This window comes from Colletotrichum costaricense (genome assembly GCF_030867565.1).
Source record: "Colletotrichum costaricense strain IMI 309622 chromosome Unknown Scaffold_9.1, whole genome shotgun sequence".
Taxonomy (NCBI): Eukaryota; Fungi; Ascomycota; class Sordariomycetes; order Glomerellales; family Glomerellaceae; genus Colletotrichum; species Colletotrichum costaricense.
This window is the reverse complement of record NW_026848238.1, coordinates 1509538-1639011: the sequence shown is the minus strand read 5'-3', so window position 1 is coordinate 1639011 and position 129474 is coordinate 1509538. Positions and strand designations below refer to the sequence as shown.

General features: G+C 41.5%; 28 protein-coding genes across 28 annotated transcripts; 16 read left to right on the top strand and 12 right to left on the bottom strand.

Moving 5' to 3' along the window:
- Window positions 1–45874: 45874 nt before the first annotated feature.
- Window positions 45875–46024, top strand: CCOS01_09361 (uncharacterized protein; the record flags this gene model as incomplete). The annotated part of the gene is made up of 1 exon (XM_060457520.1): window positions 45875–46024. A coding segment is annotated over one exon (150 nt), but the record flags the coding sequence as incomplete, so codon positions are not given.
- Window positions 46025–46539: 515 nt separating this feature from the next.
- On the top strand, window positions 46540–46722 carry CCOS01_09360 (uncharacterized protein; the record flags this gene model as incomplete). Its single annotated transcript, XM_060457519.1, has 1 exon — window positions 46540–46722. A coding segment is annotated over one exon (183 nt), but the record flags the coding sequence as incomplete, so codon positions are not given.
- A 3234-nt stretch (window positions 46723–49956) lies between these two features.
- CCOS01_09359 (bZIP transcription factor) lies at window positions 49957–52256 on the top strand (the record flags this gene model as incomplete). The annotated part of the gene is made up of 4 exons (XM_060457518.1): window positions 49957–49981; window positions 50956–51183; window positions 51352–51492; window positions 51547–52256. 4 exons carry the CDS (start codon window positions 49957–49959, stop codon window positions 52254–52256), a joined length of 1104 nt encoding a protein of 367 aa, XP_060312218.1.
- A 767-nt stretch (window positions 52257–53023) lies between these two features.
- On the bottom strand, window positions 53024–54236 carry CCOS01_09358 (uncharacterized protein; the record flags this gene model as incomplete). The annotated part of the gene is made up of 2 exons (XM_060457517.1): window positions 53024–54067; window positions 54123–54236. The coding sequence occupies 2 exons, from the start codon at window positions 54234–54236 to the stop codon at window positions 53024–53026; spliced, it is 1158 nt and encodes a 385-aa protein (XP_060312217.1).
- Window positions 54237–54990: 754 nt separating this feature from the next.
- Window positions 54991–56184, top strand: CCOS01_09357 (protein transporter sec-13; the record flags this gene model as incomplete). The annotated part of the gene is made up of 4 exons (XM_060457516.1): window positions 54991–54993; window positions 55052–55096; window positions 55256–55371; window positions 55437–56184. The coding sequence occupies 4 exons, from the start codon at window positions 54991–54993 to the stop codon at window positions 56182–56184; spliced, it is 912 nt and encodes a 303-aa protein (XP_060312216.1).
- Window positions 56185–56452: 268 nt separating this feature from the next.
- Window positions 56453–57524, bottom strand: CCOS01_09356 (uncharacterized protein; the record flags this gene model as incomplete). The annotated part of the gene is made up of 2 exons (XM_060457515.1): window positions 56453–56733; window positions 56906–57524. 2 exons carry the CDS (start codon window positions 57522–57524, stop codon window positions 56453–56455), a joined length of 900 nt encoding a protein of 299 aa, XP_060312215.1.
- Window positions 57525–58937: 1413 nt separating this feature from the next.
- On the bottom strand, window positions 58938–61153 carry CCOS01_09355 (dipeptidyl-peptidase III; the record flags this gene model as incomplete). Its single annotated transcript, XM_060457514.1, has 6 exons — window positions 58938–59223; window positions 59281–59627; window positions 59691–59826; window positions 59884–59920; window positions 59972–60626; window positions 61016–61153. Coding segments are annotated over 6 exons (1599 nt in total), but the record flags the coding sequence as incomplete, so codon positions are not given.
- Window positions 61154–62459: 1306 nt separating this feature from the next.
- On the bottom strand, window positions 62460–64689 carry CCOS01_09354 (uncharacterized protein; the record flags this gene model as incomplete). The annotated part of the gene is made up of 2 exons (XM_060457513.1): window positions 62460–64410; window positions 64481–64689. The coding sequence occupies 2 exons, from the start codon at window positions 64687–64689 to the stop codon at window positions 62460–62462; spliced, it is 2160 nt and encodes a 719-aa protein (XP_060312213.1).
- Window positions 64690–68029: 3340 nt separating this feature from the next.
- Window positions 68030–71467, top strand: CCOS01_09353 (uncharacterized protein; the record flags this gene model as incomplete). Its single annotated transcript, XM_060457512.1, has 3 exons — window positions 68030–68764; window positions 68852–69485; window positions 69537–71467. 3 exons carry the CDS (start codon window positions 68030–68032, stop codon window positions 71465–71467), a joined length of 3300 nt encoding a protein of 1099 aa, XP_060312212.1.
- A 1785-nt stretch (window positions 71468–73252) lies between these two features.
- Window positions 73253–74572, top strand: CCOS01_09352 (cell differentiation family protein; the record flags this gene model as incomplete). Its single annotated transcript, XM_060457511.1, has 4 exons — window positions 73253–73691; window positions 73746–73901; window positions 73960–74335; window positions 74389–74572. 4 exons carry the CDS (start codon window positions 73253–73255, stop codon window positions 74570–74572), a joined length of 1155 nt encoding a protein of 384 aa, XP_060312211.1.
- A 3173-nt stretch (window positions 74573–77745) lies between these two features.
- CCOS01_09351 (uncharacterized protein) lies at window positions 77746–78465 on the top strand (the record flags this gene model as incomplete). Its single annotated transcript, XM_060457510.1, has 1 exon — window positions 77746–78465. The coding sequence occupies one exon, from the start codon at window positions 77746–77748 to the stop codon at window positions 78463–78465; it is 720 nt and encodes a 239-aa protein (XP_060312210.1).
- Window positions 78466–79773: 1308 nt separating this feature from the next.
- CCOS01_09350 (uncharacterized protein) lies at window positions 79774–80133 on the top strand (the record flags this gene model as incomplete). The annotated part of the gene is made up of 1 exon (XM_060457509.1): window positions 79774–80133. One exon carries the CDS (start codon window positions 79774–79776, stop codon window positions 80131–80133), a length of 360 nt encoding a protein of 119 aa, XP_060312209.1.
- Window positions 80134–84668: 4535 nt separating this feature from the next.
- Window positions 84669–85045, bottom strand: CCOS01_09349 (uncharacterized protein; the record flags this gene model as incomplete). The annotated part of the gene is made up of 2 exons (XM_060457508.1): window positions 84669–84753; window positions 84855–85045. 2 exons carry the CDS (start codon window positions 85043–85045, stop codon window positions 84669–84671), a joined length of 276 nt encoding a protein of 91 aa, XP_060312208.1.
- A 2606-nt stretch (window positions 85046–87651) lies between these two features.
- CCOS01_09348 (uncharacterized protein) lies at window positions 87652–87948 on the bottom strand (the record flags this gene model as incomplete). The annotated part of the gene is made up of 1 exon (XM_060457507.1): window positions 87652–87948. The coding sequence occupies one exon, from the start codon at window positions 87946–87948 to the stop codon at window positions 87652–87654; it is 297 nt and encodes a 98-aa protein (XP_060312207.1).
- A 7970-nt stretch (window positions 87949–95918) lies between these two features.
- On the top strand, window positions 95919–96864 carry CCOS01_09347 (uncharacterized protein; the record flags this gene model as incomplete). Its single annotated transcript, XM_060457506.1, has 3 exons — window positions 95919–96111; window positions 96173–96690; window positions 96751–96864. 3 exons carry the CDS (start codon window positions 95919–95921, stop codon window positions 96862–96864), a joined length of 825 nt encoding a protein of 274 aa, XP_060312206.1.
- Window positions 96865–99462: 2598 nt separating this feature from the next.
- On the top strand, window positions 99463–99777 carry CCOS01_09346 (uncharacterized protein; the record flags this gene model as incomplete). Its single annotated transcript, XM_060457505.1, has 1 exon — window positions 99463–99777. One exon carries the CDS (start codon window positions 99463–99465, stop codon window positions 99775–99777), a length of 315 nt encoding a protein of 104 aa, XP_060312205.1.
- A 2705-nt stretch (window positions 99778–102482) lies between these two features.
- CCOS01_09345 (complex I intermediate-associated protein 30) lies at window positions 102483–103320 on the top strand (the record flags this gene model as incomplete). Its single annotated transcript, XM_060457504.1, has 3 exons — window positions 102483–102526; window positions 102630–103079; window positions 103137–103320. 3 exons carry the CDS (start codon window positions 102483–102485, stop codon window positions 103318–103320), a joined length of 678 nt encoding a protein of 225 aa, XP_060312204.1.
- Window positions 103321–103449: 129 nt separating this feature from the next.
- Window positions 103450–104642, bottom strand: CCOS01_09344 (homoserine dehydrogenase; the record flags this gene model as incomplete). Its single annotated transcript, XM_060457503.1, has 2 exons — window positions 103450–104510; window positions 104606–104642. 2 exons carry the CDS (start codon window positions 104640–104642, stop codon window positions 103450–103452), a joined length of 1098 nt encoding a protein of 365 aa, XP_060312203.1.
- A 486-nt stretch (window positions 104643–105128) lies between these two features.
- On the top strand, window positions 105129–106274 carry CCOS01_09343 (uncharacterized protein; the record flags this gene model as incomplete). The annotated part of the gene is made up of 3 exons (XM_060457502.1): window positions 105129–105477; window positions 105539–105875; window positions 105980–106274. The coding sequence occupies 3 exons, from the start codon at window positions 105129–105131 to the stop codon at window positions 106272–106274; spliced, it is 981 nt and encodes a 326-aa protein (XP_060312202.1).
- Window positions 106275–106662: 388 nt separating this feature from the next.
- On the bottom strand, window positions 106663–107811 carry CCOS01_09342 (fructose-1,6-bisphosphatase; the record flags this gene model as incomplete). The annotated part of the gene is made up of 3 exons (XM_060457501.1): window positions 106663–106793; window positions 106851–107632; window positions 107687–107811. 3 exons carry the CDS (start codon window positions 107809–107811, stop codon window positions 106663–106665), a joined length of 1038 nt encoding a protein of 345 aa, XP_060312201.1.
- Window positions 107812–108289: 478 nt separating this feature from the next.
- Window positions 108290–108769, top strand: CCOS01_09341 (uncharacterized protein; the record flags this gene model as incomplete). Its single annotated transcript, XM_060457500.1, has 1 exon — window positions 108290–108769. The coding sequence occupies one exon, from the start codon at window positions 108290–108292 to the stop codon at window positions 108767–108769; it is 480 nt and encodes a 159-aa protein (XP_060312200.1).
- A 1225-nt stretch (window positions 108770–109994) lies between these two features.
- CCOS01_09340 (peroxisomal biogenesis factor 11) lies at window positions 109995–110772 on the top strand (the record flags this gene model as incomplete). Its single annotated transcript, XM_060457499.1, has 2 exons — window positions 109995–110536; window positions 110610–110772. 2 exons carry the CDS (start codon window positions 109995–109997, stop codon window positions 110770–110772), a joined length of 705 nt encoding a protein of 234 aa, XP_060312199.1.
- Window positions 110773–111649: 877 nt separating this feature from the next.
- CCOS01_09339 (pre-mRNA splicing factor) lies at window positions 111650–113322 on the bottom strand (the record flags this gene model as incomplete). The annotated part of the gene is made up of 7 exons (XM_060457498.1): window positions 111650–112069; window positions 112126–112222; window positions 112283–112359; window positions 112755–112927; window positions 113003–113008; window positions 113081–113209; window positions 113271–113322. The coding sequence occupies 7 exons, from the start codon at window positions 113320–113322 to the stop codon at window positions 111650–111652; spliced, it is 954 nt and encodes a 317-aa protein (XP_060312198.1).
- A 3678-nt stretch (window positions 113323–117000) lies between these two features.
- Window positions 117001–120636, bottom strand: CCOS01_09338 (uncharacterized protein; the record flags this gene model as incomplete). The annotated part of the gene is made up of 1 exon (XM_060457497.1): window positions 117001–120636. The coding sequence occupies one exon, from the start codon at window positions 120634–120636 to the stop codon at window positions 117001–117003; it is 3636 nt and encodes a 1211-aa protein (XP_060312197.1).
- Window positions 120637–121517: 881 nt separating this feature from the next.
- On the bottom strand, window positions 121518–122272 carry CCOS01_09337 (tRNA (guanine-N(7)-)-methyltransferase; the record flags this gene model as incomplete). Its single annotated transcript, XM_060457496.1, has 2 exons — window positions 121518–122005; window positions 122065–122272. 2 exons carry the CDS (start codon window positions 122270–122272, stop codon window positions 121518–121520), a joined length of 696 nt encoding a protein of 231 aa, XP_060312196.1.
- Window positions 122273–123720: 1448 nt separating this feature from the next.
- On the top strand, window positions 123721–124191 carry CCOS01_09336 (uncharacterized protein; the record flags this gene model as incomplete). The annotated part of the gene is made up of 3 exons (XM_060457495.1): window positions 123721–123786; window positions 123841–124053; window positions 124129–124191. The coding sequence occupies 3 exons, from the start codon at window positions 123721–123723 to the stop codon at window positions 124189–124191; spliced, it is 342 nt and encodes a 113-aa protein (XP_060312195.1).
- A 549-nt stretch (window positions 124192–124740) lies between these two features.
- Window positions 124741–125925, top strand: CCOS01_09335 (uncharacterized protein; the record flags this gene model as incomplete). Its single annotated transcript, XM_060457494.1, has 1 exon — window positions 124741–125925. One exon carries the CDS (start codon window positions 124741–124743, stop codon window positions 125923–125925), a length of 1185 nt encoding a protein of 394 aa, XP_060312194.1.
- A 511-nt stretch (window positions 125926–126436) lies between these two features.
- On the bottom strand, window positions 126437–128903 carry CCOS01_09334 (uncharacterized protein; the record flags this gene model as incomplete). The annotated part of the gene is made up of 2 exons (XM_060457493.1): window positions 126437–127601; window positions 127657–128903. Coding segments are annotated over 2 exons (2412 nt in total), but the record flags the coding sequence as incomplete, so codon positions are not given.
- Window positions 128904–129474: the final 571 nt, after the last annotated feature.

The following is a 129474-nucleotide window of genomic DNA, read 5'->3' as shown; positions in this document are numbered from 1 at the left end:
TACTAACTATATACTAAGAGAATAGGTTCTTATTAAAGTAGTATTTTAACTAGCTAACTTCTTAACTAGTTATTTAACTAGCTATCTAAGTAGTAGTTTATATTTTAATAAGTTTATTTAATAAATTTATTTTATAAATTTATTTAATTTAATTAAAGAGTAGCTTTAGGTAATATTAAAAGCGATAAAAATAAAAAAAATCTTTTTAAGCTTTAGTATAAGTAGTAAATATTAGCCTATTTAACCCTATTTTTAAAAACCTCTATATTATTATTAAAGTTTAAAACATCTATAATTAAGGGCTACTTCTAATTATTATAGCTAACTATTACGGCTAATTATTATAGTTAATTATTACGGCCGACCTTTATTATTAACCTTTTTAACTAGCGCCGTTATATAATAAAGAGAGTAGCTTACTTATTTTAAATTAAATAGCGGTTTTTATATTAAAATTACTATATTATATTAAGTACGTACTTAGGATATATAACGTATATTATATAGTTAAAAAGTATATTATATTATATAATTTTTTCTAAGAGCGTAATCCCGTTAAAGTCGATCTTTTATACTTATAAAGCTAAAAAAAAACCACTATATAAATAACTAAGTTAATATAAATATTAAGGTTTAGTATATTAATATTAGTTTAGAAATTATATTTTATAAAACTAAAAATCCCTTTAATATACGCTATATTATAAATATAAGGGAATATATAAGGGGCCCCCTATCCCTTAATAAAAAGGAGTATATAATGCGGGATCTAACTACTTATATAGGCTAGTATTAAGAGGTCTTATATACGTTAAAATAGGTATAGCTCGCCCTTTAAATAAGTAGGGGAAGGTCGGGAGTTATTAATAAAAAGAAGATAATAGTTAAGTTAGTTAACTATTTTAATTAATAATTAAGTATAGAGCGTAATATACTTAGTTTTCCCTAATACGTAATATATAGTACGGCCTTAGTAAATTATTCCGTCGGGGGGGTTAGGTTATATATAAGAACTTTTCTTTTTTTTAAACCTCTTATAATTCCTTTATAATTAGCTTCGTTAGTTTTTTATTATATACTTTTTTTATTAAATACTTTACTTATATAGTTATTATTATTCTTTTTATACTTTAGCTTTTTAAAAATAATAAACTCTAATACGTATAGTTTTAACAAGGTAATGCGGGATATTCTTATAATAAAAATTTAGAAAGTAAATATTTATATAAAAGTAAAAATATATAAATATAGAGGACCCCCCAACGGAGCAATCCGCCGGGGCCGTACTATATATTACGTATTAAGGAAAACTAAGTATATTACGCTCTATACTTAATTACTAATTAAAATAGTAATTAACTAACTTAACTATTAGTTCCTTTTTATTAATAACTCCTAACTTTTAATTATTTCTAACTATTTAAAAAGTAAGCTATACTTATTTTAGTATATATAAGACCTCTTAGTACTAGCCTACGTAAGTAGTTAGATTTTATATTATATATTATTTTTTATAATTTATTAAGATAGTGGGAGTATTTATTAATACTATATATTAATACTATATAATTAATATTGAGAACCGCCCGAGTAGCTAGTAAAGGTAGAAAATATAAAGAAATATATTATATAGTTAAAAAGTATATTATATAGTGGTTTTTTTCTAGCTTTATAAGTATAAAAGATCGACCTTAACGGGATTACGCTTTTAAAAGAAATTATATAATATAGTATACTTTTTAACTATATAATACGCGTAATATATCCTAAGTACGCGCTTAATATAATATAATAATTTTAATATAAAAACTACTATTTAATTTAGGATAAGTAAGCTACCCTTTTTAGTAGCGGCGCTAGTTAAAAAGGTTAATAATAGAGGTTAGTTATAATAGTTAGCTATAATAATCGGCTATAATAATTAAAAGCGGCCTTTTTTAATTATAGAGGTTCTAAACTTTAATAGTAATATAGAGGTTTTTAAAAAAAGGGCTAAATAGGCTAATATTTATTATTTATACTAGAGCTTATAAAGATTTCTTTTATCCTTATTGCTTTTAATATTACTTAAAGCTCTATTTAAACTAAATAAATCTACTAAATAAATTTACTAAATAAATTTACTAAATAAATTTACTAAATAAACTTATTAATGTATAAACTACTACTTTAACGAGAACCTACTCTCTTAGTATATAGTTAATAATTAGTAGGCTTATTTAAAGATACTTATTAATAAGTCTGCCCCTCTCGGGCTAGGCGCCCTCTTCGGCTAGCTCGACGCTATAGTTATCGTAATTAATATAAATATGCCTAAGGATTAATAAAGTACTTTTTAATAATACGGAATTTAGCTAGGTAATATTATAAATACTATAAATAGCTAGGCTAATATAGATATTAAAATTTAGTATATTAATACTAGCTTAGCTATAATAATTATAATAAACGGGCTAAAAATATATAGGATTAGAATAATAAGCTAATACTTTAAATAGCTCTTATAAGACTCCCTAAGTAATAATAATACTTATATAAAAGAATAGATTATATTAGATTTAACTACTTATACGGGCTAGTACTAAGAGGTCCTATATATATTAAAATAGGTAAAGCTCGTCCTATAGGCGGGTAGTAAAAGGTTAAGAGCTATTAATAAAAAAGAGATAATAGTTAAGTTAGTTAATTACTATTTTAGTTAACGTATATAATAAGCAAGTGGGCTAGATAAGTAAGTACGCTACCTAACCGCGACTATATTATATTTATTATTAAAAAGTAGTACTAAAAAAAGTAATTTAATTAAAACTATTTAGTATCCTCTTTTTAAAATATTTCTTTAGCAATTTAATATATTTATATTTTATAACTAGTATTTTTATAAATATTATATCGTTATTAACTTATCTTAGTCCTTAGCTAACAACTACTATTTTAATATATTTCTTTTTTAATTTAAGTTATTACTTCTTTTTATAACTAAAGGTCTTTTTTATTAATTATTATAAAACCTCTTTTTTATTTAAAACGTATTTTTTTAACCCTCTTATATTAGCTAAATAAGTTATTCTTTTTTTAAAAAATCTAATTCTCTAATTTTAATAAAATAATTTAATATATAAATCCTCGCGCCCCCTTTAATAAATACTTTATAAGTTCAATAATTAAAATTAAGGAGCTATTTTAATAATAAGTAATTTAATTTTGAATAAGTTATAACTATAATAATACTTTTATTAAGTTATTTAGTATTTAAAAAGTCTAAGTTAGTAGTATTATTAAGAGGGATCTTAGAAACGTTAGAATATATAACCTTATATTAAGCTTAAATAGTATACTCTTTATATTTAAAAATATAAGCTTAGCTCTTTTTAATCCTCTCTAAATATTTCTTTTTATAATTATTTATATAAATACTCTATAAAACATAAAAAAAAAGTCCTTTTTTATAATATAAGTATTACCCTATTATATGTTTTTTTTAATTTCTTAGCTATATGCTGTTTTTATATAATAGTTTTTTTTTTAGCTTTATAAGCATAAAAGATCGACTTTAATAGGATTACGCTTTTAAAAGAAATTATACAATATAGTATACTTTTTAACTATATAATATACGTAATATACCCTAAGTACGCGCTTAATATAATATAGTGATTTTAATATAAAAACTACTATATAATTCGGAATAAGTAAGCTACCTTGCGGCAGCGCTAGTTAGAAAAGTCGATAATAGAGGTTAGTTATAATAATTAGCTATAATAATCGGCCATAATAGTTAAAAGCAGCCTTCTTTAACTATAGAGGTTCTAAACTTTAATAGTAACGTAGAGGTTTTTAAAAAAAGGGCTAAATAGGTTAATATTTACTACTTTTTAAAGCTCGTAAAGATTCTTTTTATCCTTATTACTTTTAATATTACTTAAAACTACTCTTTATTTAAACTAAATAAATTTACTAAATAAATTTACTAAATAAACTTATTAATATATAAACTACTACTTAAATAGCTAGTTAAATAATTAGTTAAAAAGTTAGTTAGTTAAAATACTACCTCGATAAGAACCTACTCTACTCTTAGTATATAATTAATAATTAATAAGCTAAAACTCTCTAAAAATACCCATTAATAAGTCTACCCCTCTCGGGCTAGGCACCCTCTTTAACTAGCTCGATACTATAACTATCATAACTAACGTAAATATGCCTAAGGATTAATAAAGTACTTTTTAATAATACGGAATTTAGCTAGGTAATAGTACGAATACTATAAATAGCTAGGCTAATACGGACGTTAAGATTTAGTATATTAATACTAACTTAGAAATTATACTTTATAAAACTAAAAATCCCTTTAATATAGGCTATATTATAAATATAAGGGAATATATAAGGGGCCCCCTAACTTTTAATAAAAAGGAGTATATAATACGAGATTTAACTACTTACGTAGGTTAGTATTAAGAAGTCTTATATACGTTAAAATAAGTATAGCTCGCTCTATAAATAGCTAAAAGCGGGGGAAAGTTAGGAGTTTTAATTAGTAATTAGGTATAGAGCGTAATATACTTAGTTTTCCTTAATACGTAATATATAATACAGCCCCAGCGGATTACTCCGTTAAGGGGATATACCGTTTTTATAAATTTAAAATATTTAATATTTAAGGGCTATAATAAAAAAAACGAATAAGCTAATATATAAAGGGTAATAATATTATTTTTTTTATAATATAACTTAAAATTTATAAAGTAATAACTTTTATATTTATTAATAATAAAGAAGTAATATTAACTTTTTATATATAGTTTTATTTACTATTTAAAGTATTTTACCTAATCTAAGCCTCTTTTATTTATTATCTATCTATTTTTAAACGTTATAATAACCTAATTATATAATAAACTAGATTCTTTATATTAAGTAAAAAGGTAATATTTACTTATAATAATAATATATAGCGGGACGCTATAACTTAATAAACTAATAGCCTAAATAACTATAACCTATTTATAATTACTAAGTTATATTATTTTTAGATTTAAATACCTTTTTATATTTATAATAATTATTCTAAATATAATCTAGCTTATTATAAAGCTAGTCTTATCGAAGTTATAAATATCGGACTTTATAATATTTCATTTTATAATTATATTTATTATAAAGTAGAACTACGTATTTATTATATTTAGATCTTTATATAATAGTTTTTTTTTTCTAACTTTATAAGTATAAAAGATCGACCTTAACGGGATTACGCTTTTAAAAAAAATTATATAATATAGTATACTTTTTAACTATATAATATATATAATATATCCTAAGTACGCGCTTAACGTAATATAGTAATTTTAATACAAAAACTATTATTTAATTTAGGATAAGTAAGCTACTTTATAGTAGCGCTAGCTAAAAAGGTTAATAGTAAAAGTCGACTATAATAGTTAACTATAATAATCGGCTATAATAATTAGCTATAATAATTAGAAGCGGCCTTCCTTAATCGCAGAGGTTCTAAACTTTAATAATAACGTAGAGGTTTTTAAAAAAAGGGCTAAATAGGCTAATATCTACTACTTAGATTTTATAAAGATTTTTTTTATCCTTATTACTTTTAATATCGCCTAAAGCTACTCTCTATTTAAACTAAATAAATTTACTAAATAAATTTACTAAATAAATCTACTAAATAAACCTATTAATATATAAACTACTACCTCAACGAGAACCTACTCTCCTAATATATAGTTAATAATTAATAAGCTAGAACTCTAAAAATACCCGTCGATAAGTCTACCCCTCTTAGGCTAGGTACCCTCGGCTAGCTCGACGCTATAGCTATTATAACTAATATAAGTATACTTAAAAAATAATCGCCGTCAATGATCCGTGGTTGTGAACTTTGCAAGAGGGAAAGTTGAAAAGTTGGAAAATCTAAAAAAAAATAGTCTATCGAGATAGTGGGAGTATCCATTGATACTGTGTATTAATACTGTGTAATCGATATCGAGAACCGCCCGAGCAACTAGCAAAGGCAGAACACAAAAAAATAAATACTTAAAAAATAATAAAATACTTTCTAATAGTACGGAATTTAGCTAAGTAATATTATAAATACTATAAATAGCTAGGCTAATATAAATACTAAGATCTAGTATATTAATACTAGCCTAGTTATAATAGCTATAATAAACGGGCTAAAAGTATATAAGGTTAGGGTAATAAGCCGGCGCCTTAAATAGCTCCTATAGGACCCCCTAGGTAACGATAATATTTATATAAAAGAATAGATTATACTAGACCTAGCTACTTACGCAGGCTAATATTAAGAGGTTTTATACGCATTAGAGTGGGTAAAGCTCGCCCTATAGGTAGCTAGAACTTAGGAGGACTTTACGTAACAGAAAGTTAGGAGCTATTAATAAAAGGGAGACAATGGTCGAGTCGGTTAACTACTATTTTAGTTAGTAGTTAGGTATAGAGCGTATTATACCCAGTTTTCCTAGATCCCAATACGTAATACACGGTACGGCCCCGGCGGATTGCTCCGTCGGGGGGGTTTAGATCTTTATATTAAGCTTTTTTATAGTTATATTTATAAAAAAAGCGCATTTAGAGCTATAATTAGTACTTAATAAAGTTAAAAACCTAGCGCTTTTTAATAAGGAGTATATTATAATTAGTAAGTAATTAATTAATTATATTTTTTATATTACTAAAGTAGGGAAAAAACGATTAAGAATCTAAATTAAGAATATACTTAACTAGCTTCTTTTTTTAAATATAATTAATTTTTATAAATTAAAAATAATATTACGTCGTAATAATATTTTATTTAATTTACGACTTAAAGTAATATAACTAATATTATCCCCCTGACGGAGTAATCCGCCGGGGCCGTATTGTGTATTACGTATTGGGGAAAACTAGGTATAATGCGCTCTATACTTAATTACTAACTAAAATAGCTCCTAACCTTCCGCCGCAGTCCTCCTAAGTTCTAGCTGCCTATAGGGCGAGCTTTACCTACTCTAACGCGCACAGGACCTCCTGGTACTAGCCCGCGTGGGTAGCTAGGTTTAGTATAATCTGTTCTTTTATATAAGTATTATCGTTACCCGGGGGGTCCCGTAGGAGCCGTTTGAGGTGCCGGCTTATTACCCTGACCCTATATACCTCTGGCCCGTTTATCGTAGTTATTATAGCTAGGCCGGCGTTAATATACCGGATCCTGGTATCCGTATTAGCCCGGCTATTTACGGCGCCTATGATATTGCCTAGCCAAATTCCGTACTACCGGAAGGTACTTCGCTACTTCTTAGGCGTGCTTATGTTGGCTACGATAGCTATAGTGTTGAGCTAGCTGAAGAGGGTGCCTAGCCCGAGAGGGGTAGACTTGTTGATGGGCATCTTTGGCCTACTAATTGCTGATTATATGCTGGGAGTAGAGTAGGTTCTCGTCGAGGTGGTAGTTTATGTATTGATGGGTTTGTTTGGTGGATTTGTTTGGTGGATTTGTTTGGTGGATTTGTTTAGTTTAAATGGAGAGTAGCTTTGGGCGATGTTAGAAGCGATGAGGATGGAAAGAATCTTTGCGAGCTCTGGTACGATATTGGCCTATTTGGCCCTTTCTCTGGAAACCTCTACGTCGCCATTAAAGTTCAGAACCTCTGCGGTTGAGGGCCGCCTCCGACTATTGCGGCCGACTATTGCGGCTAACTATTATAGCTGACCTCTGCCGTTGACCTTTCTAGCCGGCGCCGCCGCGTGACGAAGAGGGTAGCTTACCTATCCCGAATTGAATAGCAGTTTTCGTATCAAAATCACTATATTGCGTTGAGCGCGTGCTTAGGATATATTGCGCGTATTATATAGTTAAAAAGTGTACTATATTGTGTGATTTCCTTTGAAAGCGTGATCTTGTTAAGGTCGATCTTTTGTGCCTGTAAAGCTGGAAAAAAAACCACTACATAACTAATATTATAAATTCTTATTATAGCCTAAATAATAAGATTTTAATCTTTATAAATAGCCTAAATAGCTAAGTTTAATTAAGTATCTTTAGTTAGTATTATTATTCTTTTTAATTAAAGAATGCGTATTATAGTAATATAAGTAGCTTAATAGCGGTCGGGTGGCTTACTCGCTTATTTAGCCCACTCGCTTATTATATACGTTAGTAGTTAGGTATAAAGCGTATTATACCTAGTTTTCCCTAATACGTAATACACAGTACGGCCCCGGCGGATTACTCTATTAGGAGGAAAAAGTATATTATATTATATAATGTTTTTTTAAAAGTATAAGCCCGTTAAAGTCGATTTTTTATGCTTATAAAGCCGGAAAAAAACTACTATATAAGTTAAAGTTAAAAGTATTAGGGTAAAAATGATAATTAATATTATTATTAATAACGGTAATAAGAGTATCTTTGATATTATATTATTATAAGCTACTATTACTTAAAAAAGTACCTAACTTAACTAAGTACGTAGGCTTATAAAATAATAATATTAAGTACTTAATATAGTGGTTTTTTTTATTTTTATAAGTATAAAAGATCGACCTTAACGGGGTTATGCTTTTAAAAGAAATTATATAATATAATATATTTTTTAACTATATAATACGCGCAATATGCCCTAGGTATGCGCTTAATATTATATAGTAATTTTAATACGAAAACCGTTATATAATTTAGGATAAATAAGCTACCCTATAATAACGCCGGCTAAAAAGGTTAATAATAAAGGTCGGCTATAATAATTAGCTATAATAGTTAGTTATAATAGTTACAGGCGGCCTTCTTTAATTATAGAGGTTCTAAACTTTAATAATAATATAGAGGTTTTTAAAAAAAGGGCTAAATAGGTTAATATTTATTACTTATACTAAAACTTATAAAGATTTTTTCTATCCTTATCGTTTCTAATATTACCTAAAGCTCTATTTAAACTAAATAAATTTACTAAACAAATTTACTAAATAAACCTATTAATATATAAACTACTACTTAGATAATCTCTTAATATATAGTTAGTAATTAGTAAGCTAAAATACTTATTAATAAGTCTACCCCTCTTAAGCTAGGCACCCTCTTTAACTAGCTTAACGCTATAGCTATCGTAATTAACATAAGTATGCCTAAGGATTAATAAAATACTTTTTAATAATACGGAATTTAGCTAAGTAATAGTACGAACGTTATAAATAGCTAGGCTAATACGGATATTAAGATCTAATATATTAATATTAATTTAAAAATTATATTTTTTAAAGCTAGAAATCTTTTTAATATAGGCTATATTATAAATATAAAAGAATATATAAAGGGCTTTTTAACTTTTAATAAGAAGGAGTATATAATATAAAATCTAGCTACTTATATAAGCTAGTATTAAGAGGTTTTATATATATTAAAATAAGTATAGCTTGCTTTTTAAATAAGTAAGGGAAAGTTAGGAGTTTTAATTAGTAATTAGGTATAGAGCGTAATATACTTAGTTTTCCTTAATACGTAATATATAGTACGGCTCTAGCGGATTACTCTATTGGGGGGATTTTTTAACTATATAATATATATAATATATCCTAAGTACGCGCTTAACGTAATATAATAATTTTAATATGAAAACCGCTATTTAATTTAAAATAGGTAAGTTACCCTCTTTATTATATAATAGCGCTAATTAAAAAGGTTAATAATAAAAGTTAGCCGTAATAATTAGTTATAATAGTTAGCTATAATAATTAGAAGCGGCCTTTTTCAATTATAGAGGTTCTAAACTTTAATAATAATATAGAGGTTTTAGAAAAAAGGGCTAAATAGGCTAATATTTATGTATTAAAGTTTATAAAGATTTTTTTTATCCTTATTACTTTTAATATTACCTAAAACTACTTTTAATTTAAACTAAACAAATTTACTAAATAAATTTACTAAATAAATTTACTAAATAAATTTACTAAACAAATCTACTAAATAAATCTACTAAAGAAACTTATTAATATATAAACTACTACTCTACTCCTAGTATTTATTTATATATTCTACCTTTACTAGTTACTCGGGCGGTTCTTAATATCGATTATATAGTATTAATATATAGTATTAATATATATTCTTACTATTTTAATAAACTATTTTTTTAAAATTCTTTACCTTTTTAACTTTCCCTCTTATAAAGTTTAAAATTATTAATAATAATACTAAGTACCTAACGTTACTATTTTATAAGCTTATTACGTACTTAGTTAAGTTTATTACCCCTCTAAGTAATAATAGCTTATAATAATATAGTATTAGAAATACCCTCGTTACTATTATTAAGAATAATACCGATTTTCTTATTATTAATATCTACCCTAACGTTTTTAACTTCGACTCGTATATATATATATATTTATTACCTCGGTTCTTTTATTAAAATCGAAAAATACTACTTCCCTCGCTATTTATTATTACTACCTTATTATTATTACTCTATTACTATTACTCTATTATTATTATTATTAAATCGTTTACTTATTTTTAAATATATACTATTAAAATACTAAAACGCTAACTTATTAATCTATAAAGATACCTTAAGGGCTAGAAGTTCGATTCTATAAATATTACACTAGAGAACCCCGAACTATAGTACAATCGTTTTAAAAAATATAGATTAGATATTATTAACTTAAAAATTAGAAATATTAATATAATTATTATTATAATTAGTACTTAGCTTATTTATTTTTTTTTATTTTTACTTTTACTAGCTACTCGGGCGATTCTTAATATTAGTTATATAATAATAATATATAGTATTAGTAAATACTCCTACTATCTCGTTAGACTATTTTTTTTAAAATTTTTACCTTTTTAAACTTTCCTTCTTATAAAGTTTATAATTATAAATTATTAATAGTAATATTAAGTACCCGACGCTACTACTTTATAAGCCCGCGTACTTAACTAAGTTAGTTACTTTTTTAAATATAATAGCTTATAATAATAGTATTAAAAATACCCTCGTTGCCGTTATTAAATAATATCGACCTTATGATATCTACCCTAATACTTTTAACTTTAACTCGTATATATATATATATTTATTACCTCGTTTCTTTTATTAAAATCGAAAAACGCTATTTCCCTTATTATTTATTACTATTACCCTATTATTATTACCCTATTATTATTACCCTATTACTATTACTATTAAATCGTTTACTTTAAATATATACTATTAAAATACTAAGATACCTAGTTATTATTAACCCCTAGGACTTCTTTAATAACTAAAAGTTTAATCTTATAAATATTATATTAAAGGACCCCGAATTATAATATAATCGTTTTAAAAAATACGGATTAAATATTATTAATTTAAAAATCGGAAAGATATATATCGATATAATTATTATTTTAATTAGTACTTAGCTTATATAATATAGTAGCCTCGAAATACTTAACTAACTCTAAAATATTATTAATATTTTAAAAACGTAATATAAGAGTAGAATAAAAAGGATTAAAAAGGATATTCTAAAGTTATTAAATAAGATAAAAAATAAAAGATAGTTTTTAGCTATTTAGAGGGCAATTAATATATTATAATAGCGGGGTTATTAATATTTTAAGTTTAATTAGTATTAATAGCTACGGCCGGTTATTATTAGTTATAAAGTTTATTACGTAATAAAAACTCGGTATTAACCTTAGTAGACTAGCTTGCCCGTAAAGGTAAAGTTAGCCCCTAATAAGGCGGACTAGACCCTAAAGGGGTACTTAGCTTATATAATATAATAACTTTAAAATACTTAACTAATTCTTAAATATTATTAATACTTTAGAATTATTATATAAAAATAAATTAAAAAGGATTAAAAAAAAAATCTAGTACTATTAAAAAAAGTAAAAAGTAGGGGGTAGTTTTTAGTTATTTAGAGGATAATTAATATATTATAATAGCGGGGTCGTTAGTATTTTAAGTTTAGTTAGTATTAATAGTTAGTAATAGCTACGGCCGGCTATAGTTAGTTATAAAGTTTTATTAAAATACGTAATAAAGATATTTAATATTAACCTTAATAAACTAGCTTACTTATAAAGGCGAAGATAGCCCCTAATAAGGCGGACCGGACCCCAAAGGGTACTCCTAGTATATAGTTAGTAATTAGTAAGCTAAAGATACCTGTTAATAAGTCTACCCCTCTCGGGCTTGGCGCCCTTAGTTAGCTCGACGCTATAGCTATTATATAAGAGATTAGGCTATAAGTACTTAAATAGCGAGGCTATAATATAAGTATAAGTATATTATAAAACTAAAGCTTATAAAGTCCTTTATATAAGTTTTACTTCTTAAAAAGTTCTTTTATATTACGATCTATATAGTGGTTTTTTTCTAGCTTTATAGGCGCAAAAGATCGACCTTAACGGGATCACGCTTTTAAAAGAAATTATATAATATAGTATACTTTTTAATTATATAATATATATAATATACCCTAAGTACGCGCTTAATATAATATAGTAATTTTAATATAAAAACCGCTATATAATTTAGGATAAGTAAGCTACCCTACGGCAGTACTAGTTAAAAAGATTAATAATAGAGGTTAGTTATAATAGTTAGTTATAATAATCGGCTATAATAGTTAGAAGTAGCCTTCTTTAATTATAAAGGTTCTAAATTTTAATAGCGACGTAAAGATTTCTAAAAAAAGGGCTAAATAGGCTAATATTTATTATTTTATTATATTATAGCTTATAAAAATTCTTTTTATCCTTATTACTTCTAATATTACCTAAAGCTACTCTCTATTTAAACTAAATAAATTTACTAAATAAGTCTACTAAATAAACTTATTAATATATAAACTACTACTTTAATAAGAACCTACTCTATTCTTAGTATATCATTAGTAATTAGTAAGCTAAAGATATTTATTAATAAGTCTACCCTTTTTAAGCTAAGTACCCTCTTTAGCTAGCTCGATATTATAATTATTATAATTAACGTAAATATACCTAAAGATTAGTAAAGTACTTTTTAATAATATAGAATTTAGTTAAATAATAATATAAATATTATAAATAGCCGGGTTAATATAAATATTAAGATTTAGTATATTAATATTAATTTAGAAATTATATTTTATAAAGCTAGAAATCTTTTTAATACGAGCTATATTATAAACGTAAAAGAATATATAAAGGGCCCCTTAATCCTTAATAAAAAGGAGTATATAATACGGGATTTAGCTACTTATATAGGCTAGTATTAAGAGGTTTTATATATATTAAAATAAGTATAGCTCGCTTTTTAAATAGCTAGAAATAAGGGAAGGTTAAGAGCTATTTTAATTAATAATTAAGTATAGAGCGCAATATACTTAGTTTTCCTTAATATATAATATATAATACGGCCCTAGTAAATTACTCCGTCGGGGGGATATTACGATCTATATATAAGTTGCTAAGTTATTAGCGTCTTATTATTAATTATATTTTAAATTTATTATAATTACTCCCCCCTTATATAATTTTAGTCCCTAAAGTTATTACGTAATATCTTTTTTTTAATATTAATAATTTTTTATTATTAATATTATTATTTATAATAAATTTCTTAAGGCGTTAATAATATCTTTTTTTACTTAGGAATAAGGTATTACTCTTATTTTAATATTTAATAATTATTTTATTATCATTATTTAGTAATAGCGCGCTAACTAGTTACTAAGTTAGTTATATATATTTAAAGTAAAGTATTCTAACTATTATTATATATAAAAGCCCGCTTAAGTTCGTATTTATTATTATTATTACTAAGCTATTAAGTAAAGTAAAAGATTTTCTCTTATTATTAGTTACGTATTTACTTTTTCTTCCCCCCTTCTATTTAATAACCGTTTTATAAATTCTTTTTTATATAACTATACTTTTTCTTTTTATAATATTTTAAATTCCGTATTATTTCTTAATTACAATCTTTTTATTATATTATTATCAAGTACTTATTAAAATATTTACTATTTTATATATTTAAGATATACTTAATATAAAGTATAATTTTAAAAAGGGCTTCTATAATCTCTATAGTAGTACTCCTTATATATACTACTTATTTAATATATATTATAATATTAACGAGCTTATTTATATTATTAGTACTTATGTTACTAAGTATATTATTTATTAAGTTAATAAGAAAAAGTATTTTATTATAAGTCGTTAAGTCTTTACTAATCCGTTATTAAAATATTAAATTAATAATATCTTTTTAAGTTCTTAAGGAGCTATATAGCGCTATTTAGTTTATTTAAAATACTTTTATAAAATTCTATAATATTAAGGAGTAGGGTAACCTTAACTCCTATAAGTACGACCGCGTTCTTTATATTTTTAGTTATATTATTAATATATAAAAAAAAGTTACTACTTATATTACTAACCCGTTAATAAGTAGTATAAAAAAGAAGATTTATTTTAAATAAGCTACTCTTTAAAAACTTATTATTAATTATAAATATTTAAACTTATTAATTTTAACTATAATAAGTCGTTGATAATTATTTAGTAAATATTTTTTTTATTAACTTAGATTTCTTTTTTTAGGTTAGTATCCTTAATATTAATAATAAGGCTAAAATTATTTCCTACCTTAGTTACCTCTAACTAGCTTACTTTTATAATAATAACTACGTAACTACTTTATAAAATAACTTTAATACTTTAGTTTAGTATTATAAAAAGACTCCCTAGGGCGTTATTATTACGTATATTTAGGAATTTCTTAGTTTCTTTACTTTTTATAAGCGCATTACTAAGTACTTAGTAAATAATATACTTATTTATATTATTATTATTTATAGTACTACCTCTATTTCTTATAATCCCGAGACTTGGATTTCTATTAAAAAGCGTACTTTTATTACTAATTATATTCCTTATAATAAAGATAAGTAAGACGACTTTAAGTTTAAGTTTAATAAGTCCTATATTACGACCTAATATATATAACTAAGACCAGGGCCCACCCCGCAGGCTTACGGTAGCTATAGTACGCTATATATATAAAGAAATAGGAATATAAAGTAACTCTTATAGAACAGAAGAATTATAAATAAGTTATATATAAATAAGAAGTAATGATTATGTAATAAAATAATTACTATAATTACTTTGAATAAGCGCTTATTAGTATTTACTAAGTAATTACTTAACGAATAGGAGTAATTATTAATAAAAAATATATTTATAAACGGACTTATATATAGTATAGACTTAAGCTACTCTTTGGGGTCTAGCCCGCCTCATTGGGGGCTATCTTCGCCTTTATAGGTAAGCTAATTTATTAGGGTTAATATTAAGTTTTTATTATATACTTTAATAAGACTTTATATTAATTAATAATAGCCGGCTATAGCTAGCTATAGTTAGTATAGCCGTTATTAATTATTAATACTAACTAAACTCAAGATATTAATAACCCCGCCGTAATATAATAATTACCCTCTAAATAGTTAAAAACTACCCCCTATTTTCCGCTTTTTTTTTAATAATACTAGATTTTTTTTTAAAATCTTTCTTAATTTATTTTTATATAGCGATTCTAAAGTATTAATAATACTTAGGAATTAGTTAGGTATTTTAAAGCTATTATATTATATAAGCTAAGTACTAATTATAATAATAATTATATTAATATTTCTAATTTTTAAGTTAATAATATCTAATCCGTATTTTTTAAAATAATCGTATTATAGTTCGGGGTCCTTTAATATAATACTTATAAGATCGAACTTCTAGCCCTTAAAGTATTCTTATAAGTTAACGAGTTAGCGTCTTAGTATTTTAATAATATATATTTAAGAATAAGTAGACGATTTAATAATAATAAAATAATAATAATAGGGTAATAATAATAGAGTAATAGTAATAAATAGCAAGGGAAGTAGCGTTTTTTAACTTTAATAAAAAAAACGATATAATAAGTATATATTTATTTTTATATTTTACCTTTACTAACTACTTAGGCAATTCTTAGTATCGTTTATATAATATTAATATATAGTATTAGTACATACTCTTACTATCCCAATAGACTATTTTTTTTTGGATTTTCTACCTTTCTAACTTTCCCTCTTACAAAGTTCAAGATTATTAACGGCGATGCTGGGCGCATAATAAGTATATATATATATATAAATAAAGTTAAAATAGGGTAAATATCGTAAGGTCGATATTATTCTTAATAACGGCGATAAGGGTATTTCTAATACTACTATTATAAGCTATTATTACTTAGAGGGGCCGTAAACTTAGCTAAGTAAGTAGCTTATGAAGTAGTAGTATCGGGTACCTAATATTATTATTAATAATACGTAGTTATAAACTTTATAAAAGGGAAAGTTAAAAAAAATAGAAAATTTAAAAAGAAATAGTTTATTAAAATAGTAGGAGTATTTATTAATACTATATATTAATATTATATAAACAATATTAAGAATTACCCGAGTAGTTAGTAAAGGTAAAAAAAAAAAAAAAAAAAACTTAAGCTAAGCTTAAAAATAGACTTCTTATAGCTTTTTTACCCCCCCAACGGAGCAATCCGCCGGGGCCGTACTATATATTATATATAAAAGAAAACTAAGGATATTACGTTCTATACTTAATTACTAATTAAAATAGCTCCTGACCTTCCCCCGTTTCTAGCTATTTAGAGGGCAAGCTATACTTATTTTAATATATATAAGACTTTTTAATACTAACTTATATAAATAGCTAGATTTTATATTATATACTCCTTTTTATTAAAAGTTAGAGGGCCCCTTATATATTCTTTTATATATATAATATAGCTTATATTACCCTTAATAATCTTAAACTTTGCAGGAGGGAAAGTTAAAAAAGTAAAAAATTAAAAAAAAAAATAGTCTATCGGGATAGTAAGAGTATATATTAATACTATATATTAATATTATATAAACAATACTAAGAATTGCCCGAGTAGCTAGCAAAGGCAGAACACAAAAATAAATAATATAGCTTAGATTAAAGGAATTTTGAACTTTATAAAATACAATTTCTAAGTTAATATTAATATACTAAATCTTAATATCTATACTAACCTAGCTATTTATAATATTTATATTATTACTTAACTAAATTCCGTATTATTAAGAAATACTTTATTACTTCTTAAGTATACTTATATAATTATAATAGCTATAGCGTTAAGCTAGTTAAGAAGGGCGCCTAGCCCGAGAGGGGTAGACTTATTAATAAGCATCTTTAGCTTACTAATTATTAATTATTTGTTTTTTATTTCTACCTTTGCTGGCTGCTCGGGCGATTCTCGATATCGGTTACACAGTATTAACACATAGTATCAGTGGATACTCCCACTGCTAATTATTAATTATATACTAAGAGTAGAGTAAGTTCTTATTAAAATAATAGTTTATATATTTATAGGTTTATTTAGTAGATTTATTTAGTAAATTTATTTAGTATAAATAAAGCTTTAAGTAATATTAAAAGCGATAAGGATAAAAAGAATCTTTATAAGCTCTAAGTAATAAATATTAGCCTATTTAGCTTATTTTTTAAAAACCTCTATATTATTATTAAAGTTTAGAACCTCTATAGTTAAAGAAGGCTATTTCTAACTATTATAGCTAATTATTATAGCTAATTATTATAACCGACCTCTACTATCGACCTTTCCGGCTAGTACCGTTATTAAAAAGGGTAGCTTACTTATTCCGAATTATATAGTAGTTTTTATAGGTAATAGCATCGCGCCCAATATTACCGTTAATCCGTGATTATAAACTTTGCAAGAGGGAAAGTTCAAAAAGTAGAAAATCTAAAAAAATAATCTAACGAGACAGTAGGAGTATCTATTAATACTATATATTAATACTGTATAACCGATATCGAGAATTGCCCGAGCAGCTAGCAAAGGTAAAAATAAAAAAACAAATAGTAGTTTTTATATTAAAATTACTATATTATATTAAGCGCGTACTTAAAGTATACTGTGCGTATTATATAGTTAAAAAGTATATTATATTATATAATTTCCTTTGAAAGCATAATTCCGTTAAGGTCGATCTTTTGTGCCTATAAAGCTAGAAAAAAACTACTATATAGCTTTTTTAATAATTAACTTAGTATTGAATCTTATAATCGCTTTTAGCTATTTTTATTAAGAACCCTTTTTAATAAGATTATAATTAATTATAAAAGCCTTATTTATTTTATAATTCATAAATATAGCTTTAGGGAAGCTATTAATAATTATAATACTATTCATTTAGTACTTATAGCCTTAACTTTTACTAATATCTTATTATAACTAGCTAGTTATAATATTTTAATTACTCTTATTTAGTAAGTTTACTTTATAAAAACTAATTAAATAATACAAATAATATTTTTTAAAATAACCCTATTTACCTTTTTAACTAGTTCTAAAAAAAAAAAAAGGACTTATTTTTTAAAAAAGCCTAAATAAAGAGATAAAAAACGCCAAAGAGTTTAAAAAAAAAGCTTAATTTTATCCTAAAAATCTATATTATTATATAAAAATATTTTAAAAATAATAATAAAAATATTACTTAGATATAAGCTATATTTAACGAAGCTATAAACTATTTAAAATTAAAGCTAAAAAGGCTAAATACTTAACTTAATAAATTAATATATTTTAAAAAGCTATTAATATTATTATTACCCCTCTTTAAAAAGGACTATAAAAACTTAAGCTTAATATACTTATTATTTATAATAATACCTTAAGAACCCTTAAAAGATTTTTAATTTAAATTAAGAACTATTAGAACTTTTATTATAAAGATTTTATTAATAAAACTAAAAAAGTTATATATACTACTAGCCTTTTTAAAGAACGAGTTTTTAAATAGCTTAAGCTAATTTAAAAAAAATACTTTAATAAGAAAATATTCAATAAATACTTTATCGAAGTACGCAATATTTATTATATTTTTAAAAGATTTAAAAAAGCTTTTAAATCTTTATTTTAAGATCTCAACGAAAAGTAATAAGCTAAGTATAACTTAATATAGTTATAATAAACTAAGTTCATAAAAGAATATTTTATAAAGTTTAAATACTTTAATATTTAATCAGACCTTATAAATAATATTAAAATATTTATATTTTATTAAGGACTAAAAAATAAAGTTAAGGACGAATGAATTTCACTTAATAAACCTAACGACTTTTTTTTAATATAGCGAGCTTATTATTGAACTTAATAATTAGTTTTATTAAAAATAAAAAAAGAACGTAAATAAGAACTTAACTTAGAATATAAGTATTAATAATAATCTTAGCGTAGCTTTTAAATAAATTAGTAACCCTATAATAATTAAAATAATAATTAATAAAATATTATTTATAAATAATATAAAAAACCTATAGACCTTAGTATTACTAAACGCAAAGAATTATAATAAAAAAAGGACTTTAAATATTATAATTATAATAAGCTAGGATATATAGCTAGAGATTATTAATAACCTAAGTATATTTAATACTAACCTATTTTAAGAAAATAAGCTAATATTATAAATAAGGAAGTTCTTTATGGATAACTCTTATTAATAACTTATTATAATAACAACTTTTTTACTTATTAAAATAGTAAGAAATAAATAGGATAGTACCTAAAGTAACCTAAGGGTAGTAAATAGTCTAGGTATAATACTACCTTACTTCTCATTAAAACTATATCAATAATAATTAAAAAAAGAATACTTACTTACTAACCTTATATTTTTAAAGAAAATAATACTAAATATATAATTATACTCTCTTATATTTATAAGAATAAAAATAAAAAAGGCTAAAATAGACCTTATTATAAGAGATATACTTTACTTTTTTAAAAAACGAATTAAGTAAAGACTCCTAGCTAGTATAAAAGAGTAACTCTTTAGTTTTTAAAAACAAAGGACCCGATATAGAACTTATAAAGAGCCTCGTTTATATAATATAATAAGATAATATAAACTAAAAATAACTTACTAAATTTAAAAAGCTTAATTTAAATTAAATCCTAACTAAGTCTATTTATATAATATAATAAGTAAACGTTAAAAGAAAATTATTTATAAAGTTAAAGAATAGTTAAAGGACCTTATATATAAAAATAAGATCGAAGTACTTAAGAAACTAACCCTTAACTTTAAAATTATAAATAAAAAAAGAATCGATTTTAAAATTATAAAAAAAGATATCGAAATAAGAACTAGTTTTTTTTATTTTAATAAAGTAGAACTACTTTATAATTCGGACGAACTTTATAATATTACTTAATAATTCACTTAAATAAAAATTAATTATAAAGTATTATTTAGCGTTAACAATATTAGTTTTAAAAAAGATAATAATAAATCATAATATAAATATATTTATTTATTTAAAAATAACTAAGTTATTTAGTTCTATAGAATTAGAGAACGTAAGAAGGTTATAATAACCCCCTATATAAAGGGTTACTTTTTATTTAACCCCTAAAACCCCTTTTATAAGGAACTGTTCTAGGTAGAATACTTAGATAATAAATGCTTTTAGTACCGCATATTTAAATAGGATAGCTATTTCTATTTATAAAAATATAATAATAAACTTATTAAGGATATTTATATAGAAAATTAATTACTTAGCTAGATATTACTAAGTTTTAATAATAATAATAGAGCTACGTTTAGTTTAAACCCTAACTTCTTTATAAAATACTTTAATAATGAATATATAAAATAAAAAATTATAGATACGACTAATACTAAATTTATTATATTAAAAAAGTTAAGGCCTAGAGAGAGTATTAAGAAAAATATAAATAAAAACCCTATTTAAAAAAATAAATAATAAGAAATTAAAAAAGCTAATTATAAAAAAATAATAAAAAGTAAAAATAAAAAAAAAGTTCCTATATATAATTAAATAACGTCCCCTTAACAGAGTAATCCGCCGGGGCCGTACCGTATATTACGTATTAAGGAAAACTAAGTATATTACGCTTTATACTTAACTACTAATTAAAATAACTCCCGACCTTCCCCCGCCTATTTAGAGGGCGAGCTATACTTATTTTAATATATATAAGACCTCTTAGTACTAGCTTACATAAGTAGCTAGATCTTATATTATTTATTTTTATATTCTACCTTTACTAGCTACTCGGGCAATTCTTAGTATCGTTTATATAATATTAATATATAGTATTAATATATACTCTTATTATCTTAATAAACTATTTTTCTTTTAACTTTTCTACCTTTTTAACTTTCCCTCTTATAAAGTTTAAAATTATTAATAATAATACTAAGTATTTAATATTACTACTTTATAAGCCCACGTACTTAGCTAAGTTTATTACTTTTCTAAGTAATAATAGTTTATAATAGTATAGTATTAAAAATACCCTCGTCGCTATTATTAAGAATAATAACGATTTTCTTATTACTAATATTTACCCTAATACTTTTAATTTTACTTATATATATATTTATTACCTCGTTTTTTTTATTAAAATTAAAAAACGCTACTTCCCTTACTATTTATTACTATTACCCTATTATTATCGCCTTATTACTACTAAACCGTTTACCTATTCTTAAGAATATTTAGAATACTAAAACGCTAACTCGTCGACCTATAAGGATACCTTAGGGGCTAGTAGTTTAATCTTATTAATATTATACTTAATAATCCCGATTTATAAAAGGATTATTTAAAGAAGTATAAACTAACTATTATTAATTTAAAAATCTAAAAAAACGTATATACCCTTATATATATTTCTATTATTAGTACCTAGCTTATATAATATAATAATAGTTTTAAAATACTTAACCGACTCCTAAGTATTATTAATACTTTAGTATTACTATAATAAAATAAGAAATTTAAAGAGATTAAAAAAAAAATCTAGAACTATTAAAAAAGGTAGAAAGTAGGGGGTAGTTTTTAGCTATTTAGAGGGTAATTAATATACTATAGTAGCGGGGTTATTAGTATTTTAAGTTTAGTTAGTATCGATAATCGATAACGGCTATGCCGGCTATGGCTGGCTGTTATTAGTTATAAAGTCTTATTAAAGTACGTAATAAAAACTTAATATTAACCCTAATAGACCAGCTTATTTATAAAGGCGAAGATGGCCCCCAATGAGGCGGACCGGACCCCAGAGGGGATCTTATATTATTTGTTTTTTATTTCTACCTTTGCTGGCTGCTCGGGCGATTCTCAATATCGGTTATATAGTAATAACATATAGTATTAGTAGATACTCTTACTATCTCGTTAGACTATTTTTTTTAGATTTTCTACCTTTTTAAACTTTCCCTCTTATAAAGTTTATAATTACGGATTATTAACGGCGATATTAGGCGCCTAACGCTACTACTTTATAAGCCTACTGCGTACCTAGCTAAGTTAGCTGCCCTTCTAAGTACAGTAGCTTATAACGGTAGTATCGGAGATACCCTCGTTACCGTTATTAAATAATATCGACCTTACGATATCTACCCTAATACTTTTAACTTTAACTTGTATATATATATATATTCGTTACCTCGTTTCCTTTATCAAAGTTAAAAAACGCTACTTCCCTCGCCGTCTATCGCTGTTACCCTGTCGTTATTGCCCTATCGCTGTCGCCCTATTACTATCGCCCTATCGCTATCGCTATCGAATCGTCTACCTGCTTATCGAAATACCGAGACGCCCAGTTATCGTCGACCCCTAGGACTTCCTCAATAGCCAGAAGTTCAATCTTATAAGTATTATACTAAAGGACCCCGAACTATAATACGATCGTCTTAAGGAATACGGATTAGATATTATTAACTTAAAAATCGGAAAGATATATATCGATATAGCTATTACCCTAATTAGCGCCCAGCTTATATAACATAGTAGCCTTAAAATACCTAACTAACTCTAGAGTACTATTAATATTCTAAAAACGTAGCGTAGGAGTAGAATAGGAAGGACTAAAAGGGATATTCTAGAGTTATTAAATAGGGCGGAAAGTAAGGGGTAGTTTTCGGCTATTCAGAGGGCGATTAATATACTACGGCGGCGGGGTTATTAGTATCTTAAGTTTAGTTAGTATCGATAGTTACGGCCGGCTATTATTAGTTATAAAGTTTATTACGCAATAAAAACTCGGTATTAACCCTAGTAGATTAGCTTGCCCGTGAGGGCAAAGTTGGCCCCCAATGAGGCGGACCAGACCCCAAAGGGGATCTTATATTATATACTCTTTTTTATTAAAAATTAGGGGGCCCCTTATATATTCCTTTATATTTATAATATAGCCTATATTAAAAAGATTTTTAATTTTATAAAATATAATTTTTAAACTAATATTAATATATTAAATCTTAATATTTATATTAACTTAATTATTTACGGTATTCGTATTATTACTTAGCTAAATTTCGTATTATTAAAAAGTACTTTACTAATCCTTACGTATATTTATATTAACTACGATAGCTATAGTATTAAGCTAGCCGAGGGCGCCTAGCCTAAGAGGGGTAGACTTATTAATAAGGATTTTTAAAATAGGTTCTTATTAAAGTAGTAGTTTATATATTAATAGGTTTATTTAGTAAATTTATTTAGTAGATTTATTTAGTTTAAATAGAGCTTTAGGTAATATTAAAAGCGATAAGGATAGAAAAAATCTTTATAAGCTCTAAGTAATAAATATTAGCCCATTTAGCCCTTTTTTTTAAAAACCTCTATATTATTATTAAAGTTTAGAACCTCTGTAGTTAAGGAAGGCCGCCTCTAACTATTATAGCTAATTATTATAACTAATTATTATAGCCGACCTTTATTATTAACCTTTTTAACTAGTACTACTACGTAAGTATATTACTTAGCCTATCGTTAGTAAGTAATAAGGTAGGTTACTTATCCTAAATTATATAGGAGTTTTTATATTAAAATCACTATATTATATTAAGTGCGTATTTAGGGTATATTATACGTATTATATAATTAAAAAGTATACTATATTATATAATTTTTTTTAAAAGCGTAATCTTATTAAGGTCGATCTTTTATATTTATAAAACTAAAAAAAAAACCTACTATATAATTAAATAATATAATAATACGTATTTACGAATTAACTTTAATATTTATAAACGAGGACTAACCCCCTAACGGAGTAATCCGCCGGGGCCGTACTATATATTACGTATTAAAAAAAACTAAGTATATTACGCTCTATACTTAATTATTAATTAAAACTCCTAACCTTCCCCCGCTTTTAATTATTTAAAAAGTAAGCTATACTTACTCTAATATATATAAAACCTCTTAGTACTAGCTTATATAAGTAGCTAGATCCTATATTATATACTCTTTTTTATTAAAAGTTAGGGGGCCCCTTATATATTCCCTTACGTTTATAATATAGCCCGTATTAAAAAGATTTTTAATTTTATAAAATATAATTTCTAAACTAGCGTTAATATACTAAATTTTAATATTTATATTAACCTAGCTATTTATAGTATTTATACTATTACTTAGCTAAATTCCGTATTACTAAAAAATACTTTACTAATCCTTAAGCGTACTTACGTTAGTTACGATAGCTATAGCGTTAAGCTAGCTAAGGGTACCTAGCCCGAGAGGGGTAAACTTATTAATAAGTATTTTTAAAGAGTTCTAGCTTACTAATTACTAACTATATACTAAGAATAGAGTAGTAATTTATATATTAATAAGTTTATTTAATAAATTTATTTAGTAAATTTATTTAGTTTAAATAAAGCTTTAAGTAATATTAAAAGTAATAAAGATAAAAAGAATCTTTATAAGCTCTAATACGAAGAGTAATAAATATTAGCCTATTTAGCCCTTTTTTTAAAAACCTCTACGTCGCTATTAAAATTCAGAACCTCTATAGTTAAGGGCTACTTCTAACTATTATAGCTAACTATTATAGCTAACTATTATAACTAACCTCTACTATTAACCTTTCTAACCAGCGCTACTATATAAGTATATCGCTTAGCTTATTATTAATAAATAATAGGGCAGCTTACTTCTCCCGAATTATATAGTAATTTTCGTATTAAAATTACTATATTACGTTAAGTACGTACTTAGGGCACATTGCGCGTATTATATAATTAAAAAATATACCGTATTATATAATTTTTTTTAGAAACGTAATCCCGTTAAGGTCGATCTTTTGCGCCTATAAAGCCGGAAAAAAACTACTATATAAACGAGGACTAAACGTTATTATTAATAATAACGTATAAAAAACTTATATTTTATTAAAAATAATAAATAAACTTAATTTATTATAAGTATAAAAAGATAACTTATACTAATTATAAATAGTAAAAAGAGAATAAGTTAATTATAATCATAGATATACTAATTAAGAAACTATATATTTCTCGATATATATTAATAACTAATAAGAATAACTATAACATAATATTATAAAGATCGGAGATATTAACGTTATTTTAGGAATTTTATAGTTATAAAAATATAACTTATAAATAAATTAAACTATTAACTAGGTTTTTCAAAAAAATCTAGTTATTAAAGAACTTTAAAAAAAAAAGTTCAAATGGATTTTTAAGAACTTTTAAAGAACGAGAATAAATATAATATATAGTTTTTATTAAAATAATAAAAAGCTCTAAAAAGTTTATAATTAGTATTAATAATTAAGGATTATAATAATTTTAAATTATATTTAAAGAGTATCCCCCCGACAGAGCAATCTACCGGGGCCGTACTATATATTATATATTAAGAAAAACTAAGTATATTACGCTCTATACTTAATTACTAATTAAAATAGCTCCTAACGTTCCCCTACTTCTAATTATTTAGAGAGCGAGCTATATTTATTTTAATATATATAAAACTTCTTAGTACTAGCCTACGTAAGTAGCTAGATTTTATATTATATATTTCTTTTTATTAAAAGTTAAAAAGCGCCTTATATATTCCCTTATATTTATAATATAACCCGTATTAAAAGGATTTTTAGTTTTATAAAGTATAATTTCTAAATTAATATTAATATATTAAATCTTAACCCCCTAACGGAGCAATTCGCTGGGGCCGTACTGTGTATTACGTATTAGGGAAAACTAGGTATAATGCGCTCTATACTTAATTATTAACTAAAATAGTAATTAACTAATTCGACTATTATCTCCCTTTTATTAATAGCTCCTAACCTTTTGCCACAGTCCTCTTAAGTTCTAGCTACTTATAGGGCGAGCTTTACTTACTCTAACGTATATAGGACCTCTTAGTACTAGCCTACGTAAGTAGTTAGGTTTAGTATAATTTATTCTTTTATATAAATATTATTATTACTTAGGGGGTTTTATAAGAGCTATTTAAGGTACTAGCTTATTATCCTAACCTTATATATTTTTAGTTTATTTATTATAGCTATTATAATTAAGCTAGCGTTAATATACTAAATCTTAGTATTTATATTAGCTTAATTATTTATAATACTTATAATATTACCTAGCCGAATTCCGTATTATTAAAAAGTACTTTACTACTTCTTAAGTATACTTACGTTAGTTATAATAGCTATAGCGTCGAGCTAGCCGAGGGCGCCTAGCCTAAGAGGGGTAGACTTATCGATAGGCATCTTTAGAGTAGGTTCTTATCGAGGTAGTATTTTAGCTAGCTAACCTCTTAACTAGTTATTTAACTAGCTATCTAAGTAGTAGTTTATATATTAATAAATTTATTTAGTAAATTTATTTAGTAAATTTATTTAGTAGATTTATTTAGTAGATTTGTTTAGTAGATTTATTTAGTAAATTTATTTAGTAGATTTATTTAGTAAATTTATTTAGTAGATTTACTTAGTTTAAATAGAAAGTAGCTTTAGGTAATATTAGAAGCGATAAGAATAGAAAGAATTTTTACGAGCTTTAGTATAGTAAAAGAGTAGTAAATATTAGCTTATTTAGCCCTTTTTCTAAAAACCTCTACGTCGCTATTAAAGTTTAGAACCTTTATAGTTAAGAGCTACCTCTAACTATTATAACTAACTATTACGGCTAACTATTATAACTAACTATTATAGCCGACTTCTACTATTAACTTTTTTAGCTAGCGCTACTATAATAACTTACCTATCCTAAATTAAATAGCGGTTTTCGTATTGAAATTATTATATTATATTAAGCGCGTACTTAGGATATATTATACGTATTATATAGTTAAAAAGTATACTATATTATATAATTTCCTTTAAAAACGTAATCCCGTTAAGGTCGATCTTTTGTGACTATAAAGCCGGAAAAAAACTACTATATACTTAAAGAGTACTAAATATATATAAAACTATTTAAAAAACCTAAACAAATAGAATTATTAGAATATAGTAGCTAGGATATAAAACGTAAACTTAAAAAAGGAACTTAACCTAGGTTCTTTTTAATATATCTAAGAAATTAAGAAAAATAGGAGTATCTTAACAAATATATTAATAAGAAACTTAAAAAAGGATATATTTAATCATTAAATTCTTTTATAAGATTACCCCTATTTTTTATATTAAAAAACAAGAATAAAGAAACGAAGACTTATTATTCATTATAAAAAACTTTACGAAATTATAAAAAAGAATTATTATCCCTTATTATTTATTACTAAGCTTAGAGGTTTATTTTATAAAGCTAATTAGTTTATTATTATAAATTTTAAAAAAGTATTTAATTAAATTTAGATTAAGAAAAGAAATAAATAAAAGATAGTATTTTAAACTTATAAAGGACTTTTTAAGTACTTTATTATACCCTTTAGATTTATTAATATTTTAATAATTTTTTAAATAATAGTTAACTACGTACTCTAAAAGTACGTTAATATCTTTATTATTATCTATGTTAATAATATTTTTATTTTCTCCCCTAAGTCTAAAATATATAAAAAGTATATTTATATAGTATTTTAAAAATTCTAAAATACTAAATTATATACTACACTTTCTCCCTTTAGGGTCCGGTCCGCCTTATTAGGGGCCATCTTTGCCTTTATAAATAAGCTAGGTTATTAAGGTTAATATTGAGTGTCTTTATTGCGTACTTTAATAAAACTTTATAACTAACTATAGCTAGCTATAGTTATTACTAAATACTAATAACCCCGCTATTATAATATATTAATTGCCCTTTTAATAACTAAATACTACCCCTTACTTTCTTTTTTTATTTTATTTAATAATAACCTCTCTTTAATATTCCTACTTAATACGCTCGCTTATACTCTTTTTAAGCTCTTAATTATATTATTAAGTCTAAGCTTATTTATATTTTATTATATTAAAAAGGCGCTAATAAGGGTAATATTTATTATAGTATATCTATCCGTTTTTTATAAGTTAATATTATTAATATAATATTTTATAAAATAGTCTTTTTATAGCTCGGGGTTATTTAATATAATACTTATAAAATTAAATAAGTTTTAGTTATTAAAGAAGCCCTAAGGGTTAATAAGCTATTAGCGTTTTAGTATTTTAATAAAGTATATTTAAAATAAACGGTTAGATAGTAATAGCGATAGTAACGGCAAGGGAAGTAGCGTTTTTAATTTTAATAAAAGAAACGAAGTAATATATATATATATATATATATCCCCGATAGAGTAATCCGCCGGGGCCGTACCGTATATTACGTATTAAGGAAAACTAAGTATATTACGCTCTATACTTAACTACTAATTAAAATAGCTCCTAACCTTCCCCCGCCCGTTTAGAGGGCGAGCTATACCTACTCTAACGCATATAAAACCTCCTAATACTAGCCCGCATAAGTAGTTAAATTTTATATTATATATTCCTTTTTATTAAGGGTTAGGGGGCCCCTTATATATTCCCTTATATTTATAATATAGCCCGTATTAGAGGGACTTTTAGCTTTATAAAGTATAATTTCTAAGCTAGCGTCGATATACTAAATTTTAATATTTATATTAGCCCGGCTATTTATAATATTCGTATTATTACCTAGCCGAATTCCGTATTATTAAAAAGTACTTTACTAATCCTCGGGTATATTTATATTAATTATAATAGCTATAGCGTCGAGCTAGCTAAGGGCGCCTAGCCCGAGAGGGGTAGACTTATTAACGGGCATTTTTAGTAAAGTAGTAGTTTATATATTAATAAATTTATTTAGTGGATTTGTTTAGTAAATTTATTTAGTTTAAATAGAGAGTAGCTTTAGGTAATATTAAAAGTAATAAAGATAAAAAGAATCTTTACGAGCTTTAAAAAGTAATAAATATTAGCCTATTTAGCCCTTTTTCTAAAAACCTCTATATTACTATTAAAATTTAGAACCTCTATAGTTAAGGGCTACCTCTAATTATTACGGCTAATTATTATAACTAATTATTATAGCCGACCTTTACTATTGACCTTTCTAACTAGTACTATTATAAAGTAGCTTACCTATCCTAAATTATATAGTAGTTTTTATATCGAAATTACTATATTACGTTAAGTACGTACTTAGGGTATATTATATATATTATATAGTTAAAAAGTATATTATATTATATAATTTCTTTTAAAAACGTAATCCCGTTAAGGTCGATCTTTTGTGCTTATAAAGCCGGAAAAAAACTACTATATATTACGTATTAAAGAAAACTAAGTATATTATACTCTATTTGTTTTGTTTTTTATTTCTACCTTTGCTGGCTGCTCGGGCGATTCTCGATATCGGTTACACAGTAATAACACACAGTATTAGTAGATACTCCCACTGTCTCGTTAGACTATTTTTTTTAGATTTTCCACCTTTTTGAACTTTCCCTCCTGCAAAGTTTACAATCACGGAATATTATACTCTATACTTAATTACTAATTAAAACTCCTAACCTTCTCCCGCTTCTAACTATTTAGAGGGCGAGCTATACTTATTTTAATATATATAAAACCTCTTAATACTAGCTTATATAAGTAGCTAAATCCCGTATTATATACTTTTTTTTATTAAAAATTAGGGGGCCCCTTATATATTCCCTTATATTTATAATATAACCTATATTAAAAGGATTTTTAACTTTATAAAGTATAATTTTTAAATTAATATTAATATACTAAATCTTAACGTTTATATTAACCTAGCTATTTATAGCGTTTATATTATTACTTAGCTAAATTTCGTATTATTAAAAAGTACTTTACTAATCCTTAAGTATACTTATATTAACTATAATAACTATAGCGTCGAGCTAGCTAAGGGTACTTAGCCCGAGAGGGGTAAACTTATTAATAAGTATTTTTAGAATAAGTTCTTATTAAAGTAGTATTTTAACTAGCTAACTTCTTAACTAGTTATTTAATTAGTTATTTAAATAGTAGTTTATATATTAATAAGTTTATTTAATAAATTTATTTAGTAAATTTATTTAGTTTAAATAGAGAGTAGCTTTAGGTAATATTAAAAATACTAAGGATAAAAAGAATCTTTACGAGCTCTAAATAATAAATATTAGCCTATTTAGCCCTTTTTTTAAAAACCTTTATATCGCTTTTAAAGTTTAGAACCTCTATAGTTAAGGGCTACCTCTAACTATTATAGCTAACTATTATAGCTAATTATTATAACTAACCTCTATTATTAACCTTTTTAATTAGTACTATTATTAAAAAGGGTAGCTTATTTATCCTAAATTATATAGTAGTTTTTATACTAAAATTATTATATTATATTAAGCACGTACTTAGGGTATATTATATATATTATATAGTTAAAAAGTATACTATATTATATAATTTCTTTTAAAAACGTAATCCCGTTAAGATCGATCTTTTGTACTTATAAAGCCAGAAAAAAACCACTATATATATATATATATATATAAATTAAAGTTAAAAGTATTTAGGTAGATATTATAAGGTTAATATCATTCTTAATAACGGTAACGAGGGTATTTTTAATATTATTATTATAAGCTATTATACTTAAAAAGGTAGCTAACTTAGCTAGGTATACCGGCTTATAAAGTAGTAATATTAGGTATTTAATATTATTATTAATAATCCGTAGTTATAAACTTTATAAGAGGGAAAGTTAAGGAAAATTTTAAAAAATAGTCTACCGAGATAGTATAAGTATTAACTAATACTATATATTAATACTATAAAAACGATATTAAGAACCGCCCGAGTAGCTAATAAAAGTAGAATATATAAATAAATACTAAACTTTCTAAATACGAGTTTTATATATAAAAAATAAACTTCTTAAGATATATTATTATACTAAAATAAATCTATATATAAATATTAAAAATAGAAGTAATTAAGGACTAGCTTATATTATAAAACGTTAAGGACGTATAAGAATTTTTAGGATTTATTAACGTTTACTAACGATTCTTTAAGGATTATATTAATATAATTAAACTTCTTAATAACTTAATATAAAAAAATAACCTATTTATTTAGGACCCTAAGTATAAAAAAGTATTTATTAAAATTAAGAATATAGTCGTTTTTAAACTAATTATTATAATCCCGGACCTTTAAAAACTTTTTAAAATTAAGACCGATGTTTTAAACTTCGTAATAAGAGTAGTCTTAGGATAATGAAATAAATAAACAAAGCTTTACTTATTTTTTTTTATTTCTACCTTTACTAGCTGCTCGGGCGATTCTTAATATCGGTTATATAGTATTAAGACATAGTATTAGTGGATATACCCACTGTCTCGTTAGACTAAAGCTTTACTTATATTATTTCTATTCTAAAGTATTTTACGGAGTAAAATTAAATTAGTAAATCTATAATAAGGAACTAATAATAATTATCGAAGTATTTTAAAAATAGAGTCTATAATTATTTAGAACTAAATACGAAGTTATAGTTTATATAAATTATAAAAACTTTATAAACTTTATGTAGTGGTTTTTTTTCCGGCTTTATAAGTATAAAAGATCGACCTTAACGGGATTACGTTTTTAAAGGAAATTATATAATATAGTATACTTTTTAATTATATAATATACGTAATATATCCTAAGTACGCGCTTAACGTAATATAGTAATTTTAATATAAAAACCGCTATTTAATTCGGGATAGGTAAGTTACTTTATAGTAGCGCTAGTTAAAAAGGTTAATAATAAAAGTCGGCTATAATAGTTAGTTATAATAGTCGGCCGTAATAGTTGGTTATAATAGTTAGAGGTAGCCCTTAACTATAGAGGTTCTAAATTTTAATAGTAATATAGAGGTTTCTAAAAAAAGGGCTAAATAGGCTAATATTTATATACTAAAGCTCGTAAAGATTCTTTTTATCCTTATCGTTTTTAATATTACCTAAAGCTACTTTTTATTTAAACTAAATAAATTTACTAAATAAATTTATTAAATAAATTTACTAAATAAACTTATTAATATATAAACTATTACTTTAATAAGAACCTACTTTACTTTTAGTATATAGTTAGTAATTAATAAGCTAAAAATACCCGTTAATAAGTCTACCCCTCTCGGGCTAGGCGCCCTCTTTAGCTAGCTCGACGCTATAGCTATCGTAGCTAACGTAAGTATATTTAAGAAGTAGTAAAGTACTTTTTAGCGGTACGGAATTTAGCTAGGTAATATTATAAGTACCGTAAATAGCCGGGCTAATACGGATATTAGGATCCGGTATATCGACGCTAGCCTAGTTATAATAGCTATAATAGATAGGCCGGAGGTATATAGGGTTAGGGTAATAAGCCGGCACTTTAAATAGCTCTTACGGGACCCCCTAGGTAACAATAATACTTATATAAAAAAATAGATTATACTAAACCTAGCTACTTATGCGGGCTAGTATTAAGAGGTCCTATGCGTATTAGAGTAAGTAAAGCTCGCCCTATAAGCGGGCGGTAGAAGGTTAGGAGCTATTTTAGTTAGTAGTTAGGTATAAAGCGTATTATACCTAGTTTTTCTTAATACGTAATATACGGTACGGCCCCGGCGGATTACTCCGTTGGGGGGTTTATAAACTTTATAATAAATAAGAATCTAAATAAATAATAAGTTAAATAAAGCGAATTCTTATTTAAATATAATTTCCGAATTATTTATTAAAAAGGTTTAAAAAATAGTAGAGTAAACGCTCTTAATAAAAAACCTAATTACGAAGTTATGGTCCTTATAAAAATATAAGTTATTCTTAAATAAGAGAAAAATAGTAGTTTTATACTAATTATAAAACTCTTTATAATAATTAAAAAAAATTAATACTAGCTTAATTAAAAAGATAATTTTTAAACTTATTATAAAAATTTATAGCATATTAATATATAGTTATTAAGGAGTTATTAAAATATAAAAACGGATTTATTAATACTATAATAAATTTACTATACGTATTAAAATTATAAAAGTAATTAAGGATTATATAACTTATAAAAAAAGTAAAAATAGCCCGTATAAACCTTATAACAAGCTATAACTATTATAATTACTAATAAAAGCATAGTAATTAATTATATAAAACTTTATTATTAAATTACTAAAATTTAAAAAACTATTTATTAAAATATAGTATAATAGTATGTTAGTTATAGTCGATCGATTTACTAAGTTTATATACTTTATTTTTTATAAAAGATTAAGTACTATAAAAGACTTAGTATATATATTTATTAAAGTTATATTTTTAAACTATAGTTTATTAAAAGAAATTGTCTTTAATAAGGATAAGCTATTTGTTTTAAAATTTTAGAAATTATTAATTTTATAATTTAGTATAGATTATAAACTATTAATATTATTTTATTTATAAACTAATAAATAGATAAAAAGGATTAATTTGATCCTTAAAAAATATTTTTATTATTATATAAACTATAACTAAGATAATTAAGTAGTACTTTTACTAATAGCCTAGTTCGTATATAATAATATAATTAATAAAAGTATAAGAAAATCTCTATTTTATTTTAACTATAGATTTTAGTTAATAGTATATAAAAAAGTATAATAAGGACTATAAGTTATTAAAGCTATAGTAAACGTAAATATACTTAAAGAAATCTATAAATAAATTTTATTAAACCTCGAGTTTATATAATAATATATAAAAAAGAACGTAAATAGATTAAAAATTAAAAAACTATTTTTAAGAAAAGGGGATAGTACTTATCTTTTTTACTATAATATTAAAACAAAACGACTAAATAATAAATTAAATTATTAAAAAAGTCTTATTAATTAATTATAAATTAAGATTAACGTATATAATAAGCGAGTGAAATAGATAAGCGAGTGAGATACGAAATCGCGACTATAATACTCTAACGTAACCGGGTACTTTTTTTTTATAATATATTATAGTATACCTAAGTAAAAAGTCTTAGGTTTAGCTTACCCTCTAGGCTATTTAAAATAACCTTGATTTAAGTACTCGGGCTATAGCTAAGATCTATTTAGTTAATTACGTTACGCTTACTTATAGACTTAAGGGAATATAATTATATTATAATACTATTCTTAACTTACGGAATTTAACGCTATTTAAAAAAAAGAAGCTAGTTAAGTATATTTTTAATTTAAATTCCCGATCGTTTTTTCTCTATATTAATAATATAAAAGATATAGTTAATTAATTATTTACTAATTACGACGCGCTCCCCGTTAAGAAGTACTAGGTTTTTAATTTTATTAAGCGCTAATTATAGCTCTAAATACGATTTTTTTATAAGTATAATTATAAAAGGGTTTAATATAAAGATTTAGACGTAATAAACGCGTAGTTTCGCTTTATAATAAATATAATTATAAAATACGGTATTATAAAGTCCGATATTTATAACTTTAATAAAACTAGCTTTATAATAAGTTAAATTATATTTAGAATAGTTATTATAAATATAAAAAGGTATTTAAATACGAAAATAATATAGCTTAGTAATTATAAATAGGTTATAGTTATTTAAGTTATTAGCTCGTTAAGTTATAATATCCTACCATATATTATTATTATAAGTAAATATTACCTCTCTACTTAGTATATAGAATCCGGTTTATTACGTAATTAGGTTATTATAATAATTAAAAACGGATAGATAATAAATAAGAGAGGCCTAAATTAGGTAAAATATTTTAAATAGTATATAAAACTATATATAAAAAGTCAATATTACCTCTTTATTCTTAATAAATATAAAAGTTATTACTCTATAGATTTTAAGTTATATTATAAAGAGAATAATATCGTTACCCTTTATATACTAGCTTATTCGTCTTATTTATTATAGCCCTTAGATATTAAATATTTTAGGCTTTTAAAAACGGTATATAACTAAGAAATTAAGGAAAAAATATAACGGAGTAATATTTATATTACGAAAGAGGATTTCTTTTTTACGTTTTATAAGGTATTTATAAAAGCGATTATAAAAAAAATATTTAGGGAGGATTTAGAGGAGCTAGGTTTGTATTTTTAAGTATAGAGAGTGTATTATTTAAGCTAGACGTAAAGTTATATATAGTGGTTTTTTTTCCGGCTTTATAGGCGCAAAAGATCGACCTTAACGGGATTACGCTTTTAAGGGAAATTATACGATACGGTATACTTTTTAATTATATAATACGCGCAATATGACCCAAGCACGCGCTCAACGCAATATAGTAATTTCGATACGAAAACACGTAAAGTTATATATTCTAATACCTCTAGGATCCTTTTTAATAATACCCCCAGCCTAGACTTTTTAAATACTAAATAACCTAATAGAAATATTATTATAGTTATAACTTATTAAAAATCGAATTACTTATTATTAAAATAGTTCTTTAATTTTAATTATTAAAATTATTAAGTATTTATTAAAGGAGGTATAAGGATTTATATATAAAATTATTTAATTAAAGTTAGACAACTAGATCTTTTAAAAAGAGAATAACTTACTTAGCTAACGTAAAAGGGCTAAAAAATACGTTTTAAATAAAGAAGAAGTCTTATAGTAGTTAATAAAGAAGACTTTTAGTTATAAAGAAAGGTAACGATTTAAATTAAAGAAAAAACGCGTTAGAGTAGTAATTATTAATTAAGGACTAAGATAGGTTAACGATGATATAGTGCTTATAAAAATACTAGTTATAATATATAAATATATTAAATTACTAAAGAAATATTTAAAAAAGAGGATACTAAGTAGTTTAAATTAATATAAAACTATTAGTAGTGCCTTTTAATTATATTTATATTATAGTCGCGATTTCGTATTTTACTCGCTTATTTATTTTACTCGCTTATTATATATATTACTAAATACGATATAATATTATCCCGTTTTTTATATTTTATTACTTAAACTTATATTAAGAGGTTTATATATAGAAGATTATATTATTATTAAAATAGACTAATTAAAATACGAAATTAAACAAATTATTAATTATAAAATTAAGAATAGAATATAAGAATTACTTATTAAATAAAAAGGTTATAAATTTAAAAAAAAAATATAAAAACTCATTACGAACTTTTAGAATTCTTAAGAATCCTTTTTAAAATATTAAAATTAAAATTAAAACTAGAACTCTTAGTTATTAAAGCGTTTAAATTAATTATTTTAAAAATATTATTAAATTATACCTCCCGCGCAGTAACTAACTTATTTTTATTAATAATATTAAGAAGATTAGGGATTACCTTCTCCTTTTTAAATACTATCTTTTTTTCTTTTTAAAAATAATTTAACTTTAATAAAGACTAATGTATTTTAGTTTATATACGGTATAAGGCCTCTACCCGTTTTTTAAAAAAAAAAGCTCCTCTACTTCTTTTTTATATTTTAACTTATTAACTTTAAATAAAAGACGATTTATTATAAATATAATTAATATAAAAAGTACTAATAAAAAAAAGAAAAACTTATAATTATATATAGTATTAATAGTTACGTTATAAGAATAACTACGACGTATATATTTATAATATCTTAATTTACTCTTTAGTATTTTATATTTTTATTTTAATAAGTAATAAAATAAGTAAGGTATTATAATTTCGAATCCTCGCTCTTTAATTTTAAAAATAAGCTTTAATTAATAATATATTAAAGATCTAGCGGATATCTTAGTATTTTAAAAAAAAATTACTTAACGAGCCCTAACTTAGGCTATAACGACTTATTTATAAGTTTATAACCCCCCGATAGAGTAGTCCGCCGGGGCCGTACTATATATTATATATTAAGGAAAACTAGGTGTATTACGCTCTATACTTAACTACTAATTAAAATTAACTAACTCGACCGTTAATTTCTTTTTATTAAAAGTAGTTCCTAACCTTCCCCCGCCTACCTAGAGGGCAAGCTATACTTATTTTAATATATATAAAACCTCTTAATACTAATTTATATAAGTAATTAGATCTTATATTATATACTCTTTCTTATTAAAAATTAGGGGGCCCCTTATATATTCTTTTATATTTATAATATAACCTATATTAAAAGAATTTCTAGTTTTATAAAATATAATTTTTAAATTAGTATTAATATATTAGATTTTAATATCCATATTAGCCTAGTTATTTATAATATTTATACTATTACTTAGCTAAATTCCGTATTATTAAAAAGTATTTTATTAATCCTTAGGTATACTTACGTTAACTATAATAGCTATAATATTAAGCTAGCCGAGGGCGCCTAGCCCGAGAGGGGTAAACTTATTAACGGGTATTTTTAAAGAGTTCTAGCCTATTAATTACTAACTATATATTAAAAATAAAATAAGTTCTTGTTAAGGTAGTAGTTTATATATTAATAGGTTTATTTAGTAAATTTATTTAGTAAATTTATTTAGTTTAAATAGAGCTTTAGGTAATATTAAAAGCGATAAAAATAAAAAGAATTTTTATAAGCTCTAGTATAAGTAATAAATATTAGCCTATTTAGCCCTTTTTTAAAAAACCTCTATATTATTATTAAAGTTTAGAACCTCTATAGTTAAAAAAAGCCGCTTTTAAGTATTACGGCCGATTATTATAACTAATTATTATAGCTGACTTTTATTATTAACCTTTTTAATTAGCGCTATTATATAAAAAGTAGCTTATTTATTTTAAATTATATAGCGGTTTTCGTATTAAAATTATTTTATTATATTAAGCGCATACTTAGGGTATATTATATATATTATATAGTTAAAAAGTATACCGTATTATATAATTTCCTTTAAAAGGGTAATCCTATTAAAATCGATTTTCTACGCCGATAAAGCTAGAAAAAAACTACTATATACTTAACGTAATATAGTAATATTAATATAAAAACTACTATATAATTTAGGATAAATAAGCTACTTTTTACGTAGTAATATTAGTTAGAAAAGTTAATAATAAAAGTTAGCCATAATAGTTAGTTATAATAATTAGCTATAATAATTAAAAGTAGTCTTTTTTAATTATAAAAGTTCTAAACTTTAATAATAATATAGAGGTTTTTAAAAAAAGGGCTAAATAGGCTAATATTTATTACTTTTTAAAGCTTATAAAGATTCTTTTTATCCTTATTATTTTTAATATTACTTAAAGCTATTCTATATTTAAACTAAATAAATTTACTAAATAAATTTATCAAACAAACTTATTAATATATAAACTATTACTTAAATAGCTAATTAAATAACTAGTTAAGAAGTTAACTAATTAAAATACTATTTTAATAAAAACTTATTTTATTTTTAATATATAGTTAGTAATTAGTAAGCTAAAAATGCCTATTAATAAGTTTACTCCTCTCGGACTAAGTACCCTCTTTAGCTAGCTTAATATTATAGCTATTATAACTAATATAAATATATTTTAAAAATAATAAAATACTTTTTAATAATATAGAATTTAGCTAAGTAATAATATAAACGCTATAAATAGCTAAGCTAATATAGACGTTAAGATTTAGTAAGTTAATATTAGTTTAGAAATTATATTTTATAGAATTAAAAATCTTTTTAATATAAGCTATATTATAACTATAAAAGAATATATAAGGAGCCCCTTAACCCTTAATAAAAAGGAGTATATAATACAGGATCTAGTTATTTATATAAGCTAGTACTAAGAGGTTTTATATATATTAAAATAAGTATAGCTTATTTCTTAAATAAGCGGGGGAAAGTTAGGAGTTTTAATTAATAATTAGGTATAGAGTATAATATACTTAGTTTTCCTTAATATATAATATACGGTACGGCTACGGTAGATTACTCTATTAAGGGAAATATTTTTTATATACTACTCCTTTATTATTAAATAAATTATTAAATCGTTTATATATACTATATAATAAATATTTAGTAAGTTAGTAAGTATTTAATAAATATATACGTAGAACGTCGTAAGTACGTTCGTTAGTTTAAAAAGTATAATAATATATTTAAAATAACTATATTAGCTCTAGAACGTTATTTTTTATTAATTTTCTTTTTTAATTTAAATATAAGAATAAATATCCCTAATATCTATTTTTAAAATCTATTTTACTTCGCAAAGCCTATTTAAGAGCTTATTAATAAGTAATAATAAGTATTAATTCTTTACAATTACTTAAGTATTAATAATAATAATACTTATAAAAGTATATACGTCTTTTTAAATCTTTAAGTTAATAATAGTTAGTTTATATTCTTTTAAATAATCTTTTTATATAGTGGTTTTTTTTCCGGCTTTATAAGCGTCAAAGATCGACCTTAACGGGATTACGTTTTTAAAAGAAATTATATAATATAGTATACTTTTTAACTATATCATACGTATAATATACCCTAAGTACGCGCTTAATATAATATAGTAATTTTAATATAAAAACCGCTATATAATTCGGAATAAGTAAGCTACTCTATAGTAGCGCTAATTAAAAAGGTTAATAATAGAAGTTAATTATAATAATTAGTTATAATAGTTAATTATAATAATTAGAGGCGGCCCTTAACTATAGAAGTTCTAAACTTCAATAGTAATATAGAGGTTTTTTAAAGAAAAGCTAAATAAGCTAATATTTATTACTCTTTATATTAAAGCTTATAAAGATTTTTTTTATCCTTATCGCTTTTAATATTACCTAAAGCTCTATTTAAACTAAATAAATTTACTAAACAAATTTATTAAATAAACTTATTAATATATAAATTACTACTTAAATAGCTAGTTATATAATTAGTTAAAAGGTTAGTTAGTTAAAATACTACCTTAATAAGAACCTAAAGATGCTTATTAATAAGTCTACCCCTCTCGGGCTAGGTACCCTCTTTAGCTAGCTCGACGTTATAACTATTATAATTAACGTAAGTATACCTAAGGATTAGTAAAGTACTTTTTAATAATATAAAATTTAGCTAAATAATAGTATAAATATTATAAATAGCTAAGTTAATACGGATATTAAAATTTAATATATTAATATTAATTTAGAAATTATATTTTATAAAGTTAGAAATCTTTTTAATATAGGTTATATTATAAATATAAGGGAATATATAAGGGGCCCCTTAATTTTTAATAAAAAGGAGTATATAATATAAGATCTAACTACTTATATAAGTTAGTATTAAGAGGTTTTATATACGTTAGAGTAGGTATAGCTCGCCCTTTAGATAGCTAGAACTTAGAGGACTGCAGGGGAAGGTTAGGAATTAATAAAAGGAAAATAACGGTCGAGTTAGTTAACTACTATTTTAATTAGTAATTAGGTATAGAGCGCAATATACCTAGTTTTCTCTAATACGTAATACACAGTACGGCCCCGGCAGATTGCTCTATCGGGGGCAAATAATCTTTTTATAGATCGGGATTATTAAATATAATATTAATAAGATCGAACTACTAGCCCCTAAGGTATTATTACGACCTAATACGCATAATAAGGCCAGGGTCCTGCCCCACGGGACCTATAGTAGTTACTATACTATATATATAAAACAGACTTAAGATAGGTTTAAGGATAGACTTTTTATAGCTTTTTTAATAATTAACTTAGTATTAAATCTTATAATTATTTTTAGTTATTTTTATTTAAAACCCCTTTTAATAAGATTATAATTAATTACTAAAGCCTTATTTATTTTACGACTTATAAATATAGCTTTAAGAAAGCTATTTATAACTATAATACTATTTATTTAGTACTCGTAGCCTTAACATTTATTAAATATACTTATTATAACTAACTAGTTATATAGTAGTTTTTTTTCCGGCTTTATAAGCACAAAAGATCGACCTTAATAGGATTACGCTTTTAAAAAAAATTATACAATATAATATACTTTTTAACTATATAATACGCGCAATATACCCTAAATACGTACTTAATATAATATAATAATTTTAATATAAAAACCGCTATATAATTTAAAATAAATAAGCTACCCTTTACGTAATAGCGCTAGTTAAAAAAGTTAATAATAAAGGTTGGCTATAATAATTAGTTATAATAATTAGCTATAATAATTAGAAACGGCCTTTTTTAACTATAAAGGTTCTAAATTTTAATAATAACGTAGAGGTTTTTAAAAAAAAGGGCTAAATAGGCTAATATTTACTACTTAGAGCTTATAAAAATTCTTTTTATCCTTATCGCTTTTAATATTACTTAAAGCTACTCTTTATTGAAACTAAACAAATCTACTAAATAAATCTACTAAATAAATTTATTAAATAAACCTATTAATATATAAACTATTATTCTAAAAATAGCCGTTAATAAGTCTACCCCTCTCGGGCTAAGCACCCTCTTTAACTAACTTAATATTATAACTATCGTAATTAATATAAATATACTTAAAGATTAGTAAAGTACTTTTTAATAATATAAAATTTAACTAAATAATAATATAAATATTATAAATAACTAGGTTAATATAGATATTAAAATCTAATATATTAACGTTAGTTTAAAAATTATATTTTATAAAACTAAAAATCTTTTTAATATAGGCTATATTATAAATATAAAAGAATATATAAAGGGCCCCCTAATTCTTAATAAAAAAGAGTATATAATATAAGATTTAGCTATTTACGTAAGTTAGTATTAAGAGGTCTTATATATATTAGAGTAGGTATAGCTTACCCTCTAAATAGCTAGAAGCGGGAGAAGGTCGGGAGTTTTAATTAGTAATTAGGTATAGAGCGTAATATACTTAGTTTTCCTTAATACGTAATATATAGTACGGCCCTAGTAAATTGCTCCGTCGGGGGGAACTAATTAGTTATAATATTTTAATTACTCCTATTTAATAAGTTTATTTTATAAAAAAACTAACTAAATAATACGAATATATCGACTATTAGTAATAATAGTACTACGTAGCTTATTAGGGTAGTTATATAGTAGTTTTTTTCTAGCTTTATAAGCATAAAAGATCGACCTTAATAAGATTACGCTTTTAAAAGAAATTATATAATACGGTATATTTTTTAATTATATAATATATATAATATACCCTAAGTATATGCTTAATATAATATAGTAATTCTAATATAAAAACCGTTATATAATTCGGGATAAGTAAGATATTTTATAGTAGCGCTAGTTAAAAAGGTTAATAATAAAGGTTAATTATAATAATTAGCTATAGTAGTTAGTTATAATAGTTAAAAGCGGCCCTTAACTGCAGAGGTTCTAAACTTTAATAATAATATAAAGGTTTTTAAAAAAAAGGACTAAATAAGCTAATATTTATTACTCTTTAGAGCTTATAAAGATTTTTTTTATCCTTATTACTTTTAATATTACCTAAAGCTCTATTTAAATTAAATAAAGCTATTAAATAAATTTACTAAATAAACTTATTAATATATAAACTATTACTTAGATAGCTAGTTAGATAACTAGTTAAGAAGTTAGCTAGTTAAAATAGTATTTTAATAAGAACTTGCTCTCTTAATATATAATTAGTAATTAGTAAGTTAAAAATGCCCGTTAATAAGTCTACTCCTCTCGGGCTAAGCACCCTCTTTAGCTAGCTTAATATTATAACTATTATAACTAATATAAATATATTTAAAAAATAGCGAAGTATTTTTTAATAATATAGAATTTAGCTAAGTAATAGTATAAATATTATAAATAGCTAGGCTAATACGGATATTAAGATTTAATATATTAATATTAATTTAAAAATTATATTTTATATAATTAGAAATCCCTTTAATATAAGTTATATTATAAATATAAAGGAATATATAAGGGGCCCTCTAACCCTTAATAAAAAGGAGTATATAATATAGGATTTAGCTACTTATATAGGTTAGTACTAAGAGGTCTTATATATATTAAAATAGGTATAACTTACCCTCTAAATAGCTAGAAGCGGGGGAAGGTTAGGAGCTATTAATAAAAAAAAAACCCCCCTTTGGGGTCCGGTCCGCCTTATTAGGGGCCATTTTTACCTTTATAAGTAAGCTAGTTTATTAGAGTTAATATTAAGTATTTTTATTACGTACTTTAATAAAACTTTATAACTAACTATAGCGGGCCGTAACTATTAATACTAACTAAACTTAAGATATTAATAACCCCGCCGTTATAATATATTAATTACCTTCTTAATAACTAAATACTACCCCTTATTTTCTCTTTTTATTTTATTTAATAATAACCTCTCTTTAATATTCTTATTTAATATACTTAACTATACTCTTTCTAAGCTCCTAATTATATTATTAAATCTAGGCTTATTTATATTACTTTATTATATTAAAAAGGCGTTAATAAGGGCAACGCTTGTTATAATATATTTATTTACTTATTATAAATTAATATTACTAATATAATATTTATTAAAGTAGTTTTTTTATAGCTCGGGGTCGTTTAATATAATACTTATAAAATTAAATAACTTTTAGCTATTAAAAAAGCCCTAAGGGTTAATAAGTTATTAATAATATTTCGGTATTTTAATAAAGTATATTTAAAATAGATAGTTAGATTGTAATAATAATAGTAATAATAATAATAAAAAAAATAGCGTTTTTAACTTTAATAAAAAAATCGAGGTAACGAATATATATATATATAAATTAAAGTTGAAAGTATTAAGTAAATATTATAAAGTCGATATTATTTAATAATAGTAACGAGGGTATCTCTAATATTACTATTATAAGCTACTATACTTAGAAGGGTAGCTAACTTAGCTAAGTATAGAGTAGGCTTATAAAGTAGTAGCGCTTATTATCGCTGTTAATAATCCGTAGTTATAAACTTTATAAGAGGGAAAGTTAAAAAAGTAGAAAATTTAAAAAAAAAAATCTAACGAGATAGTAGGAGTATTTATTAATATTATATATTAATATTATATAAACGATATTAAGAACCGCCCGAGTAGCTAATAAAAGTAAGATATTAAAATAAATAAACTTTAAAAAAGTATTTAACTAAATTTAAATTAAAAAAAAAGACGAATAAAAAACGGCGTTCTAAACTCATAAAGGACTCTTTAAATATCTTATTATACCCTTTAAACTTATTAATACTCTAATAACTTTTTAAATGATAATTAACTACGTATTTTAAGAATACGTTAATATTTTTATTATTATTTATATAAATAATATCCTTATCTTTTCCTTTAATTTTAAAATATATAAGAAATATATTTATATAGTATTTTAAAAACTCTAAAATACTAAACTATATACTAAACCCTCTAAGTACGAGTTTTATATATAAAAAATATATTTTTTAAAATATACTATTATATTACAATAAATTTATATATAAGTATTAAAAATAGAAGTAATTAGGGACTAACTTATACTATAAAATGTTAAGGACGTATAAAGATTCTTAGGATTCGTTAATTTTTATTAATAATTCTTTAAGGATTATATTAATATAATTAAACTTCTTAATAACTTAATATAAACAGATACCCTATTTATTTAGGATTTTAAATATAAAAAAGTATTTATTAAAGTTAAGAATATGGTTATTCTTAAACTAATTATTATAATCCTAAATCCCTAAAAACTTTTTAAAATTAAAACTAATACCTTAAATTTCGCTATAAAAATAGTTCTAAAATAATAAAATAAATAAAAAAAACTTTATTTATATTATTTCTATTTTAAAGTATTTTATAGAGCGGAATTAAATTAATAAATTTATAATAAAGAACTAATAATAATTATTAAAGTATTTTAAAAATAGAGACTATAGTTATTTAGAACTAAGTATAAAATTATAGTTTATATAAACTATAAAGATTTTATAAACTTTATAATAAATAAGAATTTCAATAAATAATAAGTTAAATAGAGCGAGTTCTTATTTAAATTTAATTTTTAAATTATTTATTAAAAAGATTTTAAAAATAGTAAAATAAACGCTCTTAATAAAAAGCTTAATTACGAAGTCGTAGTCCCTAAAGAAATATAAGTTATTTTTAAATAAGAAAAGGATAGTAGTTTTATATTAATTATAAAGCTTTTTATAATAGCTAAAAGGATAAATACTAGCTTAATTAAAAAAAAACCCTAAGTTTATTATAAAAATTTATAATATACTAATATATAGTTATTAAGGAGTAATTAAAATATAAAAACGGATTTGCTGATACTATAATAAATCCGCTATATATACTAAAATTATAAAAATAATTAAGGATTATATAATTTATAAAAAAAATAAGAATAGTTTATATAAGCCTTATAATAAGCTATAACTACTATAATTACTAATAAAAATATAATAATTAATTATATAAGACTTTATTATTAAACTATTAAAGTTTAGAGAATTATTTATTAAAATATAATATAATAGTATTTTAATTATAGTTAATTAACTTACTAAGTTCGCGCATTTTATTTTTTATAAAGAATTAAGTACTATAAAAGACTTAGTATATATATTTATTAAGATTATATTCTTAAACTACGGTTTATTAAAAGAAATTATCTTAAATAAAAATAAGCTATTTATTTTAAAATTTTAAAAATTTCTAATTTAAAAGAAATTATCTTAAATAAAAATAAGCAATTTATTTTAAAATTTTAAAAATTTCTAATTTCGTAACTTAGTATAAATTATAAATTATTAATATTATTTTATTTATAAACTAATAGATAGATAAAAAGGATTAATTAGATCCTTAAAATATACTTTTATTATTATATAAAGTATAACTAAGATAATTAAATAGTATTCTTATTAATAACCTAGTTTATATATAATAATATAGTTAGTAAAAGTATAAAAAAATCCCTATTTTACTTTAATTACGGATTTTAATTAGTAATATATAAAGAAGTATAATAAGGATTATAACTTATAAAAGCTATAATAAACGTAAATAAACTTAAGGAAATTTATAAATAAGCCTTATTAAACCTCGAGTTTATATAATAATATATAAAAAAAAATATAAATAGATTAAGGATTAGAGGACTATTTTTAAAAAAGGGGGATAGTACCTATTTTTTTTATTATAATATTAAAATAAAATAATTAAGTAATAAGTTAAACTATAAAAAACTTAGACTTTTTAAAATTATTAAAAAAGTCTTATTAATTAATTACGAATTAAAATTACTAAATATAATACGATACTACTTTATTTTTTACGTTTTATTACTCGAGCCTATATTAAGAAGTTTATATATAAAAAATTATATTATTATTAAACTAAACTAATTAGAATATAAAGTCGAACGAATTATTAATTATAAAATAAAAAATAATAAAAAAGGATACTTTATTAAATAAAAAAATTACGGATATAAAAAAAATATATAAGAACTTATTACGAACTTTTAGAACTTTTAATAACTTTTTAAAAAGTACTAAAGTTAAAATTAAACCTAAAACTCTTAATTATTATAGTGTTTTAATTAATAATTTTAAAAAATATTATTAATTTATATTTTATAAATTACTAAAGAAGTATTTTTAAAATCTTTAAAAAACTCCTCTAATATAATCCGACTCTTTTTAAATATTATTTATTTTTAAAAATAAAAATACTCTAACTTAAATAATAACTTATTTAACTTAGCTTAGGCTTATTAATAAGCCTTAGCTTTTTTTTATAACTCCGTAGGTCTTTTTTAAAACTACGACTTTTTTATTTCTTTTTTATAATTAAAATAGTTAGACTCCGTTACTAATTAACTAACTATATTTAATTAGTTAGAACTTAATAAATAAAAATATAATATTTACGAATATAAATAGTATTCATAAACATATTATATAAAATACTTAAATCCCCCCGATAGAGTAATCCGCTAGGGCTATACTATATATTACGTATTAAGGAAAACTAAGTATATTACGCTCTATATTTAATTACTAATTAAAATAGTTAACTAATTCGACTATTATCTTCTTTTTATTAACTCCCGACCTTTTTTTACTTATTTAAAAAGTAAGCTATACTTATTTTAATATATATAAAACTTCTTAATACTAGCTTACGTAAATAACTAAATCTTATATTATATACTCCTTTTTATTAAAAATTAAAAAGCCCCTTATATATTCCTTTATATTTATAATATAGCCCGTATTAAAAAGATTCTTAACTTTATAAAATATAATTTCTAAATTAATATTAATATACTAAATCTTAATATTTATATTAATTTAATTATTTATAGTATTTATATTATTACTTAGCTAAATTTTATATTATTAAAAAGTACTTTATTAATTTTTAAGTATATTTATATTAATTATAATAACTATAGCGTTAAGTTAGTTAAAAAGGGTACTTAGCTTAAGAGGGGTAGACTTATTAATAAGTATTTTTAAAAAGTTCTAACTTATTAATTACTAATTATATACTAAAAATAAAATAGGTTCTTATTAAAATAGTAGTTTATATATTAATAAGTTTATTTAATAAATTTATTTAATAAATTTATTTAGTTTAAATAGAAAGTAGTTTTAAATAATATTAAAAGTAATAAAAATAAAAAGAATTTTTATAAGCTCTAAGTAATAAATATTAGCTTATTTAGCCCTTTTTTTTAAAAACCTCTATATTATTATTAAAGTTTAAAACCTCTATAGTTAAAAAAGGCTATTTCTAACTATTATAACTAATTATTATAACTAATTATTATAGCCGACCTTTATTATTAACTTTTTTAACTAGCGCTACTATTAAAAAAAGTAGCTTACTTATCTTAAATTATATAGTAATCTTTATATTAAAATTACTATATTATATTAAGCGCGTACTTAGGGTATATTATACGTATTATATAGTTAAAAAGTATACTATATTATATAATTTCCCTTAAAAATATAATCCCGTTAAAGTCGATCTTTTGCGCTTATAAAGCCGGAAAAAAAACCACTATATAAAATACTTAAATAATAGTATATTTTATAGACCTCGGAATTAAAAAGAACTAAATAACGGATACCTTATAAATAATAATTTAAATAAAGTATTATTTTTATACTTTTATTAAAAAAACGAATAATACGTAGTAATTTACGACGAGACGTAGTTATTAAAAATTTCGATTTTTTAATTTAACTTAATATTATATTAGTATATTTTAAAAAAAAAATACTTAACGATTCCCTAACTTAAGAATAAACGACTTATTTATAAGCCTAGAGGACTAAATTTTTAAAAAGAGGAGCTAATATTATAACTTAATATATATAATAAGGCTAGGGTCCTACCCTACGGAACTTATAATAACTATTATACTATATATATAAAAATATAAACTTAAAGTAACTCCTCTTAAAATAAAAAAACTATAAATAAGTTACGTAACTATAATTATATAATAAAATAAAGAACGGATATTTATAAATAAGTAAAACGGACGATTATAAATAAGTAAAATAGATAACTATTTAGTAAATAGTTAAATAATAATAAATAAGAATATTATAAAAAATATATTTAAGAACGAGACTTATATATAATATAGACTTAAGCTAGGCTTAAAAATAGACTTTTTATAGCTTTTTTAATAATTAACTTAATATTAAATTTTATAATTACTTTTAGCTATTTTTACTAAAAACCCCTTTTAATAAAACTATAATTAATTACTAAAGCTTTATTTATTTTATAACTTATAAATATAATTTTAATAAACCTATTTATAACTATAATATTATTTACTTAGTATTCGTAGCCTTAATTTTTATTAATATACTTATTATAACTAGCTAGCTATAATAGATATTAAGAATTACCCGAGTAATTAGTAAAAGTAGAATATTAAAATAAATATTTAATAATAAGTTATTAATATGTTAGTAATTAATATATAAATTATATTATAAAAGATTTTTTTATAAAATAGAGCTTATATAAAGGACTTTATAAGCTTTAGTTTTATAATATACTTATACTTATATTATACCCTTATTAATTAAGTATTTATAACCTAATCTCTTATAAAAATATATAAAGTATATATAATACGGCCCTAGTAGATTACTCTATTAGGGGGATTAAGAAGTTTTATATATATTAAAATAAGTAAAGCTTACTTAATAAATACCTAAAAGCGGCGGAAGGTTAGGAGTTTTAATTAGTAATTAGGTATAGAGCGTAATATACTTAGTTTTCCTTAATACGTACTATATAGTACGGCCCCGGCGGATTGCTCCGTCGGGGGAATGTATTAATACTATACAATCAATGTCGAGAACCGCCTGAGTAACTAGCAAAGGCAGAATATAAAAATAAATAAGTGTTTTTACGGCATCTTTCGTACTGACGGCCATGTCGGTGGGCTCTTTGCAGCCAGGCTCCTATCCAGGTACTCTAATAGTCTCACCGGCACTGTGCGAGGGAGATGCAGGAAACTGAAGTAACTCCTGCTGGAGTACTTTTTTGACTGAACCGTCAGACTGCAGCCAGATTCGGAGGAATCGTTGTAGGTTGAAATGGTCGTGTTTCAGGTCGCCAATGGTCGGTCGCAAGCCATCCTCACTGACACGGAAGGAAATGCATGTTACAAACCCCATCTTTCCTCCACGCCATTGCTTTGTGAACATAGAATATTTAAAGCAAAGCACCTGTGAGACTTTTGACTCCTTCCACAAATATGTACCGGCTTGAGACTTGTGGAACTCTCCAGCATTATTGGATTGCGGTCCGTGGGATTACTGTGTCGGTATGGCAAGAGCATCGACAGGTAAACAGTAGGAGTTGAGCGGTACGTTATTAGAGCAAATTCCGCATGTCAGCGCAGCGCGGAAGCTCTAGGTGCTTAAGCGAAGAAGATGCCCCTCATCGTACTACTTATCGGAGTTGATCATTGGCTGCTGTTGGAGCAATGCCTTTAGTCCGCACTGTATTCTGCCTGCCATCGTCACAAACCAATCAGAGCAAACGTCCCGTGCGCTCGGTCAAGCCGAATCAGGCTTAGCATCAGAAAGTGTGACTCACACTCTCATTCCGTGCAGGGGTACCACTTCCTTCCTGTGGGCGCAGTTGCCTGCCTTGCGCTCCATCTGGAGGTGGTACTTCTGTCTAGGTAGCGCACTTGCGATCTGAAGACCGATCCGTGCGCTTAATGACATGGCGGGATACAAAGCCCCGCTGTACCTTCTAGACAACAGGGCTTCGACAACTGCGCCCTTCGCCCTGTTTGCGTATCCGGAAGTGCCGTCCCACAACCACCCGCCCTTTTTGGGGGGGTTTGGCCTGTTGCTGCCTTTCAGGCTACAAAAGCTCGCTAATCCCTCCGTGCCTAATTTTTCATATACCTTTTTCCTCTTTCCTCTTCACCACCACAATCTTCCAAACTACAATCAAGAATCATTCAGCCATAGAGCCCCGCCAAAATGCGTTAAATCATCGTCTTCAGTTCGATCCCGCTTCAAAGCTCAACAAAATTCAGTCTACAACAATTCACGACTTTTCTCCGCTCTTCACTTCAGCTCAACCTTCCCAGGTCGACCTGAACTACACTACGGCTTCCAGCTCTAGCTTAAGTTCCGCCTCCGCCAACATTCTACCTCGAGACTTTTCAGTCTTCACAACGGATTCCCAATCATCATGGCTTCCCTCCAGTTCACCCAGCCTGCCGGCACAACCCGCGCAACAGCCTCAGTTCAGCCCACCGGAACAGTCTCCCCAGCAGGACTTCGTCTTGTTCGATCAGCCTCGTACCAGTCAACCTAGACACTTGGCAACCCATACCGCCATCGGTTTGAACCAACGTCGCCACTCGTCATATCATCTCCGACAGAACCAACAAGGTCGCGTCCATTTTCAACAGAAGCATCGTCTTGCTCAGATCCAAGCTTCCGGATCTAATTCCCGGTCACCTTCAGTGTGCTCCCCCGCTCAGTCAGCTCAATTCTACGCTTCATCCGCTCCGTCGTCTTCAGCTGCTCTGAACCGCCGTCAGCGTCCTCCTGTACCATTGTTCGCTCAAAGTACTCAGGGCGTAACCAACAAGATGGATATTCAAGGTAAACCGCTCACACTCTGGTCTCGCCCAGGACTGTGCTCACATGTCTCTACAGACCTTGACCTTGACGACTTCACCGGCTTCGAGGGTGGTGCGTCTACCACCTACTCGTCGCCAGCCATGCCCTCGGTCTTCGATGTCGGTCCTAGCACCCTGGGCACCGTGTCTCCTCATGACCTTCTCATTCAGGAGCCCTTCATGTCTGCTCCCAACTCAACAGCTTTGACCGCCTTGACATCGCCTTCGATCTACAATGAGTCTCCTGACTTTAACGACGGTTACGATGTTTCCCCCAGTTTTGACTCGGGCGACTTCGGGTCGGCAGATTTCGACACCACTGCTGGTGATCCTTGGTTTCCCCTCTTTCCCCAGGAATCTACCGCTGTCACAAAGGACGTCACCGGTATCGAGGAGATCCAGAAACTGCAGACTGATCAGTCTCCCGCTCTCAAAGGCGACGATCTGGAGGTGGTCGAGTTCACTTCAACCTCGGGCCGCCGGAAGTCTGTCAACTCTTCCCCAACTAGTTCTGCCCGTCACTCTTCAGTCTCGGGCGTGAGCTCTCGTCGACGAGACAAACCGCTGCCTCCTATCATTGTCGAGGATCCTAGTGATACCACTGCTATGAAGCGTGCCCGCAACACACTCGCTGCACGCAAGTCTCGCGAGCGTAAGGCCCAGCGGTTTGAAGATTTGGAAGAGAAGATTCGTAAGCTTGAAGAGGAGCGTGACCACTGGAAGAGCATTGCCCTTGGTCGATCCTGAACTGTTTCCTCACAGACCACTAAGGCACAACTGGATGAATTGGAGGGATCACGGTACACTTTGTGCATTTCCTTCAGCAATATCCATTTTCCTCGTCGCTTATTGTTTTTGTTTGTGCCGCTTGTCATTCTCGGCTGTAGTTTATACAATTCACACATTAAAAATCCAACATCTGGACTATCGAGTAAACAAACAAGATGATTATATTCCCTCGTAAGCGGAGGATACTAAATACAAGGTACGGTAACTCGATCTAGGCTCGCAAGCGTCTGCATATCTATCCCTACTTATTCCTCTTGTAATCCCAACCCCGATGTTGTAGTTCGGCAGAATCACAGGTTGCTAAATTCCTCGTGCCATGTACGTTTGTACTTCAAATCCCACCAACAAGCCTTAGAGCTACCGACCGACCGACATTTCGCGTCGCCGCCAGGGCAGCATCAATTTCGCTGTCGTCTCGATGCGATCTCCAGCGTCCTCTTTACGCCAGTAATCATAAGCCCTGCCTGTTATTGGAAGTCTCTCGATGACGATTCGTCGTATCATACGTAACGGTACCGGATCGCTAGAGCATCAAGTGGTCTATAGCTGTGTCAACGATATTTGCTACAGCGTTCTGTAATATTCATTTTACATACAACAACGCCGAATGCCGTCTTTGCGCGATGACCCCTTACATAACGGCTTTTGTACCGGGCTTTGCGGTTGACATTAGCCATGATATCAACGTGGTTGGGTGGTGTTTAGGAGCATTGGAGTTCTCGAGGTCAATTCCGGCCGATTCGCTCGCTGCCAACTTTGGTTTCGAGAATTTCGTTGTTGACGATGTCTTTGTTTCCATCCCGAAAGTCTTTCATCAGTGATAAGAACCGAGAATTCTTCCATTTGTCTCCTTGTTCATGTTGAACCGAGTCAAGTATCTGTCTCGCTGCCTCCGAAATGTCAGATGTTGACTGGACATGTTCTGCAGATGCTTGCTCCGCTTCGTCGAGCCCTAGACGTTCCAAGTCAGGCATGTGGTCTGGAAAACTCGCTCTTTTTGATACTCCGATGGCATCAATCCCAAGGACCGAGGATGCGCCGGGTATTTGTTGGTTTGTTGAAGCTGTAGCATCGAATGTTTGTATTCCTTGTGCTTCATCTTGGACAGAAACATATAGAGAGGTCGTGAAAGTATCCACAGAGCTGCCGGTGGTATCTCTGGATGCTTGTGTAGCGGCCTCTGGTTGCTGCTCTTGTTCCAGTTCTCGCGCGAGTTGTTCCATAACAGTGTCGAGGTCCTCCATCTGTCCGTCTCCGTTGGCCGCCATCCACCGATTCATCTCAACATCAAAGTCAGCTTCGGTGTTTGTAACTCCGTGATTTGTGGCGGTTACAGAACCGCCTTGAGGCCCGAATAACCAAGGTCTTAAATGCGACCCCATCATATTCTGCGTAAATCCGGCTACAGGCGCTGGATATTGCGAAGAAGAAAACCCTGTTGTGTAGTTTCCAGCACCTGGCGGTGCCCTAGAGAATGATGCAAAATCTTGTGCCCAACTCGATGTCCTCGGTGGCGACGCCATAGACACATTTTGCCGAGAAGCTGTCGGAATTTGTGACGTAGATTGGTAGAGGTTGGGTGGGATAATTCGACTGGCAGGGGCCGCTGATGATTGGAATGATTGCAACCCTCGAGGGAAGCTTGATGCGGGCGAGTTGAGAGTTTGGGGAGTGTTTATGCTGACTTGCCCAGCCCCGTTGGAGTCGAGGAATTCGCCAAAGCCTGCTTGAGCCGGCGCCGAGACGGTTTGACTTGTGGATCGAAAGCCCTGTCATTGTTAGGAGAACTGCGTGAGAGCACGGGGGCGGTACTGTAGGCCTTACTTGCTGGAGACTAGGAGTACTGGAAAACCGATCTCGGTGCAGACTTCGATCTTGGGCCCCATGGTCAACGAGGCCTTTGAACGGCGTAGAGCCGCTACAGGAACTGTCAGCCATTATGAGGGCGCCTGCGATGGCTTCGTACGGGAAATGATCAATGGTTCCAGTGCTTAGGATGTACAGTATTCGAGTGCGCACTCAAATTGCATGTGGTGTCTGAAGAGTGTGGCCTTTGGTGTTTGAGGCTGATCACAGTTCTAGCAGAAGCCTATGGCGCGTCGAGTAAAGGTGTCGACTGAGATGGTAAATTATTCCGTCGAGCGCCAAGGTAGCCGGGTACATGGAGTAGCACTGTAGAGAAAAGTACCGCAACGTTGTCTGTTATTCATGGGTCGGTAGGCAGTAATGAGGCTTTCATCGACTCTCACTTCGGTTTACCTCGGCATCGGCTTGTACGCACACTACCTCTGCGTCAGCGCGGCACCCACCCCGTTAACGGGACCGGAGCTGGGGGAGGGGGAGGGGAGACGTCTCACGTGCAAGAAACTGGAAGCTCCTAGCCGTCAATCTAAAGGAAGTCACGAGACTCAGGTCACGGGAAGTCTATCCCACCGCCTTCCTCATACGGAACACCCTACTGGTGGTCCTGCAACACGGCCCCATCCCGTTGGCCAAATTGGATCTCAAGCTTGGGCTAAGGCCAGCTGGGAGCTTCGATTCCCTTAGGTGGCACTTACAGTGACGCCGTCCAGTCTGCCATTCAACATATACCCAAGTCTTACCCAGCTCTCGACCTTCCCGCATCAGCCCATATTAGATGCCCTGAATGAGCGCAGTCCTTGATTAACTACACCAGCTTCTACTTCACGCAATGGTATGGCTTCTCAATATATACTTGGCAATCCGCTCCGCTAACATGGCTCTTCACGCAGGCGTCTGCCCAGGTCATATCGAATTCTGGCCACGATGATATGATTGTAAGTGTCTCTTCGAGTGTTGCCCCACGTTCCCAATCGCCCAGTGGTTTTCGAGACGGGGAAATATATACCATCGACGCCTGTGTCATGATGTGCGATTGGCGGCCGCCTCCTTGTCCTACATGTTCGGTTAGGCTAATACTTCACCACCCTTACCAGCACGATGCCGTCCTCGATTACTACGGACGTCGCCTTGCGACATGCTCAAGCGACCGCACCATCAAAATATTCGAAATCGACGGGGACTCCCAACGACTTGTCGAGACCCTGAAAGGGTAAGCATTGCACATTCGAGACCTTCAGAAACACGAGCCTACTACTCCTGCTGACTCTGTTGCAGACATGATGGTGCAGTTTGGTGCGTTTCATGGGCGCACCCCAAGTATGGAAATATTCTGGCCTCCGCAGGTTACGACGGCAAGGTCTTCATCTGGAGGGAACAGAATAATCAGTGGCAGAAGATTTTCGATTTCGCTCTGCACAAAGCTTCCGTCAATATCGTCTCTTGGTCACCACACGAGTCTGGGTGCCTCCTGGCGTGCGCTTCTTCGGACGGCAACGTAAGCATACTCGAGTTCCGCGACAACAGCTTCGACCATGTGACATTCCCAGCTCACGGGTTGGGCGTCAACTCCGTCTCATGGGCCCCAGCCACGGCACCTGGAAGCATTGTCAGCAGTTCTCCTGGTCCTGGTTCAGCTGGGGTGAGGCGATTTGTCACGGGCGGCTGTGATAACTTGCTCAAAGTTTGGGTTTTCGATTCAGCATCGCAGTCGTACAAGCAGGAGCAGGAGCCTCTTGCCGGTCATACAGACTGGGTTCGTGACGTAGCATGGTCGCCGACGGTCTTGCAGAAGTCATACATTGCGTCAGCCTCCCAAGACAAGACGGTTCGCATTTGGACGTCGGATTCGTCGAGCCGTGGACAATGGAACTGCAAGGTCCTCAACTTCGATGCAGCTGTGTGGAGAGTCAGCTGGTCTCTGAGCGGCAATGTGCTCGCGGTCAGCGGAGGTGACAACAAGGTCTCGTTGTGGAAGGAGAACCTCAGAGGCGAGTGGGAGTGTGTCAAGAGCATCGAGGAATAATACAGACATCCATGTAACGTCATAGGCGAGGCGTTCGCGGCAAAATAGGGCATAAATGGGTCATCACGTATTTGAACTCGTGAATTTCATGTCTTCTTGGAGTTGGATCAATCGTTACGGATGATACAAACCCAGACTAACAAGCCACTGTCGATTGCACACCGTAGATCATTGATTACATGAAGCAGCATACTCTTGGTACCAACTGAATATTTGTTGACTCTTTGAACCCGGCCATTCCCAGACTGAGAGTATATGAAGCTGAATCTCAGAGAAGGATCAGCCTGACCACGCCCGCACTTCCCATGAAAACAAATACTGAGACCGCAAGGCTGCCAAAAGAGGTGAGCCGGGAGGGGACTAAAGTTGCTGCAGCGTCGGGTGATGATGTTGGAACAGGGATGGCCGGAGAACTGGTCGAGACTGAGACATCGGTCCGCTGAAGGACATAAATTTCACCCGTCGAATCTGATGTCATGAAGAGTCTCTGCTGACTGTCCCAAGCAAGTCCTACCGGGCGAAAGCAGTGGTCAGGGCAGCTGCTGGTGTCTGCGTTACTTAAAATATCAGTAATTGGTGTCCGGCTATCAGCTGACTCTGTAGGCTCTCCGTTCGAGAAACGTATGCTAGATAGCTTGTAGCCGACTGCCTCGTCTCGGTTCCCTAGGCCGGTGTAAGTCATGGGACTAAATGTGGACAATAGAGCCCTGGCACCACTCACAACTGCCATGGAATGTTACAAAGGCTTCTGAGCCATCGGGCGTGAATTTTATATCCAATGGAGCAGTGTGCGCCTGGAAAGATAGTCTCGGGGGCACATAGGCGGAATTGCAAGTTGTATCGTTCAGGGTGCGTGATGGGTTGAGACTGAACTGATCTCCCGTCGTCATGTTGCCTTTATCGGGAAATCCCTCGGTCGACCAAACAGCAAAGCAACCTGGATATCCATAATTGCCGCCCTGATCCTTGTTAGAATCACTGAGGTGCCCGTGGAAGTTGAGTTCTTCGGCAGGATTGTCAGTGTGAATATCAACATTGTTCCTCCTCAACTGGTCCGCTGAATTCTCTACTGTCCATACACCGCCTGTGACGGGCTCTTCTGCCACGCCAACTGAGTTCCGCAATCCCCAGCCGAGCATCCTTCCCTCAGTTGGGAAGTTGAGCGGTCCAGAATTCTCACCGAGGCTCCCGATATCAAAGGCGCGAAGCTGGGAATGCCCAGTCGACTGGCGGGTCGCAGCCTCGTCAATGTTGGACGCGCTACCTCTCGACACCAAGAGTATGCCTGGACTTTTTTTGGATAGAAGTAACGTCCGGGTGGTATGATCGGTATTGCTCATGTTCGCTATGAGTGTCCTATTCCTATCGCCAACGGTGGCAGCACTGCCATTGTATGCCCAGGAATATACCTTGTCGGCGGTCGAGGCATACAGAGTCTTCCCATCCGGGGAGAGGGCTATTCCGTGGTTCAACTTTGGGTCGCCGGACACATTACAACAAGTAAGCTCGCTACACATACTCGGCCTCTAGAGTTGCCATACCTCTGGAGAATCAATAATCGTCCGTTTCTCGGCCACAGATAAGCAAGTGCCGCCATCGTCAGTCAGCTTCAGATGTTTTACTCCAGAGTTAGCATCGACAACCAGGAGAGCTCCCTGGTTGTCGAAAAGTATGCTTCTGGGTCGAGTGAGTCCGTTCGCGATCAGGCGATATGTCCAGCCACCGGCAGCAATGGGCGAGGTATACGTTGCTTTCAACGTATTTCTGCACTCCTGGGCCAAGGCCACAGAAAATTGAGTGGCGGCAAGAATATGCAAAGAAAGTAAGAAATTCATGCTGTTGGTAGTGGACACGTACATACTGGAACGGAGAAGCACGGTGAATGTAGAGAGGGCCGTATGGCGAATAACCGGATCGGACCTGAAGCCGCTGTTATAGTGCGGAGAGGCAGGCGTCACTATTCTGCGACGGAAGACCACCCTGTGTTGCACTGAAACTTAGCCTGGACCGACGGTCCAGCCAAGAAATGATGCCACACTTGTTTGTGCCGGGGGAACTTGGCTAGGATTGGGGGCTGATTAGTGTGCCTGACGCTGATTCTCCCCAAGTGAATGATTATGGGGAAGAAGGTGCGATGTCCCCTTCGTATGAGGGCTGCTTCTGTCTCCAAATAAAACATAGCTAGCATTGAGGTGCAAGGCATTTTCTCCTTATTGTCCAGGAGCCCAGTGGGGTGAAGGATGCGACAGTATGAGCAGGAGTTAGATGAAGACTATATACCCATCTATACTGACAGATTGAGAACACAGCTGGCAGCGGCCCCGAGCCAAGACAACATAGACTTGAAGTCACTACACCTGAAATTATTCAATGGCCCATTCCGTTAAGACGATGACGAGAACGTCACTACTGGGTTCCTCACAAGTATCAATCATGAGCCCACGTATCTAAGTGACAGTCATGATCAAGAAAACGCTTCTGTTTGATTATGTAAGAACTGACCTATGACTAATGTTTGCTTGGTCTGACGCACCTATGAACACGCTCAATATCAGCCTCAGATAGCGGTCTCGCCATTGAAAACGAATGTTGCCTATGCGTGGCCGACGAAGCCCACGAACCATTTCGCGCATGTGTTGAAAGAAGTAGACGGAAGGAAACCCATATTTCAGCCCACAAAGCCAGGCTGCGCTACACCATTACGCCCATTCCTGACCTCTCGCCGCACAAGATAGTAGCCAAGCTTGTCGGCCTCATCGGAGGCCGATTACGCTCATTTCCAGGGTCCAAACGCGCCTGATCCAGACCTTCAGCTTCCCCTCAATACCCTCAACGTTGTCAAGCTCCACGCCTTCCCACCAGCAGCGTCTCGCAGGCTTCCTCCAAAAGAGGAGCAGCTTTTGCGCCATGCCAACGGCATTGCTGCCCATATCATTACCTCTGATATCGCTTCGTAGGCGTGCCAATGCTAAGCTACAAACGACCGCCTTGTTCGGTTCTCCTGCTCTGTGTCCCCAGTTGTCGTCATGGTTGAACCCGCTGGTGAATGGTTAGCTCTTGTCAAGGGCCGGACATTGTCATGCCGGGGGAACTTACCCTGCTGTGAGCATTTCGATGAGGTGAGCTTCCGTAGTACCCGGCTCATCACTGCGCTTCAGACCTGAGAAAATGCCCGTCTGTTGAAGAAGGGCTCTCCCCGCAGCTCTCTTGACTTCCATCATTTCAGGCTGCGTGATTTCGGCCCGCGGTGGTATGACGTAGAAGTCAAGATCCTCTCTCAGAACGATGATGCCAGCTCTCTTGGATGAGTCGTCTCGTGAGCCCATTGGGTCTCCCGTCGCAGGATCCTCCTCCTGAGAAACACTCGGAGATGAGTCAACAGGTATCGACTGCGCAACGGTGCGAAAGAAGTCCAGCATATACTGCAGGGATGCCGGGTCGTACTGCCGAGAAGTTGTCAATAATTAAAGTGCACTATGTAGGTCACTGTGAGAATTTGTACTCACGTCCACTTGCACTGCATCGCCCTCAGTAAATCCCCCCATATGCCCCTCGGGGAAAAGGCCGTTAGGGAACAACGATAAGAGGACAAATTCGGGCAGCGTCAAGAGTTCGTCTCGCGACAGAACAAATCGGGTGCCCCTGCAGATCACAACGGTTAGCGTTCAGGATAGGACGTCGAGTAGAAGCAAACCCTACCGAAGGTCCATCGCGATCGTCTCGTCGGCACCAACATCTGCCATTACGTTAGTCTTATTCGATTTGTCCTGGTCGAGTAGCAACTCACCTCCAATCGCATTGATAGGCGGCCCTCCTTGTTGCACCTGAGTAATGATACTCGACGCGCCTCCGGCGGTAGCCATCAGAAAGGCAAACGATTGGAGTGGACTGGGTCCCTCCGAGTATGCGGGGGGTGGTTCGGCGTTGTCGTCCTTTCCGGATGAGCCCCCTTTGGTGTCTCGAGGGAGCGCACGCTTTGTTTCTGTAAGAGCGTGATCAAAGGAAGTCGGAACCGATTGTTCTGTAGAGAAGCCTGGAGCTAGAGATGCATACGACGGTGCAGCAGGGGATATTCCAGCGACTGTGACTGTGATCGCAGAGCGGGGGTCGTGGGCCGGTTCGGAGGGGTTTTCGAGCGAATCGCACACTGAAGAGAAGGGTGGCGGCCGGGAGGTTGATGCTTCGGAGGAGGGATACTGAGGAGGCGGAGGAGGAGGAAGAGGTGACGGGGCGCTGAGGCTGGACTCTCCTGCACTTTCTTGCTCGGTCTTTGCTGGTAGCTGAGGAGGATCTTCTTCTTCAGAGGCGGTGACTGTACGCCGGGCGGACACGGGCTGCCCGTTCCTGACGTGTTGCGAGCCTGGCAACGTGTTGGCGGTTTCGACAAGGTATCGAGTATCGGATCGTAGTTGGATACAAATAAGTAGGGTGCACCACTCGACCTCTTAGCTAGTTCCAATTGATGGCATTCGTTAACAGAGTTTGTAATCAGGCGCCAATGCGAAAGCCAAACGTATGTTTTATTTGTGCCGCTCCTAGCTCGGATGGCGAAGATGAGTTCAGTGAACAAAGTGGTTTGCGAAGGACAGACGTGTAGAGAGAGGGAGAGAGGAAGAGCGACGGGATGCTCGCCAAAGGTTAGTTCGTTTAGTCGAGTGCGAAACGGGGTAAAGGTCGCCTTGCAAGCGCAGGGGTGGCAGGCGTATGCTAGGCCTAGAGAAACCAATGGTTGATTGCGAGTGTCCGAGCAAATGGTGGATGGGAAATTGGTCGTTGGGGGGCAGTTTGATGAGGTAGAACAGGCAGGGGATGATGGCGGCTATTTCCTTACCTTAGGTAGGTAGTGACCAAAGAGGCAAGCCCAAGTCCAGAGCACTTTTGCCCAGTCAGTCCCAGTATTACGTCTACGCGCCTGCAGTAGTCTACTAAAGGACCCCAGGAGTGAGTGGTCACCCGTTGACGGATCTCCGCTTTAAGGCATGGCAAATCGTAGCTTGCTTTGTTCATTATTGTTGTTTTCAAAACAAATGACGCTAATGATATAAGTTAGACTAGACTGTTTTTTTCCTTCTACAAATTCGATTCATATAGAGTATTTTATGTGTATTTTATCTATTAAATACTAAGATTTAATAATTAAAAGCTAAACTATATAATATTATATTTAAATATTATAATAACTACTTAAATATTTACATAGCTTTCTCTAGTATAAGTCTAAATAATATAGTTTTAATAATACTTATGTCTTATTTAAAAATAACTCTTATATTGTAAAGAGAATCGGCCAAACGGAGTGAACCGTCGTGTAAGTGAAGGACGCACCTAGACTAACAGGAACAGTTTATGGGCTTTCTTACTGCGACTACAAAGTTGCTTGAGCACCCCTTTGAGGGTGGGGAACTACTTGCTTTTGTACCCAGACTAGGTACCTGAAGGCTGACGGAGGGAGATGGTTGGTGCAGCCAACGAACGCACCTCGGAGGCCCAGCGCGCCCGTAAAAATGGACGTAGCCCAGGTATCGTTATGAGATATTGCTTACCTTCCTCAAAACCATTTTCCTTCTAGATGACGGCCAACAAAATTCAAGGCAAGTCACCATGTAATTAGACACATGCTTGGCCATTGGGATGTTATCGCGGGGCTTTCATGCATCGAAATAACATGTGATGACCTCACGTGCTATGCCGATAGTCTAGTCTGACGCTCCGAACACCTGCAGTGTCGACTTCCCTTACCGCTACGGTAGCTATAGCACAAACATAGGCATAGGTGTAAAGCTGTATGAAGAAACTACTAGTAGGAAGTCTAGATTGCCCGCGGCGCCCGGTTCCAAGATAGTGTCGTTTCCCCATCTCATCTAGCAAATGCATTGCCCGTGCTTTTATGCCCGACATAACTGAGTTCCTGCCCGCTGTGTATTATCATTCCGAGCATGGCAGCACTTTCTTGGAATGCCCCAGGTTCCTCAGCTCTATCGGCATCTATTGTTGGCCCTGTGGTATAAACGATTGTGAACTTTCAAAGCGCGATTTTCTTACGGAGGCATTTCAGTCAATCCCCGTATCTCGGCTTCCGCGAATACATCCAAAGCCGGTATGTGGAGCACCAGCCCTTCCGGTCCTGTGCTGCAAACACCTTGCTATATTCCTTGAGAGTCTAAGTCGAAGGTGATGGGTTTTGTATACCAGCAAGGCCCCTCTGCGAAGTATGGCTCTAGGCTTTCTGGTATACGTCATGGCGTCAGTCTCAGCGAAGACAGTTGATACTTACTTCATTCAGCCTCATCGCTGCTGTCACCAAAGATCGATTTGAAGATGTCGTTGCTTGGTCGCGAGACCTCGCCGGCCTCGCTTCCGAGCTTTGAGATGTCGGCCGTCTGCGTCGACAACTGCTTCGCCATATCGAAACCCAGCATGTCATCCATATCTGAGTTCGTTTCACGACTGAGCGGTTCGTGAGGTGTGACCTCACTCGCAGGTACTCCGTAGGAAGTCTTATGAGGCTCTAATGGAAATGCCGCATCTGAATCTGGTTGCGAATGAGCCGGGGGCCGGACATTGAACCGCTTGCACAGTAATCTGGTGGGAAAGAAGTCTGCAGTCAGCCTCGTCATGCGCCCATACATTCCCATCTTGGCCGCCGTTTCAATATGATCTGCCTGCCCAACTGGCCTCGGGACCTGCTGCGCATTGTGAGTAGAGCCTGCGTCTACGCCCTCCCCAGACCCAGTCGAAGCTGTCGTGAACCGTGTTGCCATAAAGCCCGTCATTGGCTTGAATAGCCGAGCACACCCGTAAAACTCTTCGATCTCCTTAACATAGTCATCTTCGGTCATGCCTGAAGGCTTGAGAGGAGCTGAACCACCGAATCCCGCGGCATCCTGTAGATACAGTCGATATCTTGCCTGCTTGGCCTCGTTGTTTGCATAAGGCCCTCCTGTGCCTGATCCTCGACTCATTGCGGCAATGGCCGTCTCTTTGGCCAAGACAGGTATGTTCCCTAGCATATCCTGTAACTTTTGCTCTGCCGTGCGCGCATACTCTGCGGGAATCTCGCCTTTAGCGGGGGGAAGATTTTTCCTCCCAGTGGCCGCGGCCAGTCGCTCGCGAGCAGCGGATGACATGTAGTCAAAGATTGATTTGCCAGGCAACGTCGACTCACCCAGGAGCAGCGCGCGAGATCTGGGATCATGTTGAGCCGTCTTGGCAGCGTCTGCTGTAGAGACATACACTGCTGTTGTGTTCCCACCGACAGGGCGCTTCGTTGATATCCAGTGATCGGGTACGGTTGGGGGACGATATGACACCGCGAGTTGTCCAGTCAGCCGAGACTCTGTACTGCGGCCAAGGGCGAATCCCTTGAGCGGCAGCTTGCCGTCAAGACATCGTTTCTGGCCATAGGCATTTGCCGACGAGGATTTGGCGATGAAGACTGGTTTCGACCCCACGGTGGGGTTCGCAGACAGACTAGCTGGTTGCCTCTTCTTCTTCCTACTTTTGTCTCCACCTAGAACTCGATTGTATGATATTCGTGGCCCAATATCGTACGGATCTTCGTCATCTGAGCCGGTGTCATTCAGTATGCCCACACCCAACCCCCCACGCGGCGCTGCCTGGACTGGCTTTCCTGTCCTGCGTGAGATGCCGAGTGCGGGTTGGAGGCCATCCGAGAGTTCATTGCCGTTGCTCGCCTCGTCATCCACGCCAGATTGATCTCGACTCGCCCGTATGATGCCTGGACCAGATAGCTGTGAGAGTTTTTGCTCTCCTATGAAACCCAAGCCTTGGCGGTTTCGCTTGCGATCGAACTCTATCATGTTGACATCATCTGGAGCGAACAAGTGGGTGTTTCCACTGGTTACATCTTGAGTGCTGGTCATGATACCCAGGCGAGCGGTCCGCCGTACTTTGGGGCCAATGCCCTGCCCGTCCTTCCAGCCCATCTTCCTCAAAAGCTTGAGGCCCATGGTATCGCCATAAGCTCTCGCTAAACCAGTGGAATCGTTCGCGTGACGTCTGTCATGGCTAGAAGCTCCGAGAGAGGAAAACGGATCAGTTGTCTGGATGTTCTGAGTGGCAGCGGTATCTGCGAGATCCTCTTCGTCCATGTAATCCTCTGGCCGTTGTCGGCTCGTACGTGGCTCGTTTTTTTGACGGTTTGTGCGACTTGAGACGAACGTAGATGGCGTCCATCCTTCTTTGGAGCCAACGGTGTTGAAGTATCTGGGTTCCTTATGTCAGTCAAGTGATGACTGAGTTTGATTCAGTGCCGGGGGTCTTGTGGGAGACAAACCCTGCACTCCATCCACCTGTAAAAGCGCCGTGAAGACGTCGCCTTCCGTGTTCATCCCTTACTTCCTGCTTATGTACTGGGATGTAGGCGCCATCATCGCGCACTTCCGGGCCAAGTGGCGGGAGAGGGGTGCCAAAGGCGACGTGTACGGCGGCTTCATCGTGCAAGTCAGCCTCGTAAGTAGCATGCGACCTCTTGCTACGCGACATGTAATGACGACGGTGAACGATTTTGTAGGCTTTCGTAGCTAGTCAATGTGTCGCTGCCTATATTCGCTTAGACGAATCGAGCGGACGCCTCCGTAAGATACGTCAGGTTTGCGGTAGGAAATAAGGCAATCGGGTGGAAGGACCTTGACATTGACAATGTCGGAAGCTTAGGGCCCAGAGGTTAGGTGAAATACCTGCCTAGGTCGGAACCTAAGGTACCTAGGTAAGGTAGGCAAAGGTGGATTTGCTATCGATAAGATACGATAAGATAAGAGCTCGATCCGCTATCTCAACCTACCTAAGGTACCTGTAATTAGAGGTTGATTAGTTACGGTACCTAAGGTAGGTAAAGACCTGTACCTTCAAAGATATCTTGAGTGCCTCACTACCTCAGTCATGGACAGCGCATGGCGGCTTTTCATTGCGTAAAATAGAACGGATACCTGAAGGTAGCGCAATACATTGAGCTTATTAGTCACGGATGGTGTAAAGGGAAAGAGTGCGGTTGAACTTGTCTATCACCTCTGGGAAGGTTCTTGCAGTGTAGCGAATAGTCTTGAAGGATCGACAATGCTCAGGTCTACAATTGAAATGCGGGAAAGGGGACAAACAGCAAGGTGGATCTCGCGATGCTTGTTTCGCAGTCCCAATCTTTCCTCGCAGCCGTTGCCCGGTATAGAGTACAGTGATCTACCATTGAGCATAGCTGCATTTTCAATTCTCACGAACGCGTGTTGTCACGTAATTTGCCTCCAGCGTGCGCTTGGTGGATGCTGGGAAAGGTGCTGCCCCGCCTATGGTTCTGTACGTGTACTTTGTACTTGATCAGCATGGCTGAGGGTGGGATGACATGCTAAACAAAAGATGACCGCGAATGCCCGTGTTAAGCAACTGTACGTAATCACGAGCCATCTCCCATCCTATAATGAGGTGTTGCAGTCCCGGTCTTCATCAATCACCCACACCGTGATTGATGAAGAACCGGAAGCTAGGGCAAGCTGGGATAGGAATCAAAGGGTACTTGGACTCTGCTCTGCATCAATCTCGGTCCAGAGACTCTTGGCTGCATCCGTACGGATACCGGTATTCTTGTCTTGGAAATAGACCTCGTCTGGTTCCTCCTGCTTGCTCTTGGGTACCTGACTGCTGTGTAGGGAAGTCCGTGCAGTTGTTGCTCGGCCTGGCCTAGACCCAGGTCGTCCGTGATTCCTCCAGTTACATGTACTTCATCGTCGGTGTATTCACGAATACCTACCATGCTAAGGTACCGTGTTACTTCGTACCTAACCCTGCTCTGTCTTTTAACTAAGGTAGGCCCAATCATATCACACTCTGGGAGTCGGGACTGGCATTGGGCAACTGCTCCAAATTGAACGCGGATACCCGATTTAATCATATCCAGATGCTGATCAGCGCGGCTTGATGTCCTCCAGGGCCCTAGTATCGTGTGCGAGACTCGAACGTTGAGCCGGTACGCAGCCCCCTGCTTGTCTCTTTCAGAGATCCGGAGATTCTACGGATAAATCTACGGCGCATCGTGGAGTTCTTCCCTGATGCTGTCCGAATATCCGACTCAAGGAATAAGTTGCCGCATGGTTGCTCAATGTTCCCTTCCTGTCTTGGCTTGTCTCGCTTGAGATAGCTTGAGGTACGGACTATCTAGGCAGCGTGCCTAGGTTGGTCAGCACGGTCTGGTGAGGACTGGACGTTCTGTCCGAGGTACCCACGTAGTACGTTCCATACCGAAGGCAGGGCAGGGGACGTTGTGAACCTTGGGCCCAGCAAAGAAGGCTCTGCGACCAAATGAATCCGAGGTTCTCCAGCGCGGGGTCTGCATTCCTATCCACGGCGTCTGTCGTCATCTCTGATGGACTTGCTTTTGTCTAACTCGTTTCTGTCATCCTCGGCCCAATTTACCAGAGGATGGGATGTGAGGTATTAGATATCCGTGTCCGTAGATGCAGATAGCCAGACACAGGCATTCTACGGATACATCGTACCTCACTATTCGAATTTGGAGCGCCTGCCACCCAACACTAATTTCCCAAGGTGCAGAAAGATGCGTGCCCCCTGACGTCCGAGGCAAGGTAATGTGAGGTAGGTCGACATGGCACCACGCCAACAATGAGGTGGCTTGCCCCGTCAAACAAAGACACTGGAAAAGGAGATTTCATGTCGACCTCGCTCACAAATACTATACCTTGGCAACATGGAAAATCTAGTTCAACCCAATGCGCGTGCCATCAGTAACGAAGTGGCCATGTCTATTCATACCTATTTCAGGTACCTATCGTAGAGTATTGGGGGCTTGGCCGGGTATCGCTGGGGGGTTGCCAGTTGAAAGCGAGAGGCATTCGCAAGTAAGGCAGGTACGGATGGATACCTTACCTGACCTGGAACCTGACCTGGAACCTGACGGTAAGGCACCTAAGAAGGTCAGGTAAGGCAAGGCAGGCAACCGATAAGCGCCGGGCAAACACAACTTGAAGTCTTGAACAACTTAAGACAAGGTACCAGAAGTTGTAATCCGACTTTCTACCTACCTTACTCAAGTTTTCCACAATTCTTCTCTCCTTCTACAGATAATGTATTGCTTTCCCCGCCCTTTCAAGGTCATCCTCACTCCCATGCTTCTTTTGCGTGCGAACACACACAGACAGCACTCACGCCCGCACACCCGCATCAGACGAGACTGAACGTCTGCCTTCCTTGCTTTGCCTGGTGTGGATACCTCAGCTCTTAAATCATCCTTGCAGGGGTTGTTCACTGCCGCTCACTCTTGAGTTTCTATGAGTCTTGTTGCGCACACCTCCTCTCTCCCCCGCCTGCCACTGCGAATACTCTTCAACCATTTGTCGCTGTGTTCTCCCCCCCCCCCCCTCTCTCTCTCTCTCTCTTTCATTCACTCTCTGTGCATCTGACCGCTCGTCTGCTTCGGTGCCTCATCCCCGACAAATTTCTACTTTCGCTTCAGACAGTGCAGCGCTTGCCCTCCTCAGTACCTCGACTCCTAGCCCCCCTCCCTCACTCTCCTCCACTCCCCTTCAACCATACGGACACCTTATTCTTGTTTGGAAGACTTGGTTGAAGTAAGCAGTGGAGCCAGTGGTTCCCCAGCCCCCCCATACCTTCCTTACTCCGTACTTACCCTCCCATCCCATCCCATCCCATCCTGAAAGTGTCCTACCGTACCTGACCTCACTGTTCGGTCCACGTTCTGCCTCTCCCCCTCTCGTGTCGCCAGAGGAGCCGGAAACTGTGCCAGCGTCAGTGCCAGTGCCAGTGCCAGTTCACACAGCGAACCCTCGCAGTGTCACACCCCCGTTTCCTCTCTCCTGCAATGACAACAGCAATCCCGGCCACCACTGATCTGCCAGCACATCCTCCTCCCCAGGCTCCCCTTCCTCTGTCTCGCTCTCAATCTCAATCCCAATCTCAACCATCGACTGCGCACCGCTCCCTCTCCACCCGAACCCGGCCTCCTGTCTCCGCCTCTGGCTCTGGTCCTCCTTTACAGCGTGGCTCCTCCACCTCCAATCAACAACACAACCACCACCAGCGCCGTCACCAATACAGCGGGAGCGAGCAACTCCAACACCGCTCTCACTCTCGACAACCTTCCTCCACCTCCGCCACCGTTCCTGCTGCTGTCGCTTCCGCTGCCTCAGCTGCTTCTCGTTTCGCTCAAGACATCCCCCCACGACATGAGTATGAAACACCAGAAGTAGTCCTTCACTCCAAGCGAAACGCCCCAAGCCAACACCCGCCCTCATCGACCCGCGCCGACGCCTCGCGTCCCCAGCGGCACAGCAGTACCAGATCAAATCATCGATACAATCACGCTGCCGACATGCCCGCGAGCACCGCAGTTGCCAACAACGCCGGGCCTGCTCCTGTCAGCAACCATGGCGGGCCCGATCCCCGGAGCCCAGGCGCACCCACTACCTCGAAGCACACGAGTAGATCACGCACCACGATACCAACCCCATCTGGAAAATGGATCTTGGGCAAAACAATCGGTGCTGGTAGCATGGGAAAGGTGAAGCTGGCCCGTAAAGAGGATACAGGCGAGCAGGTATGTTTCTTCCCCCTCCCATGGCTTACCGTGCTTGTCGGCCCAAACGTGTCGTGCTTGCTAACCTATGCTCCTCTCTAATCGCAGGTCGCCTGCAAGATTATTCCCCGTGGCTCAACGGAAGATACACAACATCAGACTCGAGCGGACAAGGAAAGAGCGGACCAATCTAAGGAAATCAGGACCGCCCGAGAGGCCGCCATCGTCACTCTCTTGAGCCATCCCAACATCTGCGGTATGCGAGACGTTGTGCGCACCAACTACCATTGGTACATGCTCTGCGAGTACGTCAATGGCGGCCAGATGCTTGACTACATCATTTCGCACGGCAAGTTGAAGGAGAAGCAAGCCCGCAAGTTCAGCCGTCAAATCGCCAGCGCTCTTGACTATTGTCACCGGAACAGCATTGTCCACCGAGACCTCAAGATCGAAAATATTCTCATCAGTAAAAATGGAGACATCAAGATCATTGATTTCGGGCTTAGCAATCTGTTTGCTCCACGTGGTCATCTCAAAACTTTTTGCGGCAGCCTTTACTTCGCTGCCCCGGAGCTACTTCAGGCGAGAGCCTATACCGGGCCCGAGGTGGACGTATGGAGTTTCGGCATCGTTCTTTACGTTTTGGTGTGTGGAAAGGTGCCCTTTGACGACCAGAGTATGCCTGCCCTACACGCCAAAATCAAAAAGGGGTTGGTGGACTATCCAAGTTGGCTCTCAAGTGGTAAGTTGCTCAGACTCGTACTGCGTCTGGTCTCCATCTAACCTGATGCAGAATGCAAGCACCTGCTATCTCGGATGCTTGTAACGGATCCCAAGCAACGTGCAACCATGCAGGAAGTCATGGTCCATCCGTGGATGACGAAGGGTTACAACAGCCCATTGGACAACGGATTACCTCCACGAGAACCCCTCTCTCTCCCTTTGGACACCGATGTTGTCAATGCCATGACTGGATTCAATTTTGGCTCACCAGACGCCATCAAGGCCCAGCTGGAACGGACAATCGAGTCTGAGGAATACCAACGCGCAGTCAAACTCTATCAGCGCGAAAAAGAGCTCCCTCAGCCTGCCAAAGACGTTGAGAAAAAGCGCGGCTTTGGCTTTGACTTTTACAAGAGGAGGAACTCAGGCACCAGTCGCGACACGTTGACGGCTCCTAGTTCTGAGGCCCTCCAGCTCGGCAACGATCCTCTCAACGCCTTCAGTCCGTTGGTCTCGATCTACTACCTGGTACGAGAAAAACAAGATCGCGATCGTGTTGAGAAGAACCCCGGAGCTGCCAGTGCTCATAAGGAGAAGGAGAAGCCTGCAATCCCGGAGATTACACCGCCGCAGGAGGCTCATACCAACTCCTCTACTTACGAAATGCCCGGCGAACGGGTCACGGGCGGCCGTTCTCGTCCTCGCGCAAGGACTCACGGTGAAGACGAAGCTCCCGACACCGTGAAGAACTCTCAACTTTCACCAACAACGCCCCTTTCCCCAGAGGTACCGCCCGAGCCGCTCCCAAAGAAGGAGAGTACCGCTGCAGGCATCCTCCGTCGCTTCAGTACTCGAAGACGCCGGGATCCGGAAAGGTCGGATAGAGATCGATCTCATCCGCCTGTAGTCCAGGTTCACTCACCCTCCGAGGCCCCTCCTGCACCGATGCCCCGGAAAAGCTTCAGCATACGTCGCGGCAGACGGGAACGAGAAGAACCGGACCCTCTCCCGCTCAGATCCGGTAGCAGTCAGCCACAGCACGGTGATCTTCTTAGCCCTCCTTTATCGGCCGGAGGTCAATCGTCACGGCGCAAAGGTTTGGGCCGATCTACAAGCGTAAATTCTGCAGACTTGCGTCGCCGTGGGTCGACGCGGACACCAAAAGAGCCACCGCCGACGAGCGGCTCAGACCAATCTACGGCCACCGATCGACCACCGCCTGCGTCTAGAGACAGCCAGCAAACACGGGCTGCATCCATGAGAGCGAAATCACTCGGTCATGCCAGGCGCGAGAGTATTCAGCAGCGCAGGCTTCGCCGGGAGGAAGCTCGAGAGGCTAACGTGCCGGAGGAAACGGATCAAGAGCAAGGCGACCAGAGTGGCGTGTCCACCGACAGGCTGGACAGCTCAGACTTGGCTAAGCCCGTTTTCCTCAAAGGCTTGTTTAGCGTTTCAACTACTTCTACCAAGAACGTCACAGAGATCCGGGCGGATATCAAGCGGGTGCTCAAGGGCCTAGGAGTCGACTACACCGAGATCAAGGGTGGCTTCTTGTGCAAGCATACACCCAGCATTGACCTCAAGAAAGTACCAGAGGTTCCCGGTAGCCCGGGACAAGCGCCACCAGGTCACAGGAGACGCTTCAGTTTTGGGGCAATCAGAGGTGGCGACCGGGAACGAGAAGACTTGCCAGCAACTGAACGAGGACCGAGTACGCCGCGTGGCTCTGGGCGTACTGAGGCAGATCACAGTTACTCCAACTCGGACGTCTCGGTTGATAGTGTCTCGCGGGAAGCGGGAGTGTCATCCAGAAGAGTACCCGGCGAGACGAGCACTCACGTTCAGAGTGATCTTGGCGGAAGCATGGTCCTCGAGTTTGAGATATTCATTGTCAAGGTCCCGTTGTTGTCTCTTCACGGAATCCAATTCAAGCGACTGGTGGGAAACACGTGGCAATACAAGAACATGGCCGATCAGGTTTTGAGGGAGCTTCGTCTTTAGATGGGGCGGAAGCGTTCAGATGAAAAGCGCGGAGAACATATGTGGTCAAGGATTAGCTCCGATTTGGGAGCCCGACTCCGGGATACCAGAGCGGGTGGAGGGTATCGAGGGCAAACAATCTCATCGTACGACCTTTTTGACCTTTAAGTTATTTGTTTTCTTTTCTCGGTCGCCTCGGCGTCAATCGAGGTGTTTTAGTAGCCAACTGCCAGTCAGTAAGCACCTTTCTGCCTTGGCGAAGGAACGGCATTACTTGAATAGGTGTCCATCGATGCATGCAGCGGCGGTTGGGTAATGTCAACTAATTCAAATAGGTGAACGTGTATAGAGAAGTTTAGAGACGATAATTATGTGTACGTATGTGCGTGCACTTGGTTCTTTCTGAAACCAGCTGGCCGTATAATTTGCTACTCCGTCTACGCTACATCGGTGTTAGGGCAGAGATGGTTCAAGTCAGTAGCTATCACTCAGCCATTGGATGCCGGCAAGCATGAGATATCCGGAGGCTCCACGAGGAGGGCTATTGGGATTCTGCTGGATGTAGCTTAGAATTATGATGTTGGCGCGGACAGGCGCGTCAGCCCAATATGAGCAATGGGCAATGATCATCCTTCTCTACGTTGCTGGGCAGACTCGGAAACTTGGAGACATGACCAGCCAAAGTGACTTCCCTATATGTTAGTTGAATCCATAATACTCCGCACCCAAGAGCCTATTTCAGGACTTGAGCCGCACGGGCAACCGCAACATTGAACGCAGAAAGCTATGACAGCAATTTCGGTCCGGTCTTACAAGTCTCCTAAGCACACCGGTCACATTGAGGCCAGGCGTGACACTGGACTGCCGCTTCCTCCTCTCCTATACCTAGGTCTTCTATGTTGTGGAATGTAGGTACTTCATGCTGGCCAAGGTAAGGTCATTGGAGAAAGGGATTTAAGCAATCACCTAGTCATTGCTATATGCTGTGCTATGTGCCCCCTGTCATTATAGAATTGCCTTGCTCTCCAGCCTTAAGTTAAGGCGATGTATGAGAGGCACCTTATGTGGTCGAAGGACAGGCAGCTTAGGTAAGTACACGCCAGTCAGGAGGGGGGGGGGGGGACTTGGGGTGATTCAAGGTGAGAAAGTAGGTAAGAACAAGAGCAACGGTGCTGACTAACCCGCCCTGATGCTGGTCTAGGTAGTTGCGCGCTATTTCATCCATGCCCGTGCATGGGGCACCTGTGCTCCCTGCCTCCAACGCTCTCCATAGATACACCTGACCTTAGCCTGACTACCGACCAATTACCTAACCCTGTCTCGCCTTGCCTTCCTCTGTGTGTGCCTCATCCTCTCAACCTTCCCTGCCCAGTTTATTGTTCACAACCTCGACCCTGATTGAGTACGCACATTTGTCACCTTGACTACGAAGCACCCGCCAAAGGTTTGAAGTTCGCGCCACCACGAAATAACGACGGCTCAATTTTCGGGCCCTTGAACCCATTACGAATCTGCGATTAAGTCTTCCAACGGCCTCGCGCGCAAGAGCCCAAAGCCCAAATCGCCCCCCCGCGAAGTTGACATCCTCGATCCGCCGCCGCCCGCCGCCCACAGATCAACACTCCGACGAAGTACTGCAGCTCATCGTCGTTCCTGTTGCTGAAGTGCCATTTGGAGAAGATTTCTCATTAGGAAACTGCGATAGAAATACTTAGCTACGATCGGTGCAGTGGCTTCCATCGTTTCAACATCACACATATTCGTCGAGAACATACTCTGTGAAGCACACGGATCTGGGATTCGAAGATGATGCCCGCTCAGCACGTTTACGGACACCATCAGTTTAATCCACAGACTGACTCGGCATGGATGCATCAGCAGTCTAATCAACATCACCATGCTCAGCAAGCTGCTGCTGCCGCCGCTTCTGCCGTACAGCAGCAGCAACAGCAGCAACAGCAGCAGCAGCAGCAGCAGCAGCAACAACAACAACAACAACAGCAGCAGCAGCAGCAGCAGCAGCAGCACTACAATAGACTTGCTAGTGGGCATTCTGCGGTTCCATCTCTTGGCAATGCGCATGCCCCGGAAGGCAGCCACGACAATATATCCGAGGACAATCGAAGAACAATGGCTTACATTGCTGATCTGCTCAGCGAGAGCACCCGTGAGGCAGCTCTTCTGGAGCTGAGCAAGAAGCGAGAACAGGTTCCCGAGCTTGCGCTCATATTGTGGCATTCGTTCGGTAAGCTTTCATGTCTGGAGACCAGTATGACTGACGCATACTAAACCCACGTAGGAGTCATGACATCGCTACTACAGGAGATCATCTCGGTCTACACTCTCTTGAACCCTTCGCAACTCACTGCTGCGGCTTCCAATAGGGTATGCAACGCGCTAGCACTTCTTCAGTGTGTTGCCTCCCACAATGATACGCGCACGTTGTTTCTTAATGGTACGCCGTCCAGGTGATCCCCTTAAATATTACCTGTCCCTGAGCTCACATCTCTCAGCCCATATTCCTTTATTCCTATATCCCTTCCTCAACACGACCTCGAAATCGAGACCTTTCGAATACCTACGCCTGACGTCGCTAGGCGTCATTGGCGCCCTCGTCAAGAACGACTCTTCCGAGGTCATCAACTTTTTGCTCACCACAGAGATCATTCCTCTCTGCCTACGTATTATGGAGACAGGCTCAGAGCTGAGCAAAACTGTGGCGATTTTCATTGTGCAAAAGATCTTATTGGACGACAATGGGCTCAACTACATTTGCGCTACCTACGAACGCTTTTACGCGGTGGGCACTGTCCTCAGCAACATGGTCGCTCAACTCGTCGAGCAGCAGACAGCTCGGCTTCTGAAGCACGTTGTCAGATGCTTTCTCCGGTGAGTTCTTCGATACAAGTCGATTGGGCCAGCCTCTCACTAATGCCGCATAGATTGAGCGACAACGCGCGCGCGCGCGAGGCTTTGCGCCAGTGCCTCCCAGAACCCCTCCGAGATGCGACCTTTTCTTCGGTACTTCGAGACGACGCTGCGACCAAGAGATGTTTGGCCCAGCTCCTTATAAACCTGTCAGACAATGTCGTCGAACCGACCCAAGGGGGGCACCCTGGTCTTTGAGGAAAGGTCAGGGATACCTGACATATTGTAAACGTTCTGGGGCCAACATAGACTCATGCATAACTCGGCGACTTGGAGGTCAGTGATTTCATCGGAAAACGCAAAGCATCGTAGACGTATTGATACCCGCTTTCTCTGCCCAGATGGGGGCATATCAGGCTGATCTGGGATGCATCTTCAACTTGCGCGGACTCTCTTTCTCTCTTTTTCTCTCTTCATATGTAGCATCGAAAAGGCAGGGGACAAAAGCAAGGGTTTCTTTTCTCGTTTGGTATTGGCGATGGGGTTGTGTCATTTTGATTATACGGTAAGGAGCAGGCGGACCTGGAACTGGCGCCGGAGGCTGGGGATGACGTCTCGGGCTTTATGGACACGGCTCAAAGATTTCTGTTGCTAACATACTTCCTATCCGGGGTCGCGCATGGTAGTATTGGCTTCAGTCGGGCGGTATACTTGTATGAACTGTTCTTCTTGGCAGTGTGGTAGGGGTTGTCATGCCACATGGCTTGACCTACCCGTGTATGTGTAGAGGCTCAGGTCCATGAATCCAATTTTTTCAACTCATTACCTGTTCCCCAACGATGCTTTCCAGTGCTCTCCGGCTTTCAAGTGAGTGATGTACCCGTCAGATAAGACGATGTCTCCGCGATGAATTTCCTGGCCATCTAGCTCAAATCATTGCGGGATAGCATGACAGCTGTGCGGGGGTGAGGGAGAGGTACCATGCAGAGATTCACAGACCCAGACACTCCTACTCGACTTTGGATGCATGATGAAGGCTTTCTGAGCGTGACCACAGACAGTTTTGCTCGTTGTTACATGCTGGGAACGTCGGCAGCGACGTCGCGGGCCGCTTGGATGTATTCTGCTCGAATCTTGGCAATTCGGTGCAGCGTGACTCACCTCGGTGCCTGCAAAGGTTAAGTCGTCACCCTCTCAAGGTAGAGAAGGCGCGTTGAGGTAAGGGGGCCACTCTATCGGAGTAGGCATTTTCTGTAACTTACCTCTTCCTTTCTTCTTCTCTCTTCTTTCCCCTTCTTTCAACCTCGCAACCTCGTAGCAAATCTTCGCACAAACAACTTTTTGGCCATTCGCATCACGTTCCGGCATTCAAATCATGTCAACATTTTCCAAAGCCTCTATGGCTCCTTTGGAAGCTTTTATTGAGCTCAAAACAAAGCCAACACCAAGTTTGAGTTCGCTGCTCTCCGAAGGCCCATCGAAACGTTCTACGAGCAGCATCAACGAGATACCGAGAGTGTTCAGACTCTATACTATATTCCCCCAGCGTTACGGGAGACGGTCAGCAGGCTCAGCCGGGACATCAATCAAATTAGACAGGTTTTAATCACTTAGCATCTAACAAGTTCGTGTCCCCTCCAGACATTCACGAGGAAACATTCACTATCAACAACATGCAGAGAAACAAACGATTAATGGCGCAAGGCAAACTTTAATGCAGTGAAACAGTTCGGACTCCAAACAGAGCTCCATGCATCGATGAATCCCACCACCCACGGGTGCAATAGAGTGGTTGTTCCCGGCAACACCGCTGGGAAGCCTAGGACCTGGAGTATCCAATGGTCATAGGAAAGCCAAATGTGGGACATCGATTATCTGCTTATTACATGCCTTTGAGCTGGTGTTGCCTTGGTTTTTCCTGCGAATGCGCTGGAAATGATGAGTTCAAGACGACAAGTCTCTATGTGAGGAAGATCTATAGTCTCTAATAAACTTATCTATAGTACCCTTGACCTTATTACTAAAGCTACCTATCGTCATTCTACTATACCTCCCCGTATACACATACAAAAGCCTAATGTAATAGAAATAACAAGGACAGGAGGGATCCATTGAGTGTCTTTTGTGTTTTATACTCGATGGCAGTTGAAGTCAACGGATGAGCTCAATCAGATCGGTGGCCGATTGGCAACACGGGCAGGGTGTCGCACTGGGTCTGGCCATGTTCTCAGGAATTACAGATTAGTGGTCAGCCTCTCGGCTTCTTTATATGAAATCAGTCAGAGATCTAACGGAAATGGTGAAGGAGGCAATATACGGCCAGACCCAGGCATCGGTAGTTGGACTTATCGTGAATATCTGAGAGTTTACTACACTCGACGCAACAGCATATGCCCAGTAAGAATGGAGGCACACTTCCTTCGCCGTCCTCAATTCTATCGATTGTGACTCAAAGGGTACTACACAAGCCTCGCGAAGGGTTTCTCCGTGAGAATGTCTCAGTGATCAAGCATTCGACGGCTAAAGAAAACATGGAAAATTCGCCTCAACAGCTTGATCCCCGGCTGAGCTCAACAAACGAGCATCGTTATGCATTGAATTTTCGCATATTTCCTCTAGCATCAGCGGGTGACGGTAGTGGTTGGTTCTTCTCTCAATATTTCCAGCATAGAGTCGTTCTGTTTAACTTGGGATTCGAGGGGAAAGATTATTATTCTTTCTTGAATACTTCAGTTGGGTAGGGATGGGTGTATATGAAGGCTTTGACAAAGTGGCCTGGTCCGTCGTTGGGCTTGATTAGTTCAATAACGCTATGTACTCGAGCCTCGCATGTATTATGGGCATCCTACGCAATTCCAGCATTCGTAGGTATTACTGGCGTTTATATGTTCATTCTACGTGTCTAACATCCAGTTATCCTGCTCAAGTTGCGGCACCAGTGAGTGGGCAATGAACAATTTCTTGGCAGTCACTTTGATTGGAACTTGAAAACAACAATCTAGCGATTAGAATTGGCTTCGGGGAGGTAGACGAGAAGCAGAAAATAAATGCCCGGTATTCTTCACAATGGCACACGATGTCTACGAGCCCCATACCTATGAATGTTTGTCCACGGGCAAGTAATGAGGGCACCTTTACTACATAGATACTTGTTTGGAGCCACATGATCCTAATACTTCTCGGACCTATGCTGACCCCTCGGAGGAAGAATGGAGGATTCCGTCAGCCCTACGGCCTAATGTATTCCCAATAGGGTTCTGAGGTAACTCAGCCACCAAAGACATGCTCCAGGAAACCGGGTCTCCCAATCACAAGGTCTGTCCGCTACCAAGTGCTCCCTCATGTCGCTATGAGAGGTAAACGGTTCAGAAGACCTTGATAGAGGTAGCTCTCTAAGAGTGAAATATCAACATATCGCATTTTATTTAACCATGACAGTGAGTTTGATAATTGAAGATGCTACCTATTACGGCAAAACGCCAGCAACTCAAGTTCTTTGCGCCGGCAGAAGCGTCCTCACGGCTCAGGATTCCTTGTTTGAGAAGTCAACAACTCTCACGAAGTGTCAGACTCCAAATCGCAGTGTTCGACGAGTAGTATGTGGAGATAGCCGGGAGAGCAAGTCTGTATCCGTGCCTGCCCCAGTTGGGACTGTGCAACGCAGCAGAGCTGAAATCAGAGCATACCCTTCCAAGGCAAAGCAGGAGATGAGGCTCAAAGAATGGCCCCCAGTCGACCAGACGAGTCTAGCATACGCTCGAAGCCTGATAGATTCCTCCATTTCTCACGTGGGGTCTAGAATACATCTGTTGGCGCGGATAGGCCGAAAGGCCCATGTGAAGCGAAGAGTGTGTGGAATTTCGTTCGGGGGCCTCGGGGCCTTTTGTGAGCCAAGCTCCTATTGGAGGCGAGTACGAAGACACTATAGGATGTCGGCGGAAGGATTGATCGTCACAGTTACCACGGGGCATCGTGGGCATGTCTGGGCCAGCGTGTGCGTCGTCGTGTGTGCGTGTTGGGCGCGCGCGAGTATTCAGTCAGAGAGACCAAGGGGTAGAGTAAAGGAGCCAACTCTTCGACATCCAGGCCCAAAGACAAAGTCTATGAGCTTAGCCGGAAGGCTAGTCAGAGGCTTACAAACTCAGCCTTAAAATACACTTCCAATCATCTGCCGGAGCCTGGCGCTCCTCCACGCGGGCCATATTAGGCTCATAACCGATAGCCAATTTGGAATAGATGCATATTTCCCAGCCCCAAAGCAGTTATGACTGATTCGTCGCCACGCACGAAGGAAGGCAGTATGTTTCGTGTATTCAAGATTGCTCGAGGGTGAAGTAGACGAAGGTTGGGCGGAGATGGTTGTGTCATCGACAGCGGCAGCGATGATGGGCCTGCAGCTACCTACCTTGAGTGATGTAAACTCCGCCGCACTTTCCGTCGTGGATACAAGACATTGGCAACTTGTGCCTGCGTATTGGGGTCCAAAACGAACGGACCACGAGAACGTGTGACACAAGAGATGGAAGTAAAGTTAAGGATAGCGGACGCTATTCGCCAGCCCTACGAGCTTACGTCTCACTTTCCGTGACAAGTCCAACGGGCCCGGCTCACTTTCGTCCTCGTCGAATGAGTAGAGGAGGAAACGATGCCTTGTGTCCCGCCTCAAGTCTGCTGCCTGATATGCGCAAGGCGGCTACGTCGTTCATTGGGCTGCACTGTACCAAGAGACAAACTGTAGGTGCACCTCGAGTTCTCTAGATATCAATCTACAGTAGTGAGTGTCTTGCTAATTAATGGGCAATTATGAATCAATTCGACGGAGAGCCCACTAGTGAGTCAACCGCAAGCTTTTTCTCAAGGAACGAAATAGCATCCACTGCATTGAGGCAATATGGTAGGTAGATGGGTTCAAGGCCAGCTGTAGTTGACCATGAGACAAGTATCTGTAGTCCGCCAATACGGTACTAATCGAGCTAGTACGAAAACGGGCACCGTCTTCTCGAGTCACACAAAACGGTATGGGTTCCAAGGTTCCGAGGAAGGCGCAGTGCGGGTGCAGGTTCACTTGCAGTTGCAGGTCAGGTAGCGCACGGTGCAGGTGAGGTGCAGAGCGGGTGCGGGTGGGTGTGAGGTGGAGCGGAGAAGCAATGGAAGGTAAGTACGTATTGGATCCGTACTTCGTCCGGAAAGTGAGAGACAGAATAGTGCAGGGGTCGTTACGTCCAGTCCTTTTCTGTACCTTAGCTCATTGCAGTCCAGACCCCAGTCTTCCGCCTTTTCACCACCAAAGCTCGACGAGGCACACCAAAATCTGGCGGGAATTGGCGGTGGCTCGTCCTCGTCAAATTTCGGATGGGGGAAAAGATTGCCGCGACCTAATTGGCTAACATGCCGTTTGTCCGGACACAGCGAGTTGAACCCAACCCCCCCCTCTGCAGTCGTACCTGAGGTTCCTCACCATGGCCTCATATTCCATACCTCGTCATTTCGTACAAACTCGGCTCTATACTACATCACACCTCACGGATTACGGATACAACTCATTCTCGCCATTGTATCTTGCCTTGCCTTGCCGTGCCTTGCCGTGCCTTGCCCTACTTACAAATTGCCTACGTATGCCCGGTGGCATAGGTATGATGGTGCCATCAATGTCCTTTCTCGGTACGCCGTTGAAGCTCACTTTATTACAAATTGGGCCATGCAGTCAGTCAATAGGTATCAGCAGTTGTCTGGATCAGTGGATGCCCGCCCATACGGCTACAACGTGCTGGGGTCCATCGTCATGTTCTCCCTGCCCTTGTGTCACCGGCCATCACTGACTGCCTAGATCTTTTGTTGCCCATGACTCCATGAGAGGCGGCCGCTCGACGACGTTGCACGCGCAGACAAGACGATACACGCGATTGGTCATATCGCACTAACATACGGATACCCGTACGCAGATGCCTTGCCCGACTGTCTTGACAGACATGGATACAGATTAGGACGCGATTGCATTCATCGATACCCATACGCACCTAAACCCCAATTACAGTACCGGCGCAATGGCCCTGCGCGTCCCGCACTAGTGGCCGATTTTCTTTGCGATCGGGGGCCATGAACGACAAATGACAACGGCATGATGGGTCCCCTTTCGCCGCACAGCCGCCCAAAGGCACAGGAAGAAACAGCCACGAGCTCGTAGCCACGTCTTGCCGGCAGCTGTCCTGGTGCGAGACGGATGCAGAGATAGAGTGATACACTCAGACATGGAGAAGAACAAGCAGATGGCCGGCACGAGTTGATTTGAGAATTAGAGAAGCACTTCAGGCTACCTCCGCCGGAGCGGCACCCATTGCCTAGTCCCGGTGTGACTCTTCAAGATACGGGCCAGCCACGTGTAGCTTATAGGCACGAACGGACGAACCGCATCGGGGTTCCGAGTCCTGCACCATTTTTATCATGTTTTTGATAGCCAAGCCAGACCACCATCTGCCCAATGGTCTCTACACTACAAGCTCTGCATGCGTTGACAATTGCTATTACCCGTCACTCCGGAACTTGAGTGCGGATCACAAGGCTTTCACAGTCACTCGCATTTGTGCCCATCGTTGTTTCACGTCCGTCCGCTGAGCCGCAGTTGTATTGCTGTTGGGGCAGGCTCGCCAACCCTGGGAAAACACCAAAAAGCCATGGCGAACGTTGCGTTTCATCTCTCTGCCGATTCACATTGTGACGACACAGGCCGGTATTAATTGGTTGAGAGGGACGATGCCTTATCAAAAGTGTTTGCCTGCACGAATCTTGGCCAGGCGAGGCGAGGCTACGAATACCTAGGTACCATCCAAATGATCCAATGCTTCCAGGTGGTCTATTGTGGCGCCACCACCACCGGCGCCGGGAGCCCCCGACGTTACAACGACTGCGTCGGTGTTTGTCCCCTGGTAAATCCAAACACCGAGTCACTAGGATGGATCAAACATCTTGTCTGATCAAACGCCGTCTTATTGATATTCCCATCAAAGGGCACGTATGGATACTACTGTTTCAATTGCTGTTTAGCCCTGGAGGCATGCTTGCCTCTCCTTTTCGTCGTTAGATGAGATGTAAATGAGCAAGAAGCCGACAAGACACGGCGTGCTCCCTTACTCTGGCTTCTCTAGACACTTAGGTTTATCAGCAAGCGGCTTGCGGGTATGCACACCTTCATGGCGAGGACACCCGCGTGTGATGCGTGGTTACATGTGTAACACCTTGGATGTCTCTGTGCGCGAAGGACATTTCGGTCGATCATCACCAATGCACCTAGGTATGTACTGGCATGAGGTGGCCATGGTGGTGTACTTCCACGGGTTCCTAGATTACAAAGCATGTGCTGTTGCTCAATCCGGCCGAGGGCTGCTGCGGGCGTTGCCGCCGAAGATACGCCCAAGAAAGCGATGACAGGTTATATGTCGCATGAATGCCCAGGAACTCCGTAGATCTTCAGGAAGACATGCATAGCAGTGCTTAGGGAAAAGTCTAGTTATCCGTACTTGCGGAGTTTAGAAGAGGCCTTGGTCGGGAGACGGGGTGAAGCAGCGGGACTCGGGGAAGCTCGGACAGCTAGGCGTGAGGTGGCAGGGTGCCAGAACAGCGGGCGGCTCTCAGATAGGCAAATTGCAGTACGGATACCTCTACGCAGTACTGAATATGTTTTTTGCCATGGGGAACGATATACCTGCCTCCCTCACCTTGGCAGCAGTGTGCCACATTCACAGCCTCCTGGAGTACCTAGGTCCTGGGCCTGCGGGGAGGATGAGGGTATTCGTGTACGTACCGTAGTAAGGTAGGTACCTAGGTAGGTACCTAGGTAGGTACCTAGGTAGGTACCTTACTTCGTACCGTCATGCAGGCAAGGCAAGGTGACCAGGTACCGCAGGTAACCAGCAAGCGAGAAAGGTTGAGGTTACACAAGCTCTTGAAGCAAACAGACCAATCAACTACGTCCCACGGCCATTCCTTCAGCCCTACGGCCCCTCGTTTTCTGGCGGCGTCACCGAAAGCTTGGCATCTGCAGTCTGCACCCAAGCTCCTTTGACCCCGCCTGATGGTCTCCTGGTCTCTCCGCCTCTTGCCTGGACCTGCTCCCATTTCCCATCTGCCTCACCCCAGTCCATGAACTTCTTCAAGCCCTGTGTAACCTGCTTCCTCCGCCTTTTCCCCTCCCTGCTTCCTCGTCATCCACCCTCCGCGTCGGCTGTGCGCGCGTAGGTACGAGTTACACCAGTCTGTTCCGTACTCTTCTGCTTCGTCGGCCCCGTTGTGTAACAATTTCGTTTGTTCCATGGAATCATTCCCTCGCTTCTCTTTACCTGTCGTTTCACACCCCCCGGGACAACACAGCAAACCCAAGCGAATCATCAGCATCACGAATGCAGTCTAAGACAGCTCGCTCCCCTGCCAGTCCACACCAGGCCCGGGGTCGACCCCGATTCCCCATTGTCTCGCCCGTTTGTCCCCCTCTTATCGAGTACCTACCTACAGGCTACACGCACAAGATTCTACGACGGGAGTCTTATGCTGCAGCAAGTTGATGCACGAACAAAAGACCTTGTATGCTCTGCGCATCATCGTCAACGAGATCAACTGTGACCAGCACGTCTCATGCTGCTTTGGGAAATTCCAATTAGATAGCTACACCGCTAGAAAGACTGAGTCTACGACATGGACGCAGGTCATGTCTTGTACGGACAGAAACGCCTTCGATTATGCCTTACAGCTGTCTCGACGGAACGGGGGTGCTGCTCCCTTTCCTCCGTGCATGCCGGCCACATAAGCCCGGATCTTCGGGGTGACTGCGGCGCGACCGGTACATCCACCGCATCATAAGCGAAGTTGAAAGCAATCAGCTATCCCAACAGTCATCCCGATATCCCAGTGGCTTATGGAAGCTAGCCCTACGGGCATCCATCTGGCAATTAAGCATCTCACTGGCGCATCGAAATGGCGGACCAGTGAGGTACATGACTGGTGGAGTTGCCATGTTCCCGCAAGCAGGTCAAGTCCAGGTCAATGGATGACTACTTTGTCATCACTGGAACTTTTGGTGTCTACTGGGCGTGGCAGACATGCTACAGCAGGAACTTGGATTTCCAGTACGGGCAGAGCATGGTAGGCGATTGTCAAGCCACGTCTGTCCCGGATTGTATGGAGCCGATACCTATGTGAACAGTCTAGGTAAGGTAGACTAAAGACAGGGTGCTCAGAGGCTGGAGTTGTATTGACATAGGCAGAAGTTTTGGTCCTTTGAGAGTCTGGGTCCTGCGACTGGTTCGTCGTGGCTTGCGGTTGAGAGAGGATTCCCATTGGCTCACACCACGAGTTACCGCATCGAGACGAGCTAACAAGTCTGCGAGATACGTTACGGTCCACGGATACGCAGCGATTACGCTGTACGCACATTTTGGCACCCCAGCCGGGCCGTTGTCGTCTGATTACCAATCGTGGAGCTTCTTAAATCCTCTCGCGGGCGCTGGGCCGTCCATAGCGCGACATGGGCAGTTCTCCAGAGCTCCCTTGCCTTGTTACTCCTGTTGTGAATGGGATAATTACGGTTAGATTAGCAGCAGGCCGAGCAGACAGCTTCGTTTCTTGTTCTCTTGAGTCTCGGGAGTGCTGATCTATTGATTACTTAAGCACGGACCACTTCACTTGAACGATCACTACGTAAAGATACTTGCTACATCGCTTGACCAAAATAGGCAAACCCTTTCCCCGGAGGAGGGGTGGTGGTTCAAACCTCGAACGATGTATAGCGACACACCCCTTGCCCTGGGTCCCTCTGGCTGTTGCTTTCAACTGGTGGCCAGGACGGGACTCCCAACACCCTGGGTTTTGGAACCGACAAGGCGAGGGTGCGGCGTATTATCCGTCATGATTCCAAGGCAATCGCAATCTGCAGACATCGTGAGTGTGACATCGCGACCCCAAGCACGGACAGACAAGAAAAAGCACAGGTATCACTGCAATCCCTTCCCTTTTCCTCCCGCTGAGGTTGTTCAAACTTTCAGTCCTGGTTGACAAGGGTTAGGGATTCCACATCATCCACTATGATGGGGTTTCCTCCCGGTGGGCTTTAATCACAATCATCCATGGGATGGCATCTCTCTACCCACAACTTTGTACGAACTATGTACGAATACCCTCAGCTTCCCTTTTACCCTTTGAGCCTCCACGAGGGGGCTCCACCCTGCACTGCAAAATATGCCCAGATCAAGAAATCAATTGGGGGCAGCCCATCCTCCAAATCCACTTTCGCGATTCACCGCCGCAACGAAACTTCACCCATGATCCAACATCGAGAGACTGGCGCTGGGTCGAGGAGATTTGCTGCTTAGCCATGACAAGCGAAGCGGAGCCTAAAGACCAAACGTCCACCGGTCGCTCCCAGGCAGCAGTATGATGGCCTTGGAAAATGCCTGTCCAGATTTTCAACGACGTGATTTTTTCAGGAACTTTTTTGCATCAACGAATATGTACCGAGGCCAGCAAACACGCCATCTCCACATTGTTCGCCTACCTTAACCTTGTATCTGATTCCTGCATGCCAGTTCTGGAATCCGATGAATTTGTGATTGGGGCAGTGATTGTGTTGCTACTATTACTTCGTCCTACTATGTGTGCTCTCCATTTGACTTGTGGCCGACCGGGCATGACGATAATGGTGTATTGCGGTGACCAAAGCAAGCAACGCAGGCAAAAGGAGGGCATAATTCCTTGCGACTCTGAGCCAAACCATTCTCGATTGTTACTATCATATGTCCCCATATTGCACCCTGCGGTTTGGCGATTTCGTGGTTTGTGGTTCACGGTTAGGTCGCGTTGCATGGCCCGCAGCAGAAACGAAAGAAACGCTGCGCTGCCCTTTCACCCCAACCCCGGACAGTGGAGGCCCCACGCAACAAATGCGAGCCGGCCAGTCGCAGCTATTCGTCCCCGGTTGCTGTGGGTCTCGGAACCCTGACGACCGTCACGACCCCCGGGGCGTCCCCCTTTCCCCCTGGCTCTCCTGCGCCCCGATCGACTCCGGAGCTTTGAAGCGGACGGGAATGGACGACTCCTACGGACTACTACGACATGCCTTACGGAGTACCTCAACTGCCCATCTCATCTGCCAATCTGCCACCTGCCATCTTGTGCCCTGTGCTGTGCTGTGCTTGTGCTTGTGGGTGTTGCCCGCTCCATGTGCCCGCTATGACCCGCTGTTGCCCCGAACCCAACGGCCTTCCGGAGACAACACCGTACCTGCTGCCAATCCCGGCGATCCTTGTTTGCCTCCCCATCTCTCTCCAAGACTTCCAACCAGCCCATATCGTATGCGTGCCCATGGTCGTATGGATGTTCAATAGCCTCAGCAACCGCGCAACCAAGGAGAATGAGGAGAAGGAGGAGAAATCGCGCACCTTGGCCCGGTCTGGACTGCCTTGGACTTCTCAGACCTACCCTTGCTCTCCCTCGAATCTGGCAGCCTAATGCTGCCTCTCTCTTTCTCTCCATCTCCATCTCCATATTCTTAGCCAAGGTAGCTCTATCCGTACCTCCCTCTCTTGGCCAAGACCCATCAACATTTTACACAGTAATGCGATGAAAAATGGTTACATCCCAGCATGCCACCCCTTCTCCGTACGCATGTGACGATGGTATACCTATACTGACCACAATGAGGCCAAGTCCCGTAAAAGAAGAAAACGGCTAGTACAATCAGCCACACCCGCGACATTTCTGCACCCTGCTGGCAAAGCAACCCCAATGTTCGGGCTTGGCAACCTACCCAGTACGGATACCAGGCTGTCCCTCACCTTGTGTGTGGACATCGTCAGAACCTAAAAAAAACACCCCCTCTTCAGATTTCCCCCAGAGCTTCAGCTGGCACATTTCTTAGCAGGTAGCCGTCTCGTGAAACATGGCCTGGTACCCAATCGTTCAATCGCCCACCCGTCGTAAACCCCCATGTCGATGAGAGCCTTGTAGCCTGTACAGATAGCCTGTAGAGGGGGACCAGCGCAGCGCCCCCTTTCCTTTCCTGGCCGGGGCCCGTGTAGCAGTGTAATCCTACTGGCCCACCGCTACAGCCTCCAAGCCCGAGAGTTCGGTGTGGTGGGCTGGGGTTCGTTCGCTGGAGGAGGATGCAGTCGTTATGCGCCCATCTGTCTGTCCCCCCCTAGGATGGATGAAGCCAATCTAGATGGCGTAGGGCTGGATATTCAGGAGAAGGCATAACATGTAGAACACCATGGTCCCTTACGGCTCGAGCTTGGCCACCTTTACGAACCTTTATCCGCAGTGCCGGGCTCAATTGATCAATGGGAAAAGAATCGTTAGCAACTGATGTTTATTGATCGTCCAAGGTTTACATTGGAGGGAGAGACCATGTTGTCGTTGAAGTTGAGTAAATTGGAGGCAGACCACAAGGCAGCTCGCAAGTTTGGCTCCTGCTTCTGCTTCAATCATGTATCTAGGTAGCCAAAGGCGACGCAAATGGAATAGGATCTCCTGCCCAAAGAGGAGAATGTGAGGACTACCGAATCGTGGACACGTTGGATTATCGTCATGACCGACAGTGCTGCGCCATCATCTCGCGCAACTACCTAGACAATGCGCACGTCTGACGGCATGGCACGGTGCGTTGTGTTTCTCGATTTGGACAGCTCTGCTCTGTTGGGAGCGAAGGTGATGACAACGTCTGCATGGCATCTTTGGTCCGCGCTGCCATGACAGGGTGACGGACCGGCCGCCGTTGGATTGCTGACAAGTGCAGATGGATAGATAAACGGCCTCTAAAGGGAGCTAGATGGCGCCCGCCTTTTTGGTGGACAAGTGCGTCCAACGGTTTTTTGCGGCGTTGTGATGCCCCTCCCTGCAAATCGAAGTCGGAAGCTACGTTGTATCGCATCGTACAGATGGAGAAGTGCAGTGCTGACAAGCTCGGCAATAGCATCGAGAAGATAAACCGTGGCTGGGGTATCAATTTGATCCTCCTTCGTCTGGCGGTCCAGTGATATCCTTCTTATTGGGCCCGGGGCTGGAGAGGACGGCAGCGACGCATAACAGGCAGCATCTAAAAGTGAGCAGCTAAATAATTAGGTCTTGTTACACTCTGGGACCTTATTTCGGAGATGGATATCGCCAAGTCAACGTGTCATGCAACGGCGGGCCACTCAGAGATGGAGATTGTGATGGTGATGGTGATGGCATACTATAGGCGTTCTCGGTGCGACAGAGGAGGGGTGGTTACTGGCGCGTAAATAAGTCGTTAGAAGCCAGGTCAGGTCAGGTCAGGTCAGGTGTGCGCTTGATGATGTCTGAACCCGACGGCCTTAACGGCGCGTCCCTGCAATAGCATCAAGCGATGGGAAATGCAGCCCTGTTGGAGCTGTACAGCAATTACAGATACTCCGTAGAGAAAATACACGTTTTGTTGGGTGCCTATTCGTACCCTCTCCTGTGGAACCCAAGTCCGAGGTCCCCACCCATTGCGAGCTTTCGACCTTGCGGCTTGCCCAGGCTGCGACGAAGATCCAGGGACAAGGGGTGTTTTGGCGATGGAGCCGGCTGGCCGGCGTAGACAGGGGTTGGGTGGTAGGGTAGGTATTGCGGGCGTCGATGGTTTCCATGGACGGGGTTATGGTATAGGTTACCGTACGATACAGGTCCAGCGAAGAGAGAGCGAGAGAAGGATGTTTGAAGGTGTGGTGATTCTTGGGAAGGGGGCCGGTCGGGGTCGGGGACGGGGTTAGGACAGAAGGGTTAGATGGGTACGAAGTACGGATACATTCCCAGTTTACTGTGCACGATGGGATGGGTCACTTCGTCCGAAGGAGCGCAGGTGAAGGTTGTATCCGCGCATCCACGGCTGAGGTAGATGGAAGAATATGCGGAGGTTTTTTGGGGGGGGGGGGGGCAAGGCAGGTACTTTGTTGTGTGACTGCAAGCAAGTACGGACGAATAGGAGGGCAGGCATCGTCTTGCTAATCGACTTTGCAAAAATAGACGTCTTACAAAGCACGTGGAAGCCTTCGTCATTTGGCCCCCTCCTGGCAGACTTTGGGGTCCTTGGAGAGGCACGGGAAGGGTAGACCGCACTACCCTAAGGTAGGCGTACGGCGTAGTTCTCAGAAGTACCTCTTCCTAGTCTACATACCACCCCTAATTACCCAGTCACCAGTAGACACACACCTACGCCTACAGACTACAGAGAGCCAGAGCCTAGAGTCACCATCGCTGGTTGGGGGCCGAGAACGAGCGTCCCAAACAAGCAGATGAAGCGCACGTTGCAGTTGCAAGTCAACATGGGGGAAGGGGAAGGCCCTGTCTCGAGATTGATAATTCATAGTTACACACACCAGAACAGCGCGGCTGTCGGCCGACCTAAAGCACCTTGCGCCCTTTCCAGCGTCCAGGATTGTTTCGACACCTTGTCCATTTTGGCCTCCTGTATCGACTATTCGTGACTGGTTCCGCTCTGAAGGATTCGCGATGTCGAGGATCCAGACCGAGGGGGTAGGATTTAGGACGACCAAGGTGATGGTGATGATGATGATGATCAAAAAGAAATTCGTACGAATTACCGGAATTCGCCAACGATAGCCGGAGCAAGACGTGGCCCCAATCTCACCAGTCTCTTTCACGACACATCACTCTATCTTATTCCCGTCTGCACGGATCAATCTGTGTCTCGACCGCTTTCTTGGATCCAAGTATCCTTGCAATGAACGATGTTGAAGTTCGGATGCTCAATACGTAGTATATCTTCACACACACACACACACCTATCTACAGGCAGGGATCCATGGAAACTCCGGACGTGGTCCATCCAGGTCTCCCATGGCGATTTGATAATGCCATATCCGAATTTGTTGTTTGCAAATAGCAAGATATCAACAAATCGTGCCAAGTACGCGCATTCAGTGTTCCGTGATACGAGTCACCTCTTGTCCACACACGTCAAATAGACCAACCGCCAGAACGTAAGTCAGCGGTAAGACGTTGACACGGGTAAGGATGCAGGAAAGACGTGACGATTTGCCGTGTGTGCCTTGCGGGCGGGACACCGCCAAAACGGCGCTGGCGCACCTCGCCCTGTGGCTTGGTAGCCGGAATAGCCTCGTCCCGCCTCTAGGCTGGAGAGACTTGGGGTTGGGTGGTGGGCTGTCCCCTTGGGCCTTGGGGTGTACCGTGTGTCCCGTCCTTGAATCCTTTTTACCTCTTTGGTGATGACGTCTCGGCAGGGGAGAGAGAGCACCCTTGGTTTTACACTACACTAGACCACAGTATGGGGTTGAAGGTTCCCTGGTCTCTGGAGTCGGGTCCGGGACTGGGGCTGGGTAGGACTCTTTCTCCAGTCAACTCACATGGGAAGATCGAATGGAAGAAATCCCATGGATTCTCCACCCTGCCTGCGCCTCTTGGCGGGCGCAAGATGAGAAATATCCGTACCACAGCACAGCACTGCGTAGCGAAGAAAAAAGATCAACGACGGGCTCTCACTGGCTGCTCCGTTCGTTAATGACCAAGCTCGGCCACGAGACTCCCCCACTCGCCTCTAGGCAATCGAATTCTCTTGATGCTGGTTGGACCACACGCTTCAGTGTTTAATATAGCCAAGGCAAGGTTAGGGGTAGAGTGGTCCAGCTAGTGTATCCCAAGTCTGAGTCCCCCTCCCTTTGGGTTGGACACACCCGGCCAGTACTCCGTAGACCCAGCATCTGGCATTGAGCACCTGCCGCCTAGCATTAGCACCGCAACCGTAGTCGGTGGTCCGTGGAACCTCAAGATTGAGAAGAGCAGAAAAAAAGAAAAAAAGAAAAAAGGATCCTGGACCCCAAAGCATCACCCATCTGCGTTGGAAATCATCAGAAAAGTTTAGTGCACTGACCCGTGTTTTGGGAACACTCACCTCCCGTCTCCACGGGATACCTAGGTACTTACACAGGCTCATACTCCGTAGGGTCTGCAAAGCTTGGCCTGCGGAAAGAGGCTAAAAACCAGGGGCTTTGGAGCTTCGGGATTGGCCCGTCTTACGAAGCTACATCTTGGGACTAGCGTCGCTCCGCTTCATCCCGGGATCGACCCACTTTTGTCCCGTCCTTATTGCCGGCTGGCCACGGATGCTTCAATCAACTTTTCCAGGCAATGGCCCTGTCTGCGAACACCTAGCTCCCGCTCCGGCTCAACATTACAGGCGCGAGATTGCGGGATTGACTGTGATTAATTCGGGAACCCTTTCGAGATTCGCCAAGGGTTTCCCGATATCGTGCTGTGTCCGGCCCCATCGCAAGCGGGGTCTTCGCATCATACGCGTCCACGATGAACGAACCTGCGAAAATGTCTGCTGGTGTACGGATAAACGAACAAACTGGGAGTCCAGACGAAAGCTGTATCCGTAGATGGAGTCACTTCGAAAGAGTTTCCGTGCCATGGGTTGATCCATGCTTCTACTGTCCAAGACTCCCAATCCCACCGGCTCTGCCTTGACCATCCGCAGCTAGACTTGGGACTTGATCTTTAGGGTTCGAGGCCAAGGTGGATGCCATCATCCTCATCTCCCCTCTTTCCGATATCGTCAGTACCAAGACGTCGTCAATTTGTTGTCCACGGAAACGGTGCTAGCCTGAAGAAATAGCCACTGCACCGTCCGACCTTCTGACAGCATCTTCCCGGGCACACTGCTTGCCCACGGACCTGGTCACGACCTCATTCGGATTACCAACCAGCCGTGCCAACCAACTAGCCCGCGCCTCTCGGGACGTATTATGTCAATGGGAGCAGCAGACAGCAGTGCTCGACCGTCAACGTCCATGCGGATCTGCGCTCGCCCTTTTCGAGCCTCCACTAGGACGGTACACCTGTGAGGCGCAGGGTCGTTGCCGATGATCCTTCGAACCCAGCAAATGCCGCCAGTGTCAACTCTATTGCATGGTACGCCTTTGGTTAGCCATCTCCCGTTCGGGACTCATTCTGCGCGAGTGCGCGCGCCCGCGCAAGAGAAGCCAATCTAACCACACTTCAACTACACGAGCAATAGAGCTCGTCCGTTGTTTGGGTCGGAGACTATATCTTAACCCCCAAGAGAAGATTTCGGTCGTTGTCCGGGGAGGGGGTGGGGGGTAATTGACGTGGAGCATCTAGATCTGCCAAGCACACCTTGAATTGACAAGGGGTGCCTCTGTATCAGAATATTGAGAGCTCGCCACGGAGCCATGGCCTTCATCCACGGCAGCGGCATGTTCTTTTGCTAGTGAACGATGACCAGCCACTGGCCGAGGTAGGACGAAACACTCGTCACTGGGCCCGGGAAATGCCATTGTGAGTTCTTGTCAAACATTGGTCCGTATAGGCGTAGTTTAAGGTGTCAGGGCGCGGAGACTTACCAGATGGTTTACTGTGTCTCTAGTGGCATCGATGGTTCCAATGATGAAGGCCAGGTAAGGTGTGAGGCATAGCCGCATAGGTACAGAATCCTACCCGATTCCATCTCGGGAGGGACGTTATGGCGCGGCAGAGAGAAGCCGCCACAAAACTCAAGGTGTGTGTGCGTGTGTGAGTGTTTTGGTGGTTTAAGACGATGCATCTTAGCCCTATGTGAGGAACTTTGGGAGAAGCTAGGCCTTGTGTGCGGGCTGAGCTAGGTAGCTTGGGGAGCAGTGGTTTTGAACCCCCCAAAAACCCCAAGTTGCTACAGATTAGCTACTGCGCTACGTACCTTACTTTCACCTTAAGGTGTACCTTGCCGCGTATGGATTCTGGGCGACGGCGGCCTGGAATGGGCCCAAAGGCCACAGCTCACCACCAAGTGGGCGGTGGTGACTGGTGGAGGGATCGGCCGCCCTACAGAACGCCAGGCGAAAGCTTGGATCTGAACGGCGGCCCCCAAATGGGGCAGCAGTTCCCGCGTCGGGGTAAGGGCGATTCTGCCGCAACAGCGCATACCAATTACCTTAGCTGACAAGGTACTCTCTGTAGACTGAGGTAATTCCAGGAGCCAGGGCGGCGCTGCCTTTCTGTTGCTTGACATGGCATGACTAGATACGAATAGGCGGGTGTTGGCGACGAACGGCGCGGACTGAACTGTGCATTCTGCCGTTTACCATTTCCCAAACACCCCCCCCCCCCCCCGAGGGCCCCAAGGACCCCAAGGTGCTTCTGCGCTGGCAGATCCTTCAACGAGAGAGGCGCCGAGCAAAGGATGAGCGCGAGGGGGAGGCGGCGAGAGAAACGGGATCTCTCTGCGCGTGCGTGCGTGCAGCCCTACGGGACGGACATAAGGTACGGAGTAAGGTGTTTATTGTCGCTCTGTATCCGTGTCCGTAGCACATACGGATGGGATAAAGCCTGTCTGCGCCAATATCCGTACGAACTCCCTGCCCTGTCCTTTCTTGTGTAACACCAGAAGTTGGCAGGGGATGCGATCCTTGGTACCAGTACAGGACTGTAGGTACGGGTGTACTCCGTACGTGAGTACGTTCTTCGTGGGTGGGGCGCTGTGAGTCCTCGATGGTAGGTTGGTTTCCTCAAAGGCTGGCTACCTAGAAATCTAGGACTATTGTCGAAGCATTGAAGCAGAGCAAGGCGTCCACGAGGTTATTCCTAACTTCCTGCATATGAGATATATCGAGAGCAACTTACAAAGCACGACAGCTGGCTCAAAGGAGCGAAACCTTGACGCTATGTCATCCAATGTGAACCGAGCGAATTGCTCATTCGATTTGTTGGCGACCCGACTGACGCGGGAAGTCCGACAGTTGTCACCTGGTCCATCGTCATCCATGAACCCGAAGTCTGGCCAGCCTGGAGCTTCAAGATGAAGGATGGATTGATTGATGCACAATGGATACCAAAATAAGACGGGTAAACCCAGACTGCCTTTGACTTGACGCGCTTGATTCGAGATGGCATCTCGAGGTAGCATTTCGCAGGTATTGATAGAAGGAGACGAATGCAAGTGGGCAAAATTAGCCCAGGCTAGTGACCGTAGAGCCAATGAGAATGCTTCTGCTGTGCCGCGTGCTGCCACCAACCAAGGTATTAGCCCTCCAAGTCGACTTAGTCCCACGGACGATGTTGAATGGCCTATCTACTATTATTATTGAGCATCTCGATATATCATGGTGGTGCTGTCGGGTTCTAACAATACCCAAATGCCTCTCCCAAGATTGGTAGACAAAATTGGCTTCCCGAAGGGGTTTTCTAATTCTGAACTTGATAGAGTACATCCGGGGGTGTTTCCGAGGATGCCATATGATGAGGAGTGGCTAGGCGCCAGCGATTGTCTAGGTCCCCTCGTCGAAATGGAGATGATGTCGTAGGGATTGATGGACACCAAACCCTTTTGCGTTCGTCGTACAAGTGATGCAGTCATTGGTATATGAGGTGGATGATTTGGATTATCTAGCGAGCAGGAGTGGACAAGTACCAATGTTGCTTTGCCTTAGGTAAGTAAGGTAGGTAAGGTCGGATGATTCGAGGCATTCGTAAGGGAAGGAAGGTATCCGTAAAGTAAGAGTCCCCGGGGCTTGGTGGTGCCGTCGGGTTGGCGCTGCCGCTGCCGCAGCCGCTGCCGCAGTTTAAACCCCGAGGAGCAGCGCCTTCCTTGGAGGTCCAGCCACCTACGGATACCTACCAAAGGCGAGTGCCCCTGCCCCCGCGCTGAGTATTCCATTGTACGGAGTACGGATACACAGTAGGTAGTCTGGATGGAGTCGTGAGGAAGTTGCGGTTGATGGGCGTTGCTTTCCTCCCCCGGTCGTAGGACTCTCCACCCCCTGGGCCCTCGTAGGTAGCAAGGTAGGTAAGGTGCCTACACAGTACGTAGCGTATCCGTAGGTTCTCCGTACCGGGCCACCAGCGTCAGAGCCAGTGCCACCCTTCCCTTGTCCCCAATGAGCAATGGTACGTACTCCAAAAGATACATACTATGTACTCTTTGGTGTGAGTCTGTGTCTCCCCTCGACGTGGAGACTCAAAACTTATCGCGAACCCTTGAACGACAGTCGCGGTGCACTCACAGCTTCTCTCGACCCGGTCGGGTGGAGCCATCAAAGAAAGTGCGAGATGGAGATGCAAGGTACGTACCTCCACCGCCGTCTCTGTTCAACTTACCTGACGGATACTCTTCCACTCTTCCACTCTTCCATGTCTTTGAGAATGAGAATGACTGAAAATGACACTCAAACACAACACCACTGTCGGACCCGACCCCTGCAACACAGCAACAGACTACTCCATCCATTACCGAGTATTGCCATCTTCATCTCCTCTTTTCACTCTCTCTCTCTGTCTCCTTCATGCTTTCCCCCCGCCCAGCCTGGACACTCTCCGAGTCCAACCTTGTCCTCCACCGGCCTAGATGCAGTGCAGCGCAGCATCCGTCCAGTGTGCATGTGTGTGTGCTGCCGCCTTTCATCGCCTACCGGACTGCAGCCTGGCCGTCAATCTGTGTGTGTTTGGCCTCTTCCAGCTCCGTCAAATCTCCTTGCTGCGGCCCAGCCCAGCTGATCCCTTACCGGTGCGCCCATCTCTCCTGTGCTGGTGTGCTGGTGCCAGCCTACAGCCTACCGCATACACTCACCTCTCTCCCAAGCCGTCCCGTCGTAAAGAGCTCCCGTTGAAACTGAGGCGCCCAGTATCTGTAAACGGAGAGGGGAACGAGGCGTTGCTCTTGGCTTGCTCCGTTTAAACCAAAAGGTCATCAGGCACCTTCTCGACCACCCACTTGTCTCTTGTGTCTGCGGACTGCTGCCGTTCTCTCTCTCTCTTTCACACACACACACTCTCTCTCTCTCTCTCTCTCTCTCGCTCTATCTCTGCCCTATGGTCCCTTCACCCCCCCCCCCCCACACCCCCTTTCACTTTACTATTAACACGCCCGTATCCTCAACCCTCTCCTCTCTCTCTCTCTCTCTCTCTCTCTCTCTCTGTCTCTATGTCTAGGTCTGTTTCTTCCTCGCTCTCTTGCCCCTCCCCCCCTCCTTATTCCTTCCCATGCGCCCCCATCTCCATCCCTAGGCATCGTGGTATCCTACCTTGCCTGAGATGGGTAATTCGTAGGCTTCCTCACTTCACCCACACCACATCACACCCCCCTTCCACACAGCCGCACGCCCTCCCCCTGCCTCCCCTCCTCGTCTTCTGGCGTAAGGCACGGTACCTGTACGAATACCCTTCATCTGCTTGCACGTCTCTCTTGCTGCGATACCTTGTACTAGTGTAGGGTCGCCAGGCTATGTGGAACCTATCTACATAGTTACAACTCCACGCCCTGCGAGGCACCCCTGCTTGTACTTGGTGGTCCTTCGCACTCACGCCGCCAGCCCTGTCGTTGCTGCCAGCCATGTCATTGCTCCCGGCTTGCTGGGCGGTTCGGGCTGAGCTCCTGTGAAGCCTTTGGGCTACTTTTTATTTAATAGCTTGCTCTCCCCTTCCTCTGCCACATCTTGCCTCATCATCCAGACTTCCAACAATCTAGACTTGATATAAGTTGCGACTTGTCAACTATCACCAAGCTTCCTCTTCTACATCTTGAACCAACATCCCCCCCATAATCCTCTTACACCAAGAAGCGCGACAACACCACAGCCCGCTCACAATGTCAATGTTCACCATGTCCCAACATCACCAATACGCCTACCCGGCAACAGCTCCCGCTCCCAGAGCATACTCTGGACACGGAACCAGCAGCGCCTTCAGCAGCTCCGCCAACCCTGATGAAGACTGGACCAAGATCTCCGACCTCGCTGAGCGCAGGAGGATCCAGAACCGCATTGCCCAGCGCAACTACCGTACGTCAAAGTCATAGCCACCCAACGATACCAGCACGCAAATACTAACACCGACTTACAGGCAAGAAGCTCAAGAGACGCCTTGAGGACCTCGAGAGACGCGCTGGCCAGGAAGGCACATCCCCCACCGAGAAGCCCGCGGCAACCAAGAGCACCAAAAGCAAAGCGGCGGGCAAGACACAAAAGACGCCCCCACCAACAAAGACCATGAACCAGGGCCAATTCACTCCTCCTATGAACAACGACGACGAGGTCTTCTTCGCACAACAGCACTACGAGGACGACCGCGGGAGATCCATCACTCCTCCGTTCCTCACATACTCAACCTACCCCCCGGCTGAAGAGATGATCATGGCTCCCGCATACACCACACAACCGTACCCCATGTCTGCCGCCGAGTATCCCACATATCTCGCCGCAACGGTACCGGTCACGCTACCGCCCATGAACCACTTCCAAGACGCCATCAAGCGCGAATCGTACCACAGCGACGACGGTCTTTCTCCCTACATGAACTACGCGTACATGCCCAGCATGGACATGAACGCGCAAAACTCCTACGACCCCACGAACCCTCATGTGAGTTATATGCGACAACCGCCTTCCCGCGATACATGATGCTGATGGGTTGATGAGCAGACTCCTCCGCTCTCACACTCGTTTGACCACTCGGCCAACTGTTCCGACGCCGGCTACGAGTATCCCACAACACCACTCTCCATGCCGGGATCTCCTGGCATGATCCAGCAATAGAGAGCGCAGCGCGAAGGAGGAGGAAAAACGAATATGCAACATCCCTGTCTATCGGAGCGTAGCATTTCTGGCGACCACAATTTGGGTTTCCATCACCACTTGGTTCTTTTTCATCCACGACCCCCCTTTTTTTCCTTTTGCACATGTTCAGCGTGGCTTTGGCCAGGAGTTCGGGGGCGTACGGATCGCATGTATTGGTCGAAGCGCTCGACCTCACGGAGATATGACTGGGAATAGGCGACGGCGTTTCACTTTGGGCAGACTGATCACATCGAGGGTCGTCTTGTTACGAGGTTTGATACGGCAGTCCAAAATTTAAAAGACGAGATTGTCCCAAACATTCTTTGTACTACTATAGAGAGCAACCTCAAAAAGTAACACGATATCAATCACATGAGTGGAGCATCCGCCTTGACTGTTGTGAGGTGTTCGTGCTTGGAAAGGTGTCCGATGACGAGATGGTCGTTGGTATGGGGGCCGAAAGGGCGGCAGCAATAGGACGGGACAGCCTGGTAACGAGAAACAGCAAGTTCCAGCCCGCCGTGGACGACTATACGTATCGTAGGATTATACGAAGCGTGCAGGGAAGGCGGAGTTAAACATCAGTCTGGCCGAGGGCGGGTGCGGAGAAAATAGCTTAAAGTTTCTTAACTCCTAGTATTCGTGTGGACTCGGGACAAAGCTCGAGACTCGAGATACAAACTACAAGTCTTGGCCAAGGTCAAGGCAGCTGACAAAGCACTTTGAGGAGCAGACCTTTTGGGGTTGAGGATGAGGGTGGTGCTGGGTTATTCGTAGCATGCGTAGAGACTAAGACACGTCCATGGGGGAAGAGGCAGACAGGAACTTAGACACCATGCTTCAGGATTTTTACCGAACTGTGGGAGGAATTGTTTCCATGATACCTCACTTCTGAAGAAGACGGTGATTGTCGATAAATGGAAAGACCGGGATTCCAGCAATCCTGAGCAAAGCAGCACACTAGAGATGAACGATGTTGCGGTACCACCCACGAATGAGCCTCTGCCGCAAGCGAGTACTCGACAGGGATCAGAGACCAAGACAACTGGAGAGAGCGGAATGGGGGGAACGAGGGGCGGAAAGCATATACGCGAGAATACCTATCGTCCCTCCGTTTTCTTCAACATAACGCGCAACATAACGCACAACAAGGCTCCCCAAAAGTACCTGAAACAAGATTACGAAGACATCAGGAAGATTCACGAGCAAACAACGTAGAAACCAGTGCAGCCTGGTAGAATAAATACCCACGTGATTTCGCGGAATAAGAGGGAATCTGTGCCTTGGACAAATTCCCGACGGGCGGATGTTCGCCCGTAGCCCGGTCGGATCTTGTGAATCTTCGTCATATGCCTTTACGTGTCTTGGGGCCGGACGCCGTGGCGGTGGAACGGCTTTGGTAGTCGTGGCCTTCAGCCAAAAGTCCCAAAAGATAGCACTTTCTGAGGATTGTCTGTAGATAACTCATATAGGGTACATTGGGTCGGGATAGGAAGAAGGGGAGGGTGGAAGGGCGCTTTCAGAAGCATGCCTTACACGGCAAAGTCCGAACAGCCTGCCGCCGCCTTTTACTTGCCCCCTTCTATGAGGAGCATGAGAGGAGAGTTCTTACACATGACAAATGGAGCGGGAATACGGCGTGTCAAGCGCATGAAATGGGTGTCTGGACGGATATTACGAAGACGATACGGATAATTCGTACACGGCGGCAGGGCAGAGCCGGGCGTCGAGAAGGTCTCAATACATCATGTCAAAAGGGAACTTTGGCTGCTGTTGCAGGGCATTCGCAAGGTGTGGCATGGCATGGGATCAACGCCTTCATGGGTCGATGATGGTTGGGCGGACGGTCCGGGGATGGCATTCGGATGGCCCAAGGGAAGTACGGGATTTGAACCGCTTCGCTTGTCACCCTTCCCTACTGCTGCGAGCTGCGTTTATTTCTCGATTAGGGAAGCATGGCCATTGTCGTACAAAGAGAGAGAGGCCGACCCGCCCCAGGGTTATCACTCGGGCTCTGGGCCAAGGTGACACAGGGAGGATTCGAGTCGGCTGTCAGGTTGCGTACTGCTCTTGTCACCCCCCCCCCCCTCCCGCAAGCGCAGAAAAAGGACCAAGCATTAGGAGAAGAGGGGAGGGGAGAGAAGCAAGACTGACTGATAGCGCGTGCAAGAGTTGCCGGCGACCGCATGATGTGTCACCAACGACTTTCATCCTTACCGGTTTGCCAAGGGGGGACGGCCGCGAGTTCGGTTTGGTGACACAGCATTCGAACGTAGACGCAGAAGGGGAACTGACCTGCACGTATTGGAGGCGCTTTGCCGCGAAACCCTGGAACGTCGGTCGAAGAGGAGGAGTAGGGGGTGTGGGGTGTAATTGGGGGAGCCCAAACGGTCGGTCGGTTCAGTCAGTCTGGGGTAAAGATTGTTGATGAGGCCATGCTCCCCTTGGCACTGATTGACTACAAGAGATTGGGGAACTTATGGGAGGCGTTTCTAAACTTTACCACGGCCAGTCTCCAAAAGCTTAGCAACTTTTGGGCTAGTTTCTACTACCAGTCTTGTATCCGAACGCCTACGGATGTTGTTCAACTGGGGGAAGTCGCCGGAAAGTCGCCGAGGGCGGCAGAACGCCATCTTTTTGGAGGGAGGAGGAAGACAGCCGAGTGGGAGGGGAGTGCGGGATAAGGAGACAGAGAGGCTCGAGGGTGGCCGTGAAAGAGACGGGAGAGAGAGATCCCGGGGGGGCGTGTGCCGTGTGCGAGCTTGTCTTCCGGAGTTAAGCCCCGACTGCTTTCTGCCAACCCGTGCCATCACTGCCGTGTCAAGTCGTGCGATAGTAGAGCCTCCTCTTCTTAGTAAGGATTCCATCCGAAGTGCGAGCATCTCAGGATAGGGAAGTTAATCTGTGGGCCGAGATGGGGCGGGGACAGTTCACTTTCACCGGACAACAATCCATGGTACTCGCGTTAGTCTGGAAGTCGCGAGATATTCTTCTGAGTTGTACAACCCATCAGCATGATAGGAGTTGTTCTGTAATAATGCCATGTACCTAAGGTACGCAGTGCCGGCAAATGTGCATAATAATGCCGCTAGAGGTCTCACTTTCGCGTGTCCTTTAAATAGAGTCGCGGCCTTTGGAGGAACAAAACACTTTCCCACCACCTCATCTTATGTCTCTGCCCTCTCTCTCTCTCTCCCTCTCCCTCTCTTCGAACCAAAAACAGGTAGCGCTATTACTAGTAACTGTGAACCGTGACGCTGCGCACGGCCTAGGCTGGTACGACAGGTTGCATATGTCGGCGAGATTTTGAAAGGTGCCGAAGTTACGGAGTAGACTCTTGCAATTCGTCGCTATGATGATGGCTGCCGAAATATCCATAACTCAGATTGAACATTTTCCGGTACTTACCTTTAGGCTCCAGTGGTCCCAAAGGATCATCCGACAAATGGAAGAACGGTGGGATGTGCAGGCTTTCCTTCTGTACTCCGTAGGTGGAAACGGAATCGGGACCGGGGCCGGAATAAGATCGGACGGAGTTAGGGGCCGTTCAACAACAGAAGGCATTACCCCAAAGTTTCTTCCATCGATACAATGCTCAACCATATTCAACCACGTCTGCGCAGCCAAGTCCCAAGTCTTGGATCAAGGTTCCTTGAAAAGAGTAGACAAATACTTGGAGTGTGTTTGTTGTATACTTGATGAACTGTTGACTAGTGGATAAATCATGCGACTGAATAGGCACGTTCTAGACCTCCAGCCTACTCCAATATTCAACCCGATTTTGTCCCTTTACTTCGTCTCAAAACTCATCGGGGAGATCTGGAACCGTCGTCATCCCGTCTCAGTCGGCTTCAGCCATGAACCATATTAGGCCGTCAAAAGGCCTTGCCCGCCTCCCCGTCTTACTAAGTCACGAGTCTTTAGAACCGCCATCTTCCTGGTTACACACTCGGGGCCGATCCGGCAGAAGACGGGGGCACAAGACCGGCCCCCGTCAGCTCGAACGCCCGTCCCCATAATCCCGTCACTGCGCTAAAACAACATCCGTCCACGGTCATTTCATGCCTTCTCCAAGGGCGCAATCAAGACAAGCTCTTGGGATCTGCTTACAACATTAGGGGTGGTCGGGGAGCTGCAGAATACAGAGAAGAAAATGGTTAGTGATTAGTGATGAACATACACCACACCACTCAGGTGCAGCTCTCCCCACAACCATCAATGTCAATATCCATCAGCAACAAGGAACACCCCTTACGTTGCCTTACCTGGTCGTGTCTACCAAGTCAAATGCGAGCCGGATCATCCCAAACAGACATCGTAACGCCCCGCACCGAGGCGATGAATCGTGAAAATTAAGACGATGAGAAAGTGGTGTCGCTCATCCGAATCCGTCGAGGCGAGCATTAAGTTAAGCCTCAGCTATTTTCGAGTTTAGCCCACGCTAGGCTCTCAAGGACATATGAGCTTGAGCCCGGCGTGCCGTCTTGAGGCTAAAGCTGCCTTTGGAACATTGACACAACACACGCAGACAAACTGAGGGCCTTGTGGCTCAACCTAAGATTGATCTCATTCGTCATTGCATTTTACACTTGAGTTTCGCGCTCGCCTTCGCGACCTCGCCCAGCTCGCCCCTCGGTGTCGCTCGCGCTGAGCCGCACCATTTCAACTTCAGCAAACCATCGTCTATGTAGTGAAGTTTCAATTGCATTCTAAAGTTAACCTTCTCGCGTGACATAGCGTGTAAAACCGTTCTTAGCCGTGAAGCAAAACCCGTTCAACCATCTCCAACGGGTAAGCAATCCTGTCAATTGGCTGGCTCGAAGATTGACACCATTTGCCCTAGCGTTTCTCGGCCTTCCTTCTCGGCTCCTTGGCGGAACAGGCCGTGATGATCTCCACAGTCTGAGTCTTGATTCAAACGTTCTGACAAACCGCCTTTTTCCAAATGCATAGGCTTAGCTTCGTAGTGCTTCGGGGTAATTTGAGACAATGACACAGCGATCGAGATGCCACTCCCACCTCCAAGGACGACTATGTACGTCCTTTTGCCAATTACGGAGCCGAACCCATATGGATTCAATCGATCCTAGGCAGCAATTAGAAGTAAATAGGGAGGCACTGGTGCTTTATTTGAACTAAGGTATGCGCTGTGATGTGAAGGAGGGAGGATGAACATCACAGCCGTTGTACAGCCACAATTCAGGACGTCTGTGGGAGCTTAGGTAACTAGATTGCTGAGCCACAATAGCTACCAGGACCCATTCTGGTGGGGCCATGCTGCACGCCTCTGCCCACTCATCCTATTGGCCAGGATTTATGTGGGAGCTCACCAGCCTCGCGAACGCTCAGATGAGGTCGTCATGATCCTTCGCGCTCTTCGACGACTATTGTCCACCGTCGACCGGTCACGACACAGCCCTATTTTGGAGCCAATTCCGTCCCTAACGCCAAATAATTGAAATTCGTCACTGGTTTTTGGCCCGTTTTCTGCCAATTGACCAGCTCGAATCTTCGTGCCATCAGTTCTGTTCCGAACCCACGCCTCAGTGCAACTGCCGATATAGCCACAGCTTTGCCAACCGGCCAAAGCGCACATCATGCCTCCCGATTGGAAATTGCTCTACCTTTACGGTGGCGACAAGTCAGTGTGCCCAAGTTTGCTTCACAAGCGTTGCTCGTGGTCATGCCTGACCATCCGGCCTCGTTTTCTGATTCCCGTGTGAAATTGCATTGTTAACCATCAGGTGCAGCCCCTGGGACTCAAGTCTGTGGACCGATTCAGATGACAGAGTACGTGGCGGTAAGAGCCAGTCCCATTTGCACTGCGAGTCACCGGAGAAGGCTGAGTTCTTCGGCAACTTGGACATCACCGCTCTGGGAGGAGCAGGATTTGCGTCGCAGAGGACACTCGGCACACTTGACCTAGACTTGAGTCAGTACGACGGGCTTGCTATCAGAGTCTTGAAGAGCGATTCCAAGAAGTACACAGTCACTATCAAGGATGAAATCCTTCCTCCGAGAGAGGATGGCCGCGACCAGAGCACCATCAGCTGGGAGTATGACTTTGTTCCCGAGGAGGGCGAAGTGAAGATCCCGTGGGAGCAGTTCAAGGCAACCTACAGAGGCAGGGACAAGCCTGATGCCAAGCCACTGGACATTGCCAACATCAAGAGAATCAGCTTCATGATGCGAAGGTAGGACGCAAGCCTGTTTGCGAAACAATCCCCCGGCTGTTGTTAACACCATCGCAGCTTCTTTGGCACCCAGTCAGGTGATTTCAGCTTCACCGTTGGCTACCTGGCGGCTTTCAGCAACCGTCGCGAGTCATCGGGCTCCGATGTCTCGTTCCAAAAGGAATATGTCGCTGCACCTGCACCGGCTAAGTCATCATCATGGTTGAGTTGGCTTTGCGGATGGGGAGATAAACGAGTTTAAGATGCTAAGGCGACTGCAAAGCTGTATGGCAAGGCGGGTAGGAAATCACTATTGTTATTTGACATCCCAAGAAATTTCATGGCGTCAGGGTAGGCAAGTGAATTTCATTCCATAAGGCTACATAGAGCTTTAAGCAATCTGGCCCAATACCTTGATCAAGTCAGCAGTAACACCCATGGCCGTGACATCGCCACCGGCACCTGCACCCTGGACGATGAGAGGGTTGCTGCCGTAACGTTCCGTGTAGAAGCTGATGATGTTGTCGCTACCCTTGAGGGCGGCGATGGGGTGAGATGCGTCGAACTGCTCTAGGCCAACCTTGACCTGCTTGCTGGCAACATCGATGCTGCCAACAAAGCGAACGACCTTGCCCTGCTTTTCCGCAGCAGCCTTGGTCTCCTCCATTTGACTGTCAAACTCGGGCAGTTTCTGAAGGAACTCGTCTCCACTCGAGCACGACTCGAGCTCTTTAGGAATCAAGCTCTGGACGGGGAACGAGGTGGGCGATTCGACGGGGAGTCCTGCCAGTCTGGCGAGAATGGTGAGCTTGCGGGCGACGTCGAGGCCGTTGAGGTCGTCTCTCGGGTCGGGCTCCGTGTAGCCCAGCTCCTTGGCCTTGGCCACCTCGGCAGACCACTTGCCGCCGGCGCCCGATGTCGGAGCGAAAGAGTTGAAGAGAAAGGACATGGTGCCGCTGAAGACACCCTCAATCTTGGTGACGCGGTCACCCGTGTCGACGAGGTCCTTGAGGGTCGAGATGACGGGCAGACCCGCGCCGACGGAAGATTCGTGGTAGACCTTGGCGCCGGAGGTCGAGGCCGCGTTGAAGATATCCTGCCACAGCTTATAAGAGCCAGAGAAGGCCTTCTTGTTCGGGGTCACGATGCTGATTCCCTTGCCGAGGAAGACGGGGTATGCGTCGGCGACATCCTGGGAGCTGGTGTTGTCGACTAAGACAACCTTGGCCGGGGCGGCGGCAAGGTAGTCGGCGAGCTGAGGGAGAGGGGGAGGGGCTTGCGAAGCGCGAGACAGTTCCTCGATGGCGCCGGCAAAAGGGGTAGGGGTGTACTTCGCATCGTACAGGGCCTTCTTGCTAGTCGAGATGTAGATCAAGTTGAGCTTCGGGGAGGGTCTGCGAGTGGCCAAGGCCTCGAGCTGGGACAGGAAGCACTTTCCGACACCACCAGCACCTGTAACACCCCGGTTGGTCAACCCAAGTTTGCTAACACGTGCAGTAGGAGGAAGAAAAGCCTTGAGGTTGTTTTGAGAGGTGAGCAATTCTTACCGATGATGGCGATGAAAACTTGCTTGGAGGAGGCCATTGTTACTTGCTTGATTGACTTTCGTCGATTGACTCAGATGTACTGGCAGAAGAGTATGTTATGCAAGTGTACGTTGGGAAATAGACTCATTTTCGAAGCCCCTCCGACCGCGGGGCAGCTCTTAGTGGGGTAAAAGTCATTCAGACCCCGATAATCTGTCGGTGAGTGCGGGGTCGGTGTTCCACTCACCGAGGACAACACCGACCTACTCACCGAGCGACCGCATCCGGCAGACGGGCATGTCGGCATTCCGCACCTTTCTGAAGACCGAAGTCCAGGGAGCTTGGGCCCTCCTTGGCCAGGTCGTGTCGTCATTCACTCCAGTCTCACCAGGGGTGAGCTTCGGCCGAGTGGACTTCATACAAAGCCATAGGGCTGACTCTACAGCAAGCTCAATTCGATTCTGTAGCTCATAAAGGGTTGCTTGTCCCCGATCTTGCACCGTGGTGGGAGACAGGCGGTTTCCTCGCAACAGCATCGCCCATCATGTCCCTACTACAATCTCTTCTGCACCTCACCAACTTCAAGAACCCTCTGCTGCGGACTCTGATCCCCGCCGTCTCAGCAGCATATGCGATCCAGGCAGCCTTTGCTGTACCGTCAATCGTCGCCCAAAATGAACGTTTCTACGACTTCTCCGGGTCGCTGACCTACTTGTCCGTCACTGCTCTGAGCTTATACCTGCCCTCTCTCCGTGCCAAATACTCCTCGGCCGTTGCCAGTTCAGCACCGCTCCCTGGTCTGCTCGAAGCGTTCACCAAGCCCGGTGGCGTGGGAGCCCTCAACTGGAGACAAGTCGTCATCAGCGGTGCCGTCGCGTTCTGGGCTGTCAGACGTAATATGCCACTCCTCTAGCCGCGCGTGATGGCCAAAAACTGACTGATTGTGAACCGCAGTCGGATCATACCTCTTTCAGCGCATATTGGAAGAAGGTAAAGACTCTAGATTCGACGAGATCAAAAAGTCCCCGGCGAAGTTTGCAGGCGCCTGGTTCGCCCAAGCAACCTGGGTTTCCCTCTGTCTCATGCCCGTCATCGCTTTGAACTCCGTACCAGCCGCCGCCTTCGCCTCCCTTCCCGCTTTCAAGATCACGGACGCCATTGGCCTGTTCGTCTACGTCGCTGGCTTCGCATTCGAGATCACGGCAGACAGGCAGAAGAGCAAGTGGCTGCGCGAGAAGCGCGCAAAGGCCCACGACGAGGAGTTCATGACCAAGGGTCTGTGGAGTGTTAGGTATGTCTGGCGTTTACACCTGAGCGGTGCGCGTGCTGCAAGACCGCATGCGACGCTACCCTTCGACGCTGCGAGAACAAGACACAAGCTGACCCTCTCTGTAGCCAATACCCCAACTACTTTGGTGAGATGTCACTCTGGACAGGTATCGCGACTGCGTCGGCTGGAGTACTTGTGACACAACCCATTCAATTGGCCCTCGGCTTGTCGTCTGGTGTCACCGGGCCACTTACTGCGATGGCCATGTCCTATGTGAGCCCGGCCTTTGTCAGCTTCCTTCTCCTCAAGGTGTCGGGAGTGCCCATGAGCGAGAAGAAATACGACAAGCGCTACGGTGACCGCAAGGACTACCAGGAGTGGAAGAAGAACACACCCAAGTTGTTCCCCAAGATCTTCTAAGTGCGCAGGTACTGCTGTGGGCATCATAATCTTCAATGCATCTATCATGATTTGGGATATACTCAATGGTCAGCGAGCTTCACTCTGTAGATGACTCAAACGTGCAATCAATTCAATGCATATCCTATTCCTGGCCAACGCAAGGTTACGATCTACGGCCAGACAATTATCCTTGAGCTCGCAACAGGGAATCCTCAATCCAATCCCTTCTTGGCACGTAGCCAGCCATCCTCATGTTCATTGCATTTGTCCCAAAGCGCCACATTAAAGAAGAATAAACCACCCGCCGGGTTTCAGTAAATCATGAAATGCGCCGTGTTCTCCCACATTTTGGTGTAAGATGGTATGTAGCACGAGGACACCAGTCGTTCTTCCCCAGCAATGTACTTTACTGGTGGAACTTCTTGACCTTCTCAACCTCGTCGAAGCTGCCCATGAAGATTCCAGCCCTGTCGTGAATACCCTCGGGAACGACGTCCAGCATTCTCCTCATTTGGCTGTCTACCGCTTGGCCACCGGCTGTGATGATGTTGTTAGCATGCTGTGATTCAATCGGTCTAACAGGCTGCAACTAACCATTCTCAAATACCAAGGCCATGGGCGCGCACTCGTACAGGATACGAAGCTTGCCCTTGGGACTCTTTTTATCCGCCGGGTAGGCAAAGACACCTCCGTACAGCAACGTACGGTAGGCGTCGGCGACCATGGAACCAATGTAACGCGCGCTGTAGGGCTTGCCGTTCTCCTGCGGCGTCTTCAACGAGTTGAAGTAGTTGTTGGTGCTGTCCTCCCAGTAGAGCGAGTTACCCTCGTTGACGGAGTAGATGGCGCGGGACTGGGGCAGGCGCATGTCCGGGTGGGTGAGGATGAACTCGCCGACGCCGTTGTCGAGGGTGAAGCCGTTAACGGTGCCGCCCTTCATGGTGAGGACGAGCTGCGTCGAGGCGCCGTACATGGTGAAGCCGGCGGCCAGCAGCTCGGAGCCGGGCTTGAGGATGTCCTCCTTTGTGCCGGTGGAGCCCTCGGGCAGCTTGTGGATGCCAAAGATGGTGCCGACGGAGACACCGGCGTCGAGGTTGGAGGAGCCGTCGATGGGGTCGCAGGCGACGGCATAGCGGGCGCCGGTGGCGTCCTTGAAGAAGATGATCTCCTCCTCCTCTTCCGATACGAGCAAGGCGCAGCGGCCAGAGGACCTCATGGCTTCGATGAAGAGGTCATTGGAGATGACGTCGAGCTTCTTTTGGTCGTCGCCCGTGATGTTGGAGGAACCGGCCAGACCCGTCAGGTTGACCAGGGTAGCTCGGCGGATGTAGTATGCGATGGACTTGAAGGAGAATTGCAGAGCGTGACACAGAAGACTGGACTATCGTTAGGAGCTATCACGGGGGCTTGGAAGCGCGTATGAGACCTACGTGAAATCTCCGGTGGCTTCCTTGTGCTTGGTTTGCTCTTCCGTCAGGAAACGGGTCAAGGTGATAATGTTGGTGTTGATCTTCTCGGTCTCTTGTTCACCGGCGTTCGTTGTGTAGGCTGACATGATGGGCTAGAATTTGGTCTACAGGTACCGAGTCTTAGCTATCAATGGTAGAGGAGGAATGGTCTGGACAGCTTGTGAACAGAGAGAGAAAACTTACGGAATAATTCCAATGGAGGACGAGGGGTTGACACTTGCGATGGCGGGGTTCACGGGAGCTCTAACAAAGAGTGTTGCGCACTGACACAATGGTTCGGGATGTAAGCCGAAGGATAGTAGAGGATAAGTAGATGAAGGGAAATGTTGCAGGAGAGAGGGAGGGAGAGAGAGCAGAGAGAGAGAGAAATAGTCAAGAGATGCGATCACGAAGGAGGAATTGGAAGGGGAATGGACCTTGTTTGTAGTCCCCGGGTCTTGGGGCATGGACTATTACTAGGTAATTACCTGAGACTTCAATCATCAGCGTTGCCGGAAGCTCTCGTGTGTGTACTTCCGTACCAAGGGGTCCTCTTCTGGCTCTCGATGGGCAAAAGCATGGTCCATGGCCCAGCCATGGGAAAATGCCCCTCAGTTCGGCATACGGCTATCACAGGGCCACACGTCCTATTATCGCGCTCGATCCCGAGTCACCACGACAAAGTGGAGTCAACCGCAGGCACCTCCGGCCGAGGGGAACCCGAGACATGGGGACGCGGGCGCAACAAGGAGAGGACGCAAGGCGTCCCTCGAGGATTTCTCGGAAACCCTCGGCGCGGTGTGCAGCGAGCACACACGATGGCTGCGGCAGTCTACGGGTGGCTTTGGGAAAGCAGACTCTGGGAGGGCGGCTGGGCTGGAACAGAGAACCTTGCCTTTGGCGGGGGCGGGGGGGCCACGCCGCACCTTTGTGTGGGCAACGCAGCTTAGCAACACTAATAACTCGCGTCGAGGGGGAGGGGCTCCAGAGCCAGAGGCAACTCTTTCGGGGATAGGAGATGAGCAGACAGAGGAGCGTCAGAGAAGCACGGCGGATAAGACATGACCGATGGACGAGGTGACATCATGCGGGCGATGGGATGGAAGTGTTCTGGAGTCTGAACCCTAGCACCTTTTTCTTTCGGCTTCCAAGCCGTTGGATCTGACGGGTATGTAATAATTGCTGTTTCGGCGTATTGCCCCGATAATATTCTCCTCTCTGAATAAGGATGCTGGCATGTTGGGATGTTGTATTTTCTATGTTCTTTACCAGTCTGTGGTGAGAAAAAGGTGTTGACTTTGTCCGGACCAGTGTGCTTCTTGTTGCTCCACGGGACGGACGGGGGTCGATTCTCCAGTAGGTGCCGGATGGAAATAGAAAGACACGAGAAGTGGGATGGATAGTGAATGACAAGGGGGTTTCCGCGAACCCACTGCTTACAATTACCATAGGAGGAAAAACTAGTCATTGTGTAGTCATGGGAATTCAGCCTCTCCATACTGGTTGTGGAGAGGGAAGATCCAATATCCGTACCTTACCTCATAGAGAGCAGTTGGTTGCTCATGACTGGAAAAACGGTAAAGATTCAAATCAGAAGCGAAACGCTTTAACGCCTCATTGCCAGGCATAACTGGAGAATATTCTTGGCGTAGATGCTTCCTCCCTACGCAGGACCTTAGCCGCAAAGGGAATTATTCCGTATGCACTTGGTAATTAGGATATAAGTTACCGATGACTGGCCCCTTTGGCCTTGGGTAAAACGTACTGCCGTCAATTGTCACGGGTCACTCAATTTCCCCAGCGAACCGCCCCACCTCCTTAGCTAAGCTGACCGAGTCGAAGAAAGTCTCTAGGCACGTGAGAGCCTTCTCCGCACCCGGCTGCTGCTGCTGTTGGCGTTATGGCTGCCCAGGTGCGCGTCCTTCCGTCTGTCTGGCCCGGGTCCCCAGGCTCCCAGCCAGCACCCCAAGCCCCAGCTCTGGCGATGTCTCGGGTTCGCTGGCGGACCTCGGCATGTGGCAGCTCGTCTTTGAGCCGGTCGGCTTGCCCAATGCTCTGCTCTCTCTTTCTCTCTCTAAACCGCACCACCCCCGATAAGACTCCCTATTTGCTTTCGATACCATATTTGAATGCTACAACCTCCGCGTGAAGACCAGCCCGCTCATCCATCTCGTGCTGCTTCCCCATCCAAAAAAGGGCCATCTCCATAATCCAGCAAAACATCATCATCTAACTCCACCATCGCATCCATCCCATCCGGTGATTTGCAATCCCATCAAGAACCGCCAAAATGGTCGCCGACGCCCTCATCTACCACCCGTCCGTATCGCACTACAACAAGTTCGTAGCCACCACCGTCGGCCGCGACAAGATCCTCCGCACCCTTCAGTACTTTGCCCGCTTCTACGCCTGGTACCTCTTCCGCACCAATGGCTCCAAGGCCGAGATCGCCCCCTGGGACGCCATCAAGAAGCAGTTCGGCCTGACCCGCAAGATCATGCGCATCGGCAAAAATGTCGAGCACTTCAAGGCCGCTGCCGTCGCCTCCGACGCAAAGACGATGGATCCCGTCCTCCGCTACGCCGCTGTCGGCCGTCAGCTGGGCTACGCCGGCTACCTGACCTTTGACGCCGCCACCGTCCTCGACGCCGCCGGCATCAGAAAGTGGGAGGGCGCAAAGAGGCTGCAAAAGGAGGCCTACCGCTTCTGGGCCATTGGCATCCTCTTCAGCGTCGTCGCCCAGACCTACACCCTCTACCGCCTCCAGCAGCGTGAGGCCAAGGTCGATAAGAAGGAGGGCGAGGGTGTCGTCGAGGCCAAGAGAATAGCAATGTACGTTCCGCATAGTCCCTCGAATGCTTTTTCCAAAGTTCTGGCAACACCAAGCTGACAAATCAAACAACAGTGAGCGCGCCGCCGGCCGTCTGCAGCTCATCTCCGACCTCTGCGACTTGACCGTCCCCACCTCTGCCCTCGCGTGGGCCAACTTCGACGACGGCATCGTCGGCCTTGCTGGCACCGTTAGCAGTTTGATTGGCGTGTATACCCAGTGGAAGAAGACGGCATAATCGCGTTGCCGCACGGAACAAAGGAAAGATAGTACGTTGTATATGTATGCTTGTGATGAATTGTGTTGTATGTCGGATAACGAGATGCGTCGTTGGAGCGATTGGTATTGTACTTGTCTACTAAATTGAAGAGGAGGAACGTTAGGGGTTGAGCTTGACTGAGGCAATGCTTTTGAAATCTTTTGGGCGTTCGGTATGCACCTAGCCTGAGCTGAAGGCATGGTGCCATGATGGGCGGGACAAGGTAGGCAGACTGCCAGCTACTCCCTGCTGTCGATGCGGACATGATAGTCGGCCTGGGTACCAAGTAATCCTCTTTCACCAACATCGAATATTCAAGATATTTACGAACAGAGATATCTCTTGCTCTGGCTGATGGCAAGTGGTTTCAGTCGCCCTCAGTCGCTACAGCTCATTTGGAAGAAAACCGGTTTGAGCCATGACACATGTCATTGTTCGATTGACTCGAAAGCCGGCCCCCAAGGACCAAAATTGTGCTCATAAAGCGAATACGCCATTTCATTTTTGGTGGATATCCATGCATGTAATCGTACAATATACATCAGGCACTCGACATTTTTTCCCCTCCTGAACTCAACGGACCCAGAATCGTTGCATCCGCAGCTGTGTTGTTGATGATGCTTTGACAAAAATCGCAATTTGAAACATGCCTCGAACGTCTGCTTGACGAACACCGTAGAGGCAGGCGTAAGCCTAACGCTGCTCAACCACCTCATCCTATTTCATTCTCACGGAACACCGCTTGTTGCCATTGATATTTACCATTGTGGCTGGAGCCACTAGAGTGGAGGTGCTTCCAGCATCTATTCAGAGTCAAGGACAGCCCCTATGAGGCAAGTTTATGAGCAGGAGTGAGTTACCAGTAACGGCCACCACGTTCATACTCGCGAGGGTACCCATCACGCGGGTAACCTGCTTCCCTGGGAGGGAAGTCTCTAGGGGGGCGATCATACGGCCCTCTGCCGTTGACATAAGGGTCGGGCGGCGGGGGGTAGTCCCGTCGGTAAGGGTCGTCGTAGCGGCCTCGTGGAGGGGGGTAATCGTCCATGGGGCGACGCGGAGGAGAGCGGTAACGAGCACGCTCATCGTAGTACTCGCGGCGGGGACTACGCTCACGGTATCCCTCACGATAACCATCTCTGCGTGGGCTGTAGCCTCTCGGGGGACCACGTCGGTCGTAGTCGTCGACTGGAGGCGGGTAGGGTCGACGGCCGCCGCCGGGGGAACGAGACCGAGCGCTGCGCATGTCGCCACGAGGCGGCATGTCCGGTTGAGTCTGGTAAAACGTGAGTACAAACATTCTCTCATCATCGGTCATCTGCTCTCGCTTACGTCTGCTACGCAGGTGACGCGGCTTCCCTTGAATTCCCGGCCATCAAGCTTCTCGACAGCGGTTCTCAAGTCCGCCGCAGTCTCGAATTCAACGAAGCTGGATAGAGTCTTGGTCAGCAAACGCAAAATTGCAGGTGTTGGGCTAAGGTCAACATACCCGCGCCCGTTGCCGTCGCGGGGCGTTTCCGAGTATACAACGTCAAGGCTTGACTGACGAGCAAAGTCTTTGAGGTCCTATATCCAGAATCCATGTAAGTTGGTGTCCAGGATCGGTATGATGGGCCGAAGAGGGCTGGTAATCCAGGATTCATAGACCAGTCGGCAGCAAGCCAAGGGGATTGAAGCCAGGAGTGGTGTCGTCCGGCATTGGGGTTCCGTCGCTGCTTTGGCAGGCCCGCGCCGGTTCAAAGAAACGGCCCAGGACTTGGGAAAGCAAGTTTCAGGAGCGCAGCACGGTCCGGACTAGTCGACTGACAGGCCGCCAATGGCTTGGAGCTGAGGCTATACAGCATGCCGAAAAGTCCACAGTCCACCTCGAAGGGTACGATGAAGGTCCAGGCGCGCCATAGGCGCAAGAAGAGAAGGGAATCCAGGAATCCAGCTTAGAGAATGGGGAGAGAACAACAGACCTGCCAACTGGTATCGGTGGGAAGTCCCGTGATCTGCATTCGGTGGGGAGTGCGGCGAGGCCTGGGAGGAGCGCGCTCATTGTTGCCAAAGCCACCGGCACTGCCGCCCTCCCTGTGACGGGTTCCACGGGCAAATTGTACGGTCAAGCGTTCGCCCATGAAGTCGGATCCATCTTTTCAACGCTATGGTTAGCGCACCAGAAATGAAGGGATATCGTTACGCAGTGGGACGGCGCAGTAGGACATACGGAAGGCTAGGCAAGGAAGAAGTTAGCAACAGAGTAATGCATATAGGCGCAATCGTAATTAGAGCTGGGATCACCTACCAGGAACAACATCGCGAGCATCCATGGCATCCTTGTACTCGATGAAGCCGAATCCGTTCATGAGCTTTATTTCGGTAATTTCGCCGGTGCCATGGGTCGCGAAATGGGCCTCGACATCAGCCTTGGTGGCTATGAAGGTTAGCCAGGTTGCGATAAGAACGCGCCGGATGATGCGCAAGGCTGAGCTTACCATTGCGAGGGAGATTTCCCAGGTACAGCCTGGTGGAGGATACCTCGGTCATTGTGGCGTTGAATATGATGCGTCCTTGGGTAAACAGTCAGGGTCGGTCGTTGGATAGAAACAAAGGTTGGCCCAAGATTCCGGTCTGGATGGAGGAGAATTCGCGAAGGCGATGGTCCGCAGACCGGGCAGGGAGAGACGTCCAAAGGGTTTCCAGAGCAGTCCTAACGGAATAGCTGCGAAGGCAGAGAATGGGGCGACTGGGCCGGGGAGGACGAGGCTTCAACGGCACAGGCCGGCTTTGACCAAGGCGCAAAGATTGAGGTATACTAACGATTCAGGAAGACGAGATGCCCGGTCTAGTCGTCGCTCGACGTCTGCGAGAGGGGAATTGAATCGACGGGGGACGGTTGGTGGGCGGGGATATTATGAGGACGGGGATTTCGACGCTGACCCGGTCGGTCGAGTCGCGATGCGATTGGTCGGAGCAGAGATGGAATCTGACTGTGTGAGAGGTCAAGGGCGCAGGATTCGGAAGAGGAGGAAGAGGAGGGGTTCTGGAATGGTTATGGTTGTGGTGGTTTGAGGAGAATGGGACAAGGTGAGGTAGGTAGGTAGGTAGGTGTGGTGGTTAGGCAAATGGAAGGTATTTGATATTGCTTAGGTAGGTTGGCATCCGTACCTCAGGTAGCTACACAGTAAGGTAAGGTAGGTACCCTTGGGCAGGCGGTAAAGTTCCTTACCTCTGCGACGGGAGGTACCGCGGTACAAACAGTGGGTACCTGATAAACCTATGTTCCTTGCGATTCGGTAGGCAGGAACTTAGGAAGAAGAGGATGAGAAGGAGCCTTATTTCTTCCTTTTCCTCTTGAATGGAAAAAAAAAAAAGAAGGAGCAGGGGAAACAGCAGGAGGCTAGGAGCTGTGAGTTCGAAAGGAAGGAGGGTGGAGCGAAAAAGAGAATCAGACATGGGCCTGGAGGGGAGGCGAGGAGGAGAAGACTGAATCTGGGCGTGATGGGCCGCCAGCCGCGCCCCAGAGCACAGCTGCGGCCTTCTGCTTCTGGTCCCAAGGTACCTTTGAGCAATGAGGAGAGCGCCTGCCCCCCCCCCCCCTAGACGTAGCATCAGCCAATGATCGCGTTTGATTCAGTCTCCTCGACCATCGTGATCCTGGCTCGTACCTGACGATGGTGGGAACCTGAGGTAGGTAGGGAACCTCACCTCACTCCAAAGGTACTTTTTGAAGGTACACGAGCTCGGGTTCTTTCTTTGAGTCGCAGAACCGCCAACACCTTGCTTTCTTCATCACTCAAAATACTCAGCCAATCCCGTCTACCTAAGAGCTCTTGTGCCCAAGTCCTGAAGGTATCATTACCCTAAGAGTCCCTCTTCATTGATTCACTCATTCATTACAACAGCGATGGCCTGAAAACCCCGGGAAGATGAACCAAAAGCCTCTGGCTTGTTGGACATCTCACCTCGAGGAAGGAACCTTGCCGTTCAGCCAGATCAGTTACATCGCTCTAACCCGGCTCAGGTACGGATACCTCGCCAGACCAGGGTCTGCGAAAGGGGAACATCATGTCCGAGGGTTCGCTTTCATCCGATCAAGCTTCCATTCGGCTCCACGAGTCTATCTCACCAGAAATCTTGTGGCCAAGAGGGCAGCCAACTTTCGTTCTTGTTGTGTTGCAAAGTCTAGACAACATCTCGACTCAGCTTTGCGACAAATCCAGGGGGAGTCGCTCTATGCGCACAGGTACCTCACTAAAGGTATTCATACTGGTCATTGATCACGGCTAAAAGAAAAGGCATTCCAATTTCGGGCTAGCTCATGCACGTTGAATTTGACACTCTTCAGTTTGAAGGCCATCACCTGTGGCTAGCTCCAACGGTCACTGTGGCGCTTTCCCTCCGCATCCTCCTTCTTCTTGCGTTTAATTTCTTTTGTTTCTTTAATGGATCTAACTGTCCTAGAGAGGAGGAGAATAGAAGGAGTCGCCGGCGCAACTTCAAACTCCCCTTAACGTCCCAAAACAGAGAGGGGATGAAATAAGGAAGATCTCCGTCAAGGATGACAACCTCCTCTTGGCTTCGGTCCTATTCCGATTGCCAACATCGCACTGCCCAGCCGGGCCTTGTATCCACGTTGGTTACAAAGTGAACACGGGATGCACCAGTGTTCGGCAACTATTATCACAGTAGAAAGTCTCAGCGAGAGACAGAGACAACAGAGACACGCCGGGCGACCTCGTCTCCAGATCGGTGCCACCCCGGCGCCCTGGCACCCCCCTTTTTCCCCGTACGACCCTCGCTACATTTGGTAACCAAGCCCAGGCAGTTCCAGGACCTGTTCGTTTCACCAACCCGCAATAGGACAGTCGACACCAGGCAACGTCTCAATTCTTAGTCACATTTGAAGAGAAAACCAAGCCGAGATTACCGTGACCATGAGGAAAATCGGAAGATCAATGGCAAGGAGCCAAGTCTGCCAAGACAGTTCGGATACTGCAACAGGCTGACTTTACTCGATACGTTGTGACTTGTGGAACGAACCAACTTCCCTCTCCACCCTTTCTCCCGCAACAACTATCCATGGCAAATCAGGGATGACTTGAGAGAGCGAGTCGGTCGCGCGCATGCCATCCGATTACCTTACACTACTTTGACACACAATCTGATTCATCATGGTCGATTGATTGATAGAATAGATACTTGGTTGTCGCCATATCACCCAACCAAGCTTCACGATCCGATGTGCGGTACCACAAACACGCAAGCTAAACCCATCCAAGACGTGACGAACGTTCGGTAAAAGATACACCCTGGAGTAATACCGAGTATTCTTAATCATCAAAACCTCCACCAAGCCGTCCGCTCTGAGGGGATGGTGGGACCCCGAAGCCCGAGGTTAGCCTGGCCTCGAAACTCAGACGGCCCAGCAAAGATATCTATCATTCGTATCCGACCTGGTTCCGTAACAGAGACGGGCCTCCTTACTCCTGCCTATTCCACACATACTCTCCTTTCCTCTGCCGACCTATATGTCAACGGACAAGCAAATCTAAACCACCGCTCTCGCGGGTAGGAACTTCAGACTTATTGTCCCATGAGCCAAGGTGCAATTTCCTGTGCTGGCTTTCGGTTCTCCCGCTTTTAAGGTTGTCACTATTGACTTGAATGTGTCTTGAGCTTCATCAACCTCGCGAGTGTGGGGGTTCCTGCCTAGCTTCTTTATGTAAGTTTGCGTATCTAGTTGACTAGACAATCCATCGCGATTCCCGGGGAACCGCATATCCTCCCGTAGGCTTCATAGGACACAGTCTCGTGCCTCTTGTCGCTTCATTACATCTTTCCGTGAATAGATCCCTGTCAGGACTTTTGCATTATATGCCACTTCTTGGGCCATCCGCCTTCCTCTCTCCTGACATGAGGGTGTATAAGTATGTATGTACTTCCGGAAGAAGAAATATCAAACCAGACGCCTGCTCATGCAACCTCATAATCGTTTCCGGCGTATGCCGCCGGTTTGGGCTGAATGATCGTACTCCCATCGCCGCATCACCTGTAAACACATCCGAATGGTATCAAACTGACCAAGTAAGCAAAGCCTGCGCGTCTTAACCAAACAAAGTTTCTATCAATTCATCCATGAACGTAAAGGCTAGGTGTGCGCTGAGAAAAGATGTCTTGTTAGCCACGTGACAACCAACGGCAATTCAGCTTTGCACCGACAACTTACTTGAGTCTCGAATTGTTGAAGGTTGCGAACACACGCCGGCTGGCTGCTTGTGCATTCACTCTTCCGACAACGCTTCCTGCTAGGTCGGGTATAAGAGTAGCCAACATCAAGCTGGCTTCCGTCCTCGTCTTCTTCTTCTCTGATGCCGTCCTCGGTTGCTTGTTCTTATTCATTTCACCACCGGGCCACATGCTATCCTTGAGCAGGGCGATGTACTTGATGATGGCATCTTCCTGTACAAGCATCTTGACATTGTCTCGAACCTTGCGCTCGATTGTGCCGCCCAGTAGCTGTTGAAGGACAACAACCACAGCACGCCCTCGAAGCCAGTTGTTTCCTCGGTTGAGTTCAAAGACTTCTAAGAAGATGTCGCATATAGGCTTGATGAAAGACTCTAGCTCCTTGTTCTCGAAAGCGTTCAGTTCAGCCTCGGCCTCAGCAGCGCTGACACCATCCTCGTTAACAGGTAGTGGCATAGCGTTCAGCTGGTTAGTGGCTGCTGCGATGAGATTCTGACCAGCCACAGACAATTGATCCAAGACAGGAATGTTGCCGAGGATGTCTTCCATTCCATCCGTAACGGAGTCGTAGAACCTTGTGATCATGTCTTTCTTGTCCTCGCGATCCACAAGATCTTGGCCTTGCGCTATCACACTTTGCGACAAGAATGCTCGCAGATCTCGACTCCTGCACGCCTCTGGAAGCTGAAGGAGATCTCGGAGATACTTCTCAAGGGCCGTCCGTCGTTTGCGTAGAAATTCACTCTGGAACTTCATAACCATCCTTCGCCTGGGAAATTCTAAGTTCCGAACAGAAGGATATCTTGAGCGAAGTCTCTGATGCAGATCGTGAAACTCGCTATACCGGCGAGTAACCATCCATGTCGCGGCTGGCATCTTCTCGCCAGCATCTCTTTGCACCTCGATCACATACAGGGCAAATTCCCTTCCATCGTCTTCCTTGCCGACTTGGATGGCCTTGATCTTGATCGTTGACCGCCCATACAAGCTGTTGTCGCTTTCTTGAACAACGTACTGTTGCCTTTGAAGTTCTTTGCGACGGATCTCACGTTGCAGACTTGCCTTGGACTTCCGCAGGATACGAAGCTCAGCCGTGTTGTTCGTGAGGTCCGCCTTCTTTGTTAGTGACTCGACAATAGCATCTTGTGCTATGAGGCGGTCAATATCATTGGACAACGCCGTGATAGCTTCTGCTAGCCCGAGGTCACCAGGGGCTGCCTCCTGGATTTCGTCCTCAACATCGCCTTTTGTTTCTTCCTCTGGATCGTCTCGTTCGTCAGAAAGGTACTTCTCCTCATCACCAAAAAGATCGTCATCTACAAACACTCCAATGCGAGATGCCGCACTAACGAGGCCAAGAGATGCAAGGCTTGGTTTGTCAGTTTCCTTGGAGGAAGCTGCAGGTCTTGACATTTCAAGTGATCCACGAAGGGATTCGTTATCTCCAGAAAATAAACTTGACCTGTCGACTTGATCATCCGCCCCAAACAATGATTCTCGAAACTCTTCAGCCGTTTGCGGCCGATTGTCCTCCATTATGTTGTTCAGAGCTTCTTCCATTGCTTGTACCACGTTCGTATCTGGCACAGGAGGCTTGCCTGCGTCCTGGTCAAGACTAGCGACCGAGTCCATCATGCCCTCCTGATCGAAATCGTCGTCGTCAAATAGCGGGGTTGAAACATCTTCCTCGAAAGAACGACGTTGCTTAGAGAGCGATTCAGAACCGTTCCCGTTTAGAGCGAGACTGGCCAAATCCGATGCAGAACCAGCTCGCCTTGACAGCGGTCGTGTTAACCTTGGGGCTATACGGGTGACAGGACTGGGCTTGAATTGGAAGGAATGAGAGCTTCGATGCGTCGGTGGGTGTGCTGGAGTAGACGCTGACGGCTCTGCAACGGGTAGTGCTGCACTTTTCGCCGACGCTTCTTGTGAGGCTAAACACTTGTAGAATAGATCAGACTTCTTGAAGGCCTGGAAGAATTGGGCTTGCATCGCGTCCAAGACAGCTGTCTGGGCCCTCAGGATTGCTCTGCGAGCCCTGTAGTACTGCTCGGGAGTGGCTATCTTGCCGGCGTTCAGGAAAGCGCGCACCTCATCTTGGGAGGCTTTCGAGACCTTCAGTTCGGGTTTGGATAGATATGCGTGGTCAATCTGGCCCAAATCCTCACGGTCAGAACTGGTCCACATTGGTAGATTGGACGGTAGATGCTCGTCATCTTGGCCCTCATCCTCCAAAGGATTGCGAAAGCCATCAACAACCAGCCAAAATTGGACCAGAGGCATCATGTGGTGACGATCCATGAACTCCATGAAATAGGACAAGCCTGATGCATCTCGGAGCAGGTCAACAAGAGATGCATGCTCTAGCTTGGAGGGTGCCTGAGGAACACCGGAAGGGCGGGCGGGCAAAGTCGCGGAGGACTGTCGACTTCCACCGGCAGCAAGAAGCTGGACGCGTTCATCCAGTAATCGCTTGCCCATTTCTAGTCGTCTGAGGTAGACCTGATCCTGATTTTCCTCCAAGGAATCCCGCTTCAACTGGCTCGCGACCTCGCTCCGTAGCCGCCTTGCATCCGAGAGATTGCCGACTTTCCGTATAGCGCGGATGAACTTCTCAAACTTTCTCTCACTATCGGTGGGCGAGAGACGGGGTATAATGGCAGCCTTGCCTGATCTCGGTGCTGGAGAAGCATGTTGATCCAACGCCGCCCTGAGCTTCCGGACTGTCGACCGATCTTGCAACATCGAACGCCCGTAGTTTTCCATAACTTGATTCCAGGTGTCCGGCTCGGCTAGGATTTGCATTACGGGAAATAGCACAGCGCAGGCGACGATCTCTCGGATGATGCTCGAGACGGCTCGACTGGCAAGCATGTTTGGCGGTAGGACTTTTGGCAGAATTCCAGACACCATCTTTCGTAAATAATCTTGCTGCACGAGCTTTGTGTCGGGGAATGACAACGAAGCTGCGGGATGGAGCTTCCCATCCTTGTATTTAGAGGCAATTGCGAGGTCCAGCTCCTCCGATTCCGTCACCGATCGATTGAGTTTCTTCCCTCGAACAGCTCGCTCGGCCTCGTAGAAATCGCGGAAATGGGCGTTGAGCATCGGTACGATTCGAGTGGTGACGATGTCGACGAGGTCAAGCTCCAAGAGGCGCTCTCGAATGTTGATGAGGGCATCGCGCACAGCTTTATCGACCTCGTTGGAGAAGACTGGGTTCTTGCTGATGTTGGAATACCACGAGCTGACAAAATCCCGTATGATGAGTTCGAGGAGGTCGTCGAGGGCTTTGGATATGCGTTTGGAGTTCGGGTCGAGAGCGACTTTCGTATAAGCCTGTCTTGTTTGAAGGCTTGAGACCTGTCGGGCCCAGGCCTTGGGTGCGAGGAATGCAGGGCCATTTGGTCGCGGGGATCGGTGTCGCAAACCGTGTCCGAAGCCGCGCGACGTAACGAGGACGAGGGCGAGAAAGGCGACAACGGTCAAGATGACCCCTCCAACCAAGGCGTATCCTACCCATCTCAAGACCGGGACCCAGCTAACAGCATAGCCCCAGGCTATGAAGCATGTGACGGCGGCAAGGATCAGTTCTCTTCCTTGCAAGGCCATATCCAGATCGGTTGTGAAGGGCGATAGGCTGTCGCTACATCGTACGTCGTCGATAACTGCGGTACTTTCGGGAGCTGCTGGGTTGGGAGATCTGGAGGAGAAGAAGAATAGGTCGGCTTGGCTGGGCCTTATCGATTTCAGGGGACGTGAAGGTGCGGGTCGAGAGACACGTGTGGATGGTGGATGGCGGATGATGTTGAGGTGTGACCGTTGGACGCTTGTTCCCGGTGCTTGCAAGGTGAGGGAGCACCTAGGCGTGTACCTCGGTGAAGTGTACCTGACCTCACCGTACTTACGTGCACATTACCTCAATTTGGGAGGTACCGTTTGTACTCTGCATAGCAGGTACAGCAGGGTACCTAGGCACTGACCTCAGAATACTAGCGGCTTTTGCAATACTCTTACCGTTGCTGCAGGCGCGCAGCAGGGTTGGGTGCATGAGGTGAGTCTCGGTGGGGCCCTGCCACTTGAGGTACCTCCGTATGCTTAAAATGCGCTTGCCTTTCACCGGAAAGCTACCATTAGGGCATGAGTTGCGTCGAGAATAGAGTTGGATGTATGTAACTATGCGGACTTTTTTGCTAGTGCATGAAGCTATAGCGGTGAAAAGCCCATGGGACTGAACGTATTGTAAATAGCCTCGACCATCGTCGGGCTGGCATGTACGATAGTAAGAGTTAAACATAAAGTGGCCTGTCAACGGCCTCTGACATACGTATTTTGAAGTTCAGTATTCCATCAAGACCAGGGCACAACATAGTCATCTCTGTGAATCTACGACAAGAGGAAAGGGGTATTATTTGAACTTTTTCGAGCCTCAGCACCGGAGTCTCTCTTCCCAGAGAGCCATGCCGCCATCACTCTGGTCAAGTCCTTGCCATTCACCATGGAGGATCTTCCAGCCTGCGGAAAAGCGCAATGTGCTTCTGGCCCTGATTCCGCGTCACCTTCTTGCTCTCCTCCGTCTCGGACGCCATCACCTTGACACACTCGTCCGCCTCCTGTTCTTCCTCGGACACACGCTCGAATGCAGGATGGGCATTGAAGTGGCCCACCATCCACTGATGCAAGGGTTCGACGTCTGTAATGGTGTACACGATGCCTCCTGGGCGCAGCGCAAAGGCGTATTCGGAGTTGAGCGTCGTTGATACGATTCTGGCCTTGTGTTTCCGTGCCTTGAAGTGCGGGTCGGGGAAGCAGATGAAGATCTTGGAGAGCTGTGCCTTTTTGAAAAAGTTGGGGAGAAACTTCATGCTGTTGGCTCGGAGGCAGCTGATGTTCTGGTACCCGCCAGTCTCCTGATTCTGAACTCTGAGGGCCTTGATGCGCTCCTGGACATATTCGGTAACCGAAGTGCGGATCTCGAGGCCTGCAGAGGGAAGAAGGGTCAGCACACTCACCGGTTGCGAGCTTAGAGAGTCCACCTACCGAGAATGAGGGTCTCTGGGAGGATCGGTGACAGAGCTACGGTCAAGCCTCCGAAGCCGCAGCCAATGTCAACAACCTCCACATCCTTCGTTAGACTGCGCGTTTTCGGCTTCGAGGCATCCAGGGTCATGGATTCCGTGACTGTAGGATCGGTGGAGGGAGTCTCATCGTTGGCTGCGAAGGCGGGATAGTACTGCGTCCAGTTCATGGAGTCTGGACTGGCCGGGCTTTATTTGGGACGGTGACAGTTAGCGAGAGAGTAGAGATCAGAGGGCGGCATGACCATTGAGACTCAACTAGACTAATTGATGGTCCGAGAAAGGGTTTGCATGGGCGCGTTGGCGGTAGAACTTCTTTTTGGGCAGTTCAGCCACGCCATCTTGGTTGCGCGCATTGCGATACTCCTCCCTCTTTGTGGTTTTGTTTTTCTTTTCCGGTCTACTCATGGCCAGTCGCTGGTCGAATCCGATCAATTACCTATGAAAAGAGCCTTAGAGAATGATTAGACACGTTCAAGCTGTCTTCGGGCAGAGAGACGGCTTGGGTGGGGAGTCGTCTGGTATGCGCTCAAAGTGAATATTTGGCCGCCTGAAAATCAAAAAGTTGCGATGGGAGCGGGCGGTGATGCATGGCGGGGGACGATGAAAGCTGCCGATTGGGCAGGCGGTGAAAATCGACACTCGACCTCCCCCGTGAACCTCAGGGTATCGGTACCTGAGTGATAAGCGATAAGAGCTGAAGGCCCGCCCGACGCACCCGTGCCCGCTGCGGGTTCCTGGCTGCGTCACTCGTTCCGGGTGATCAGCCACCCGCCAGTGTACCTTACAACCTAGTTAAGGTATGTTTTCCAACGCTGAAGAGGGGCCGAGGGCGCCCCTTTTGCCATCCAGAACACGACGGGAGGGTTTCCTAGATACAGGTGTAGGATATATCAGTGATGGACTTGTGAGAGAACAGAAAAGGCTCAGAAGGGAGCGGGGTGACTAAACTACCTTGGCCTTAAGGCATGGGAAGACATATAATATAGCCCCAGCTTCCATCGAATGGAAAGAGGGGGGGGGGGGGCACTCTCGGAAGATTACCAAAATGCCTTGTCACTTACAGAGTGGGAAAGTCGTTGCACCGTGGCCGCTTGATCTGAACTAAACACTAAAACGTGACGGAGGCGTCGGTCGGCCATCCCATGCTCTCTCCGCGCATCCTCATAAGCATCTATATCAATGCCTCCCTTTGCCTGATTATCCACCTCGGCACCCAACACCTGACTGTCTCACGACTGGCCCGCCCAAGAACATGGCCGATGGGAATATTTATTAACATAGAGACCCCCCAATTGCATCCCTCGGCGCAAAGGGTCCAACATCCCCAGCAACAACCCTCTACCTGATTGCTCAATCACGTCTCGTCATACCACTCTCAACATCCCTTTCGCTACCTGCCGTCAGACTACCTTAGATTTCTGCCGTTACACGCGCGACTGCACCAACCGGCCATTGCGATTCAAGAACACCCCGCCGCATTACTCCCTCCCGTCATTCTCCCATCATCGTCATCTTTCTTCAATCAATACCAATCTAAATAGCCAACGGCCCTCGCCGTTGCTCCCGCAATCCCCTGATGAATACTCACGCGCAAACCGTCTCGTGGTACGACACCATGATGACCTACTCATTACTACACTCCGACTATCCTACCATTGTCAGATACATTTCAGGCGCCTTTGTAAGCCCAGTAAAATTCATCCCAGCCGCCGCGTCGCTAACACTCCTTCAATAGATCGCACTGGGATTCTGCTTCTTTGGCCCTATCCTCCTCCTGATCGGTGTAGACATCGCTATCTACACCTATAGAATATGTTGGAGCCGTCCATGGAACCAAAACCAAAATCAGACGTCTTCGCGCGAGCCGAGGCACCTGTCGCAACCGCAAAAGGCACAACCGCCGCCACCACTGGAAGCCTCGGGTGGAACGACGGCCGTCCCTTCGACAGTGACAGATTCAGCGCGGAAACGTATACAGCATCCGAGCGAGTCCGGGACCGGGCACAGCTCATTTTCTAGGTAGAGCGAATGCGAGGTTATGATCAAGGGGCTGTGCTTTGAACGCAAGGTTTTTGCGAGAGACTAGAGCAGTAGCTCAATGGGCGTATAGGTCACGGTTGCGTAATGAGCTGCGAAAAGCGTTTCTCTCCTTATCCAGCGTTTTGTTTTTCTTCTTTCCAATGTGTTTACTTTATCGGGCTCCCAATCGTATCTGGGCGGTTCTCATGATTGAAGGGGAGGCTCGCTTCTCGTCTCGTTTGTTGAGGTTCCCTCATGAATGGGATGTCATAAATATTTACTATGAAGCCACAGGGGCAGCAGACACGAGTACTAATACGGAAAGCTACCTTCCTCTTGCATGGAATTTCGGGGTGCCATAAGATTCCAACTTCCGTAAACAGAACTTACGGGAAATAGCAATGTTTCCAAGGAATACGCGTAGTGGACGGTTTCAAAGTATTTGAAGACATCATTTCTAGGGTACCTGGAGCTCTGTTCTAGGGTACCTGTGGCGGTTTAAATTCTGTTTCTTGCTTTGAGGTAGCACCTTGGTGTCGCCTGCCCGACGTCCCTGCTATTCCGATAACGATAAGGGACTTTGGGGTGGGATTTCCACAGCGCTCACTGCGCACGCATGCGTCCAGGCAAGATCCTCCCACCTACACCACCTCCTCGACGAACGCCACCATTGTACACAGCGACGTCAAACACAGCAAGCATTCCTTTGGATTTCTGGTCAACCCGAGTGATACTCTCGGAGCACACCAAGATGCAGCACACCAAGACCCCGCAAGATCCAAACCTCTACGGTCAACCGCCGCCCAAGAAGCGCAAAAACGACACGGCCCTCGGCAGCTCGCTCGACTTCACAGCCCAACTCACCTCCCTCATGTCGGCCACGCCCTCCTCAGCACCCTCCGCACCAGCACGGCCTCGACCCTCCAAGGCACGATCCAGCCTCTTTGGCGGGAAAGGAAGAGATAACGACAGGCAGAAAAAGAAATCCGCAGACGCAGCTAGCAGCAGCAACAAGTTGAACCTAAAAGACCCGCTCGGCACGGAAGAAGAAACGTCAAACCTCGCCAGCGCACGGCGCAAGATGGAAGAGAAGGCACGCCTCTACGCAGCCATGAAGCGGGGCGACTACGTCCCCAAGGAGAACGAGGCGGCGCCCCTCATCGACTTTGACCGAAAATGGGCCGAATCCGAGGACAAGAAGAACGGCCGCCGGGAGGATGCGAGCTCAAGCGGCTCCGACGATAACGAGTCCGACGGCGACGGCAACGACGAGGACAACACAATCATAGAATACGAAGACGAATTCGGCCGTCTCCGCCGCGGCACAAAAGCAGACAAGGAACGCCTCGAGCGCCAGCGCCGGCGCGGCCTCCTCGGCGCCGAAGAGCTCGAACGCATGTCGGCCCGCCCCGCGGCCCCGGCCAAGCTGCTGTACGGCGACGCCATCCAGACCATGGCCTTCAACCCGGAGGACCCCGAAAAGATGGCCGAGCTGGCCAAGAAGCGGGACCGCAGCGCCACGCCGCCCGAGGCCAGGCACTACGACGCCGACAGCGAGATCCGCACAAAGGGCACGGGCTTTTACAAGTTTAGCAAGGACGAGGAGACGAGGCAAAAGGAGTTTCAGGGGCTCGAAGAAGAAAGAGTGCGGACGGAGGCGGCGAGGAAGGAGAGGGAGGAGAAGAAGGAGGCGAGGCGCAAGGAGATTGAGCAGCGGCGGAAAGAGGTCGAGGCCAGGAGAGCCAAGAAGATGGCTGAGAACTTTTTGGACGGGCTGGCCGCCGACATGAAGGAAGAGTGACGGTTGAGGAAGGCGGTGATTTGAAAATGATACCCAGTAGGCAGCACATTTGCATTATGAGAGCAAGGCCGTTTTGCCATACAATGTGGTTTCTTTCACGTGTGACTTTGAATTCCTCTATGCCTACCGCTCTACACATAACACTACGACTAAGATAGGAAGACTTGCAACATGAATAAATCTCTTTAGGTAAGTGTGTGGCCTACTCTGAGAGGAATCGGCAGGCTATATAAGTAAACCTTTCTGCCGTCCTACAAGTGGCTTTTTGGGGGCATCTTTGCCCATCCATAGGTATTTGCCAAATATGTATACAATCGCCTGCCTAATTGCGCCTACTGAATGACGCCCATAGATGCTCATCCATATCTCAATTGACGCCCCCAAACAAAAGAAGTCAACAGCCGCATTAACGAACACAGACTGTTGACGCAAAAATGGTGTGTGGTACATTAATCCGTACAGTAAATCATGGTTGTGGTAGTGACTTTGTCCGTCATGGTCAAAATGGGTGTTATGTGAACCACCATATACATCCACAGTCGCTAAGTTGACTTGTCCTTGATGGCCGGTCTCGAGGTGATACCAAGAGGCTGTCTTCGTGTATCCAACGTTTGCTCGAGTCTGCAATTGCTACCGTTTGCCGGTTTTCCATGATCATGACCTCAATTGGCTGGCCCTGATCGTCTAGTACGGGCACGGTGTTCTGGCCGTCATCGCAGACTTCGACTTGTCGGCAGTAGGCATTTTTCGTTTGGTCGAGCGAAACACGTCGCTCTTCAAATTTGATGACCTGAGGGTAAGGTGGTGGTGGGGCACGGCGTGGCCTATCAGTCGGGATTGGACTTGATTGGGGAGACTGGGTTTGCAAGCCGCGGACTAGAAACTGCGTCGTTGTTGAAGGAGGGAATGTTGCTGCCGCCGGAGGCCTGGACGTCGTAGTAGAAGGCTTTCTTTGATAGCTGTTGTTCTGGGCAGGGTAGACGAAGACTTCGAGAAGGGTTCCGGGCCAAGTACAGATCCAAGGCCGATCGCCGGCCTGTGCTCCTTTGACCCCTTTCCTACTGAATTCAGACATACCAGGCGGTGGTCCATCCCATGATCCGCCTCGTTTGGACTGTGGCTGTTGCTTCTTGGGGGTTGAGACGACGCCAGGGAACCTATCCTCAGGTACGACCACGGTCTTGTTGTATGTCATCTGGGCGAACCATGCGGCGCCGCGGCCTTGTTCTGAGGTGTCATTGACAAGACGCATCTTTAGAGGATCCATGATCAGTGGTGGTTGAGTACCCCACGAGAACATGTTGATCCTAGAGTTATCGTCATGATCGCTGTCATTGAAAGTAGTAAGTTTTAAGGTGTAATCAGATATAGGTAGTTCATTGGCGATTCTGGAGACGCCCATGACGTAGCTGGTAAAAGGAATGTTGCAGGTCCAGGCTTGGGCTTGCGTTGTGTCGTTGAAACAAGTACTTGGTGCCTGGCTTGCAATGAGAGGCGGCAGACCGAAGGTACCAATCTCCATTGGTGGAAGATCCGGTGGAAGAGTAGCAAGGGGCTTCACATCAACCGTGGCTGTTGGGATGACCACTGGTATAGGCTCATCGTCCTGATGCTTGCCGGGCGGCTTTTTATGCTTGGCGAAGAATGTTCCGATGACAGCACCGAGAATAATACCCCTAGATATGGTTAGTGACATCAAACAGAGAAGGGAAGAATTTTATATCAACTCACATCATCACCAGTCCAACTGCCAACAAGCAGATAGCCCAGTAAGGAACGACACCAAACAACCTCTTCTTTGCCCTCTTCTGCCATTTGCGGTCGGACGCGTTTTCGCCCTTCTCGGCGTAGGACTCGGCAGCGGTGTTGATCTCGTGTTGGCTAGCAGTCTCATCATTCAGCGTCCGAGAAGATGTCCGGGATGGCGATGAAAGACGTAAATCCTCTCGTGACTCAAACTCGGGGTTGCGTGTCGCAAGTCCGATGCCGCCAGCGCCAGCAGGAATGGCGGGTACCGTTGCAGTCATGACAGTGACGGCAGTTTGTTGTGCCGGAGGTTGTTGTGCCGGAGGTTGTTGCTGCTCTGGCTGCCGTTGTTGCTCTGGTTGAGATTGGACCGGAGGCGTCGATGATTGTGGTTGTTCACCAGGCTGTTTCCTTGTATAGGCCTGCTCGGGATACCGAGTGTAGGGCGGAAGCTCTTCGGTATGGCCCAATGGTCCGATCAGGTCAGCAGCTTCCTCTCCATCTGGTCCAATGCGGCGGTGATATCCATCGGAGCGACCAGCAAATCCCACGGGGATGCTGTCACCATCGTTCGTGTCGGGGGTTACGGTGTTTTGCGTGTAGAGTGTATATGGGTGTGTCGGTCCGCGAGGCCCGGCGTATGATCTTTCAGACATGCGAGCGGTGTTTGACGTCGCGACACTGTTGGTACGTTGCGGGTACATTTGGTACGGGAAGGACGGTCCAGATGGTCCCTCGTAGGGGCTCTCGGACCTAATTATTGGCGAATCGCTCGAGGCACTGGAGACACGAGACATTGGGGCGCCGTTGGATTGGGATTGAGACGTCGAGCCATCGTGACGGAGGGCTAGCGGATCGTGGGAACGAGGAGGTTTTGAAATGCTGGAAGGTCGGGGTGGTGTGACGCGCTGAGGCACGGGAGATTCTCGTGACACAACCGCCGAGCCAGTCGAAGGGTTGGTTATCGAGTTGATGGGTTGATGGGAAGCAGAGACGTTGGCTGGGCGAAAGCCGTCCGAGATGCCCATTGCGGCTAGGTCGTAGTCATCATCGTCGGCGGTCAAAGAAGCCCTCACTGACATCCTGAGGGAAGCCCTCCGCTCGTTGCCTGCCTTGTCGTGGAATGGATCCATGGTGATGGTGATTCGATGGTCGGGTTTCGATGTCGACGAGGAGCTGCGGCCTGTTGAGAGTGTGGTGGCACCAAGTTCACAACATGGGCGTCCGCCGCTGACCCCGTAGGCCCAAATCCAGATCCAGTCCCGGCCTCAACCCGCGGTTGCCTGCGTCGTTAACCCTCTGCCGATTGTGCCGCGCTCCGAACCAGTCGTCGCCCAAGATAGTCGAAAAGAATCGATCGAGTGAGTCGACAGGATTGTGATTACGAGGTTGTCGGGATTTTGGTGGTGAGTGGTGGGCAGGTGTGGAATCAGTAGTGTGCAAGAAAGAGAGGCAGGGCGTGGGTAGTTGGGTCGTGGAGGAGAAAGAGAGGGATAGGCGTAGGACAGGGCGAAAGAGGGAGTGAGCAGGAGAGTGCGGGTGCGGGAGGGTAATACCAGACAAGGTTGGACGATTCAGGAACAGTTTGGGTTTGGGGTCCGACACGAAGCGTCCGGGACGTTGATTGGTGGGAGGCCAGGGGTTCCTCTTTTTTCCCTTCTCTACCGGCTGCGGAGGCAGGATACCCAGGGGCCGTATTCAGAAGCGAGAGAAGCCAACCCGTTGGAGACTTTCCTGCTGGAACCAAGAAACGACCGGGGCTCCCTTGACGGTGGAGAGGAAGTGGTACTACTTATGGGTACC